This window comes from Oncorhynchus tshawytscha, linkage group LG29, assembly GCF_018296145.1.
Source record: "Oncorhynchus tshawytscha isolate Ot180627B linkage group LG29, Otsh_v2.0, whole genome shotgun sequence".
NCBI classification, from domain to species: domain Eukaryota; kingdom Metazoa; phylum Chordata; class Actinopteri; order Salmoniformes; family Salmonidae; genus Oncorhynchus; species Oncorhynchus tshawytscha.
In genome coordinates this window covers 12,511,778-12,655,956 of record NC_056457.1, presented here as the reverse complement: position 1 = coordinate 12,655,956, position 144,179 = coordinate 12,511,778, and the positions used below count along the sequence as shown (strand labels likewise).

At 41.7% G+C, this 144,179-nt stretch overlaps 1 protein-coding gene and 1 long non-coding RNA gene across 3 annotated transcripts; one reads left to right on the top strand and one right to left on the bottom strand.

Annotated features, from left to right (window-relative positions):
- Positions 1 to 76,950: 76,950 nt before the first annotated feature.
- Positions 76,951 to 143,546, bottom strand: LOC112227914 (protein disulfide-isomerase TMX3-like). 2 transcript variants are annotated; one of them, XM_024392913.2, is made up of 16 exons: positions 143,441 to 143,546; positions 143,094 to 143,145; positions 139,575 to 139,614; positions 136,580 to 136,703; positions 132,190 to 132,235; positions 128,123 to 128,203; positions 126,873 to 126,972; positions 126,104 to 126,181; positions 125,585 to 125,651; positions 95,709 to 95,807; positions 94,965 to 95,022; positions 94,675 to 94,728; positions 92,231 to 92,287; positions 84,732 to 84,861; positions 83,447 to 83,515; positions 76,951 to 79,336 (listed from the first exon to the last, which is right to left on the bottom strand). In XM_024392913.2, the coding sequence occupies exons 1-16, from the start codon at positions 143,490 to 143,492 to the stop codon at positions 79,064 to 79,066; spliced, it is 1,380 nt and encodes a 459-aa protein (XP_024248681.1). In that variant the 5' UTR covers positions 143,493 to 143,546; the 3' UTR covers positions 76,951 to 79,063. The 2 variants fall into 2 exon arrangements, with proteins under 2 accessions (XP_024248681.1, XP_042164452.1); XM_042308518.1 differs by lacking the exon at positions 143,441 to 143,546 and adding an exon at positions 143,251 to 143,284.
- On the top strand, positions 77,171 to 79,907 carry LOC121841305. Its single transcript, XR_006080269.1, has 2 exons — positions 77,171 to 77,308; positions 79,145 to 79,907. It is a non-coding gene; the product is annotated as an uncharacterized LOC121841305 (long non-coding RNA).
- Positions 143,547 to 144,179: the final 633 nt, after the last annotated feature.

The following is a 144,179-nucleotide window of genomic DNA, read 5'->3' as shown; positions in this document are numbered from 1 at the left end:
ATTTGATATCAATCAGTTTCGTGGGAATATGCATTTAGACATCCTTGAATTACTGTTTTGTGAGCAAATTAGAGCAGATGCTGTTAACAAACTACATAGCCTTCCTGTATTGTGTTTCAATCAAAGCACATTTTGCCTAGTGCATGTGCGTTGTTGAATTTTCCCGCATGATAAAATCTCATAATTTTTTGGGGGGTGTAACAGTAATGTTATAATATCATTGTGATCTTCCAAGACATTGATTTAGCTTTGATCTAACTTTATTAAACCATCACCATTGTGAGAAGTGGTGCTCATGTGTGGCTGTTTTATGAAAATCTACTCTGAATATTTGGCCAAGGAAACATTTCTGGTTGCTCTCAGGAAATGTAAAACAGTTAGGATGGGAGTCTTTTAAAACGGGATTGAGTGAAGTAGCAGCAAATATGCTGAATTAACAAATAATGAGCATGGAGAACCTCACAAGTTTGATGAAATTACCTTATATCTTTCAGTCTAATACGGCTATTTACTTATTTTTGTAGGTCGTCATCAGAAGAACGCTTTTTGTAAGTAGTTAAATCTTTAGGAGGCCTAAACCTCCTCTCTAAGTTCAGCTAGAATTTAGTCCAAAAAGATTTGAGAAATATGATTGGTTGAAGATAGGCCAATGACACTGGCCTACATCTCCTCTTGCACTGCACAGGATATCAGATCTCAGCAAGGATTGGATTGGAGTGTTTAACATCACCAGTAGAATAGGCTACAACATCCTTATAAAATATTTTCATACGCGCAATGTGACTGCAAGAGACAGGTTGAAATGTCTGACTGAAATACGGGACAGATCAAACTTTTTTTTGGTGGTGATGTCTGAATTTGTTGATAAAATGTGGGACATGATTGTTTGGTTGCGGAACATGTGACAAAGGACCAAAATGCTGGACTGTCCTGTACAATCCGGGACATGTGGTCCCCCTAGTCTGCGCATATCCTGAGGAGTTGCCCGAGGAGGCGCCGGGTGTTCCGTCTGGTCCCCCTGCCCTGCTAGTAAAAATCTTTCTTATGTCAGCCAAGCAGAGCGAGATCACATACAGTAATCTTCAAGGATAGAAGGAGCTCTCATTCACGGCTCTGTGTTGGTCGCCTGAAAACGAGCATAAAAAGCATTCAAACTCGTCTGGTAGGGGGACATCGGTGGGTAAAACACAGCTGGATCTCACCTTGTAATCCGTAATGGTCTGCAATCCCTGCCCCATGCATTGTGTGTAGGATCCGTTGTAGTAAGATTCCAGCTTGTTCCTGTATTGTCTTTTCCTTTGTCTGATGGATTTATGGAGGTTGTAGCCAGATATCTTGTAAGCGTCCGTGTCCCCAGAGTTGAATGCGGTTGTTAGCCCTTTTAGCATAGCTCAAATTTCACCACTAACTCATGGCTTTTGGTTGGGAAAAATCTTCACTGTGGGGACAATGTCGTCTTTGGCTGATGAGTCATTGTAAATAAGAATTTATTCTTAACTGACTTGCCTAGTTAAATAAAGGTTAAATAAATACAAATAAATAAAAAATGAGAACCTATCTGCACGCCTTTGTACAAAGTTCTCGTTCTCTAGTAAGGGCTCATGCTTATCTGCATTCAATGCTTTTAAGTTGTGACCCATGTCAAGATATTACATTATTTCAGCAGATACTCTGTCTTGCATTTTATCTGTTTTGAAAAGAATATCTTCTTTGGCTGATAAAAATGTATCTTCTTTGGCTGATAAAAAATGTATCTTCTTTGGCTGATAAAAATGTATCTTCTTTGGCTGATGATGAGGACTAATTCCCACACCTTAGTTCTTGTTTTCTAGTAATGGTTCGTATTGGAGTGCTGAATGCAACCAAATATCTGGATTCAAAGCGTTTACATTGTGACCCATGTCAAGATAATACATTTTTTCAGCAGATACTCAGCCTTGAAATAATTTGTTTGGCTGATGATGAGGACCTACCCTGACACCTTTCTTCAGAGTTCTCATTTTCTGATAATGGCTCTTGCGGCAATAGTGAATACAATAGATATCTTGCATTATAAGCTTTTAAGTCCTCGATGGAAAAAGGGAAATGCTGCTGTTCTCAATGGAACATGGAATGCATTCACAGTGCCAACAATTACAGCTGATGGATGAAATGGGAGTAATTCAGATGTGCTCCTTTAACCTCTGTTCCATTTGCTGTTCCAATGAACTTCCTCTATGCTCCAATACAGCTGTGAGGGAACCAGTGTTAGTGTGGAAGAATGAAGTGTCAGTGCTGTTGTCCTGTTGGCTTTTAATTGGCTTCATTGGCACAGCATTTGCATGAAACTCTTAATCTGTACTTTTATAAACTGAAAAAAAACTATGCGCCCATTCAGAAGTTATTTGTAATTTGTCTCATAATCAGCTCTAGATTATTTTAATTGTCACCCTGTTGAAGGAGGATTAAGTTTTACTCTACAAAAAATCTCAACTGTTTCATGAAGCAAGCAGTCTCATAGACGATAGATAGCCTTGAATCTCTCACCAGACTATAAATCCAGATTTGTTGTTTATTATTCACAGTGGCGTCAGAGTTATGATGTAATCCGAGACTAGGTCACTCTCTATGGGGGACGCAATCAATCTACTCCCCCTGCATGACAGATCGATGTGTTACATTGGAGCCCTTCTTAACCAAATGAATGTATTACCTTCTATATGCTACTGCCAAGCAGCACAGTGTTTTGCTGAACAATGACAATCACCTTGCAGTTGTTCACTTCAATGGCCTATATTTCACTATCTCTCACTCCGGGGCTGATGCCCATTTTTTTATAGGGTTGAGATTGATACATCAGGTTCCTATCCTCTGCCCTGTTCGAGCAAAATAATTAATTTCAATCTGCTTGAAGCCAACTATTCTTATTGTGTTTGGAGACAGATTCTGCTTCACAAGTATCTCTAGACTCAGATTGCCCTTATTGGTGTATCAGACCGTCAAATGTGATCGTATTCGAGTGACTAATGTATGTTCAAAGCCATTTCCGGGAACACTCCAAAGTCTACAGAAAATCACAAAAGTTAGAGGCAAATACTCAGTAGAATAAAAAACTGAATCTGGAACATCTGCGTCTTTACTTTGCCGGTTGAAGAATCCATTCCTTTCAAACAAATCCAAGAACTGTGGCTGCCTTTACTTTTTCTGTAGAGCTCTGAACATAGCTCATTTGAATGATGGCTCCCATAATGCTTTGTTCCAGTGTATGGTAAGCCTCCATTATGGTGTGTAGACATATGCAGATAATGTAGGCCAATCATATCCAAGCAACTCAGTGAAGTACTCATTGTTGGCACTGATGCGTTCCTATGTTGCTCACAATAATGAGGTATTATCTTTTGAAGCTGGAACTAATGCTGTACACCATGGCTGCTATACGCCTCTTCCTTTGTTTGTCTGACATAACACGTGCCATAGATCCCTACAGTCGGATGATAAACAAAGTAAGGGATCCAATATTACACGGGTGAAAGTGATGGGTTGGCAATCTTTCTCACCACAATATGAATGTTCTTCTCCTTGCGTTATACACTGACAAAATATGTTTGCTCCCAGAAGATATATCGTTTTGAGAAATGTGTAATATTGTTAATATTGTGGTATCGTACATCATTCATTTTCTCAAAGAGGCCGTGGAATTAGAGCACCAGGCGGAGATGCTGGACTATTTTTAATTATATGGGGTGTGGAGGGATTCCGAAAAGAATTGGAACAAATGAAGAAGTAAATAAACATCTCGGTGGAACTCTCATCGCAGGCTGTTCCAAACTAGGCCATCTGTGCAGTGCAACAAAGGTGTCACAGTGAGCCTGTTGGATTAGAACGTGTTGAGGAATGGAGGCTCACTCTGGGTCCAATTCCATGATAGATATATAGATCAGAACATATGTGGGATTATTTTGATATTTCAAGATCCTGGCATTTTTCTAACATGTTTTCAGCTCATCTTAATGTAATATAAAAGGATGGTGGTGTATGAAAAATGTGTTATTAAGCAGTAGGTCTATGTCCAGTATCTCGGCGTTGCCAATTCTATCGAGGAAAGGGCTTCTTTGTTCATCTTCGATGTCCGAACAGGATTTTCTCAATGTAATTAAAGCTGTGACAAGACCACGAATGAAATTCCGAGAAGCCTCCCTGAAAAACTAGATCAAAGTAGATAAAAGGAATATGGAATCAGTGCGGTTTGGGCTGATAGTAACAGAGCTGCTCACTGAACTACATACAAATGTTTCTCACAGTGCATGTACAGTACATAACATAAAGTAGCCTGCATGAGTTGAAAAAAGAAGATATAGACCGTTTTTGTTATAAGCCAGTAACATGGCAAATGCTAGTAATCATGGATTAAAGACTTGCTTTCCACGCCATGTTTTTTCTACACTTTACAATTGATGTGAATTGTTTGGCTCTATAATCAAACCCGAAGTCATCCTACCGTAATGATAACATTGTCATATCTCGATCACAAGGCGTATGCTAAATTGACGAGTCAAAGATCTCTCTCTCTCTCTGTCATCACGGTAGTGTTTGTTAGTGCCTGGCAGCGTCTGGTAACCAACAAAAGTGGGCATCATTTAATAAATGGTGTGTTCTCTTCCTTTCCTGGCAGTAATCTGTCTGGCTTTGGCGTCTACCCCTCCATCTTATTATGAGGTGCCTCTAACCTCGCCCGGGGGGCTCTGTTGCTGCTAAGCCAAATCTGCACTTCTGAAACATTTTAATTGTACACCCTGGTATGAAAACACACCACTGGTGGTCTGCAGTACACTGCAGCACTGCCTGCCAGCAGGGTTGAGCCTAGTTAAAAATAAGGGCTTTGTGTTTTAGCCCCACATTCCTTCATTTAGCCCTTTAAAGTGTGCGATGGATGAAGGATCCCTGTGTGTGCTTTTCATTTGCAACCTGGCTGACTGGCATCGAGATTAGTCAAGTAGAGCTAGCTAAATGCTTACCAATGACTGTATTCAGTACCACTCAAAAGTTTAGACACTACTACTCATTCAAGGGTTTTTCTTTATTCTTACTATTTTCTACATTGTATAATAATAGTGAATACACCAAAACTATGAAATGACACATGGAATCATGTAGTAACCATAAAAGTGTTAAACAAATAACACAATATACTTTACATTTTACATTCTTCAAAGTAGCCACCCTTTGCCTTGATGACAGCTTTGTACTCTCTTGGCATTCTCTCAACCTGCTTCACCTGGAATGCTTTTCCAACAGTCTTGAAGGACTTCCCAAATATGTTAAGCACTTTTTGGATGCTTTTCCTTCACTCTGCGGTCCAAATCACCCCAAACCATTTAAATTGGGTTGAGGTTGGATGATTGTGGAGGCCAGGTCATCTGATGCAGCACTCCCTCCCTCTCCTTCTTGATCAAATAGTCCTTACACAGCCTGGAGGAGTGTTGGGTCATTGTCCTGTTGAAAAACAAATGATAGTCCCACTAAGCGCAAACCAGATGGGAAGGCGTATCGCTGCAGAATGCTGTGGTAGCCATGCTGATTAAGAGTGCCTTGAATTCTAAGTCAATCACAGACAGTGTCACCAGCAAAGCACACCCACACCATCACACTTCCTCCTCCATGCTTCAAGTTGGGAACCACACTTGTGGAGGTCATCCATTCACCTACTCTGCATCTCACAAAGACCAGGTGGTTGGAACCACAAATCTCAAATTTGGACTCATCACACCAAAGGACAGATTTTCACCGGTCTAATGTCCATTGCTCGTGTTTCTTGGCCCAAGCAAGTCTGGGTGTCTTTAGTAGTGGTTTCTTTGCAGCAATATGATCATGAGACTCCTCTGAACAGTTGATGTTGAAATGTGTCTGTTACTTGAACACTGTGAAGCATTTATTTGGGATACATTCTGAGGTGCAGTTAACTCTAATGAACTTATCCTCTGCAGCAGACGTAACTCTGGGTCTTCCTTTCCTGTAGCGGTCGTCATGAGAACCAATTTCATCATAGCGCTTGATGGTTTTTGCGACTGCATTTAAAGAAACTTTCAAAATCCTTGACATTTTCCGGATCTACTGACCTTCATGCTTTAAAGTAATGATGGACTGTCATTTCTCTTTGCTTCTTTGAGCTTTTCTTGCAATAATATGGACTTGGTATTTTACCAAAAGGGCTATATTCTGTATACCACCCCTACATTGTCACAACACAACTGACTGGCTCAAACACATTAAAAAGGAAAGAAATTCCACAAATGAACTTTTAACAAGGCACACCTGTTAATTGAAATGCATTCTATGTGACTACCTCATGGAGCTGGTTGAGAGAATGCCAAGAGTGTGCAAAGCTGTCATCAAGACAAAGGGTGGCTACTTTGAAGAATCTCAAATATAAAATATGTTTTGATTTGTTTCACACTTTTTTGGTTACTACATGATTCCATATGTGTAATTTCCTAGTGTTGATGTCTTCACTATTATTATGCAATGTAGAAAATAGTAAAAAATAAAGAAAAACCTTTGAATGTGTAGATGTGTCCAAACTTTTGACTGGTACTGTATATGAATGGACATAACAAAGCCATTGATCACGTGACACCATTCATTTCTATGTGAAGACTCAATAGCACATTGAAGACAAATTAAGTTGGTTAAGATGACGTCTCACGGAGACATAACATGCACAGTTTGAGCTACTCCAGGAAGTGACATTGCAGGCTAGCTCAGTGCTGCCCCCTTTCAGTGAGTAACTCAAGTTGAAGGCCGACCGGTGTACTGCAGGCTGCCTTTGGCATCTAAATCATCAATATAACTTATTTTGTGTGTGATTTTTTAAATAATTGGTTCAATGAAATACATCTGGTGTATTAGAAGCAATTATTGGTACCATGATTGTCTTGTAAAAACACTTTTTTTTTTACACAAAGACTGGCGACGTCTTGGTATGGCAACTGCACCCGTAAGGCTCTCCAGAGGGTAGTGAGGTCTGCACAACGCATCACCGGGGCAAACTGAGTAACTCAAGTTGATGGCCGACCAGCTTCTATCTCAAGGCCATCAGACTGTTAAACAGCCACCACTGTACTGCAGGCTGCCTTTAGCATCTAAATCATCCTTATAACTTATTTTGTGTGTGATTTTTTAAATAATTGGTTCAATCTCAAATACATCTGGTGTATTAGAAGCAATTATTGGTACCATGATTGTCTTGTAAAAAGTTAGATTACTTTTTTTATTACACAAAGACTTTCGACACTCGCATTAACATCTGCTAAGATTGCCATTTTCCCATTCACTGTAATGGGGATCCTGTTTTCTGCTGACAATGCCTGCAGTACCGTGGTAGGCCTCGAACTTTCCTGGCTTCAATGAGAGGTGGCATTCAATCTCCCCTGATGCTTACACCTGCGAATCGAGCTAAACTTGGGGTTCATTCCTAGATTGAGAATGGTGCTCTTCGATTTCTTTTCCACCTGCCCCACTGATATTATTTTGGTGTCAAATGAGCCACGTTGTAGGTAGGCTACCTTGAAACAACTGAGGTATTGGTTAGTTTTGAAGTGCAGTTGTGGACTGGACTGGATAATGAATCACCTGCCGATTGACAAAGGATGATTAATGATAGTCGTCAAGGGATTTGTCATTAAGAGGTTTTCTACCATATATTCTAGAACAGTAATTCATCATGCTGGATAAATTCATAATTAAATCATACTGCAAAGTATTATCTGCCGGGAAAATGCGTAAATCAATTGGTGGTTCATGATTTGTTTTATGTCAAGACTGATATTAAAACAGTCATGAATATATCATTCTAATCAAATCATGTAATATGTTTACAGGTCCCTGGTAGAATCAAAGCCTTGAAGCAAACATTCCCTGCTAACTGACCAGCATCGAAAGCAAATTGAAACTGTGAGACGAATTGAGCTGCCTCTGCATTTGAGTCACTTGTTTTTGTAAATGTGACTACACTGTCCATATGGTGTGTTTCACATTCAACCATGAAAATTGCCATCATAAACTGTGCATCATAAACTTTAGGATCCCTCTAAGATGGCGGCTAGAATTTTATTATGAGAAGACACCACACTGTAGTCGAGTGTAGCCACACTCTCCACTATCACCTCAACCTGGCTCCATCTCTCTCTCTTAATTTTTAGACAGATGACCAAAACAATTAAATGTCAAGAGTAATGACTTATGCAAGTAGTGTAATGGGTGCGACCACAATCCACCCCTGCACAATAAATGCTTGTGCTGACTGCTTTCAGCTACAGCTACTGTAGTCGGAGAAGGCGTAGAAAGCGAAAGAGCTACCCACTTGGCACAAACTGGTTAAATCAGCGTTGTTTCTAAGTAATTTGTCAACATATTGTGACGTGGAATCTAGTGAAAATTACATTGGATTTGAAAAAAGTTATCGACCTAAACAGTTTTTTTGAAGTGGAAACTTCAACCACAGGATTATGTCATCATGCTAACCCATTTTCAACATAGTGTCATGAACGTCATCAGGGAAATGACCGGACCAAAGTGCGGTGTGGTGAGCGTACATTTCTTTTTATTTAGGAATGTCGCCAACAAAAACAAGAAAACGAATGTGAAGCTTAATAGGGCTATACGGGCCTCTAACAAAGTCAACTACCCACAAAATACAAAGGAAAAAAAGTCTGCCTTGATAGACAGCTGTCCCTGATTGAGAACCATACCCGGCCAAAACATAGAAACAGAAAACATAGAAATAAAGAAACTAGAATGCCCACCCTAGTCACATCCTGGCCTACCCAAAATAGAGAATATAAGCCTCTCTATGGGCAGGGCGTGACAGTACCCCCAAAGGTCCGGCCGCAAAACCTGAATTTAAAGGGGAGGGTCCGGGTGGACATCCCTTACGGCGGCGGCTCTGGTGCGGGACATAGACCTCCCCTCCACCTCTGCCCCCCCCTTTGGTGGCGCCTCTGGTGTGGTGACCGTCATCTGCAGGCCCCGGACTGGCCTGTGGGGCAGGCACAGGACTCACCAGGCTGGGGAGACCTACTGAAGGCCTGGTCCTTGGAGGAGGCACAGGATGAACCAGGCTGGGGAGACCTACTGGAGGCCTGGTCCTTGGAGGAGGCACAGGATGAACCAAGCTGGGGAGACCTACAGGAGGCCTGGTCTGTGGAGGAGGCACAGGATGAACCGGGCTGTGGGGGAGCACTGGAGATCAGGTGCATATCCTTGGCACCACTCTTCCAGGCTGAATGCCCACTTTAGCCCGGTACCTCCAGAGTGCAGGCACAGGTCGAACCGGGCTGTGGGGGAGCACTGGAGATCTGTTGCTTAGACTTTGCACTGCTCCTCTTGGCTGAATGCCCACTTTAGCCCGGCAAGTGCGGAGTGCAGGCATAGGACGAACCGGGCTGTCACAGCGCACCGGAGACACAGTACACAGTGCGCAGAGCCAGCGCAGGACTCACCGGGCTGTGGAGGCGCACAGTCTTCACCAGACGGCTAGCACGTACCTCAGGACGCGTATAGAGAGCTGACTCAGGTTACATTAAACTGAGGACACGCTTCGTAGGGCGAATGTCGTGCCTCATGCACCAACACAACAGCTCTCTCCTAACTCTCTCCTCCAATCTCCCCATCAACTCCTTAACTGTCTCTGCTTCACTCCCTTCACTCCCCTCCAAGTTCACCTTCTTCTCCCCAACTGGCTCTGGTTCCAACCTCGGCTCCGCCGACCGTCCCGTGTGCAACCCCCCAAAAATGTTTTGGGGCTGCCTCTCCTGGCCACGCTGCTTGGTCCTTTGGTGGTGGGTAGTTCTGTCACGAACGTCGTCAGGGAAATGACTGGACCAAGGTGCAGCGTGGTGAGCGTATATGTATTTTTATTTAGGAATGTCGCCAACAAGAAACAACAAAATGAACGTGAGGCTTACTAGGGCTATACAGGCCACTAAAAAAGTCAACTACCCACAAAATACAAAGGAAAAAATGCTGCCTAAGTATGATTCCCAATCAGAGACAATGATAGACAGCTGTCCCTGATTGAGAACCATACCCAGCCAAAACATAGAAATAGAAAACATAGAAATACAGAAACTAGCATGCCCACCCTAGTCACACCCTGGCTTACCCAAAATAGAGAATAAAAGCCTCTCTATGGCCAGGGCGTGACACATAGACAAACTTTGCATAAAATATATTGAATTTGTACCTTTGAAACAATGTAAGATCTTCAACCTTATATCCACTATCAGAAGAAAAAAACAATAGGGTGGGAAGCACCTCCTGCTGGAGAATTGATCTATCTAAAGCTATTCATGTGGCCTCCGATCCAGGGTTTTAACCAAGCCCTGCTTTGATATTTGTCACTGACTACCAACAATGTGCTATCATGAGAATGATTATTGAGAGATCTCTTCATAACTAAATAGATTCACTGTTGCCATCAAAGTCATACCAAAGGGTGTGTTTAATAGAGCAAATGAAATGTGACCATACTTTATAAGTCATATATCATCAATGATACTATTTAGGCCTATATAGCATTTGCAAAGTCATTGAAACAGCTATTGTTTCAATTCAACCCAGGGTTCAACAAAAAATTGACAATACATACAGGCCTAAGGTTTAAAGCTTTGGTTGATTTCAAATGCAAGTTAATCATCTTCAAGTTAATAATTAAAATGTTGGATTCACGTCTCCATCTCAACCAAAAATCTATGTTTAAAGAATCGCACTAATTCAAATCAAACTTTATTTCAAGTGCATTTAAAGTTTGATTTGATTTGATTTAGTCCTATTCTGTAACTTAGAGTTTTGTTTGTGATGGAGATGTGAATCCAACATTTCAATTATTTATTTGTATACAAACTGGTTTTGGATATGTACAGCAGTAGATATATTAGAGTGAGCTATGTCAAGAATCCAGTATATAAATAAATATGCGGAGTGTATAAACAGTATAATTAAAATGTAATGTACAGTAATATAAATATTAGAATGAGCCATGTCGAGAATACAGTATTTAAATACACAGTACAAAACCCCATGGGAAAATTGATAAAAATGCAGGAATTTAGCTTCCAGACCAGAGTATATATAAATATATATTGTGCCTTCAGAAAGTATTCACACCCCTTAACTTTTTCCACATTATGTTGTGTTACAGACTGAATTTAAAAGGGATTCAATTGAGATTTTTTTGTCACTGGCCTACACACAATACCCCATAAAATCAAAGTCTATTTTTCGTAGATATATATATATATATATACATATATATATATATGTGTATATATAGTTTTTTTTGTTGAACAAATTAATTAAAAATTAAAGTCAATAAGTATTCAACCCCTTTGTTAAGGTAAGCCTAAATATGTTCAGGAGTAAAACATTGCTTAACAAGTCATATAAGTTACATGAACTAACTCTGTGTGCAATAATAGTGTGTCAAATGATTTTTGAATGACTACCTCATATCTGCAAGGTCCCTCACTCGAGCAGTGAATTTCAAACACAGATTCAACCACAAAGACCAGGAAGGTTTTCTGATGCCTCACAAATAAGGGCACCTATTGGTAGATGGGTAAAAAAAAAAGCAGACAATGAATATCCCTTTGAGCACAGTAAAGTTATTAATTAGAAGTTATTAATTACACTTTAGATGGTGTATCAATACACCCAGTCACTACAAAGACACAGGTGTCCTTCCTAACTCAGTTGCCAGAGAGGAAGGAAACTGTTCATGGATTTCATCATGAGGCCAAGGGTGACTTTAAAACAGTTACAGAGTTGAATGGCTGTGATAGAACTGGGGATGGATCAACAACATTGTAGTTACTCCACAATACTAACCTAATTTACAGAGGGAAAATAAGGAAGCCTGTACAGAATAAAACATATTCCAAAACATGCACCTTGTTTGCAACAAGGCACTAAAGTAATACTGCAAAAAATGTGGCAAAGCAATTCACTTTTCTTTCTGAATACAAAGTGTTATGTTTGGGGCAAATCCGAACCAACACATTACTGAGTATCACTCTCCATATTTTCAAGAATAGTGGTGGTTGCTTCATGTTATGGCTATGCTTATAATCATAACGGATTGGGGAGTTTTTCATGACAAAAAAAAACAAAAACAGAATGAGCAAAGCACAGGCAAAATCTTAGATAAAAACCTGGTTTCCACCATACATTGGGAGATGAATTCACCTTTCAGCAGGACAATAACCTACAACACAAGGCCAAATCTACACTGGAGTTGCTTACCAAGAAGACAGTGAATGTTCCTGAGAGGCCGAGTTGCAGTTTTGGTTTAAATCTTCTTGAAAGTCTATGGCAAGACCAGCAAATGGTTGTTTGGCAATGATCATCAACCAATTTAACCAATTTAACATAGCTTGAAGAAAATGTATAAAATAATGTGCAAATATTGTACAATCCAGGTGTGGAAAGCTCTTAGTGACTTACTCAGAAAGACTCACAGCTGTAATCACTGCAAAGGGTGCTTCTACAAAGTATTGACTCAGGTGTGTGAATACTTACACTACCGTTCAAAGTTTGGGGATCACTTAGAAATGTCCTTGTTTGTGAAAGAAAAACACATTTTTGTCCATTAAAATAACATCAAATTGATCAGAAATACAGTGTAGACATTGTTAATGTTGTAAATTACTACTGTAGCTGGAAATGGCATATTTTTTATGGAATATTTACATAGGTGTACAGAGGCCCATTATCAGCAACCATCACTCCTGTATTCCAATGGCACGTTGTGTTAGCTAATCCAAGTTTATTATTTTAAAATGCTAATTGATCATTAGAAAACCCTTTTTAAATTATGTTAGCACAGCTGAAAACTCTGGGCTGATTAAAGAAGCAATAAAACTGGCCTTCTTTAGACTAGTTGAGTATCTGGAGCATCAGCATTTGTGGCTTCGATTACAGGCTCAAAATGGCCAGAAACAAATAACTTTCTTTCTTTCTTCTGAAACTCGTCAGTCTATTCTTGTTCTGAGAAATTAAGGCTATTCCATGTGAGAAATTGCCAAGAAACTGAAGATCTCATACAACGTTGTGTACTACCACCTTCACAGAACAGCGCAAACTGGCCCTAACCAGAATAGAAAGAGGAGTGGGAGGCCCCGGTGCACAACTGAGCAAGAGGACAAGTACATTAGAGTGTCTAGTTTGAGAAACAGATGCCTCACAAGTCCTCAACTGGCAGCTTCATTAACTTCTTCAGGATCGATTGGTCCCCTCCTGGACGGTTGAGCTAACATAGGCTAATGCGATTAGCATGAGCTTGTAAGTAACAAGAAAATTCCCCAGGACATAGACATATCTGATATTGGCAGAAATATTTATTTTTGTTAATCTAACTGCACTGTCCAATTTACAGTAGCTATTATAGTGAAATAATACCATGCTATTGTTTGAGGAGAGTGCACAGTTTTGAACATGAAAAGTTATAAATAAACTAATTAGGCACATTTGGGCAGTCGTGATACAACATTTTGAACAGAAATGCAATGGTTCATTGGATCAATCTAAAACATTGCACATACTCTGCTGCCAGCTAGTGGCCAAAATCTAAACGGCACCTGGGCTGGAATAAGTCATTATGGCCTTTCTCTTGCATTTCAAAGATTTCAAACAGTTGGTTTTTTCATTGTATTATCTTTCACCAGATCAAATGTGTTATATTCTCCTACATTCCTTTCACATTTCCACAAACTTGCTGATGCTCCAGATACTCAACTAGTCTAAAGAAGGCCAAGTTGTATTGCTTCTTTAATCAGAACAACAGTTTTCAGCTGTGCTAACATAATTGCAAAAGGGTTTTCTAATGATCAATTAGCCTTTTTAAAATGATCAACTTGGATTAGCTAACACAATGTGCTATTGGAACACAGGGGTGATGGTTGCTGATAATGGGCCTCTGCACGCCTATGTAGATATTCCATTAAAAATCAGCTACTATAGTCATTTATAACATTAACAATGTCCACACAGTTTTTCTGATCAATTTGATGTTATTTTAATGGACAAAAACAAGGACATTTCTACGTGACCCTATACTTTTGAACTGCAGTGTATGTAAATTTGATATTTCTGTATTTCATTTTCAAGTAATTTGCAACGATAAATAACAACATCTAGTTCATCCATTTTGAATGGAGTATACAGTAGACAGTATGGACAGTATCTGAAAATAAAAGCTGTGTACAGCAGTAGTTATATAGGATAAGCCATGATTAGAATTCAGTATACACATATAAAGGCTATCCTTTTTATGACTGTCCAGGTGACTATGACTGTGACCTACCAAATGAGTAACCAGATGACTATCCAGGTGATTTGGCTGTGCTATTAGATTAAGCGCAGTGAAAACACATTAAGTTGTTGTATAAATACAAAGTATCTGACATTGTATTCCCATTTGAACTGTGTTGGGCTTTTAACAGTGATAACACATTTAGATGATAACTAAACCAAAAATAGTTTTTCTATTGGAATTTGGGTTTACTTTTAGATGGTTGAAAGCATATTGATAACACATTGGAAAATGAACTAACTATTGGCTGTCTTTTTGAGTGGGTGAATATAGGTTGTAATCTCATTGATGTCTCAACCAAATATTACCCAGTTATCCATGTTGAAATGACGTGGTCTGCCCAGTGGGAAGTTATTACCAAAAGGGCAGAGGGCAACAGAGCTGTCAGCTTCGTAACCCAACTTATTCCGGCTTTTTAGTCATTCAATTTAGTGAGAAATACGAAAAATTACCACAGCGTTGTGAGATCAGCAGGCTTCCATTAGGTTGGTTGGCGAGCCTGGTTTATCGGAAGCTAATCGCAGAATAGTGAAATTGTATTAATGGGCAGGGCTGGTTGTCAGAGTACACTTAACGAGAAAAAAAGGCATAGAAATGTCTTTAATTGTCATCATTTATCAGGGGAGAATTTAGTAGAGCTGTGAAAGTGGGCAGTTTTTACGTAATAAAAAATGAATGCGGCAGCTCTGCATCAAGACAGAAAGAATAGAACTCAGGAAGGGAAACATAGAGGGGGGATGGATTGACAGAAAGAATAGAACCGAGGAAGGGAAACATAGAGAGGGGGATGGATTGACAGAAAGAATAGAACTCAGAAAGGGAAACATAGAGAGGGGGATGGATTGACAGAAAGAATAGAACTCAGGAAGGGAAACATAGAGGGGGATGGATTGACAGAAAGAATAGAACCGAGGAAGGGAAACATAGAGAGGGGGATGGATTGACAGAAAGAATAGAACCGAGGAAGGGAAACATAGAGAGGGGGATGGATTGACAGAAAGAATAGAACTCAGGAAGGGAAACATAGAGGGGGATGGATTGACAGAAAGAATAGAACTCAGGAAGGGAAACATAGAGAGGGGATGGATTGACAGAAAGAATAGAACCGAGGAAGGGAAACATAGAGGGGGATGGATTGACAGAAAGAATAGAACCGAGGAAGGGAAACATAGAGAGGGGATGGATTGACAGAAAGAATAGAACCGAGGAAGGGAAACATAGAGAGGGGGATGGATTGACAGAAAGAATAGAACTCAGGAAGGGAAACATAGAGAGGGGGATGGATTGACAGAAAGAATAGAACTCAGGAAGGGAAACATAGAGGGGGATGGATTGACAGAAAGAATAGAACCGAGGAAGGGAAACATAGAGAGGGGGATGGATTGACAGAAAAAATAGAACTCAGGAAGGGAAACATAGAGGGGGATGGATTGACAGAAAGAATAGAACCGAGGAAGGGAAACATAGAGAGGGGGATGGATTGAAAGAAAGAATAGAACCGAGGAAGGGAAACATAGAGAGGGGGATGGATTGACAGAAAGAATAGAATCGAGGAAGGGAAACATAGAGAGGGGGATGGATTGACAGAAAGAATAGAATCGAGGAAGGGAAACATAGAGAGGGGGATGGATTGACAGAAAGAATAGAACCGAGGAAGGGAAACATAGAGGGGGGATGGATTGACAGAAAGTAAAAAAAGTACAAATGTATTGCACAATAATCTTGCTCTTTTCAGCTCGTCATGCAAACACTGCAATGGCAACAAGACAACTAGTCAGTTGAATAACGTATTCAATGTTTATTTTTAATTCATCCATGTTTGACTTCGTAAGAAAAAAAGAAGATCCGAAGAGATAAATCGACAATCTTCATTCATTTTTTTATCTCACTAAATGTGTTGTGGCTGGAGTTTAGTCAATATGCTTGGAGACCATTATGACAGAGCTAAAGAGAAAGAAAGAGCCTCTCTTTCAAAAGATCAAACAAGAGGCTACTGTCTATGCAGCCCTGCCTTTTATTACAGAGGCAAGCCTGCCCTCCATGCAGCCTCTTTATCTTCCTCCTCAGCCCTCCAGTCAATGCAATGCCTCACTTGTTACTGATAACGCGGTCATGTAGGTAGGAATAGTGAGTGGGGCAATTCTGTAGCAGGCGCCGATTCAAAAAAGTAATTCCCTGATTCTTAACTTCACCACCACCACCTATGGATTGGCAAAAAAAAAATGCTCTTGACTGTCTTGACCAATTATATTGAATGACGAAAAACACATGACAGAGGTACTGTTAACAGAGGACAGGCTGCTTTACTCTGGTAGTTTGTGTCTAAAAGAGACAGTGACAGACAAGTCAGATTTTCTGCCATGGTAGAACTGATTCTGTTACAAAAACGTTTTCTGGTGAGTTATTTTTTTTTGCATTGATCTGTGTCAGGTCTTGTGGAAACTCCATTAAGTGTGCGCATGTAATTGCTATTTAAAGTGTGTAAAATAGCAAACCGATGTCAGGGAAGAGGGGAGGGCTAAATGTGCAAGAGTAGCTCAACACAAGATTATAAAAACTACATTCAAATGTGTTTTATTAAATAAAGTATTTCACATGTCATGGCATATCCTTGTAGATAACAATGTCACAAGGATAATCTAATTTAATTTACAACAAAGCTTTTTCATTGTCAGAACAGGCTTAAAACAAAATGTTACTAAATGAATCACTCAAGTAGCCCCGTTTGGAAATTCGGATAACCATGCCCATCCCTAACCACAACCACCACCCAACAAGCAACCCTACATTGGCAACCCATTCAACAGTGCATATTAAACCACATTTCCTATTTCCTCTCAGACCTTTCCTCCTCATCCTATTCCACTATTCATATGTTTCTAATTGAAGAAATATGCTGTCTCAGCGTTCCCTTTCACGTCCAAGTCGCCCCCAGATGGCCTGGTCTCTCTCAGGCAGATATGCTGCATTGTTTCCTGTTTCCTGTCTGTTAGGCTGACATGTAATTACTAAAGGTGTTCACAATATTGCCTTTCATTGTCACCCCCATGGGCTGGCTGTGGTCAGAAGGGAGCAGACAATGAACGGTATGAGAGGAAAATGACCTGAGTAGAGCACTATCTCCTGGATCCAGGTGATAGTGTGTGTGTGTGTGTGTGTGTGTGTGTGTGTGTGTGTGTGTGTGTGTGTGTGTGTGTGTGTGTGTGTGTGTGTGTGTGTGTGTGTGTGTGTGTGTGTGTGTGTGTGTGTGTGTGTGTGTGTGTGTGTGTGTGTGTGTGTGTGTGTGTGCGTGTGTGTGTCTGTGTGCGTTGGTAGAATTTTAGCTGTGCAATGATGGCCACTCCAACCCATTAACCCTCATTAGTGGGCTGGCCCGGGATAGACAGAGTGTGCTGTAATTACTGCTGAGAGATCAGTGATTAATGGCGGGGTAAAGATAGCCAGGGGATGGTCATAATGTGTGGCATCTGTCATCCTTGCAGGCCTATCTGGGAATCAGCAGCAAATACTAATTTGAGCCCTGTTTGGATTCAAACTCCTGTTTGGGCATGGAAGTGACCAGTGAGGCACATGGTGGATGGTTTGACTTGAGCTCCCCTGCTGAGATGGCCAATCTCATAAATTAAGATAAATGAGTATTCTTAACAAAATCACAGTAGTGCAATGCTGACTTCGATATACTTACGTACATAACTTCAACTCATCCTCCACCGAATGGCTTGCAGGATAAATATGAAATAAATATGTCTTTCACTCTACCCACCTGTTAGTTATTCATATTAAATTGAATCTCAGCCTGTTACCAACATAGCCAGGCCATACACAAACAAACTTTGTGACACATTGTGGGCAGTACAGCTATTTTTCTACTATGCAATTAAAATGCAACATGGGTACAGCATGGTGGCCTTGGTTGTTCGGGTGACAGTTATGTATATTCTGATGTATGGCGCCATTAAGAACAAATGCCATGCACACAGCCAGATGAGGCGCGACAAGAGGCCTCGTCTGAGCTGTGGCAGGAGCACACATCTTGTCAGTGTCATCGCTGACCTCTATATCTCTTCGCTCAAGATGGATGCATTTTCATGGCTGGCTTCAAGCTCTAATAGTCCATTGATTCATTCTCAATCTGACCTAGAGTCAGCGGGGTATGAGTTTATTTATTTTCCCCTCGACAATGCTCACTCTCTCTCTCTCATCCGTCTTATTACAATGTAATGGCAAACAACACCCTCTCCTCTCATTCTATCTGATGGTGCAGAGAAAAACAATTTTGGGGGATTTCAGATGGTTTATAACCCATGGCACCAAAAAGGAGGAAAAACACACGTAACGGAGGCCTTGGGAGAGTTGGAGGGGGAAATCAATCACTAACACCAGTGCATCTCTCACATGGATGTTTGGGATGATTACAGACTGAAATGTTCTCCAAACTCCCTTTCAGAGCTGCATCCTTGACCACCTGCTGTCTGTGCTGTTCCAGACAGATTTCACAGTTAAGAATGGGTATCCACTGAGGAACAGCTAGTAGGAGGTTTGAACTGTTGGACCTCTCTCAATGTTTCATATTGTTTTTTTTTTGTGTAAATAGGTACATTGGGTTCATTGGGTTTTGTGTTGAATTTTGTATGTTTAACTTATTGCTTGGAGAGAATGTACGGTACAGGAACTGAAAACAACCTTAAATATAACTTTAGTTAACATATTTCATACCAATCAATCATTTTTTCTTGTTTACAAAACCTTTAGCAACCTAGTTTTATAGATTTTTTAGATTTGCTTATGTTGATAAAAAAAAAGAAAATATAAGCAATTTTTCCAAGCTAACTTCAACATTGGTCAACTATGCCGCCGAGCTCATTTTGGCCCAGTTCTGGCCATGGAACAGGAACATGTGGGTTCCTTATAGACTCGACTGGTGTGCAATCATTCAGAGCGGGCCAGAAATTCTCTTGCACATAGATGCATATTCCAGGCACTGCTTGTTAGAGCTAGTGAGCAGTGGTGAAGTTTGGTGGCCATGCATTCTGAAGGAGGGATCTGCATCCTTGGTGCCAAGGACAGCCTCTACCCCATGGGGTATAGCCTCTACCCCCATGGGGTATACTGTGGATGGGTAGGGTGGGGGAACGTAATTGAGGCCGTCAATGCAAAGGTGGGGAGAGAAGATGGACAGAGCAGACTTTTGGAGTTAGTTTAAATAGGCCCTGGAAGAATGTGTAGGCACAAATGTAAAGCTTACAATTTGGTGGAGAAAAACTAGAAGACGGTTCCTTTGAAAGGAAAATAAAGTAAATGTTTTGAATAATTCAGAATGAAAGTAAGTGGATAGATGGATAAAGTCTGAGGAGTTTCAACAAACAATCATGTCAGTATAATTCCCGACTGAAATAGGAATATTTTTAAATGGCGGCATCCATCAGCTTTTATGTGTGCTCAAATCAAATCCATGAGAAAAATCGAGACAGATAAGATGTTGTATTCTCTCAGAGAAATTATTCAGTTGTCCTCTTATATAGACATGTTCAATATAGTCACACAAGTTCACTGAATATGCCATGTTAGTGGTTGATTTCAATAGGTTCTTAATTTGTCACCACCGACAGATTTGTTGCCTTCTGTGGTTTTTATGGCGGGAGTAGTTCATGGCGGGCATGAAATGAGGGGAACCCTGAGCAAGAGCACAGAGATCAACATGAAAATATCATGTTTATAGAAGCTACAAAGACACCTCTGATGTTTCTGAAATGCAGATGGTTGCTATTGGTAGCGAAATCATGGCAACGGTGGGAAGTTGTTTTACAGATGGCTTGTTGGATCTTTCTAAAACCAGTTTTTGGTCCATTTTTAAGAGGCCAGGTTGTATAAAAATATGTGTTGTATATGAAAAGAGCATGTTTGCAGGATATCTGTTACCGTCTTGGACTCCTTAAAGACAAATATGAGCCAATGGAAAGTAAAGGAAACAGATTTACTTTCGGCAGAACGTGGATGGTTTACCACTTTCTAAACCATCAAAGACAAGTAGTTAGTCTTGCATGTAACTTTAATGTTGAGGTCATTATTTTCTGTAATTAGCAAGTCTTGGAAAGCATTCCAGTTCTGCACTACACCTTTCTGCAGGGAAACTGATGCGAGGCTCCAATCCTGCTGCTGGCAGCATCACTCACTGTGGTGGTCATCTCCTAACTTTTGCAGGCGATCTTGACAGTGTTTTTATTCGGTGATAACCCCTGGCGACCCCACTTAGAGGACAGGGCTCCAGTAATGAGAACATCCAAATAGGCCATACTTCCTCTTGGTTATTTTGTCCCTGTGTTCGCCACCTGCCAGGGGAAAGGTTAATGGCTGTCCCTGAGACCCAGTCAGAGATGGTTAAGGTACCTAAACACGCCCATGACACCACCGTTTCATCATCCCTGGGAGGATATAGACCGACCAAGAAGAGAAGATAAAAAATATATTTCTTCCCAGGTTGCCCTACAGGTTAAATAACTCTGATATGTAGTCATCTAAAGGTTGTTGGTCTGGCTGCTTGCATAGTTCCCTTTTTCAGTTTCTCTGCTCCCCCATTCCTCTCGCTGTTCATATATCTCCCAAGGTCTCTCTTAGTTCGTCAGGATGGCGTTTTTCTCCTCCAATCATTTCCCAGAGCGCTCGGGTGGCCAGCGACCTAGGGGCATAATTCTTCAGCTTTTTGACTGAGTTAGTGTTAGCAAGTGGAGAAAAGGGGGCTGCAACACGGGGGATAATTTATTGTGTACAGTAAAAAGAGGGCAGTAAATTTAAAGGACAATTCCCCTGTCTCTTTATCAAAGGCACACCCGACTGCACCAACACGCACAGCACCATGCTCAGCCGCAGTTTAGCAAAATATCCTGGAGTGCTTCTCCTGTCTAGGATCCTGTAGAATATTACATCCTGAAATAATTTAGGTTTGGAGGTCCTGCCGAGGTTTATAATTACTGAAACATTAACTCCATAGGAGGCAAATAGGTGGAAGCAGAAGGTTACGTGTGTTTGCACATGGTTGTGAATCAACTATGTTTAGAACGAGACCACCAAAAGTCCCTTATTATTCAGTTGTTACAGATTCAGCTGTTTGAACGTGCAAAGCATCCCCAAACCTTCTCCCCCAGCACATTACATTATTATTTAATTAATATTATATTAATTAAATAAAATACAATTTGTTGTTCTGAATCTTTTTGTTGCCTTGCACAAAGGACAATAACGAATCTAATTGCCATGCAATGGTTGTCGTACTGTTACCCTCAGCCGAGATTAATCACCGCTCAATTCTAAGCACAGAAGTGACAGGAAGGAGATATTCTCAGCTTGACAACAAAATGTGACTGCTATGCAACCAATGTGAAAAGAGTTGACTCGAGTGACCATTTGGCCCTCAGAGATCTATATTGAGTTCATTTGACACATGGAATTGAAGTCAAGGGACTTGTCAAGTTGTTGTTTTAAAAAAAATAATAGTCTAAGAATTCAACCAAATGAAAATTCTGCATGTCTATTTACTCCAAAGGAATGTAGCACATATGACCAGGGAGTCATTACAACAGTCATTTTAACAGTCAACCTTAATTAGCCAACAAAAACTACTTTTGCAAAGTCTTATAACATCAGGCTGCTTGTCTATCTAACATTTGAAAGGTTCCCAAAGGGTTATTCGGCTGTCCCCATATGAGAACCCTTTTAGGCTGCAGACCCCACTATGGAAAGGGTTCTACATGGAACAAAAAAAGGGTTCTAACTGGAACCAAAAAGGGTTCTTCAGAGGGTTCTCCTACGGGCCGAAGAGCCCTTTTAGGTTCTAGATAGCACCTTTTTTTTCTAAGAGTGTAGACCAGACCCATGGGTTAAGCAATCCCATTTCTCCAAGGGCATCTTTCCAACTGCTATTGAGAATACTGTATGCATTACATCAAAACACGATGTGTGATGCAACAACCAGCGAGAGTTACCGTGGATACATAGTTTGTGGGGCCTCACCAGTCTCAACTCAAATAGCCTCCCTGGAGTCCCAGTCAGTCTGTAGTCAAGAGCTCCCGTCCTGCTCTTCTCTGGCTTTGAAGTGGCACAATTGAAGGACGTCCTGTATTATAGCGCATACTATTTAGGAGACCTAATTGCAAGGACCTGAAGATAAAACTCAGAAGACAGATCTGAAAGACGGATTTAACTGTGGCTGTATGGGAAAGTTGGAAATAAGAGAAGTCTCTGGACTAATTGTATCATGTTGTAAGCCACAAAATGTACATGTTAGTATCTATAACACTTCTTGCATAAATATGATCAAAAGGAGTGCATGAGGACAATGGTTTCATTGTTCTGATGCAAATGAATCTATGGATCCCATCCTGTAGGCATACATACTGTTACTGATTCTTTTTTGTAATCTATGGTGATTAATCACAGTAATTTGATTTGGTCTAATTTGCATATTTTATATTAATACTGCGTTTGTTTACAGTAATGAGCCACATGCAATTGAAACTCATTTCACCAGAATGGGAAAATGGCTGCTGGGTGGGCAGACACTGGTATAAGCATGAGCTCTTTCACCAAATCTCAACATACTGTATGTCTTGCATCAATTTATATCAACATTCAGATCTGGGAAAATTGGTTAAAGAAAAGGTGCTAATGATAATTCCCACGATGCTTCACTGTTCCCGAAAGACTATAAATCCAATTTATATCAGTATCAATACAATACCATTTCAATTAGCCATTTTAAGATCATATCTGACTCTGGTCCAATCAATTGAGATTGTTCTTCTCTTGATTTAGTAGGTAGGCCTATCCTCTCTCTCTCTCTCTCTCTCTCTCTCTCTCTCTCTCTCTCTCTCTCTCTCTCTCTCTCTAGCTCTCTGTGTGTGGGTACCATGAATATCATTTCTACGTACAATGATGAAACAGATATATCATCCAACCCCACCCCCTGAGCTGTTCAATCGATGCAGCCACACAGCATCCAACTGTTGTTAGATGAATATCTTTTGCCCCACCCTTTTTTGTCAATGATGGTGGTGTCGGCAACACGCTACTATGCAATACAGGTGTTCGTCAAAAGAACAATCTAGATGGCAATATAGAGGGGAGCATCGGGATACTCCGTCAGGAAGGGGAGACCTGTTGGGGCAACCGAATCAATGTGCCAGCAACTGGCTGTAAATTACATAGAAAAGACATGTACCGTCACGTAACTAGAAAACCCGTTCAGTCAGGACCAATGGATCATTCAAGCTACTCTTCACTGATGAGTTCCCTCCTTCAATAGTTATATTTGCTTTGAAACCCTCTTCTTTCCACGTAGAATGCCGTATGAGAAAACTTGGCCGCTCATTTGATATCATATCTCCTGCAGCCCTGCACATGGGGAGAAGCAATCCCTTTACCCCCCCATTTTATTGAGAACACAATGGCCTGAACTCCACTCCAGTCGGCAAGAGAGAGCTCAGGCTCAGAGCTCAATACCAACCTGGCAGCTCATGCTCAGAGCCCATGTTGCCATGGCGATAATGATAGAATTCATAGTCTCCTCGTCCCCGTGTCGGTAATTCAGTTATTTTAGCCTCAGTGATAGAGCCAGGCCTGGGAGACCACAATGAAACAATAAATTAAAATTCTAATGAAAAATGTGCTCGCCCCTCTATATTCAACAGTATTGGAAGATATAGGGGGCGGCAGAAGGGTAAATGGGCAGGCTTACAGGGAGCCAATCTTTAACTCTATAAATTTGATTCAATATCGTTTATTTTGGAACATTGGTTAGAACCACACCTTTCATATTCAAATGCCCTGACAAGCACAGTTATTTCCTGTCTTCTAACACATAGCACAAGTGATCATTTATTTATGTGGTCAGCAAACTCATTCTCCATGTGAGAAAGATATTGTTGTTTAACATGTTATTTACTCTTCTGTTCCACTGAGTCCAATTGATAAGGAAAAAATGAATAAATATTCATAAAGCACATACTGGTATTTTGTTGTGGTCTGCTTGCTTGATAAGATCCTGTGTGTATGACCTTCTTATTTTGATTTTGATTTGAACAAATAAGGCCCAAAGAGTGAAAGATAAAGGCATGGAAGTTAGAAGATCCCAATCCAAGAATTGCCCTTATATCTGACTTTCCCCTGCAAACTGATTATTCAGCTACCAGTATTACCTCTTCCTTCAACATTCCATTCAAGGGTGGGTTAACTTCATATCGAAAACCACCAGAAATCTGTCAGCCAAAACTGGGCAGAAATGTTTACTGATTTAATTATAAGTTTGCACATAAACATAAACACTAACTATCCTCTGGATGTCAAGACTGTGTTAACACGCTACGCTAAAGCATAGGGCCTAGGCCTTACAGCTGTGGGATCTTCATTTGATTACTCTTTTGGTGCTGAGAATGTTCCTGCACTGCAGGAAATGCACACTTGTAGTTTATTCAAGGTTTAAAAAGGCTTCTAAAGTTTGTAATTTCGACTTTAAAATATCAGACTTGATTTTCCCTCATAAAAAAGTTCCATTAATTATAATCCACATAATAATTCTAATTTTCTGTTGCTGCGGGATTATTTTCCTGCTGTAGCAAACTGGCTCAAATTAAGATCCTACATCTGTATGGGAGCAAACATGGGTAATCAGGTCTCGGACAAGGTTACTCATCATGGCAGCAAGGTTTACTGAACTACCTCAGCTACATCTGGTTTTCAAGTTTAATATTTGATCTAGCTTGTCCTAATTTGAGCTTGCAGAGTGAGATAGGCCTCCGTGGTTTTCACCCCCTTTCTGCAGCCCTGTGGAAATAGAATTAGCATAATGCAAAAATCCCTATCAGAATTCCATTAGTTTAAACTACAGATATGTTTCTTTGCATCAGATGAATCTCAATCCACTGCATCCGCCGATGTCGCACTTCCACATCTACTGTAAAAGGTGGCAGAGCCAGAGTGGTGTTTGTCAGACCATAAGACATCCTGAAAATCGGTCTTCTCACGAAATCGTCTGTAGCATCCTAACGGTTTGGCTTACAACACTATTATGACCCTATGGAAAGATGAGACTCTCACAAACACCATGGTGTTCTGTTTTGCTCTATCACACCCACACAAACCTCACACGACTCGTCTGAAGGTCCCCATACCTGTAAAGAAATTATAGATTTTATTTTAGTTAACATTTCTTAACTAGGCAAATCAGTTAAGAACAAATTCTTATTTGCAACGACAGCCTATATAAGGGTGTAAATACATGTATAGTTTCTTGATTTTTCTAAAATCTCTCAGATTTAGGACAAACACTTCAGATTTTTTTTTTTTTACTATCTGTTTATCCATGTATAAAGATTTTATTCTGTGCGTTTCTATGGGCTTCTAAAGCCAAATTAAAAATGTAATCAAATACATTTTGTATATATATTTTTTGATACCTTTAAGGGGTCCTAAAACTCAAATAGCTAAACGATCCTTAAAACAAATGACCATCTTAAAACAATTCCATATGTTAGCTTAGTAGCTTAGTGAAAGCTATCAGAAATAAACAACACAATGCGTAAGCCTCAATTAACACTTAGCAACGGCTATGGAGGAGAAAGTGGCGCCCTCAGAACGCTCAGACAGAAATCTCATTGGCCCAACTCTCTCTGTATATGACTGATTCATATCACTGAAATTAACGACACTATTTCTGCTGATACACGTTATCCGTCTCTAAGGTAGTAGACAGCTGGTGACATCTCGAGAGAGATCGCCGTCCGACAAAATACTATCAGGTATTTTTTATTTATTTGTAATCTAACTATTTAGTGATAGAAACCTGATACCATCAAGGCAAGCTGTAAAATGACTCCCAACGTAGAACACAGGAACCTTAGTAATGTACAGTAGCTCGTTTGCTAGTTAGCTAGCTAGTTACAACAAGTGATATGTTTCTAGCTAGCAGGAGCAGATACTGTAGCTTTATCACTAGCTAGCATGTCATTCCAGGACAATCAGAGTTTTAGCTTTCAGTTTATTGCAAGTATTACATTTAAGACTACACAAATCCAATACAGTCATCAAGGCAGGACCCACTAATTTCATTCATACTGACAAATAAATATCACATTATCCCTGTCAATAGTTGGAGTCGAATGATTGCAGAGCACCATGACTCATACTGTCAGAATGTTAATTTCCTAGCTCACTAACTACATTCCTTTGCTGTGATGATTTCCTTTATTCATTCTTGTCTCTCAATTTTGTCTCACATTATCTATTCAGCTCTTCTGTGTCCTGCTCATCGAGATCAACCAAGTGCAATTTACCAAGCATGGGCTGATTCCCTCACCTGTGAGGAGAATCATCCTACTGCAGATTGAACTAGCCCTGCGGTCACTATTTAGACATTGGGACCTCATATGCATTTGAATGTTCTTTTTTTTTTTCTGGATTTTGTCTTATACAGTCTGGTGCATTTTAGAGTGGAAGAACACCCACTAGACATACACGTGCTTGCGCATCTTTATTCATTATTGTCTCTCACTTTTGTCTCCCATAGTCTATTCACCAAGTCCTGCAGTTTGAACTAGCCCTGCCGTCACTATTTAGACATTGAGACCACATATGCATTTGCCTGTTGTCTTTTCTTTGTGGGTTTTGTCTTAAAACAGTCTTGTCAGGGCGGCAGGTTAAGAGCGTTGGGCCAGTAACCGAAAGGTTAATGGTTCGAATCGCTGACAAATCTGCCGATGAACACATAAGCAAGGCACTTAACCCTAGTTTCTTGTGGCCTGGGTACATAAGATATGTGTTGATGACAGTTGTACAGTCTCCATCACAGGCCAAGGCTTTTGGCATAAATGGTAAAGCTCTCATTTCTGGACTGCAAATTTGTAAGATTGTGCCCTCCAAAACACTTGACTTGCATTGATTGGTAGGTTGGACTATTTATATAGATTTATTTATATAGATAGATACATCAAATACTTCCTGAGACACCTTTACTATTTGTCTCCTTACTCAGTAAATGGTGAAACACCATTTGTGATGGTGTTCTTTGTTTGTATGTATATGCATAAAACATACATTATGGAAAACGTCTCACTCGGTCATACTGTAGTTAGTAGAATAATGAATGGTTTTGGCAAGATTTTGGCACTTAACTTTGAGAAGGTTTTTTTGAAAGTTAATCATTTAAACCACCTAAATATACTCACATTCACTGAATATTTAGTACTTGAAACTCAAACATTAATTTCCCAACTGCTTTTTATATAATCTCTTTATTAATGCTCCATACCTTATATTCCAGTGCATCCAACATTATGCATGCCCATCATGGTATTGGGCAGCTGCTATTTTAGAACTCGTCTGGCTAAGAAATCAAACTCTAGTTATCTTATACAAGACACACACATATTTTTATCTACATGCTTTTAGTTGGGTTTCTGTACACAGTATATGATTGAATGTGTCTTTAAGCCTGCAGCTAGTTACTTGAAATGACAAAACATAAATTAACAACTGAATTAAGGTATAACGAATGTATAATAAACACAAATTGACAAATTTACTGTTGGCTACGCTAGTCTGTAACATTGGCTAGCTTTCAATAAATTGTCTAAATGGTCAACAGAGTTACCTCTTCATGAGATCAAGACAATTCGTATTGCATGCTGCATATTTCAACTGCACTCGAAAAAAGATATGTATCTTATTTCAGTCTGGGAGCTAGCTAGCTGTATCTGTTTCTCTTCATCAGACAGCAGCTCAGGTTTTCGCAAGAGGCTGTGTTTCCATTGTGGATAAGCAGTCCATTGGCTGCCTTCATCACAAGGGGTATATACACGACAGTTTTGTTTGGTTCCAAGTTGAGTCGTTTGTCAAATTTGCCTCAGCGGCCGAGTGTTGAAATACACTTTTTATGAGAAAATGTGCAAGAATTGAAAGTGCCAACAAATGTTACAGTCATCATAAGAATGCTTTACTGTGATATACAAAATAAATCAGCTCCTACCTTGACGGGGATTGTTTTAAGGCAGGCGTCAAACTCATTCCACGGAGGGACGAATGTCTGCGGGTTTTCCCTCCATCTTTGTACTTGATTGTTGAATTAAGGTCAGTAATTAGTATGGAACTCCCCTCCCTTGCTTGTCTAGGTCTTAATTGAAAGACAAAACCAAAAACCTGCAGACACTCGGAACTCCATGGAATGAGTTTGACACCCCATCTAATTATTTTAGAATGTGCCTATGTTCTGTGTTAATAAACGTATCTAATGAAATGACCCTTTCTCGGCCATTTAGCAGACTGTTATCCAGAGTAATTAGGGTTAAATTCCTTGCTCAAGGGCACATCAACAGGTTTTTCACCTAGTCAAGTCAGGGATTCAAACCAGCACCCTGTTGGTTACTGGCACAACGGTAGGCTATCTGCAGCCCACAAATGCTTACTGTGTGGATTGCAAATGAGAATATTATTAAGAAAACATGAAGTCCAGTTATCGAGCATATAATCTTGGTTAATCCAGAACTGAAGTTTTACATAACAGGTCAGGTGTTTGATTCAATTCTGGGTCCATACATGTTAAGAGAATCAAATCAAATCAAATCAAATGTATTTATATAGCCCTTCATACATTAGCTGATATCTCAAAGTGCTGTACAGAAACCCAGCCTAAAACCCCAAACAGCAAGCAATGCAGGTGTAGAAGCACGGTGGCTAGGAAAAACTCCCTAGAAAGGCCAAAACCTAGGAAGAAACCTAGAGAGGAACCAGGCTATGTGGGGTGGCCAGTCCTCTTCTGGCTGTGCCGGGTGGAGATTATAACAGAACATGGCCAAGATGTTCAAATGTTCATAAATGACCAGCATGGTCGTATAATACTAAGGCAGAACAGTTGAAACTGGAGCAGCAGCACGGTCAGGTGGACTGGGGACAGCAAGGAGTCATCATGTCAGGTAGTCCTGGGGCATGGTCCTAGGGCTCAGGTCCTCCGAGAGAGAGAAAGAAAGAAAGAGAGAATTAGAGAGAGCATATGTGGGGTGGCCAGTCCTCTTCTGGCTGTGCCGGGTGGAGATTATAACAGAACATGGCCAAGATGTTCAAATGTTCATAAATGACCAGCATGGTCGAATAATAATAAGGCAGAACAGTTGAAACTGGAGCAGCAGCACGGCCAGGTGGACTGGGGACAGCAAGGAGTCATCATGTCAGGTAGTCCTGGGGCATGGTCCTAGGGCTCAGGTCCTCTGAGAGAGAGAGAGAGAGAGAGAGAGAGAGAGAGAGAGAGAGAGAGAGAAAAGAGAACGCACACTTAGATTCACACAGGACACCGAATAGGACAGGAGAGGTACTCCAGATATAACAAACTGACCCTAGCCCCCCGACACATTAACTACTGCAGCATAAATACTGGAGGCTGAGACAGGAGGGGTCAGGAGACACTGTGGCCCCATCCGAGGACACCCCCAGACAGGGCCAAACAGGAAGGATATAACCCCACCCACTTTGCCAAAGCACAGCCCCCACACCACTAGAGGGATATCTTCAACCACCAACTTACCATCCTGAGACAAGGCTGAGTATAGCCCACAAAGATCTCCGCCATGGCACAACCCAAGGGGGGGCACCAACCCACTCAGGTGACGCACCCCCTCCAGGGACGGCATGAGAGAGCCCCAGTAAGCCAGTGACTCAGCCCCTGTAATAGGGTTAGAGTCAGAGAATCCCAGTGGGAAGAGGGGAACCGGCCAGGCAGAGACAGCGAGGGCGGTTCGTTGCTCCAGAGCCTTTCCGTTCACCTTCCCACTCCTGGGCCAGACTACACTCAACCATATGACCCACTGAAGAGATGAGTCTTCAGTAAAGACTTAAAGGTTGAGACCGAGTTTGCGTCTCTGACATGGGTAGGCAGACCGTTCCATAAAAATGGAGCTCTATAGGAGAAAGCCCTGCCTCCAGCTGTTTGCTTAGAAATTCTAGGGACAATTAGGAGGCCTGCGTCTTGTGACCGTAGCGTACGTGTAGGTATGTACGGCAGGACCAAATCAGAGAGATAGGTAGGAGCAAGCCCATGTAATGCTTTGTAGGTTAGCAGTAAATCCCTTGCTTTGACAGGAAGCCAGTGTAGAGAGGCTAGCACTGGAGTAATATGATCAAATTTTTTGGTTCTAGTCAGGATTCTAGCAGCCGTATTTAGCACCAACTGAAGTTTATTTAGTGCTTTATCCGGGTAGCCGGAAAGTAGAGCATTGCAGTAGTCTAACCTAGAAGTGACAAAAGCATGGATTAATTTTTCTGCATCATTTTTGGACAGAAAGTTTCTGATTTTTGCAATGTTACCTAGATGGAAAAAAGCTGTCCTTGAAATGGTCTTGATATGTTCTTCAAAAGAGAGATCAGGGTCCAGAGTAACGCCGAGGTCCTTCACAGTTTTATTTGAGACGACTGTACAACCATTAAGATTAATTGTCAGATTCAACAGAAGATCTCTTTGTTTCTTGGGACCTAGAACAAGCATCTCTGTTTTGTCCGAGTTTAAAAGTAGAAAGTTTGCAGCCATCCACTTCCTTATGTCTGAAACACATGCTTCTAGCAAGGGCAATTTTGGGGCTTCACCATGTTTCATTGAAATGTACAGCTGTGTGTCATCCGCATAGCAGTGAAAGTTAACATTATGTTTTCGAATAACATCCCCAAGAGGTAAAATATATAGTGAAAACAATAGTGGTCCCAAAATGGAACCTTGAGGAACACCGAAATTTACAGTTGATTTGTCAGAGGACAAACCATTCACAGAGACAAACTGATATCTTTCCGACAGATAAGATCTAAACCAGGCCAGAACTTGTCCGTGTAGACCAATTTGGGTTTCCAATCTCTCCAAAAGAATGTGGTGATCGATGGTATCAAAAGCAGCACTAAGGTCTAGGAGCACGAGGACAGATGCAGAGCCTCGGTCCGATGCCATTAAAATGTCATTTACCACCTTCACAAGTGCCGTCTCAGTGCTATGATGGGGTCTAAAACCAGACTGAAGCATTTCGTATACATTGTTTGTCTTCAGGAAGGCAGTAAGTTGCTGCGCAACAGCCTTTTCTAAAATTTTTGAGAGGAATGGAAGATTCGATATAGGCCTATAGTTTTTTATATTTTCTGGGTCAAAGTTTGGCTTTTTCAAGAGAGGCTTTATTACTGCCAATTTTAGTGAGTTTGGTACACATCCGGTGGATAGAGAGCCGTTTATTATGTTCAACATAGGAGGGCCAAGCACAGGAAGCAGCTCTTTCAGTAGTTTAGTTGGAATAGGGTCCAGTATGCAGCTTGAAGGTTTAGAGGCCATGAGAAGAGATAAACCAACGAGCCGAAGCACTCCATCCTGTCTTTGCATTTTACGTGGAACTATATGGGCCAAATGTCCCCTCCCCTTCCAAAATTCTAAAGATGTTAACACCTGTGAAATCGTGATTTGTCCAAATAACTAGTGATGAAAAAAACAGGCACTCGAACAAATGCTGGTCATACTTCGTAACTCTTTTGCGTTGTGTTTTTAAAGAAGGACTGTCCAGCCAGCGATCCTAGTTGTTTGGTGTTTATTTTGACAATAGACACAAGAAAACACATTAGATGTGCAGGACAATCATGTACTAACCAAATAAGTGTTAAACAAATTAAGATATATATTTTAGATTCTTCAAAGTAGCCACCCTTTGCCTTGATGACAGCTTTGTACACTCTTGGCATTCTCTCAACCAGCTTCATGAGGAATGCTTTTCCAACAGTCTTGAATGAGTTCCCAAATATGCTGAGCACTTGTCGGTTGCTTTTTCTTCACTCTGCAATCCAACTCATCCCAAACCATATCAATTGGGTTGAGGTCGGGTGATTGTGGAAGCCAGGTCATCTGATGCAGCACCATCCCTCTCCTTCTTGGTCAAATAGCCCTTACACTGCCTGGAGGTGTGTTTTGGGTCATTGTCCTGTTGAAAAACAAATGATAGTCCCACTAAGCGCAAACCAGATGGGAAGACGTATCGCTGCAGAATGCTGTGGTAGCCATGCTGGTTATGTACGCCTTGAATTCGAAATAACTCACAGACAGTTTCACCAGCAAAGCACCATCACACCTCCTCCTCCCAGCTTCACAGTGGGAACCACACGTGCAGAGATCATCCATTCACCTACCCTGCGTCTCACAAAAACACGGTGGTTGGAACCAAAAATCTCAAATTGGGACTCATCAGATCAAAGGACAATGTCCATTGCTCGTGTTTCTTGGCCCAAGCAAGTCTCTTCTTATTATTGGTGTCCTTTCGTAGTGGTTTCTTTGCAGCAATTCGACCATGAAGACCTGATTCACGCAGTCTTCTCTGAGCAGTTGATGTTGAGATGTGTCTACTTGAACTACTTGAACATTTATTTGGGCTGCAATCTGAGGTGCAGTTAACTCTAATGAACTTATCCTCTGCAGCAGAGGTAACTCCTGGTCTTCCTTTCCTGTGGCGGTCCTCATGAGAGCCAGTTTCATCATAGCGCTTGATGGTTTTCCTGGCTGCACTTGAAGAAACTTTCAAAGTTCTTGACATTTTCCGGATTGACTGACCTTCATGTCTTAAATTTATGATTGACTGTCATTTCTCTTTGCTTATTTGAGCTGTTCCTGCCATAATATGGACTTGGTATTTTACCAAATAGGGCTATCTTCTGTATACCACCCATACCTTGTCACAACACAACTAATTGGCTCAAATGCATTAAGAGGGGGAAAAAATCCACAAATTAACATTTAACAAGGCACACCTGTTAATTTAAATGCAGTCCAGGTGATTACCTCATGAAACTGGTTGAGAGAATGCCAAAAGTGTGAAAAGCTGTTATCAAGGCAAAGGTTGGCTATTTGAAATATAAAATATAAAATATGTTTTGATTTGTTTAACACTTTTTTGGTTTCTACATGATTTCATGTGTCAATTCATAGTTTTTATGTCTTTGCTATTATTCTACAATGTAGAAAAAAGTAAAAAATAAAGAAAAACCCTTGAATGAGTAGGTGTGTACAAACTTCTGACTGGTACTGTATGTATTCATACCATTCGCTATGAGACTCAAAAATTAGCTCAGGTGCATCCTGTTTCCATTGATCAACCTTGAGATGTTTCTACAACTTGATTGGAGTCCACCTGTGTTAGATTCAATTGATTGGACATGATTTGGAAAGGCACACAACTGTCTATATAAAAGGTCCCACAGTTGACATTGCATATCAAAGCAAAAACCAAGCCATGAGTTCGAGGAATTGTCTGAAGAGCTCTGAGACAAGAATGTGTCGAGGCACAGATCTGCGGAAGGGTACCAACAAAATTACTGCAGCATTGACGGACTCCAAGAACAGAGTGGCGTCCATCATTTTTAATAAATGGAAGAAGTTTGGAACCACCAAGACCCTTCTGGAAAGTTACCACAGGTGGACTCCAATCAAGTTGTAGAAATATCTCAAGGATGATCAATGAAAACAGGATGCACCTGAACTCAATTTCGAGTCTCATAGCAAATGGTCTGAATAGTTATATAAATAAGGTGTTTCTGTTTTGTACTTTTTATAAATTTGAAAAAATGTCTAAAACTGGTTTTTGCTTTGTTATTATGGGGTATTGTGTTTAGATCGATGAGGGAAAAATATGATTTAATTAATTTTAGAATAAGGCTGTGAAGTAACATAATTTGGAAAAAGGTAAGGGGTCTGAATAGTTTCCGAATGCACTGTATACACTGAGTGCACAAAACATGAGGAACACCTGCTCTTTCCATGACATAGTCTGACCAGGCAAATCCACTTCAATCAGTGTAGATGAAGGGGTGGAGACAGGTTAAAGAAATGTTTAAGCCTTGAGGCAATTGAGACATGGAATTGTGTATGTGTGTCATACAGTGGGTGATTGGGCAAGACAAAAGATTTATGTGCCTTTGCTCGGGATATGGTAGTAGGTACCAATTTGAGTGTGTCAAGAACTACAACGCTGCTGGGTTTTTCAAGCTCAAGAGTTTCCTGTGTGTATCAAGAATGGTCCATCACCCAAATGACATCCAGCTAACTTGACACAACTTTGGGAAGCATTGGAGTCAACATGGGTCAGCATCCCTGTGGAACGCTTTCGACACCTTGTAGAGTTCATGCCCCCACGAATTGAGGCTGTTCTGAGGGAAAAAGAGGGTGCAACTAAATATTACGAAGGTGTTAATAATGTTTTGTAAGATCAGTTTATAGAGAGAGAGAGAATTCTGGCTCAATATCAGGATATGTACATAGTGAACTTAAATAGAATGTGACCTACCTTGACCTACCGCTTGCATGTCAATATCAGACTGGGAAGAACTGACGTTCACAATCTCCCCCTGTCTGGAAGTGTAGCCAATGTCATTTGACATTGACATATTGACATCTGACTTGAACCAACCAATAGAAATACATAAACATTGAATACATATTTCTGACGTGGCAAGTTGAAACCAACCCTGTTATACACGCATCCTGTTGTATCATTACAGATCTACAGTACCAATTATGTTTACATTGTCTGTCCATGAGAGATTATCACGCATCCCATAGCCAATATGGTCTGAGCCATGGCCCTCGACTAAACCTAGCCAAAACTAAGTAGCCCATTCTCTATGCAGATTACCTTCAGGTTTTGTTAATTGGATATGCTCTAATTGTAGTGTTTTTTAAGGCATTTTGAAGCATGGAACCAGAAATCTCTCTCTCTCTTGATTAAATTAAATTATCCTAATAGGTAGAGGAACAGAAAGACATGAGAGAAATGTGTTCATTAAAAAAGGGTATAAGGAGTTCAAATGAGCAACAGCCATTTAGCTACTGTAATATGAGTGGCTATAAACAATCCTTTTCAAAGCTCCAGACACGATGTCATACAAGCCATATGGGCAGAAGCAATAGACACACAAAGGATGACTCCATAAATAAATGGATTAAGCGTGACCTTGCTTGGGTGACAGAGATACTGCATTTCCTCAAAGGCTGGAGGAAAGGCTTGAACATCAAGCGCAGTGCATCTTTGAAGGCTAGGAAGCATGAGTTTTTACTCACCAAAGTAACAACACAGTGTGGTCAAAGACTTAAGCCTTGTTCACACTGCAGGCATTAATGCTCAAATCAGTTTTGTTTTTCAAATCCGTTTGAAATCCGTACTGACTGTCCAAACAGCAAGTTACAAGCGACCAAATAGGATTTGAGTGTGTCCAGACAGCAGTCATTTGCTGACATGACGAAACTAGTGATATAGTAACGACGGGTCTGTGCACAGCGTTGTAGGCTGAATGGTGGTGATGCTCCTGCTTCCTATCACTTAGAAGTCACAGATCCTTCAGAAAGTATTCACACCCCTTGACTTATTCCACATGTTGTTGTTACAGCTTGAATTCATAATGGATGAAGAGCTCTCTTCTTCAAGCTCTGTCAAGTTGGTTGTTGATCATTTCTAGAAAACCATTTTCAAGTCTTCCCATAGATTTTCAAGCGGATTTAAGTCAAAACTGTAGCTAGGCCATTCAGGAACATTCAATGTCGTCTTGGTAAGCAAATCCAGTGTATATTTGCATTTGTGTTTTATGGTTATTGTCCTGCTGAAAGGGGAACTTGTCTCCCAGTGTCTGTTGAAAAGCAGACTGAACCAGGTTTTTCCTTAGGATTTTGCCTTGGGATTTTGCCTGTGCTTAGCTCTATTCCGTTTATTTTTATCCTAAAAAACTCCTTAGACCTTGCCGATGACAAGGATATCCATAACATGATGCAGCCACCACCATGCTTAAATATACGAAGTGTTACTCTGTGATGTGTTGTGTTGGATTTGCCCCAAACATAACGTTCATAATGCTCATTTATTAGCCATTGTTTTTAGCTGTTTTACTTCAAATAAAAAAAAACATTTTAATTGTAACATGCTTCATAAACAACAGGTGAAATGCTTACTTATGGGCCCTTCTAATGCAATGACAGCTTACCAGTACCCAGTCGATGTGCAGAGGTATGAGGAAATTGAGGTAGATATGTACATATAGGTAAGGGTAAAGTGCCTAGGCAACAGGATAGATAATAGATAGTAGCACCAGTGTACAGTATGTGATGAGTGTGTACAGGGCATTCGGAAAGTCTTCAGACCCCTTGACTTTGTCCACATTTAGTTACATTACAGCCTTATTCTACAATTGATTAAGTAATTTTTTCCCTCATCAATATACATACAATAACCCATAATGACAAAGTGAAAACAGGTTTTAAGAAAAAAATTTTTTTTGCAAATGTATAAAAAAATACAAAACAGAAATACCTTATTTAAATAAGTATTCAGACCCTTTGCTATGAGACTTGAAATTGAGCTCAGGTGCATCCTGTTTCCATTGATCATCCTTGAGATGTTTCTACAACTTGATTGGACTTGACTTAACACACCTGTGGTAAATTCGATTGATTGGACATGATTTGGAAAGGCACACACCTGTCTACATAAGCCCCCCAGTTGACAGTGCATGTCAGAGCAAAAAACAAGCCATCAGATCGAAGGAATTATCCGTAGAGCTCCATTGAAAGGATTGTGTCGTGGCACAGCTCTGGGGAAGGGTACCAACAAATTCTGCTTAATTGAAGGACCCCGGGAACACGGTGGCCTCCATCATTCTTAAACGGAAAACGTTTGGAAACACCAAGACTCTTCCTAGACACTCTTCCTACAGCTGGCCATCCGGCTAAACTGAGCAATCAGGGGAGAAGGGCCTTCGTCACTGAGGTGACCAAGAACCCAATGGTCACTTTGACCGAGCTGCAGACTTCTTCTGTGGAGATGGGGGAACTTTCCAGAAGGACAACCATCTCTGCAGCATTCCACCAATCTGGCCTTTATGGTAGAGTGGCCAGACGGAAGCCACTCCTCAGCAAAAGGCACATGACAGTCCGCTTGAAGTTTGCCAAAAGGCACGTAAAGACTCGCAGACCATGAGAAACAAGATTCTCTGGGCTGATGAAACCAAGATTGAACTCTTTGGCTTAAATGCCAAGCGTCACATCTGGAGGAAACCTGGCATCATCCAGGTGAAGCATGGTGGTGGCAGCATCATGCTGTGGGGATGTTTTTTAGCAACTGGGAGACTAGTCAGGATTGAGGAAAAGATGAACAGAGCAAAGTACAGAGAGATCCTTGATGAAAACCTGCCTCAGAGCACTCAGGACCTCAGACTGTGGCGAAGGTTCACCTTCCAACAGGATAACAAACATACGCACACAGCCAAGAAAATTCAGGAGTGGTTTCAGGACAAGTCTCTGAATGTCCTTGAGTGGCCCAGCCAAAGCCCATCAGAGGTCATAGCAAGATTTCTTATAAGCGTCCGGATTAGTGTCCCGCTCCTTGAAAGCGGCAGCTTTAGTTTATGGTTGGGATATGTACAGACTGTCACTGTGGGGACGACGTTGTCAATGTCCTTATTAATGAAGCTGGTGACTGATGTGGTAAGCTCCTCAATGCCATTGGATGAATCCGGGAACATATTCCACTGTGCTAGTAAAACAGTCCTGTAGCTTAGCATCCCCTTCATCTGGACACCGTACACTGGTACTTCCTGTACTTCCTGTTTGAGTTTTTGCTTGTAAACAGGAATCAGGAGGATAGAGTCAGATTTGTCAAATAGAGAGTGAGGGAGAGCTTTGTATGCGTTTGTGTGTAGAGTAAAGGGGATCTAGAGGTTTTTTTCCCCTCTAGTTGCACATGAGACTAGTGATGCTGGTCGAAATTAGGTCAAACGGATTTCAGGTTTAATGCATTAAAATCACTGGCCACTAGGAGCGCCGCCTCTGGATAATCATTTTCTTGTTTGCTTATGGCCCTACGCAGCTTGTTGAGTGTGGTCTTAGTGCCAGTCTTTGTTGACAAAAAGACACACCGCACCCCCACAGATCTTACCAGATGCTGATGTTCCGTCCTGCTGATGCATGGAAAATCCAGCTAACTTTGTCTTTGTTCAGCCATGACTCCGAAAAGCAGTGTATATTACAGTTCTTAATGTCCTGTTGAGAGGATATTCTCGAATGGAGCTCATCCACTTTGTTCTCCAGCGATTGCACATTCGCCAATAGAACAGAGTGTAGCGGGGGTCTATTCACTCGGCACCTTAGTCTTATCAATGTGCCCGCATAGCGTCCTCTATAGCAATGGTTTTTCCTCTTCCCAGTGCCAGGGATCAGGGCACTGGGAAGAGGAAAAACCATTGCTATAGAGGACGCTATGCGGGCACATTGATAAGACTAAGGTGCCGAGTGAATAGACCCCGCTACACTCTGTTCTAGAGGTGAGCAGTATGTCCTGTGCCAAAGACTCATTGAAGTTTTGGTTGTAAAAATGTTTTGGTTTGGTTGTAAAAAATAAATAGAGTCGCACAACTCTATATAAATTGACTCCCAGTAATTTATTGGATAAAACACCAACGTTTCGGCATCACTGTGCCTTCTTCAGGGTCTTCAGGGTCACCCTGAAGAAGGCACAGTGATGTCGAAATGTTGGTTTGTGTGTGACTCTCTTTATTACTTGTTTATAGCTTACAGTTTATTTGCTGTTAGTCAGCACCTCTACACTGTATTATTTTCTCTAGGTGTGCGCCAGCTCATGCTTTTAATCAGAAGTTTTTTGGGGTCATAGGAAACGATGGCGGAAACATTATGTTAAAAGAAAGTTAAGATCAGCGAAAACATTTTTTGCAGAATTGGTCAGGAGCCGTAAAACGACAGGTATGCATCTCATCGTCATCTTAAGGATTCCTTATTGCAAACAGGATGCATGTTTTGGAATCGTTAAGCCCTGCACAACTACCGTGCTGTTTCCTATTTAACAACAGAAATAAATAATGATTAACTGGGACCACTGGCTGGGGTGATTTATTTGGACAAAACACAACGCAAGGAGAGTAAGATTTACATCTGTTACACAGGCTTCTTTCTTTTCACTCTGTCATTTTGATATTGGTATTTTTTAGCTGTTGCAAAAGCAGCAGCTACTCTTCCTGGGGTCCACACAAAACATGAAACATAATACAGAATGACATAATACAGTACATCAATAGACAAGAACAGCTCAAGAACAAAACTACATACATTCTTTAAAAAGGCACACGTAGCCTACATATAAATGCATGCACACAAACAATCTAGGTCAAATAGGGGAGAGAAGTTGTGCCGTGAGGTGTTGCTTAATCTGTTTTTTAAAACCAGGTTTGCTGTTTATTTGAGCAATATGAGATGGAAGGAAGTTCCATACAATAAGGGGTCTATATAATACTGTACGCTTTCTTGAATTTGTGGACTGTGAAAATGAAGAGCAGAATGTGCTGCTCTGTTCTGGGCCAGCTGCAGCTTAACTTGGTCTTTCCTTGCAGCACTGGACCACACAACTGAACAATAATCAAGATTAGACTAAACTAGAGCCTGTTTAACTTGCTTTTTCGAGTGCGGTGTCAAAAAAAGCAGAGCATCTCTTTATTACGGCCAGACCTCTCCCAATCTTTACAACCATTGAATCTATGTTTTGACCATGACAGTTTACAATTTAAGGTAACAACAAGTAATTCAGTCTCCTCAACTTGTTCAACAACCACACCATTCATTACCAGATTCAGCTGAGGTCTAGAACTTAAGGAATGATTTGTACCAAATACAATGCTCTTAGTTTTAGAGATGTTCAGGACCAGTTTATTACTGGCTATCCATTCCAAACCAGACTGCAACTCTTTGTTAAGGGTTTCAGTGACTTCATTAGCTGTGATAGCTGATGTGTATATGGTTGAATCATCAGCATACATGGACACAAATGCTGTGTTTAATGCCAGTGGCAGGTCATTGGTCAAAATAGAAAAGAGTAGAGGGCCTAAAGAGCTGCCCTGGGGTACACCACACTTTACATGTTTGACATTAGAGAAGCTTCCATTAAAGAAAACTCTTTGAGTTCTATTAGATATATATCTCTGAAACAATGAAACAATTTTTTCAACAACAGGTTATGGTCAATAATGTCCAAAGCTGCACTGAAATCTAACAGTACAGCTCCTACAATCTTCTTATCATCAATTTCTTTCAACCAATCATCAGTCATTTGTGTCAGTGCAGTACATGTTGAGTGCCCTTCTCTATAAGCATGCTGAAAGTCTGTTGTTAATTTGTTTACAGAGAAATAGTATTGTATTTGATCAAACACAATTTTTTCCAACAGCTAAGAGCTGGCAGCAAGATTATAGGTCTGTTTTTAGAACCAGTAAAGGCTGCTTTACCACTTAAAAAAATATATGTTTTTTACCCCCCTCACAAAGGTTGAATTTGATGTGTCCTCCAAAACACAACCCCACCAAGCCGTACTGCGGCTTAACACAGCCCTCATCCAACACTGTGTGACCTGGTTAGCATGCATTCTGCCACAGGAGTTGCTGGTGCGTGATGAGACAAGGATATCCCTAATGGCCAACCTGGACGACGCTAGGCCAATTGTGTGTCACCCCACAAAGCTCCCGGTCGTGGCTGGCTGCGCAGCCCGCCACAAGAGTCGCTGGTGCGCGATGAGACAAGGACATCCCCAAGCCCTCCCTAACCCGGATGACGCTAAGCCAATTGTGCGTCGCCCCACGGACTTCCCGGGCGCGTTACTTTGGCTTCCTGTCTCCCTGAAGCGCTGTCTTAGGTGTCTCAGTACGGACATTGCAATTTATTGCCCTGGCCACACTTTAGTCTTCATGCCTCCTTGCAGCATGTCTAAGGCATGTGCACGCAGATGAGCAAGGAACCCTGGACATGTTTCTTTTGGTGTTTTTCAGAGTCAGTAGAAAGGCCTCTTCAGTGCCCTAAGTTTTCATAACTGTGACCTTAATTGCCTACCGTCTGTAAGCTGTTAATGTCTTAATGACCGTTCCACAGGTGCATGTTCATTAATTGTTTATGGTTCATTGAAAAAGCATGGCAAACAGTGTTTAAACCCTTTACAATGAAGATCTTTGAAGTTATTTGGATTTTTACTAATTATCTTTGAAAGACACGGTCCTGAAAAAGTGACGTTTATTTTTTTGCTGAGTTTATAATAGTGAATTATCGGATATCTATTGGTCCACCAGTGTCCTAGTTGCTATACTTTCCAGCATTATGTTTCTTCTGTGAGTCAGTGTTTTTAGAGCTGGACTCAAGGGAAAATAGGCTTCCCCATGGGGTTACATTTCAACAATGAGCTTGAATACATTACCACAGCATGTGCTCACTAAGTATCTGCATGTGAACCACGAATGTAATGCCATGCTGATGAGAAATGTATTATATAGAATGGGGGCTGGAACAATTGAAGAGTTTCATTCCAAAACGCTAGATATCCATTTTCATATATTTTGGTAAATTAGCTTTTATTTTTTAAGTGTAGAAAGTGTTGATTTTCATGTTGTATAATGACATAAAATCTTAATAGTTCCCATGCCTGATATACTGTACATTCCTTTTGTTGTAAGTGCCCTTTTTAACGTTGCACACTTCCTTCTCCTTTTGCATTCCCCCTCATAAACATCCACTGCCTCCCTTACCTTAGTGTATTTAGGGCAGAGCACAATTGGCCCAGCGTTGTCCGGGTTAGGGGAGGGTTTGGCTGGTGGGGGCTTTAGAACTAGGCCGTCATTATAAATAAGAATTTGTCCTTAACTGACTTGCCTAGTTAAATAAAGGTTAAATAAAAATAACTCTTTCCTGTCTACCATGTGGAAGAGGTATGTTACTGAGAAATTGTCCCATGAAATCATAATTAATCCTATATGTCAAAACACTAATAATGAGTTTATATGGCCACTGACAGTGTTTTTAAATAATGGTCTGCCACCAATATATTGGGTTATTCGTGTATTTCAGTCAATTATGAACTCTTGATCTGTTGATTTGTGAATGTTGTACATGCTAGCTAGCTACTGTACTTTCTACTGTAGGCTACATGTTGTCATTGGACTAGAATGGCTTATCATGTCCCCTTTCTTTATTATTTTGTACTTTGCAAAGAAGTTTGGCCAATTAGGGCAGCACAGTATTTGTTCATGGACGTTTTCCTCCAGGTACAGTTGAAGTCGGAAGTTTACATACACTTATGTTGGAGTCAACAACGTTTTTAACCACTCCACAAATGTCTTGTTAACAAACTATAGTTTTGGCAAGTCGGTTAGGATATCTACTTTGTGCATGACACAAGTAATTTTTCCAACAATTGTTTACAAACATATTATTTCACTTATAATTCACTGTACCACAGTTCCAGTGGGTTAGAAGTTTACATACACTAAGTTGACTGTGCCTTTAAACAGCTTGGAACATTCCAGAAAATTATATCATGGCTTTTGAAGCTTCTGATGGGCTAATTGGAGGTGTACGTGTGGATGTATTTCAAGGCCTACCTTCAAACTCAGCGCCTCTGTGCTTGACATCATGGGACAATCAAAAGAAATCAGCCAAGACCGAGGAAAAAAATGTGTAAACCTCCAAAAGTCTGGTTCATCCTTGGGAGCAATTTCCAAATGCCTGAAGGTACCACATTCATCTGTACAAACAATAATATGCAAGTATAAACACCATGGGACCAAGCAGCCATCAGATTCATCTTCTGCACATCTATCACACTAGTGTTTAAATGCTAAATTGTAATTATTTCACCACTATGGACTATTTATTGCCTATTTACTGTATATAGATTTTTCTATTGTGTTATTGACCGTATGTTTGCTTATTCCATGTGTAACTCTGTGTTGTTGTTTGTGTCTCACTGCTTTGCTTTATCTTGGCCAGGTCGCAGTTGTAAATGAGAACTTGTTCTCAACTGGCCTACCTGGTTAAATAAAGGTGTAATAAAAATTTAAAATAAAATACCGCTCAGGAAGGAGGCGAGTTCTGTCTCCTAGAGATGAATGTACTTTGGTGCGAAAAGTGCAAATCAATCCCAGAACAACAGCAAAGGACCTTGTGAAGATGCTGGAGGAAACAGGTACAAAAGTATATATATCTACAGTAAAACGAGTCCTATATTGACATAACCTGAAAGGCCGCTCAGCAAGGAAGAAGCCACTGCTCCAAAACCGCCATAAAAAAGCCAGACTACGGTTTGCAACTGCACATGGGGACAAAGATCGTACTTTTTGGAGAAATGTCCTCTGGTCTGAGGATGGCATCATGAAGTTAGAAAATTATTTGGATATATTGAAGCAACATATCAAGACATCTGTCAGTAAGTTAAAGCTTAGTCGCAAATGTGTCTTCCAAATGGACAATGCCATCAAGCATATTTCCAAAGTTGTGGCAAAATGGTTTAAGGACAACAAAGTCAAGGTATTGAAGTGGCCATCACAAAGCCCTGACCTCAATCCCATAGAAAATTTGTGGGCAGAACTGAAAAAGTGTGTGTGAGCAAGGAGGCCTAGAAACCTGACTCAGTTACACCAGCTCTGTCAGCAGGAATGGGCCAAAATTCACCCAACTTATTGTGGGAAGCTTGTGGAAGGCTTCAGAAAATGTTTGACCCAAATTAAACAATTTAAAGGCAATGCTACCAAATACTATTTGAGTGTATGTAAACTTCTGACCCACTGGGAATGTGATGAAAGAAATAAAAGCTGAAATAAATCATTCACTCTACTATTATTCTGACATTTCACATTCTTAAAATAAAGTGGTGATCCTAACTGACCTAAACAGAGAAATTTTACTAGGATTAAATGTCAGGAATTGTGAAAAACTGAGTTGAAATGTATTTGGCTAAGGTGTATAGAAACTTCCGACTTCAACTGTATGTCATGGGTTTCTGTTTGTCAAGATATGTTGACATTATCACAGATTAAAAGATCAACACCTACCCTGATCCTTTGGTCATATGTAAGCCGATCAAACACAATGCAGAGGCAATCTACACCATTCACATGAAGACATTATAAAAGAGATTTATGTGTTTTTTTCATCATCTAATCATATCATGGGGTTGTTCAATAACAGACAAGTATTTGTTTAAAATCTTTCACTTGATGGTTTCATTTCAGAGAGAAAAATAATCATGTTTTTTTGCAAAATGCTATATATCTTTCTCACTCTTAAATAAATAAGTAGTACTGCTAGGTTTTACACAGTCAAATGTAACAAATAACTTATACAAACAAATTTCCATACAGTAATATGAGATCTGTATGTAAAACATTTACATTTAACATTTTAGTTATTTAGCAGATGTTCTTATTCAGAGCGACTTACTGTAAGTGCATTCATCTTAAAATAGCTAGGTGAGACGACCACATTGACGTCACAGTCTAAATATATTTAATATACAGGATAAGAACATCCCATTCCAACTATATATAGCGTTTTTCAAAAAACAAACAATCATACACATCTGAAATCAATGAATAAAAAATCTGAGAACACTAATATTTTACACACACATGAAGGTAGCCATAAGCAATCATTTCTGATGAAAAAACACAAATGTGAAAAATGTGTGGATATAGCATTTTGGAAATAAACTTTTCAATTGTAACATTGGTAACATCAACTAGTAATAATACCTTGACTTTTTTAAATGACTGTGGTATAAATATAGTAAATAAAGTTCTTCAACTTGACCTACTAAATCGAGCTGACTTGGTCATTTGGTGAAATCCTGACATTACATATGTGAATGAAAACCCATTTTATCCATATAAAATGATAATGTATTGTATTGGCAGCACTGACTGCCTTACATTTAAGGCCAGCTGTAACATTGTGATTGTAAGGGAGAAATAAAAAAGACGACACAGACACAAATATTCACACTGACACACATACACACACACACACATGCACACACACCCAAACCCAGCTGCCATCCTCCTTAAAGGCATGGGATTAATGAGGAAATAAATAAATAAAGTCAGTGTTTCACTCACGACCTCACCCCTGGGAATGTTATCAGTGTGACAGGCCTAGCTTACAGCGCTCGCCGCTCTCAAATGTCAGGCAGACACAATCGCCAATATGGTGGTCCATTCCTAATGATCCACATGTCTGCCAGCCCAGCTCTTTACCTAGGCACTCCATGGCCTTTCTCTCCTCACAATGGGCTGGAAAATGAACTATTCTAATAGCAGAGGATGACAGGAAGGGAAACTCTTGTCTATAGGCTCTATATTCTACAATGTCAATGAATGATGGAGAGAGAGAAAGACATCATTTTCAGAGATATTTTTTTATGCAGAAGAAGCATTCACTGAGCTGAGGGATGCGTTTAATAGCATGTTTCTGGCTGTAAAACTCTAGTCTGTATCCTTTTACATGATATACTTCAATTCCCAAGCCATTGTGGGTTGAACATATAGACAGTATGATGTAGCTATGGTATTTACACTAGTGTGTCCTGGTCTGGGATGACATAGCTCTGCTGCTGGAACAGTAATAATATCTGGGATGCTTACCAAATAGTACCCTTTCCCTACTTCTGAGCACTGGTCAGAAGTAGTGCACTAAGAAGGGAATAGGGTGCCATTGGGACTGATTCAACGGGACTATAAATCGGGGACGGAAACATGGGTCTTGCATTCAAACACTTGAATGATTCTTTTTAGCAATGAATGGGATGCATTTCTTCTTCTGGCTCCACAACATGTCTCTAATTCAGACTGATTGGGAGGAAACGCCGTCGGGTTCTATTTCCTATCGTACCGAGACGGAGAGACTGAAGTCGACCACGGTTGAACAAAACGACTCCAAAAACAGATGGATGGAATTATGTCAGACTGTCATTAAAAAGGGGGCAGTAATTACCAAATTAGAGCCTTAAATATTTAAACTGTTTGGTGGCGTGTTGGTCTCTCCCACACAATGACACAATGATTTACCCAGAGTTCCCAGAGGGTTTGGGAGGGGACGGGCGGCGAAGCTGTAGAAGTCTCTAATGAGACATCCAGACACCCTTGTAAACAGATCATAAAATCTGCACTTAGCAACAATGTGACACAAAAAAAAAAACACAACACAATTTTGAAGGTCTTGGTGACCAGACATCCTCAAAACACATTGATGGGGTCAAGGGATGTTTTAAATCATGCCACGTCCCTTAACCAACACTGAATAACACTGAATAAAATGTTACTCCAAGTTAGTTATGGAGAACAATACCTGCTTAAGTTTTCAACAAAAAAAAGTTAACCTGAGCTATAAATAAGCCACTTATTTTGGGAAGCGTCTCGCAGGTGCCCTCAAACAAGAATTTCCTTTTTGTGTCAAATGTAGCGTTTGGAATGATGCAGTGTGTCATGTTCTATGAACACAACTCTGAAGGAGGTGTCAAACTTGCAAATAAGGGACTACACTTGTCTCTGTGGGTCTTATGAGAGGAACGTAAAGGAACATCAGTACTCTCTGTTTTCACTGGAAATACACCTGGGCTGTTGTTCAGGAAGCACCATTGTAGTGTTTCAGATCAAATATAAGCCCCTCTACCATGCTCACTGTGTAAGGAATACCATTGACACCCTCTGATAAACACACACTTGAGAATCCAATAGGAAGCTGATCAAGAGGCATGAGTCTGAAGACTGGGTTCTTATAAACTTTTACTTAAAGTATCTCTGACTATCCCCATGGAATAATTTCAACTTTATTATATGACAAACCAGGTTGCCTGGCCTATGCTAGCTGTCTCCACTTTCTTTGAATGAGAAGCATAATTACTGAGAGAAGGAGATTGTCTCAGGGACAACACGCATCAACAGTTTATGATTGGTTGGTAGCTTGGACAAATGAAGACAATAGGCTGATGTACAGTAGCAGTCAAAAGTTTGGACTCACCGGGTGGCGCACTGGTCTAGGGCACTGCATCACAGTGCTAGCTGTGCCACCAGAGACTCTGGGTTCGAGCCCAGGCTCTGTCGCAGCCGGCCATGACCGGGAGGTCCATGGGGCGAAGCACAATTGGCCTAGTGTCATCTGGGTTAGGGAGGGTTTGGCTGGTAGGAATATCCTTGTCTCATCGCGCACTATCGACTCCTGTGGCGGGTCATTGGTGCAGCTGTCTTCCGGGTTGGATGCGTGCTGTGTTAAGAAGCAGGGTTGTGTTTCGGAGGATGCGTGTCTTTCGACCTTTATTTCTCCCGAGCCCGTATGGGAGGTGTAGCGATGAGACAAGATAGAAACTACTAACAATTGGATACCAGGGAGAAAAGTTTGGACACACCTACATTCAAGGGTTATTCTTTTATTTTTACTATTATCTGTATCAAAATTCTGTGGTAGCCATGCTGGTTAAGTGTGCCTTGAATTCTAAATAAATCACTGACAGTGTCAGAAGCAAAGCTCCCCCACACCATCACACCTCCTCCATGCTTCACAGTGGGCACTACACATGCGGAGATCATCCGTTCACATACTCTGCGTCTCATAAAGACATAGCAGTTGGAACCACAAATCTCAAATTTGGACTCATCATTCCAAAGGATAGATTTCCACCTGTCTAATGTCCATTGCTCGTGTTTCTTGGCCCAAGCAAGTCTCTTCTTCTTATTGGTGTCCTTTAATAGTGGTTTTCTTTGCAGCAATTCGACCATGAAGCCCTGATTCATGTAGTCTCCTCTGAACAGTTGATGTTGAGGTGTCTGTTACTTGAACTCTGTGAAGTATTTATTTGGGCTGCAATTTCTGAGACTGGTAACTCTAATGACTTATCCTCTGCGCTGGATGGTTTTTGCGACTGCACTTGAATAAACTTTCAAAGTTCTTCACATTTTCTGCATTGACTAACCATCATGTCTTAAAGTAATGATGGACTGTTGTTTCTCTTTGCTTCTTTGAGCTGTTCTTGCTATAACATGGACTTGGTCTTTTACTAAATAGGGCGATATTCTGTATACCATCCCTACCTTATCACAACACAACTGATTGGCCAAACACACTAAGAAGGAAATAAATTCCACAAATTAACTTTTAATTTTTTAATTGAAATGCATTCCAGGTGACTGACTACCTCATGAAGCTTGTTGAGAGAAGGCCAAGAGTGTGCAAAGCTGTCATCATGGCAAAGGGTGACTACTTTGAAGAATCTCACAAATAAAATATATTTTGATTTGTTTAACACTTTTTTGGTTTCTACGTGATTCCATATGTGTTATTTTATAGTTTTGACGTCTTCAATATTATTCTACAATGTAGAAAATAGTTTTTTTTTTCAAATAGAAAAACCCTTCAATGAGCATGTGTCCAAACCTTTGACTGGTACGGTATGCTCTTGAGCTCTGCATTTTCACTACCAACAGCTGTGCTAAAGCACACATCATGAATAGCATCGCTAGCTGTGTTCAGGTCGATTTTTCATAACATCCTTATTTCCATTAGAGGCCCATTATTGAGTCGCAATATGAAGTCTATGCAGTAAAACGACATCTCCAGCTGTAAAAAAAAAACACATATCACGACAGAGTGCAGTTTAACACACCTGGTTATTCCTCTAAAATTCCTGTATACCTACAGACCTGCCTGACTCTGAACTAGAGATAGTGCAGAAGAATGCACCTCTGCTTCACTTTCTTCCCATGTCTTCCAGCTGATCACTGATCATCCGAGATCAAAGGACAAGAGAGACACTTGTTCAAATTACCTGTGAAACCCCAGCGTCGGGAGAGAGAGAGATGTGGGGGAGTGTTCAGACGCGAAAACTCCTCGCATAAAGAACCTTCATGCTCTGTGGCAGGCTGTCAATCGAAACCCACTGCAACAGATAGTGTTTACTCCCAGAAAATATGTAAATGCACACATTTACACGGTATTTACAACTAGAGATCATATCTTTTTTTACTCTTGTCACAGTATGTATCCTTGTATATGGTATATTCACCAGATGGGAGTAGATTATGTAAAGTGTCAGTCATGGTTTTACTTTATAGATTTTCAGCACACTAATCCCAAAAAGGTATTCCATTTCAAGTTCTAATCAGTATCAATGTGACGGTTGATTGGTGTGTAAACACCTAGAATTAGTTACAACTCATGTAGAGAAAAACTAGTCTGTCAAAATGTTTTTCTCTACCACTATAATTACAATATCAAACGTATTATCTCTCTCAGCAGCAGTTTGACATGGGTTTCTCAACTGATTTTACAGCTAAGCTAAAGATTCGGTTTGGGTGTTTACACATATTTATACATTTGGATATTAGTAGGTTGCATATGTCTTAGCATCGTTGCAACTACTCAAGTCTACCAAGTCAGAAAACTCTTCAAGGACTAGATCCCAGTTTTAAACATCTTAGACCTCCATATGAGGTCTCTTCTCACTTTCTTCTTCAAACAAGGTTGTGTTTTTCTCCCTCTAATCAAGTCAACCCATCGATTGGGTGTCCCACCTGGGAAAGGGGTTGTTATCATTTCTTCACAGACCTTTGACAGCTAGGGGGCTCCTTTCCAATTGGACGTGACTTCCTGGCTCAGTGTAGCCCCAGGTACTCTAGGTCTGCTAATGACTAAGGAAAGGACAGTTAGGAAGTATCAATGATCCCTGATCTCTGATCCATCTGGGCACTGACTGCTAGACCTGGGTTCAAATAGTATTTGTTTTGTATCTACTACTATTGAGTCATGAAGGCCAGATGGGTGGGGTTTGCACATTTGGGACTGTTCCATTGGTTAAATGACACCAGGCAAGGTAAATCAAGTCTAGCTAAAGTATTTGAAAGACTACAAATTGAACCCACGTCTGCCGGCTGCACAGGCTGATCAGTAGTCAATGCTGACAGTAGCACTTCTAGAGCTCCCGGGCAATGCACTGTCTATAGGTGTGGAAGTCTCTTTAATCCTCCAATAATGTTCACATATCTCTATGTAGGTCCACTAGAGCTGTTAACATTGTACACAGCACATGTGTTTAAGTCTCTTTGGGACACAATTACCAGCCAACAATAATTGAACAAAGCCCTGTTATACTGGGCAAATTAAAAAACACTGCTTTGTATTTGGCCCATTTTCCTTAATGGATTATTTCAAGTGGCTTTATAGGACCACCATAAGTGGCTCTGGATTGTAATTTCACAGAGCAGTAGGTGAGTGATTGAGTAGTTCAAGCGACACATTTGAGTGGGTGGCCGTGTGCCCTTTGAGTGGACTGGAGGGGGTGCGTAAGTGAGTGAAGTGATGGTTAAAACAATGCAGAGAGATTTTCTAGGGTCGCCGGGTCTACTTTGCTAAAAAACAACAACTTTAAAACAACTTTAATTGGGGCACTTAATCTAATCCGTCCCATTTTAGCATATGTTCAGGAAGTAACAAGGTCTGTAAATCTGCTAATTCTGGATTTAGTTTGCAGGGTTGCTTCTCTTTAAAGAGAGATGGAGTACCTACTGGTGCAAGGCATATTTAATTAGTATTAAATATGCCTTGCATATTCCTCAAAATATATATTCTTGCCACACCTTTTAATCATCTGCTCCCAATAGAGAGTAATGGAGATAAAATAATGTTACGGATTTCAGATGTAAAAGATACAGCCATTGTTTACCTTGCCTGCAGGTACTGTATGACAAAATACTGGAAAAAAACATTTTACATCAGAAAGAACCTTGAACAATATTGAACTCAATTGTGCACCTTCTGGTGCAGCCTACACTATTTTGCTAAATAGAGCACATATAAATGTCTCTATTTTCATCAGCAACATGTTCATGGTCATATTTATGAGAGCAGGGCAGCTCCGGCTTGTACTTTCAATAGGATGCATAAACATTTTCATTACTGGGTTTCCAAGTAACAGAATCAACATTATATTTCAATGTGCTCTTGTTGTAATGGTTCAGAGCAATTAATGCTACTCAAGGAAACTTGAGTAGTTGACGATGGAAGCTATGATCAGAGACAGCTGGTTCTGGACTTGTTGTTGTCCTGTATTCGTTGACATCTGCATAAGTCATTTGAAATGTCTAGACATGAATATTTATCATGCTATTAGCCGTGATGGGGGTTAGTGTTATGGCATTTTTACGTTGCTGTTACTGCTAAGCTATTAGCTAGCTAGACGCTATCTGTTTTAGTCAGCTGTGTATAAGGATGCTTCCCTGCTCTCTGTACCATTTATCTCCAACACAGGCGTGGCTGGCAGAGATGAAAATAGTACAGTAAATGGGGTTGAGACATCAATTCACATAAAATAATACTGGGCTCAATAGTGTCCTCTCCAACCTGTATGTTACGGTAAACAGCGAAGCTAGGTGACATTTCCCACCCATTGATTCCCATCATTGGTTTCAACATTTGAGTTCCTCTGCTTCTGACCTACACCAGTTCCATGGGGGAAGCGCAATGCCAGCAAGACACAGACAGCGGCCTCCTATCGATCAACAGGGGCCTAAAAATAAAGCCAGGGACCCGGCAATGACAGAGGCAGCAAAAGCACCACATTGGCTAATCAATGGTGACCTAGAAAATTCTTGGCTCCAAATCAATACGCCACACTTTTCTAATGATTGCTGGGATGTGTCTGTCTCTGACACTCTCAAGGGTGGAGACTGAATGAAGGAAAATGCCAGGTGGAAACTAGTTGGTGCCTCTTTTTTCTGGAGTTTTACTGTCTGGGGATGAAATTGCTTCGATTCCAATGTTAGCCGAGCGTCAAATACTTATTTCAGAGCTCTGGAATGGTGAGTCAATGCTGTATGATGGAGGTGTTGCTGTACAGTATATTAACAACTGCAAGGTCAAATAAATCCTGACCTTTTTCAATATCCACCCTTTAGACTTAAAAAGAATGTATACAGTGCCGTTCTGCAAACCCCAAAATGTGATATATATTTTTTTGCATATGCTGATATTTTACAGTTTGATCGTTCTTCCTCCATGATCTAGCCCCATGTCTCTCTGTCTGTGGCCGCTTGCCCTCTCACTTGGACCCTCTCCCCCTCCATTTACTTCTTGCTCTACAGTATCTCTCTCCCATGGAAAAAACACAATTCACAGCAGGCCCACCACTTGCCTAAGGCGGTGTGCTATCTCCCTATTCTCCTTTCTGGTGAATATTTTATCACGTCTTTCAAGTATAATTTTCATATCGAAAAATGTCTCGTATCCCGGAGCGGTCTAAATCCGTAGACTTCAACTACGTGGAAGATCTCTGTTTTACACCCGATGACATTCTGCCGGCGTGTCTCTACTGCATGACTTTTGATCAGGGGGGATGCAAATTACAGTTATGAACTTTTGAAAAAAGGGGTTCATTAGCGAGGTGTAGGACCAGATGGCTGTCATCTGGCAGAAGTCGTGACTGACTAACTTTGCCATTGTTCTGTCGGGTCTGGCTAGGTCAAAACCCTACAGATGTTTGCTTGCCCTTTGTGTTTCTTTACTGTACCCCTAAGCCACACAACAATAGGGAATGTTTTTCTTATTTATCTCACACTTCCGACTGGGAACAGATGTCAGTTCAACATCTAGTTATGATTTACATTTGTTCAGTGGTGTAAAGTACTTAAGTAAAATACTTTAAAGTACTATTTAAGTAGTTTTTGGGGTATCTGTACTTTACTATTTATATTTTTTACTACTTTTACTTTACTACATTCCTAAAAAGAATGATGTACTTTTTACTCCATACATTTTCCCTGACACCCAAAAGTACTCTTACATTTTGAATGGTTACCAGGATAGGAAAATGGTCCACGCACTTATCCCTGGTCATCCTGACTGCCTCTGATCTGGCGTACTCACTAAATAAACATGCTTTGTTTATAAATTATGTCTGAGTGTTGGAGTCTGCCCCTGGCTATCCGTATATTAAAAAAACAAGAAAATGATGCCATCTGGTTTGCTTTATATAAGGAATTAGAAATGCTGTATACTTTTGATACTTAAGTACATTTTAGCAATTACATTTACTTTGATAGTTAAGTATATTTAAAACCAAATACTTTTAGACTTTTGCTCAAGTAGTATTTTACTGGGTGACTTTCACTTTTACAAATTTTTTGTTAAAGGTATCTTTACTTTTACTCAAGTATTACAACTGGATACTTTTTCCACCGCTGCATTTGTTTGAGTTGTCAACTAACGTGAATTCAACATGAAATCAACAAATGTCACCCTGACTTTGGGTTTCAGGAAAAAAATTGAAAAAATATGAAATCCCCGTACGTATATGACTATTTACAAATCCAATCAGTTTTCCACGTTGATTCAACGACATAGCATAGATTTTGGGGGTTGAAATGACGTGGAAAGAACATTGATTCAACCAACCAGTTTTTTCCCAGTGGGTTTCTTCTTGTTCTCTCCCCCTCCCTCTATATGTCTCTGCGTCATTGACCAGAGTGACATTGATGGTAGCTGTCATACATTTCATGGCCCGAAATCCCTGTCTTTGTGACTCACATTTAGGATCAGCCGATTCATCCCACTTGTTTACATTGGGCCAATTTATGCCTTTAGGCAACCTCTCCCTGATCCATAGTGATAAGAATCAAATTTCAGTGCGATGAAACTGAAAAAGAGAAATAGAAAAATGTGCTGAGGTTCAGCGATTATGGAAAAATGGGCACTATTGAGGGAGAGGACAAGGAATCAGGTGCGAATCTCTCGTACATTCATAGACTTAATGTTTAAATCAATATGTGTGTTTATTCAGAGATGTATTATTCATTGTGCACATGCTCTATGGACGAGGGAATAAGCAATAACTTCAATTTGCAGTGTTCTGCTACCCCATGCATTAATTCAATGCACTGTGCAATTTTGGTAGTTGTGTGTGTGCGTGTGTGTGTGTGTGTGTGTGTGTGTGTGTGTGTGTGTGTGTGTGTGTGTGTGTGTGTGTGTGTGTGTGTGTGTGTGTGTGTGTGTGTGTGTGTGTGTGTGTGTGTGGTGTGGTGGGGTGTGCGTGCGTGCGATTGCGTTCGTTCGTGTGGGCGTGGGCGTGCGTGTGCGTGTGTGTGTGTGTGCGCACATGCACGAATCCACATTAGTCACGTAGAGTTGCACAAAGCTCTTATTTCATTCTTAAATTATGCTGTCCGGAATAATGGAAGGCTTCCTCCTATAGTTCCTATCTGGATACTACAACCATCCATCAAGCATAACAGATCACCCCGATGCCCTAACCTAACCTCTGGGAGTTGGGAGACCTTTACTCCAACTCACACCCTCAAATCATTGACTTATTCATGAGTCCAAGGGAACTGATCTATCACCCAAGACCAGCAGAGCCCCAGCTATACAGTCAGGCTAGGGCTAGTCCACCCAAAGGACAAGCTTTGTCTTAAAGCTGGAAGCATTCTGAAACTGCAAGCAGTTGGCACTCAGATTGATACTGCAGAAACTTTATGAAGAGTAGCGGCAGTAAATTAATTATTCATGTTTTGGGAATTGCTTGTATTTTCATTATTTATTTACAGACAATCTCCTTAGGGATTTTTATCATTATGCTACTGTGATACTATTTTTATGAGACCTCAACCAAGTCTGTTTATTTGATGCATACTGCGGTATACTATAGACTGTCACTATCATAGCACTGCCATTCCACAGTATAAGTGGCATTTAGAATGGTTAGTGCCATAACTCCAATATTATGTGTAGTGCTGTAGAATCACAGTCTTCAGTCTGTCAAGTGTCCGGACAGGAAAATTGCACTTGATAACACTGAAACCACACTTCAAGTATGTATCCTGTTCATTGGTCCTGACACCAACCCAGTCTCTCAGTATAACTGTGTACACTCCACTAGTCAGCCAGCCCATCCTGGCTGGGGGGGCCGAGGCTGACCAGGCCTAACAGATCCACACAGAGATCCCAGGGACCTGTGAGAGCCTGTCTCCCCACAGACCTCCCCCGTCCCCAGCCCAGTGACAGCCATCACAACGCCCATGAGGGGAGAGAGGGATGGACAGAGGGAAGGGGACAAGAGGGAGCAGCAGCAGGAAGAAAGAAAAAAGTGATGTGCTGCAGAGCTGCACCTAGACGCCAGGCAGTGGTTGAGTGACTGGCGCTCTGGGCAGCGGATGAGCAGCCCAATCCCCATCAGACAGGGGGTTTAAAGCCTTAAGGTGAAACAGGCAGAAGGGGTGGACAAAAGCCAGAGTAGAGCGAGGGGAGAGTCACAGTGGTACAGAATGGGATGGCACACTAGCGTTGTAACTTCTGAAGTTCTGAGTTCTGACTGAGATGGATGTCTGGCTCTGAGATGAAAGGTAGTAACTTAGTGGAGGTTTTACTCGGGTCTATCTGCCATACGCTTTGGAAACTATCAGCACTGTTCAGTAGATGCAGCTCAATCCATCACCACTACTCTATTCGAGCGTCTGTGACTAGACCCATGAACAATATTGGTCTTCACAAAAAAGCTATATATTAGTCATTGTTTAGGCATATAATAGATACGTAATGTACCATTGATAAGATGGGAAATACAAGGAAATGACACCGCATTACAAATGTGTTGACACAATGTGACAGAATTCTAGAGTGTTCTTTGGAGAATTTTATTCTTGGTAATGTTGTGCAGAAAACGGCTTATTTGTAAAAAACGACTTGTGATACCCACCCCCATTCCAATAATTGCATCTCTTACAGATTCATATTAGTGCACTGGCTCATTATATTGGATTGCTGTTGGTTCCTGCTTGCTACAATAATAAGGCCTTGCCACACAACACCATTAACACTATAACAGGAAGTAAATAAGCATGCAGGAAGGGAAGCAAGGGGTCCATGGCGATGCCATCTATGTGTGAATGATCACACAGGAGTCAGGACCCACTGCCACTTTCCACTGTCGGTTCCTTCTAGTCGGGGACTGCAATTGCCACTAATTTGCCTGTAGAGGGAGAGAGGGATTACAAATCACACTCACAATGCAAGTCATAGTAGCCTACCTATATTAGCATTTTTCACACATCATGTCAAAATCCCCTATAAATAACTTTTTTGTGCTACATAATCAATTTGAGATTCTTTAGGGCAGTGGTCATGACTGGTCGATCTCCAAGGAATTCCTATGCATTGTTGCGGTAGGTGCACTTGATTCAGCAGCCCTAGTGCCAGGAAGGCAAAGTCTTCCCATTTTGAACCATTTCATGTGTCTGAAGGTAGACCTCCGCCTATCTGGCAGGCCCAGAGAGCAAATCAAGTGCACCTACAGGCCTACCGCTGGCCAATCAGATAGCTCGGATCACCGTGTCTGCATAGATTCCTCGAGCCATAGACTGTAAAATGAAGCCTTGAATTCACAGCAAAGTTGATACTGTGAGAGAGCTGCTGTTTTTATGGGTAAATTCTCATTTAAATTGTTATTCAGCGCTGGCAACACTTTATTCAACACCTTTATAAGCCATAGAATTCACGTTCTCCCTACTTCCACTCACGCTACAACCAGTAATGCAGCTGCAATGAATGAGTATAGAAAATGTTTCAATAAGCTTGTCTTTTTTTTAATATAGAAGAATATTTCACTTTATCTGGTCATAAGGAGTAACAACATGAGTTGGTGGATGAGGCTGAAGTAATGCAGTGCGACTTGAGTTTGGCCATCAGCTGGAAGACTATGTCCCCTCAGTGGAGGGAGAGAGGGAGAGCAGAGGGACGGTGAGTAGGGTGAGAGTCAGCCTCACCACTGCTCCCTCCTTCTCCTCAGATTGACCATCAGATCCAGTAAAAAAAAAAGTATATATACACTACCGGTCAAAAGTTTTAGACAAACTACTCATTCAAGGGGTTTTCTTCATTTTAATATTTTTTACATTGTAGAATAATAGTGAAGACATCAAACCTATGGAATAACCAAAAATGAATTAACACATGAAATCATGTAGTAAATAAAAAGTGTTCAAGAAATAAAAAATATATATATATTTGAGATTCTTCAAATAGCCACCCTTCGCCTTGATGACAGCTTTGCACACACTTGGCATTCTCTCAACCTGCTTCATGAGGTAGTCACCTGGAATGCATTTCAATTAAAAAGGTGTGCCTTCTTAAAAGTTCATTTGAAGAATTTATTTCCTTCTTAATGCATTTGAGTCAATCAGTTGTGCTGTGACAAGGTAGTGGTGGTATACAGAAGATCGCCCTATTTGGTAAAAGACCAAGTCCATATTATGGCAAGAACAGCTCAAATAAGCAAAGAGAAAGACAGTCCATCATCACTTTAAGATATGAAGGTCAGTCAATACAGAAAATGTGAAGAACTTTGAAAGTTTCTCCAAGTGCAATCGCAAAAACCATCAAGCGCTATGATAAAACTGGCTCTCATGAGGACCGCCACAGGAATGGAAGACCCAGAGTTACCTCTGCTGCAGAGGATACGTTCAGTACAGTTACCAGCCTCAGAAATTGCAGCCCAAATAAATGCTTCACAGAGGTCAAGTAACAGACACATCTCAACATCAACTGTTCAGAGGAGACTGAGTGAATCAGGCCTTCATGGTCGAATTGCTGCAAAGAAACCACTACTAAAGGACACCAATAATAAGAAGAGACTTGCTTGGGCCAAGAAACACGAGCAATTTACATTAAACTGGTGGAAATTTGTCCTTGAGTCTGATGAGTCCAAATTTGAGATTTTTGGTTCCAACCGTCTTAATCCGCCGGATGATCTCTGCATGTGTATTTCCCACCGTAAGGCATGGAGGAGGAGGTGTTATGGTGTAGGGGTGCTTTGCTGGTGACACTGTCTGTGATTTATTTAGAATTCAAGGCACACTTAACCAGCATGGCTATCACAACATTCTGCAGCCATATGTCATCCCATCTGGTTTGGGCTTAGTGGGACTATCATTTGTTTTTCAACAGGACAATGACCCATAACACCTCCAGGCTATGTAAGGGCTATTTTACCAAGAAGGAGAGGGATGGAGTGCAGCATCAGATGACCTGGCCTCCAAAATCCCCCGCACTCAACCAAATTGAGAGGGTTCCCACACCACATATGCTGAGCCAACAAGTGCTCAGCATATATGGGAACTCCTTCAAGACAGTTGGAAAAGCATTCCAGGTGAAGCTGGTTGAGAGAACAGCAAGCGCATGCAACGCTGTCATCAAGGCAAATGGTGGCTATTTGAAGAATATAATCTTGTTTAACACTTTTTTGGTTACTACATGATTCCATATGTGTTATTTCATAGTTTTGATGTCTTCACTACTATTCTACAATATCGAAAATAGTAAAAGTAGGTGTTCTAAAACTTTTGATCAGTTGCAACACTCACTACCGAGTTCCAAACTGTCTCTGGAAGTAACGTCAGCACAAGAATTGTTTGTCGGGAGATTCATGATATGGATTTCCATGGCCAAAGCTGCCATACAAGCCTTAAATCACCATATGCAATGCCAAGCGTCGGCTGGAGTGGTGCAAACCTCACCACCATTGGACACTGGAGCAGTGGAAATGCGTTTTCTGGAGTGATGAACCACACTTCCCCTTCTGGCAGTCCGACGAACTAATCAGGGTTTGGCGGATGCCAGGAGAACGCTACTTGCCCCAATGCATAGTGCCAACTGTAAAGTTTGGTGGAGGAGGAATAATGGTCTGGTGATGTTTTTCATGGTTCGGGCTAAGCCCCTTAGTTCCAGTGGAGTGAAATCTTAACGATTTTGGAATTAGATGTTCAACCACATACTTTTGGTCATGTAGTGTATCTGTACGGTCCCTCAGTCGAGCAGTGAATTTCAAACACAGATTCAACCACAAAGACCAGGGAGGTTTTCCATTGCCTTGCACCTATTGGTAGATGGATTAAAAAAATAAAAAAGCAAACACTGAATATCCCTTTGCGCATGGTGAAGTTATTAATTACACTTTGGATGGTGTATCAATACACCCAGTGACTACAAAGTGTCCTTCCTAACTCAGTTGACGCAGAGGAAAGAAACCGCTCAGGGATTTCTCCAATGGTGACTTTAAAACAATTACAGAGTTTAGTGGCTGTAATAGGAGAAAGGTGAGGATGGATCAACAACATTGTAGTTACTCCATAATACTAACCTAATTGACAGAGTGAAAAGAAGGAAGCCTGTAGAAAATACAAATATTCAAAAACATGCATCCTGTTTGCAACAAGGCACTACAGTAATACCCCCCAAAATATGGCAAAGCAATTAACTTTATGTCGTGAATACAAAGTGTTATGTTTGGGGAAAATCCAATACAACACGTTACTGTTTACCACTCTACATTTTTTTCTAGCATAGTGGCGCTGCATCGTGTTATTGGTGCGCTTGTAATCGGTAGTAAGGACTGGGGAGTTTTTCAGGATAAAAAAATAAACAGAATGGAGATAAGCACAGGCAAAATCCTAGAGGAAAACCTGGTTCAGTCAATTTGCTTTTTGGTCTTAATTTAAGGTTAGGGTTAGGGATAAGGTGAGCAGTGTGGTTAAGGTTAGGGTTAAGGCTCAGGTTTAACATTTTGAATGACCTTGTGGCTGTACCTATCATGCAGAGCTGGCTCCAGTACTTGAGTCAACCCAATAAATGCCAACCTGCTACCATGGCTTGCATTGGATTTATGCCACAAATGCTAAAACGTTAGCATTTGGAAACAGTGCCAGGGAAATAAAACCAAAGCAAGGATTGCTGCCAAAACTTGTCCATTGACTCCTTGCAGGGTAAGGAAACTAATATGTAATTTTGCAATTTGGGTGAACTAAGACTGTTTTCAGTGTTCAGGCTTATGGATTGATAGATTGTGTGTCTGTGTGCTTGCGCACATTATGTGTGTTTGTTTGTGTGTGTGTGTGTGTGTGTGTGTGTGTGTGTGTGTGTGTGTGTGTGTGTGTGTGTGTGTGTGTGCGCGTGTGCGTGTGCGTGTGCGTGTGTGTGTGTGTGTGATGTGTAGGTAAAGACCTCCCATTCATGAGATAATACTGGGTTCATTGTGAGAGGCAGCTTAGTCATGGCTTGAGAGAACATTTACCCAAGAAATCAACAGCTCATTAACTCGGGGCTGGCTAGAAAATCTTGGCTCATGTGGCACTGGGGAAGAGGGCTCATTAGCACCTTGTTGCTTTTACAGAGCTTTTACAGGTGAGAATTCTGATTAGAACTGAAATACCGGTTGATAAATCACCTCGTAATGTTTTTATTTAATTTGCCATACAATTCATTCATCATAATTGTACATCAAATTGTTTTACCCTTGAGTAGAGAATACACCTCACTGTTTTTTTCCTTCTCCAGCATTCAATGTTTTCTGATGCATTGGAGAATTTCTCAATTGAGATGATATTAACAGAAAATATGGTCTACTCTGTTTATTTTTCATTTGAATGGGACGGTTTGTCATGGATTCCCCTGGTACTGCCGCTCATTCCATGCACCAGCCCCAGAGGTCTGCATCACCAGCCTCTAGGTGTCACTGAACTGTTTCATTAAGCACACCTGGTTCCCAATTCCCCTGATTGGTAATTGCATATATGTGCCCTCTGTTCACCATTGTCTTCTCGGTTATTGTTCCCATGTCTGTTGGTCTGTGAGTACCTGTGCGTTGTTATTTCGGCTTTCGTGTATTGTGCACTTGTTATTACGGATCTCGTCCCATGTAGCATTTTGCGAGTCTCGTCTCGTGTATTTATTAGAGGTTTAACCTCGCTATTTTGTTTGGGTTACATCCCTGTGTTAGGTATATGTGTTTGCTTTGGGCTTTGTCCCTGTGCCTTTTCATGGCATGTTGTATTTTTGGGTATTAAAACACCCTATTACGTATTCCTAGACCTGTCTCCAATCATTTATACAACATGACACAGTTGTTGGTATGCATTAGCTATTGCTAATAAAGCTTGAGAGTCCCATGGGATTCTCTATGTAATAAACGTCAATGACTGTTTACTCAACTGCAGAGCTCAAACTATGATTTGCTACAGTTTGTAATAGTCAGACAATAACACTGGTGAGAAGTTATTACGCACATCTAATCAAACCCACCAGACAATATGTTAACGCGAGCGGTTTAATTTAAATACATTTTTTGATAAGCAGTTTTTCAAGTTAAAGATGACTCATGGGAGATAAGGTTGTCTGGGCACATTGTGCTGCTGGCATTTGAAAACCTGTCAACTTTTGTGTGTTTGAGACTGTGTGTATGTGGGGGGCATACCTTATTACGTAGGCTTGTGAATCTTCAGGGGGTGAAATTAACAGAAAGACAAAGAAAGTTCACGGATTTCTCACACTGATGTTGAGTGGTTGTGTCATTCAGCATAAACCACATAGTCATTCCAGTTGCCTAGGATGGTTTGTCCCTTGATAAAGGCCCAAAATGGGGCATAATACAATGTTTTCATACCTACAGAGACCATGAAATGGATTTTTTTGTTTGTGTCACATTCATTTTACCAAGTCATAAATCATATTTATTGGTGGAACGTTCACAAAAGATACCCTTCATTCTCTGTGGACTCACAAAGGACAGTGTTGCTATCTTACTTCCCCACACACCCTTTACCAGCTATATATGCACCACAAGCTGACTTGGACAAGACTACTAAGCATACAGTAGAACTGAAGAATGTCAAAATAAAGCCAAAACTTACCATAAGAGTAAAGAATGTGTTTGTGTTTTCAAGACTGGGTGAGATGATGAGTTTTCAGTGGGTCTCTGATAAGGGAAAAGACAGAGGCAGAGATGCAGATATGAGACTTTATATTGCTTTCAATAATGGGAATGGTACATAAGATGGTCCGTTGCATAGCACAGTATAGTTAGTGTATGGGTTGTATGAACAGTATTGACAGCAGTTGACCAACCAGTAGCCTAACAAATGTCTGTTTTCAATTACTTCTCAATTAACTGAAAAGCAGAAACTTATTTCAAAAGTTTTATATTTTTGAATTTTAAATTCAATCACTTCCTGAATTGACTGCCTTCAATTTAAATTGACTCCAACCCTACTTTTAATGCTGTTGAATTAATTGGCTGTTGAATGCTATAATATTAGACCATATTAAAATGGTCAAAAGAAACAAAACACTTTTTAGCGAAGAGCAATTTCTCAAGCAAAAATTTTGCTAGGACTATCTGGGAGTTGTCTGAATGAGGGGACTAATTGGATGAGGCTAATGGGAAGGAGGTTTAACCTGAACTAGCTGTTTTTGGCAAAGAGGTTTGAAACTGTCTTTGTTATTGGTCAGGCAGGCCAAATCTCCATCCCAAAAAAACAGGCTGAAATTTCAGGTAGTCTTTTCAAACTGTTCTTACACTAAAAAGGCACTATCATAATTTTCTCAATTTCACACTATTATTACAACCTCATAGTGTGGAAATACATATAAAATACTGGGAAATCGAGATTGACTGCATTGGACCTTTCAAACCGTTTAAAACCGTGTACAGTAATTGTATTTGTTACACTATTTTGATGTGATGTGAAAGTATAGCTTTATGTTTCTAGAACCATATCGCAATTGAGAATCAATTCATGCTAAGGTTGAGTATTTGGCTGTTTTGGCTGCAAGAGCCAGTTTACCTCTGAACATAGTATATAAGGTCCTTTGACATTAATGGAGTAGGCTCACCTACACTCCTTAACAGTGCATTCTTGGGCTATTGTGGCCTTAGCAGGCCAAAGCAGGCTAGCTACTATTGGTTAGGCTAGGCCTAGCATTTTCTAAGTGGCAAGATGTAAGGCTCATAAGCAAGCAAGCAGCATCAGCAATTAAATATCATATCTTCATTTCTATAACTTAAATAAATGCACAATCCTTCAGGTGCAAATAATTATTGAGTGTCAGTTACGTTAGGTTGTTATCAATAAAGTTATCTCATTCAATTTCAAACGTTCATTACCAGGGGTGTATTCAATAGGAACCAAACGAGACGAAACAGGGAGGACCTACCTGAATTTGTCCAACAGAAACAAATTTTCATTGCAAAACGTTTTCCATTTGAAGTTTACGGTTTCCATTGCAAAACATTTTGGACTAATGATTACACCCCAGCTGGGGGAGCAAGCGCCAGCTCCACTGCAATGTAATGCAGAAACACAGCTGGATTAGCTAGCATTACACCCCTATGTCTCAATATTGGCCAACATTAATTGGATATTTGATTGATATACAATAAAAGCATTCTATACCTTACAAGTATGTGTGGTTTTAGTACATTTTCCATCCAATATGGGCTATGCAAGCAGCAGAAGTATGGATTTACCAATGTAACAATAATGTATCTACTGTACCTAGCTAGAAATAATGTTAAGCTAGCTAGCTAAAAATGTAGCTAAAGATCCCTAAACATTACCGTGAGCTTTCTCTAAATAACGTCAATTATCAAATAATGTTCAACATAAATAAAGTAAAACAATCAAGTGATCAAACAGTTGCTGTAGGCCTACTTGCAATTGGACATTGAACTGATTAGCTAGCTAGCATGTTAGCAGGCAATTAGTGGTCGAAATCTTACAAAAATTATCTTCATGCCTGGTGAGTAGGCTACACATTGTTGTCGTCTTCAATGAAATTAGAATTCAATAAAATCCCTGACCATAACAAAATGCCATGCTGCCGAATATTTGATTTAGTTCATGTTGATTTATAACAGATATTAATTAAATTGGTCAACTGAGTCAGTTCTGTTGATTTACATTGTTCCCCTGTTACAGTGAGTAATTCAATGAACGAACCTGGATCAGTAAAGACAACAGTGGACAAATGACCTGATAGAGCTGTCATGTTCCCCAGTGATGGAGTGGTTACCAGAGAAAATAAGTCCAATTCCTCAAAGAAAGACAAATGGCTGAAGCAGTGGTGCACGGCTGGAGAGATCTATCAATAACTAATTTAGTTGATTTTCTGTCTTAAATAAATGTTTAATTGAACAAATTTTATGACATACACAATATGTAGTTTGTACATGCTGAACAGAAGTACATTGAGTGGTGTCGGCTTAGGGTGTATGATGAATGTCTTAATGTAAATGCCACTAGAATTGATTGACTCCTGTCTTGTTTGTAGTGAACAGGTGTGCAGTCGTGTTCCATCCTTGTTGCAGCCAGAAAATGTAAATATCAAATTATATTGTATCTGGTTACAGCACTCTCATTTCTTCTACTGTGATCCATTTTTGTTCAACTCATCATTATTCTATGGTGCAGTTGCCCACAGTATAATTGTGTATACTATGTGTTAGGGATATGGGTTGCAAGCCTCTTAATGATAGCCCTAATTTGTTTGGGAGTTTATTTTCTGTTTCTACTATACAGTAGGAAGCTACTGGTCATTTAAATTCCCGATGAAATATACCCCACACTTCCAATCTTGCACCATAGTGCAGTATGCCTGTCTCGCCTCTCTCTGGCCCATGTTGGCTGTCTGTTCTGTATGATTGATAGAGCAACTATCAATCAGGAAGGACTCTGGGAGGCGGGCATGGCGCGGACTTTCCATTCTTAACCCGGTGACAAATGTAACCTCTAAGTGTCTGTGACAGGCCCTGATCCTACAGGACCCTTCGTGTTAGATGTGGGAGCCAGATTTTTTTATTGACTCCAGGTGTACGTCTCATCCTCTCTGCCGTCACAGGCTCATCTGAGCCCCCCCACACACACACACACACTCTCACACACACACTCTCACACACGCACACACACACAAGCATGCACACACAGCACCAGTTTTCCCTTTCCGCTCGGTCAAAACAGTGTCCACCCAGAGAGTCGCTCACACAACACGAGGCGCTCACACAACACCAAACCCACACATATAGCACACTCATACACGAAGGCCACAGAAACATCCCGCCCCCAGAGAAGACAGAGAGGAGGCCCCGTTTTGAGTACCTTCTTGTGAATGTCCTTGGGGGAACTCAAGGCTAGGTTCCCCTTGGGTGGTCACAAGGGAAAGAAGGGAGGGGTTGGTGCCCCACTTTATGAGATTCCAGAGTAGTCTACAACTTTACTCAAGTCCCCCTAGCTGAGCCTATGTAACTGCTTTGAAATTCAGTGTTTATTTGCACTGACTGAAGCATTGTACTGTTAGATTAGAGTTATTGGTGCAGCATACTGTAGCTCTCGAGAGACCATATGTTACAGTGTGGCAGTTTTGTGGCAGTTCTGTGAAGTATTGAGTGTGTGGTTGTAAATGTCTGACTGTCTGCCACAGTACAGATATAACCTGTCCCAAAGCCACTCAAAATGAATGGGCATCCAAGTATGTTAATTGGACATGGTGGCAGCACTACAACACCTAAAACTTTTATGTGGGAGAGACCAACTGAACGACTCCCAGGGGGGTTCCATTATGGCTGAGTTCATGGAGTCTGTCACTGAGATTTGGTTTGAGCCATTGTGGGTACAATTATCAAGCTATCATTATTTTTTAAATAGGCCTTGAGACACACTTTAGTTTGATTTTAAAAGCCTAAATATATTTCTAATCATTCTCTGCTCAAGGACTCAGGGAACGAAACTAGAAATAACTTCATAAATAGCTCCCGGTCATTCTAAACAGGATAAATGTCTACAATTCTGATTATTTTATGATACCATTAGAGCTACCTCAACACAGTCTCTAGTCTATCTGGGGAGAAAGGTGGCCGAGTCACAAAAGCAATTAAAATGAGTGTTGAAAAGAAAATATTTCCAATTAGATGGTGGAGTTTGTACCACAGGCTAGTGCAAGGAATGACTGTACGGGTGAGCTGTATGGGGCTTTTATTATTCTCTGCAGAGGGTTGTATTGTTATTCCTCACAGCAGCAGTCACTAGCAGGGGCAGAGGGGGGTCACGATGACGACTCTACAGCACCTGGTGCTTTACTATTGTACTTCCACAGGGCAACATATCATCAACAGTCACACAGGGTTAATTGAGACTCATTCACAGTGTTCAAAGCTCCGGAGCACCGGAAAGATATTTCAAAGCAACTACTAAAGAGTAATTCTCTCCTTGCCTGTGGAAGATTAAAGAGGTGAAATACTCTTATACTTGTTCAGAAAGCCAGCTTTCCTCTCATGGTAGTCTCAGTTCTCAGAGCCCCAGACACCATTTATTCCCAGTTATCTCTCCCAGTTCCCCGGGGTGGTGGGATACAGGGATTCAGAGACTACTTTCTAAAGCCCACGCTATTACACTCCAGTCTGATTCAACGTGTGTATGCGTGTGTGTGTGTGTGTGTGTGTGTGTGTGTGTGTGTGTGTGTGTGTGTGTGTGTGTGTGTGTGTGCACCTACACCATCATTAAACCCCAGTTGGCTGCTGCCCCTGTTGAGGGTGGTCTGGAATTAAGCTGCCAACCCAGCAGGAGATTCAATCCCTGAAAATCTGTGTGGCGTGAGAAGGGGGACTGGGGCTCAGATTAAACCCACACAGGCCATGCTGGCTGTAATACACTGTTGAAGGAAAAAACACACTCACCCACGTGTTGATGAATCAGCCATCCCTGCTGCTCCTGAGCCATGAAAGCTGATTTTCGAGCTCTTTAAATAATCAGGTTGGGATCTGGGAATAGCCAACTGGGACAGCTGTGCCAGTGTGCTGCGTGTCACTACCCCCCTCCCTCCCGGGCGGTGAGGCAGCAGGTAAGTCAACCTGACCACCTAAAGGGGACAGGTGCCCTGAGCGAATGATCACGAACAAGGACAAATCATTAGGGGACTGCTGGGTGGCTGCGTTAGCTGTAGTGCAGGTTATGAGCACAAACAGTCCACTGTTTACAGTGAACCCAGGGTGACATAAATAAAATGAGCCATGCACTTATCTTCAGCAGAACTCTATATGAGACCTGCTTATTCAAAATAGCTTTTAACAAGGTGATGCCAAAGTAATAAATACATAATCATACACTATACTATGTATGAAATAGGGATAAGTCACGCAAAGCTAAAATAATTCCATTCTCAATTTGGCTTAACATCAGAAATAACTGTAAATATGTTAATAACAAAAGGCTGATATGTTCAAGCAAATTGTCATGTTCATAGGAGCATTTAATGTATACTGAAAAAAATATAAAAGCATCATGTAAAGTGTTGATCCATGTTCCATGAGCTGAAATAAAAGATCCCAGAAATGTCCCATATGCACAAAAAGCTTATTTTTCTCAAATGTTGTTCACATCCCTGTTAGTGAGCATTTCTCCTTTGCCAAGATTATCCATCCACCTAACACGTGCGGCATATCAAGAAGCTGATTAAACAGCATGATCATTACACAGGTGCACCTTGTGCTGGGGACAATAAAAGGCCATTCTAACACATGCCGTTTTGTCACACAACACAACACCAATGGGATCATCTGAGACCAGCCACCCGGACAGCTGAAACTGTGGGTTTGGACAACCAAAGTATTTCTGCTCAAACTGTCAGAAACCGTCTCAGGGAAGCTCATCTAAATGCTCGTCGTCCTCACCAGGGTCTTGACCTGACTGCAGTTTGGTGTAGTAACTGATTTTAGTGGGCAAATACTCAGCTTCGATGGCCACTGGCCCACTGGAGAAGTGTGCTCTTCACGGATGAGTCTGGTTTTGACTGTACCGGGCAAATGGCAGACAGCATGTATTGTGTCATGTGTTGCGAGCAGTTTGCTGATATCAACAATGTGAACAGAGTTCCCCATGGTGGCGATGGGGTTATGGTATGGGCAGGCATAAGCTATGGACAACAAACACAATTGCATTTTATCAATGGCAATTTGAATGCACAGAGATACCGTGTCCGAGGTCCTTGAGGCCCATTGTCGTGCCATTCATCCATCGCCATCACCTCATGTTTCAGCTGGATAACACATAGCCCCATGTCGCAAGGATCTGTATACAATTCCTGGGAGCTAAAAATGTCCCAGTTCTTTCAAGGCTTGTATACTCACCAGACCAGTCACCCGCTGAGCATGTTTGTGATGCTCTGGATTGACGTTTTTTGTTCAGTGTATAATCATAGGCTAACACTAATGGAAGGAGTTGACAGTACATCAGATGCATAACAATACCTCTAAAAACATTACTATTCATTAAAATCCATTTCACAAAACCTGCCATGAGGGTTCAATGCATTATCTCAGTGAAAATGTCACTGCATTTAATAAATCAATTACAATGAATGTAAACAAACACAGATGATAGGTGTCATTCACATTTGGAATGGATTCAGTTCCAGCCAAATGTGTACCCTAGTAGAGTGCTAAGTGATTTTTTAAGTGATTTGATTTGATGATTTATGTTTGAGTGCTTTGAAAGGGGTGAAACATTCATCTGCCTTAAAGTCTGTTTTCAAGTCCCATGACAGGTACATCCCAATGGGAGTGTGTGTGTGTGTGTGTGTGTGTGTGTGTGTGTGTGTGTGTGTGTGTGTGTGTGTGTGTGTGTGTGTGTGTGTGTGTGTGTGTGTGTGCGTGTGCGTGTGCGTGCGTGCATGCGATTATTGTTACTGCATGAGCATCTGTGACATCTTTGATAAGACAGCCGACCGCCCCATATTCCCACACATTCACTCTGCCCTAGGAAAATTTCCTAAAATGTCATCTACAAACTGACAAGACACTATTAAAGCCGTTTGAACTTTTGATAATTGGACAGAAAATAGCAGCCAGAAACCTACTCGAAAAGGGCTATGTGAAACTTATCTTAGGTGTTCATCTCTTTTGAATGAGTGATAGAGAACGCAACACAATAACAGAGACAGGCAGCCGTTTGTACTGTATTGAGGGACTAGTATTTGGAAAGGCTGAAGTTGTCAAGTGTTTGTGTAATGAGTGAATATAATAGGAAACAGATAGACAGTCTGTAGTGGTAGTAGTCAACCATCAACCATAATGGAGGGAAAAGAAGGAAGTACAGGTATGGGTAACTGCCAAATTAAAGGAAACACGAACGGCTTCAATGCACCTTGGCATAGATTCTACAAGAGTCTGGAACTCTATTGGAGAGATGCGAAACCACTCTTCCACGAGAAATTCCATCATTTGGTGTATTGTTGATGATGGTGAAAAACGCTGTATCAGGCCCCGCTCCAGAAGCTCCCATAAGCGTTCAAGTTGGTTGAGATCTGGTGACTAAGATGGCCATGGCATACAGTTTACATCATTTTCATGCCATATCAAACCATTCAATGACCACTTGTGTCCTGTGAAATGGGACATTGTGATCTTATGGGGGCATAGCAATGGTTGCCAAAATAATGGCCTGTTCAGCATTTTTTTAAATGACCCTAAGCATGATGGGATATTAATTGCTTAATTAACTCAGGAACCACACCTGTGTGGAAGCACATTTCAATATTCACTGAACAAAAATATAAAACGCAACACACAACAATTTCAAAGATTTTACAGAGTTACAGTTCTGAGTTACAGTTCAGAAAATCATTCAATTGAAATATATTTATTAGGCCCTAATCTGTGGATTTCACATGTGTGGGAATCTGTTGGTCATAGATAACTTTAAAAAAAAGATAGGGGCGTGAATCAGAAAATCAGTCAGTATCTGGTGTGACCACCATTTGCATTATGCAGCGCAACACATCTCCTTCACATATAGTTGATCAGGCTATTGATTGTGGCCTGTAGAATGTTGTCCTACTCCTCTTCAATGGCTGTGCGTAGTTGTTGAATATTGGAGGGAACTGGAACACGCTGTCATACACATCGATTCAGAACTTCCCAAACATGCTCAATGGGTGACATGTCTGGTGATTAGGCCTCTAGAATGATATTGGAGGTGGCTTATGGTAGAGAAATGAACATTCAATTCTCTAGCAACAGTTCTGGTGGACATTTCTGCAGTCAGCATGCCAATTGCACGCTCCCTCAAAACTTGAAACATCTGTGGCATTGTGTTGTGTGACAAAAATGCACATTATAGAGTGGCCTTTTATTGTCCCCAGCACAAGGTGCACCTGTGTAATGATCATGCTGTTTAATCAGCTTCTTGATATGCCACACCTGTCAGGTGGATAGATTATCTTGGCAAAGGAGAAATGCTCACCAACAGGGATGTAAACACATTTGTACACAACATTTGAGCGAAATAGGCTTTTTGTGTTTATGGAACGTTTCTGGGATCTTTTATTTCAGCTCAAGAAACATTGGACAGACACTTTACATGTTACGTTTATATTTTTGTTCAGTAGACATTGTATCCCTCATTTACTCAAGTGTTTCCATTATTTTGGCAGTTACTTGTACATGTAATGACATCTGTCAGTACTCAGTGTACACGTGTGGGTTGGTTTCCATGGTGAACATTGATTAACCAACCCACCTTATCTCTTTCTTGTCCCTTTATTTCTTTGAGTGATGAATGCTACGCTTCAAGTGCCTTGAAAAATAAACCAGTACGTATATGTCTCTATGTACTGAGTCTACCAGACTCAGAACAGCCTCAACTCATCAGGGCGTGAACTCTACAAGGTGTCGAAAGGGTTCCACAGGAATGCTGGCCCATTTTGACGCCAACGCTTCACACATTCGTGTCAAGTTTGCTGGATATCCTTTGGGTGATGGACCATTCTTGATACACACAGGAAACTGTTGGGCATAAACAAATTAAATCAAATCGTTATTTGTTACATGTGCCGAATACAACAGGTGTAGTAGACCTTACAGTGAAATGCTTACTTACAAGCCCTTAAGCAACAACCCAGTTTTAAGAAAAAATAAGTGTTAAGTAAAAAATAGATCAATAAAAAATAACAGCAACAAATAATTAAAGAGCAGAAGTAAAATAACAATAGTGAGGCTATATACAGAGGCTATATACAGAGGGTACCGGTACAGAGTCAATGTGCGGGGGCACTGGTTAGTCGAGGTAATTGAGGTAATATGTACATGTAGGCAGAGTTAAAGTGACTATGCATAGATAATAAACAGAGAGTAGCAGATGCGTAAAGTGGGGGGGGGCAATGCAAATAGTCTGGGTAGCCATTTGATTAGCAGTTCAGGAGTCTTATGGTTTGGGGGTAGATGCTGTTAAGAATTAAGAAGTCTTTTGGACCTAGACTTGGCGCTCTGGTACCGCTTGCCATGCGGTAGTAGAGAGAACAGTCTATGACTAGGGTGGTGGACACTGACAATTTTTAGGGCCTTCCTCTGACACCACCTGGTATAGAGGTCCTGGATGGCAGGAAGCTTGTCCCCAGTGATGTACTGGGCCATACACACTACCCTCTGTAGTGCTTTGCGGTCTAAGGCCAAGCAGTTGCCATACCAGGCGGTGATGCAACCAGTCAGGATTCTCTCGATGGTGCAGCTGTATAATATCTTTTTGAGGATCTGAGGACCCATGCCAAATATTTTCAGTCTCCTGAGGGGGAATAGGCTTTGTCGTGCACTCTTCACAACTGTCTTGGTGTGTTTGGACCATGATAATGTGTTGGTGATGTGTACACCAAGGAATTTGAAGCTCTCAACCTGCTCCACTACAGCCCCGTCAATGAGAATGGGGGCGTGCTCGGTCATCCTTTTCCTGTAATACACAATCATCTCCTTTGTCTTGATCACATTGAGGGAGAGGTTGTTGTCCTGACACCACACTGCCAGGTCTCTGACTTCCTCCCTATAGGCTGTCTCGTCATTGTCAGTGATCAGGACTACCACTGTTGTGTCATCGGCAAACTTAATGATGGTGTTGGAGTTGTGCCTTGCCATGCAGTCATGAGTGAACAGGGAGTACAGGAGGGGACTGAGCATGCACCCCTGAGGGGCCCCCTTGTTGAGGATCAGTGTGGCAGATATGTTGTTACCTACCCTTACCATCTGGGGGCGGCCCGTCAGGAAGTCCAGGATCCAGTTGCAGTGGGAGGTGTTTAGTTCCAGGGTCCTTAGCTTAGTGATGAGCTTTGAAGGCACTATGGGTGTTAACGCTGAGCTGTAGTCAATGAATAGCATTCTCACATAGGTGTTCCTTTTGTCCACGTGGGAAAGGGTGGGTGGAGTGCAATAGAGATTGCATCATCTGTGGATCTGTTGGGGCAGTATGCAAATTGGAGTGGGTCTTGGGTTTCTGGGATAATGGTGATGATGTGAGCCATGGCCAGACTTTCAAAGCGCTTCATGGCTACAGGTGTTACCTTAGTGTTCTTGGGCACAGGGACTATGGTTGTCTGCCTGAAACATGTTGGTATTACAGACTCAGACAGGGACAGGTTGAAAATGTCAGTGAAGACACTTGCCAGTTGGTCAGCGCATGCTTGGAGTACATGTCCTGGTAATCCATCTGGCCCTGCGGTCTTGTGAATGTTGACCTGTTTAAAGGTCTTACTCACATCGGCTACTGAGAGAATGATCACACAGTCGTCCGGAACAGAGGATGCTCTCATGCATGTTTCAGTGTTACTTGTCTCGAAGCGAGCATAAAAGTAATTTTGTTAGTCTGGTAGGCTCGTGACACCGGGCAGCTCGCGGCTGTGCTTCCCTTTGTAGTCTGTAATGGTTTGCGAGTCCTGCCACATCCGACGAGCATTGGAGCCGGTGTCGTATGATTCAATCTTAGTCCTGAATTGACGCTTTGCCTGTTTGATGGTTTGTCGGACGGCATAGCGGGATTTCTTATAAGCTTCCGGGTTAGTGTCTCGCTCCTTGAAAGCAGCAGCTCTACCCTTTACCTCAGTAAGGATGTTGCCTGAAATCCATGGATTCTGGTTGGAGTATGTACATATGTACAGTCACTGTGGGGACGATGTCATTGATGCACTTATTGATGAAACCAGTGACTGATATGGTGTACTCCTCAATACTATCGGAAGAATCCATATTCCAATTTGTGCTAGCAAAACAGTCCTGTAGCTTAGCCGCTGCTTCATCTGACCACCTTTTATTTACAGAGTCACTGGTGCTTCCTGCTTTCGTTTTTGCTTGTAAGTAGGAATCAGGAGGAATTATGGTCAGATTTGCCAAATGGAGGGTGAGGGAACGCTTTGTATGTGTCTCTGTGTGTGGAGTAAAGGTGGTCTAGTTTGTTTCCCTCTGGTTGCACATTTAACATGCTGATAGAAATTAAGTAAAATGGATGAAGTTTTCCTGCATTAAAGTCCCTGGGTACTAGGAGCGCTGCCTCTGGATGAGCGTCTTCCTATTTGCTTATGGAGGTATACAGCTTATTGAGTGCAGTCTTAGTGCCAGCATTGGTTTTTGGTGGTAAATAGATAGCTACGAAGAATATAGATGAAAACTATCTTGGTAAATAGTGTGGTCTATAGCTTATCATGAGATTCTCTAACTCAGGCGAGCAAAACCTCGAGACTTCATGCACCAGCTGTTGTTTACAATTACACATAGACCGCCACCCCTTGTCTTACCAGAGGCTGCTGTTCTATCCTGCCGACAGAGTGTACAGTGGCAAGAAAAAGTATTTGAATACTTTGGAAATACCTGGATAAATTGGTCCTAAAATTTGATCTGTACTTCATCTAGGTTACAACAATTAACAAACACAGTTTGCTTAAACTAATAACACACAAACAGTTATAAGTTTTCATGTCTTTATTGAACACACCGTGTAAACATTCACAGTGCAGGGTGGGAAAGGATCAATGGTAAAGGCAGATTACCCACTCGCCGTCGGATCCTTACAAGGCACGCAGACCTACGTCCCCGATATCTCCTTCTCTTTCTCCTGCGAAGGACGGGGACGAGGGCCTTGTCGAGTGTCTGGAGTAAATCCTTGGCGTCCGACTCGTACCCAGAAAAAGTTATCTTCTTCCAGTACGGGGTGAGTAATCGCTGTCCTTATATCTAGAAGCTCTTTTCGGTCATAACCAACGGTGGCAGAAACATTATGTACAAAATAAGTTACAAATAACACACTCAATAGCACACTTGGTCAGGGGACCGTAAAACGGCAGCCATCTCCTCCGGTGCCATTATGTTCACAGACCCAGCAAAGTTGCAGTTCTTGACACAAACCGGGGCGCCTGGAACCTACTACCATACTCCGTTCAAAGGCACTTAGATCTGTCGTCTTGCCCATTTACCCTCTGAATGGCACACAAACACAATCCATGTCTCAATTGTCTCAAGGCTTAAAAATCCTTCTTTAACCTGCCTCCTCACCTTCATCTACACTGATTGAAGTGGATTTAATGCTGATTGAAGTGGATTTTCTTAATGTTTTGTATACTCAGTGTATATCAACCATTGTTATTGGCAAATATTATGTCAATATATTTGTCACTTTAAACATCATGCTGACCTCAAACTGTTAAATGGGTCTGTGAATGAGACTAAAAGTAATTGCTACAGAATGTATTCTACCATTAGGCCAGACCACATGTATTCACTGTTTAACAGATCCCCCCCCAGAAAAGTAAGGTGAGTGAGCAAAAAAATAAAATAATAAGGTGGATAAGGAATAACAACTTTACCACCTTGTTCTAGGCTATATGGACATGAACAATAGGCAAAATATTCAATTTCAGACTGATTTTCAGATTATTATTATTAATACACAAATTAACATTAATGAACATTTTTCACACAGGATGTATAATAGAATGCAATATTCTATCATGTAAAAAAAAGTCATGTATAAATGTATTATCAGTTCATTAATCTACTAAATTGTATAGTCTAACAAATTCAAGAATGATGAACAATAAATAATTGTAAATCAAATTCAAATTATGCATGAGTTTATTACCTGAATGCATCTCTATAGACTAGGCATTAACAAAATATTCATACAAATACGATTAGGCCTCTCATACACTAGTAGGCCTTGTAGAAAGAGGGTCAATCAAGTTAGGTCTGCCGAATGAATGTAGCAGCGGGAAAAATACATAAATCCAGCCATAGAGTATAACCTTTCATTACAAAAAAAATACGTTTATAACATGCACAATTAGAAGCATCAATCTATATAGAGCAAGCTGACTCAATTCGATCCCAGTCACTTTGCTGGACAAGCTAGCTGTTCTCGGCGGTGCATCATCACTTCAAAAGCATTCCGTCATGGTGCATTCCATCATGGTGTTATCGGTTGGCCTACTACTACTGGTAATACCGGTCAAATGTAAGTTATGAATCGCAAATCACCATACAGCTGACACACTTCGATTTCATCAATCATTTTGACTTCAATTTGGTTGTCCAAAATACTATCAGTTTACACTGCGTCTTTGCTGATGAATGCCCAAATCTCTGGCCAGTCCAGATGTTTGTTTCGTCAATGAATCGCTTCAAATATATCAGAAAATGATGCAATAACCATACATTTTACCGACTGTTTGTTTATAATGAGGGACGTCGCAAAATAAATTTAGAAATCCATGTTATTCAATTATTGCACCCACACTGTTCGCGCGCGCCAACGTGCGTCTGCTTTGCCAAGGGCTAAAATAGAACTCATTCCTATTTCTGACGCAGATCGCGCTGAAAGTCCTGCATCTCCCATCTCGTCATTGGTTTATAGAAGCAGGTACCCACTGCCATCTCCTCAATGTTTATACCTACGTGGATGATTGAAAGAGGAACTTTGTTGCCGGTTGTGTGGTAATACAATTACAGTTTAGATGGATCACCATTCAAATTAATTTATGCGCAAGCGCGCAGCCGGTTTGGGTTCTGTGTGATGCTGTTTGGGCTCTTGGGCGTCAGCTTGGGAAAGCCTCAAGGGAGAGCAGACAGTGCATTATAAACAAAGAGCCGCATGTATTGGCCAAAAAATAACACCTCTGATTTTTTTTTCGGGGTGTGGAGAAAAGTGAGGCGGGGCATCCGTTAAACAGTAATTCAACTTTGTCCGGCCTTATTTGTTTGCTATTTAAACATGCAGCATAGGTAAGAAACTGAAGCCGAAACGTAATCACCCTTGTCCAGTGATTTAGATAGTCGGTTTTGTGAAAGTCTTTGCAGGGGTAGTTAGAGACAGCGAGCTCGCCTCCTTCATTTAACACACAATGAAACTCGTTCTCGCTATAGGGCGAGGTAATTGAGCGATGAATTACTTTTTTTCATGAGCAACACACAATGGCACTGATTCTAGTGTAGTTATTATCTCCCATTCTGGTCGTAATTCATCCATCTAATGACAACCCAAAGGAAAATGTTGTCTTCTCCTTTAAATCAGACCTGGAAAAACAAACCGCACTCATCTAAGGGGAAAATGCAATGTATTTTGAGTTTCATATTTCCAACTCCTTTTGCATGGGGGCTTTACAGTTTGAAGGCCTATGAGGTGCCTTTTCCTTTTCTGGAGTCAAGTCTTGGGAGTTTGACTTTTGTACATTGTTGTTCCCTCGGGAAAGGAAATAAATTAGTTTTGCATTGAAAGTAATGCAATTAGCCTCTGCCAGACGTAGATCTCCCAAAGTTGATTATATCAGCAATAATTGAGTAGATGTGTCTACCTAGAATTACATTATAATAGCAAAGAGCAGGGAAAATAAGTGTGGAAGGAGGATATAAAAAATATATAGGGAGATTGAATGAGAGGGAGATGGAGGGAGAGTATTACATGTGTAGGAGGGCAGGCTCATTGTAATAGCTGGAATGGAATAAATGGAAAGTTATCAAACATTTGGAAACCACGTTTGACTGTTCCATTTATTCCATTCCAGCCATTACAATGAGCCCGTCCTCCTATGGCTCCCCCACCAGCCTCCTCTAAAGTATACGTAACAGTGTTTCAGTGAAGAACAAACAGGCGTCAAGTCAACAAGAAAAAGAGGACAATCTTTATTTCAAACCAGTAATAAAGTGTGACAATCTCAATTCAAACCCAATGAGCAAAGTTTGGCAGAGAATGGTAGGCAACTACAATAACCAGAATGCAAGGCAAGGGCATGTTGGTTTCCATAGTGCAGTTTCACAGTTGTCTTCTGAAAACCAAGATTAGTACTTGGGTTCGGGTGCCTAATTTTGTCAACTAAACGCTAGACACAAGCACAATAGATGTTTTAGCTGACGTCACGAAAACGATGCGCGCGCTTCAATGGGGCAGTATGTTGTGATTCTGGATGGCCAGATAACTAGCAACAATGACAAGAAGCTACCATGTGGGGAATCGTAGGTAGCTAGTTTTATCTTGTTCTTGATACCATGTCTTGTTTTTGAGGTGCTTAGACTGAAGTCATGTCTATGCTAATATGGCTCAAATTTGATAGCCAACTAACAACTGTAACGATCTATTTGAGATAAGTGCTCATTGTGCAAATGTATTGTTTTCGATAAACATTGGAGACTAAATATATAACATTTTGTCATCAATCTAACACAATCTGTTTTGCCCTATAGTCGCGCACGTGTCGGTTTTGTTTCTAAACTATCAACACGTCTATGAAATCTGCTAAAGAAAAAAGTTTAACAGAAACGTAACAATTGTTATGTAATATAATAGTTTCACTGGGCTGGAGATCATGTTTTTCGTAATACTTAAATGACCTTGATCTAACATTTCATTAACATCAGTATGCCATGTATCCATAAGATAAACCGTTGTAGTAGTTGATCTGGCATTGTTCATCAACCGTAGGTCATATCATATACATTGTTTGTCATGCAATGCTTATGTAGGACTAAGAATGTAAACGACAGTGTACCCCTTTAAACGCCACATTACCCTTTTATTGCAATGTACTGTCATTAAGTACTGTAAAAACTCCCAACAGGATTTTGTCAGTGCATTGAGTAAACTCACACTGAATTGTATTGTAATCTCAGTGCATTTCTATGCAATCTGATACCATTTCCTTCCCAGAAACGTAGCCTACCAGAACTAGTGATGGACAACAGGTGGTGAAGATCTTTCAGAGGAGAGCAAAGAGCTACCATTTTGAATCTGATCAGCCATTGTCTTCAAGTGTATAACCATTCCATGTTTGCATCTGAAATGGCACCCTATTCCCTATATAGGGCACTACTTTTGGCCAAGCTGGTCAAAAGTAGTGCACTATATAGGGAATAGGGTGCCATTTCAGATGCACAAACCCATATTGATGTCATTAAGCCTGTCTCCCATTACATGAACCATTGGCCATCTAAAATAGAGAAAAAACAACTTACTGTACAGTGTGTCTATTTAAAACTACAGCAGGGTAAATAAGCCAGACATCCCTCCAACCTTACATTATCCAGATTGTGGGCTCTATGTGATTGTTTGCATCATTTCCACTGTTGTAAACTGTTCTATGAATAAGTGTCTGGAGTTACAAACGTGAGATTCCATTTGAAAAGCATGAGTATTCATTTTATGGCAAATTTTCCTTCATGGGCACTTCCTCTGCAGTCGACTATGGGTGAATTGCAACATTCAGCGGGGGGTTAGTAATCAAAAGCTTTGATTTGGGAATTCTAAATTCCAACAGAACAAAGTGTATAAATCAATATCAAATATTTCAGTGCCATTGGACACAGGAAAAATGGGTCACCTTTTTTTTTTTACACAAATGCTACCTGATTCAAAGTATGGAATGACCCTGTGTAGTGGTTGTTTAAGAAATGATAATAATACATTTAGCTAAAATGTGGCTTATTTCCTTCCTTTCTTCTCTGCAACACTTATCAGTGACTAATCTTTGTAATTCCATTTCCAAAAGGCTAATTTAATAAAGGACATGATTTTTTTAGTGCGTTGCCTAGCGGCTGACCTAACTGACTAATAAGATTCAATAGCAATAAAAAAACAGTCTGCGAAAAGAAAACAGTAGGGTAGGGGGAGGGGAAGGATGATAAAGATGAAAAATATATAAAACAACACATTGTTGATATGTGTCTGAGTTCCATGTATGTCACTAGGCCTGTTTCTCCGCCTCCACTACCCTTGGCATTAATCTGCTTTCTTGTCGTCCGGGTTCTTTTCCTGCTCCTCCTCTTCCTCATTCTCTCCGTCCTCCTCGGGGCCCTCCAGCTCGCCGGGGGCCTGCCGAGGCTCGTCCTCCTCGTCGTCCTCCTCCTCCTCGTCGTCCCTCTTCATGAGCTCCATGTCCTCCTGGCCATCGTCCGACTCGGCTGTGCAGATGCCATAGCACATCAGGCTGATCACGCCCAGTGGCAGACCAAACAGGAAACAGCCCAGCACTGGGGAGCTGCGAAACACAGACTGAGAGGAGGGAGGGGTGATCAGGGGAAAAGAAGAAGAGATTGAGAGATTGGCAGAGATGGAGAGATTGATAGAGAGAGAAAGAGAGAGGAGGTTTGGCAGTGGTGGACAGAAGGTAGGGTGGAACAGTGGAAAGAGTCAAATATATTTATGCTGTTGGATTCTGGGTTAAACTTGGAACATTGCTATCCTAGAGACATGACACATCAGAAGTAAGACTATGGTATCTGAGGGGTGATAGACTGTTTTTTTCATCAGAAGTTAATTGTTATCTGTAGGAGCCAGATGGCTTTGGAATGTGCTGTGTAACCGGGAGGCAGTCACATGATTGCTATGGGTGGAGATCTTTGGGTTAGACATCAAGGGGTTTGAGGTCAGGTCAGATCACCTTAAGGGAGAAGGGACATTTTATTACCCCATCACTTCGTCTTCCTGTTGAACCATAAAAGATGTAAGGATTGGAGAGAAGGAGGAGTGCCTAAATTGGAGTATATATACTTGTGGTGGAAACATGTTTTGTCTAATGCAGCTGTATTGATCCTCTGGGAAGAATTAAACTTGGTTAAGCTTTCATAGCACCCGTTGAGTTTTTTTACTCTGATAATTAGATCCTAACAATGCCCTCTATAAGCCCAAAACATAAACACATATTCAATGCCAAACATATCATTACCTAACATGCACTTTTTACGCTTGCCTGGCTCAGTTTTCCCTTCTAAATCAAGCTAAACGGCCCTCACAGTCACACACACAACCCCAGGAACCTCAAATATGACTCTGTATAATTTGCCCTCTTTGCTCAGCATTCCCTTATAAACCAACCTAAATTAGCCTCACCTATGGGCACAGATGAGCTCAGGGCACTACTCCAGTGACGCACAATGTCTTCCTCTAAAATATGGATGAGTGGCAGTGAATCATTGGGCCTTAATAGAGCGGGTAGCAGGGGAGACAATGTGCCGAGAGGCAAGACATTCGGTCAAAGGCTGCTGTCATCCAGGAAGGAAAGGAAGAGAAATCCTGCCGACAACGCCAGGGGAAGAAGAGGGATGGTAATTGCCAGGCGTGTGTAATGCTAAAGATGGATGTGCTATGCTAACTCACGCAGCATCATGAGTCATTGGGTCTAATGCGGACCGTTGCTTCCTTGCAGTGATGTGTATTTGTGTGCACTCCGAGGGCAAGGTGATGGCTGCTTGCTCATCTTGTTCACTGTGAGTGACCAAGGCTAGCAGGGGCACTACTCAAAAGAAACAACTGAGTGCTTCACAATAAAAAATAATGACATTCAGACTGAAAAAAATAACGACATCCTTCTTTCCCATTACAGATTTTAGTGAGGCATGCTTGAACTTCACATAAAAAACAACAACTGTGAAACTTCTATACAACATTTCAAAATGGTAATTTTAGGCCAAAAAAAAGCAATGATTTTCTTTCCCCCCCTCGGTGACCATTTTCCATCAATTTATATTTCCTGCCATATTAGCATTTTTCTAAATCTAATCTATCATTTTCTTTTCCATTTCAGGGCACCTTTAAGGTTTATTCTTGGATCGGGTATAGTCTACTTTCTGAATAGCATTATGCTACTACATCCCATTTTCATTCATATCACACAGTCAGCCAAATAAACAGTAGTCCTCCCTGTTACAAAACCAACTAGCTAGCCTACTGACTTTACTACACTCGCTAAGTCTAGGGGTGCTAGTCCTAGCTATAACCTGATTTGATGTGTGCGGACCGTGATGTATGCATCTGCCCAGGAGACAGCAACCTTACTTGGGTCCAGGGCTAGCTCAGTCTTGACTCCTTTGTCAGCCAGCTCAAACAAGTTATGGATGTTCAAATTAGTGACAAAAAAAAAAAACACAAAAAAGGAAACTACAAAAAGGCATGCCCAAAAAATAACGATTCAAACCAAAGGCCCAAATGGCCCTCAAACTGCAGCAGCCTCACGGCTATGCAAGCTGCCACACTGACTGATTACCCACACCTGTGCACAATCAACACTTAACAAAACTTCCTGGCAGAGCACGACACCTGACCCAGTTGGTGCTGTCACCTGGGGATGGAGTGTGAAAGTGGTAGTGTAGTGTCTAATTGTACTATAAGAACAGCTCCAACAGTTCAAAGAAAGATTTATTTTCTATCCTTCCTCATTCCCTTCCCTCTCTTTCTGTCATCTTTTCTCTCTGTCACGGTTGCAACTTCCTTTTTCAATACACCACTCCTCTTCTATTGACGAGTCATCTCCTTGTCATACGTAACTATCAGGGGAATTTATAGTGGGCCTTAAGACACATACTAGGGATGCACGATATATCGGTGAACATATCGTAATCGACCGATATTAGCTAAAAATGCCAACATTGGTATCGGCCCAAGTCTAGTTTAACCAATGTCAAAGCTGACGGGCATACCTATCTATATAACATCGGTACATGACGTAATGCAAGCATTTCGCTACACTCGCATTAACATCTGCTAACCATGTGTATGTGACAAATTACATTTGATTTGATAATGACGCCACGTAAAATGTTGCTATACGTGCAACACAGCATTCCTAAACTAGCCCACAATGTATGATGTGTGGATCGAGCAGTCAACAAGTCAGCAGTCATTTGAAAGAGTAACAAAATTTCAGCGAGACAAATCAAAGGCGAAATCCATTAAAGCCAAGATAATGGAATTCATTGCCCTTGACAATCAACCGTCCTTTGTCGTGGGTGATGTTGGCTTTTGCTAACTGGTCGAGCACCGGTACACATTACCAAGTGCGCTATTTTTCAGATGTTGCCCTACCGGAGTTACACAGTAATAGCGTCACTGCTATTAACGTCACTACATACATACTATGGAACTCCGTTTTGGTCTTTGCGTGTCAAAAAAGATACAGTAGCACTGTTAACGCTGTACAAAAAAAGTCACCCTCGGCCACGAACGATGTGTTTACAATACCGTGTCGGTAATAAAGCATAATTTATTCGACCGCATCTTCTGGGGTAGCTAGATTTAGCTTGGTACCTAGCTAGCATCAATACAACCAGCCTGAAAACAATGACCAGAATAACCTGCAGCCATTTTCATTATTCTTAGCAATGATTTAGGAATCCTTGTGAGTAAGTATTAGCTAGCTTGCCACTTGTTGTTTGCCTATTGAAATTGAACTTCAGTTCATGAAAATAACTAGCTAGTCAGCAACTTAACCCTGTTGCCCAAAGCTAACGTTATAATCTGGCTAGTGAGGCTCGACCACACCGGGTTATGTGTTGTGAAGCTAGCCACAATAAGGATTAGTCACAATAGTGGAATTTGCGGTTTGCCTTCAAAATAAAGGAACGTCATTGACAGTAATGCAAATGAATACAAATAGTAGAATATGCCATACTTTCATTTTGTGTGGCTAATCCTTATTGTGGCTAGCTTCACATAGATGCGTTCGCCCACCATTAATCAAATAAGAGCTGTCTTATGAATTAGGGTTATTTTAGATGACACCAAGTATATAGTTAGCTAGCTAACTATAGCTACTGAAACAGATGTTGTGTTATTTGACATGTCAAATAGCAAATACATGCAAATACCCAAACGGCGTTCCATAGAAATCCTGGTTGAGAATGAAACGACTGAACAACGAAACAGCAACGCAAGTAAGTGAAAGAAATAGGTTTTGTGTGTCCATGTGCGTCCATTTGTGTGAGTTAACTATTTAACTGTACTAGAATGCTTAAAAGGCCGCTAAAATTGTAAATATCGGTTATCGGCATCGGGTTTTTTGGCAAGGAAAATATTGGATATCGGTATCGGCCAAAAATGTCATATCGGTGCATCACTAACACATACTGTAGCTAGCTACACAGGATATTGTACAGAGGGCTATTTCCCTCCATATTCTACTTGTTATTCAGAAAATATCATGAGAAATATTATTCAAATGAAAAACGGCAACCAAATGTTGTTTTTTCTTAATTGTTTGATGGAGACATCACGACAGCCTACATTTAACCTATTCTGCATACATGGCTAATTTATCCTCCCTCAATCATCCTGTTTTCCCATTTCTCCCTGCTATTTGCCTAATGCTGATTGTGCCCAGCCACTCACCATAATGGTGGACTTGGCATCGAAGGCCACTCGTTTGACCCTCTGGAACATGCCGTCTCCTCCCTGGGCCTGAGGGGAAACACACAGACAGAGGATGTGGTGTTAGAGTGGAGCACTGGGGAGACTGGAATGTGAGCGAGAGAGAGAGAGTGAGAGTGTGTGAGAGAGAGAGAGAGAGAGAGAGATCAGCCTGCCAGCGCTTCCTCATTAGAGTCTTTGACAGCATAGCAGCCATGAGGTGAGCTGGCTGGGCTGGCACGAGCCTGGGGAACAGAACAGGGTTCTTACTCTCCACTGCTGTTTACTTGGTGGGGTTTTGGTTTGTTTTGCCAGGCGAAAAAAAAACCTGCTGAACGCTCTGGGAAAGAGAAGGACTTCCGGTGTGTTTGGATTACAGTTGAATTAATCTGTGACTTTATAATAAACAAGAGGGGGAAAGGATATCACTTTTTCCAGCTGCCATTTAGTGGATTCAATGATATATAGAAACCCCTGATTGCTGATGCTATATATTGGCCATTGAGAGGCTTTAAAGCCATCAGTTGGCCATATTGGCACAACCCAGTAGGAGCAGTCCTCCATAGGAATTAATGGAATCCTATAGTATTTAAATTACATGTTTCAATGACAAAATTACATGTCTTTAAGTATTTGGTTGTTGTAGTGGGGATAGTTATATAAGTTATCTCTAAATATTATACTTTAAGGAATTAAAACATATATTTTCATTTTTTTATATGTATGTTTAGCTCACATAATATAATTTAAAAGTATGCATTAAGGTGTCTCTAATAGAATGAATAGGGGAAAAAATTATAAATGCATTTCTATTGCTTCCAAACATTTTTTTTTTACAACGGTAGGGGGGTGCCAAGATGGAGGCATGGTGGCTTCAACACAGGGCCCCCCATATGTCATCTAGTGTACATATAAATCATTGAGTGTAGTATATTATAATGCCAAATACTGATACTGGAATATATTATATGCCAAATACTGACACTGTAAATAAATATTTAGGAGCCAGAGTAATGGCAGAAAGGCTACGAAGAAGAAAAACGATGTAACATAAATGTCAATCTCAATAAAGGATATTGCCAAAGTGTCCATCCAGTCTCATTGGAATTCCCTGGATAAATAAAGACTAAACAAACCCTGGGAAGCTGCACAAACAATTTGAGCTTTTTGTTGCAGTTAGAATGGTCAAATAAATAGGGGAAGGGAAAAGAAAACCAGCTGTAGCCAAAATGGCGGAGGGGAGTCAGAGAAGAGTGGAGTTATGGACCTGAGCGGAGCCGTCTAGAACACTGTTGATGAAGTGAACCAGCTGCTCCAGGGTCTCCACGGGCTCGCTGGGCAGGAAGTACTGCTCATTAGACGTGTTGAGGATGATGATGGACGGCACCGACACCTCTCTGTGGGGGAGAGAGAAAGAGGAGATTATCACTCTAAAAAAGGTCACAGAGATATGGCAGATAACCAATTCAGAAGATAAACTATGCAGCCAAATGTCAATCTCAATAAAGGATGATTGCAATCGTTCGACTGCAATCATTTTAGCAGTGGAAGGATTGAGGTACAGGCAGGTGGGAGAAATAGATTGGAGGGTTGGAGCAGGGATTGAACCCCAGTCTATGGTGAGGAGAGCAGTATATGCCTTTAAGCCTGGAGCATTAGCACTAGACCACGGACTCGGCGATGTACACTGCAATCTATGCTCACATGTCCCAATTTGACCCCTAGGTTTTCAGATTTGACCTCCAACACCTATTTCGAGACACTGGAATGTAAAAGTTTTCTATTTTTCTATACTGCAGAATATCCCTCTACCCATATGGCCAGGAGTTTTTCTGACCATGTGAGCTGACCTGAGAAAACTCAGGGCCGCACTTATTACATGCGCCGAATACAACAGGTGACTGTGATTACAGGGCTACCATAGGCAGGAGGCTTTTGGCCAGTGGGAGGTCAGGGGTGAGCGCTCTCTATTTTAAGCACACTCACTACCTCTATCAAATCAAATCCCATTTTGTTTGTCACATGCGCCAAATACAACAGGTGTACAGTCGTGGCCAAAAGTTGAGAATGACACAAATATTAATTTTCACAAAGTTTGCTGCTTCAGTGTCTTTACATATTTTTGACAGATGTTACTATGGAATACTGAAGTTTAATTACAAGCATTTCATAAGTGTCAAATGCTTTTATTGACAATTACATGAAGTTGATGCAAAGAGTCAATATTTGCCGTGTTGACCCTTCTTTTTCAAGACCTCTGCAATCCGCCCTGGCATGCTGTCAATTAACTTCTGTGCCACATTCTGACTGATGGCAGCCCATTCTTGTATAATCAATGCTTGGAGTTTGTCAGAATTTGTGGGTTTTTGTTTGTCCACCCACCTCTTGAGGATTGACCACAAGTTCTCAATGGGATTAAGGTCTGGGGAGTTTCCTGGCCATGGACCCAAAAATATTGATGTTTTGTTCCCCGAGCCACTTAGTTATCACTTTTGCCTTATGGCAAGGTGCGCCATCATGCTGGAAAAGGCATTGCTCATCACCAAACTGTTCCTGGATGGTTGGGAGAAGATGCTCTCGGAGGATGTGTTGGTACCATTCTTTATTCATGGCTGTGTTCTTAGGAAAAATTGTGAGTGATCCCACTCCCTTGGCTGAGAAGCAACCCCACAAATGAATGGTCTCAGGATGCATGACAAAGGACTGATGACTTTTTTCCGGATGCCCCAAACAATCGGAAAGGGGACTTTACCCCAGTCCTCAGCAGTCATGTATGTATCTTTTACCATTTTAAAGGTAATCTTGAGAGAATCACTGACATGATGACAGCTGGTCCTTTTGTGGCAGGGCTGAAATGCAGTGGAAATGATTTTGGGGGATTCAGTTCATTTGCATGACAAAGAGGGACTTCATTCATCTGATCACTCTTCATAACATTCTGGAGTATATCAAAATTGCCATCAGACAAATTGAGGAAGCAGTCTTTGTGAAAATGTATATTTGTGCCATTCTCAAAACTTTTAGCCATGACTGTAGACCTTAACGTGAAATGCTTACTTGCAACAATGCAGTTTTAAGAAAATAGAGTTAAGAAAATAATTACTAACTAAAGTAAAACATTTAATACGAGAAGTAACACAAAATAACTATAATGCGACTATGTACACGGGGTACGGGTACAGAGTCAATGTGCGGGGGTACAGGTTAGTCAAGGTAATTTGTACATGTAGGTATGGGTAAAGTGACTTTGGATAGACAAACAGCGAGTAGCAGCAGTGTAAAAACAAATTGTTCAGCAGTCTTATGTTTTGGGGGTAGAAGCTGTTAAGAAGCCTTTTGGACCTAGACCTGTCGCTCTGGTACCGCTTGCCGTGCAGTAGTAGAGAAAACAGTCTATGACTTCAGTGACTGGAGACTTTGACAATTCTTTGGGCCTTCCTCTGACACCGCCTAGTATATTGTTCCTGGATGGCAGGAAGCTTGGCCCCAGTTATGTACTGGGCCGTATGCAATACCCTCTGTAGTGCCTTGCGGTCTGAGGCAGAGCAGTTGCCATACCAGGCAGTGATGCAACCAGTCAGGATGCTCTCGATGGTGCAGCTGTAGAACTTTTTGAGAATCTGGGGACCCATGCCAAATCTTTTCAATCTCCTGAGGGGGAAAAGGCATTTAATATAGGGAGTACTTGAGGGGACTGAGCACACATCCCTGATGGGCCCCCGTGTTGAGGATCAGTGTGGCAGATGTGTTGTTGCCTATCCTTACCACCTAGGGTCGGCCCGCCAGGAAATGCAGGATCCAGTTGCAGAGGGAGGTGTTCAGTCCCACGGTCCTTAGCTTAGTGATGAGCTTTGTGGGCACGATGGTGTTGAAAGCATATCAACCATGATGCCAATTAAATAGTAGATTATAGTGTAAAAAGCACAAGAAACAAAAATAACAAAGAAGCTTTATAGTCAAGATGGGATACACAGTTCTTTTCTTTTCGATGCGGCTCGACTTTTCCTGAGGGCATTGGTATTTGGTATGGATGAAAGGCAATGCGATGCAGAGTTTTTGGAGTGTCATCTTGATCTTTATGCAAACAGTGTGTGACTCTGGCAGCATCATGGGGCCACAGTTAAAGGAACCTTTACAAATTAGAGCTGACAACTGAATCAGAGGGAGTCCAGCACTGTGTGGCCACACAGCTGAGGTGACATATACAGTGTCACACAGACACAGTATAACCCAGAAGATCAGACACAACTGCACAGCTCAACTGAGAGAAGGCACACATATAGATACAATGTACATGTGCGTGCACACACACACACACACACAAACAAACACACAACTACACAGACCAGCTGAGATAAAGCAGGTTGTGCATCACTGTGCACACCGCAGCTGAGCTTAGGCACACAAGCTGCGCACACACACTAGCTTTGTAGACAGCCCTCCACTACACCACCATTAGGCTGAGATCTGGAGCTGTGCATGCACACACACACACAAACACCCCCATCCACAAACCCTACGTGAGTACTCCATCTGACATTCAGCCGAGAACCAACAGATGGCAGACATTTTGAATCAACATGGATTAGCCCATTCACCTTTCAGAGAGCAGACTGCTGGGTCTTTTCAGCAGCACTTCCACTCGCACTCTGCCTGCTTTGCGCATGCATATTGCAGAATGGCTCTCAGTCATAGCAACGGCCATTACGGAGAGTGTGAGAGTCGCCATGGCTCTGGCTCCTCCAGTTTCCACCCAAACACAATGTAATACTCAAACAGATGGGCAGAAACACTAAATCCAGCCTCAGACGTTAAATTACATGGGACCAGGGAGTGTGCGTGCTTGCATGCGCGCACATGTCTGTGTGTGTGCACGTGTGTGTCTGCCAGATATGACTGGGTGATTCTCGCTGCCAGAGAAGGAGCCCAGTAATCTGTGTGATGAAGGAGGGGAGGATAAAAGGCCATCAGATTTATTTCCCTGGCCTTCCTAAGGGAGCGGGATTAGTGGCCATTGACAGGCCGGGATTTTATTCCTCAAAGGAGGCCAATTAATCCTGGGCAAACTCAGTCCGGGGCCGTCCAAAAGAATCACAGAGGACACACACACACACACACACACACAAGAAAGCACATATATACACAAGAATGCAAACAATTGTGTAATCACTACCCACCCTATACACATTTTAATATGTATGTCTATTATAATCCCCCATCACAGTGTCAGCATTACACACAGACACACAGTGTACTTCGATCACAGACATATTCACAGTAACACATTTGCTGTCATCACAAACACACTCTGTAAGCCCCTGGTGTGATTAAAAGAGCATGTTTACTGTAATCTCCCTAACACAAACAATAACATTCCGAGGTATTTAACCCCCCCTCCACATACACTAGGGTTGTCATGATGCTAATATTGCAATTCATCCGAAATACCGTGTTAAGGAAACAAAACATGAAGCAGACTTGTTTTTGGGGGAAAACAGTCATAATGTTGAAAAAATATATATATTTTATAGAAAGTCATTTTTTCAAGGACCATCGAGTTCAGTCTGCTCCGTGTTTTCTTTTTTTGGAAAATCTGGTATCATGACAACCCTAACCACACACACGCTTTGGGCACGCTCATATTAAAAAAGACAAACCAGGTGAATCCAAAACGAAAGCTATGATCCCTTATTGATGTCACCACTTCAGTCAGTGTAGATAAAGGGGGAGGAAACAGGTTAAAGAAGGATTTTTAAGCCTTGAGACAATTGAGGCATGGATTGTGTATGTCTGTCATTCAGAGGGTGAATGGCCAAGACAAAAATATGTAAGTGCCTTTGAACTGGGTATGGCAGTAGGTGCCAGGCACACCGTTTTATGTCAAGAACTGCAACACTGCTGTGTTTTTGACAGTTTTCTGTGTGTATCAAGAATGGTTCAGCAACTTGGCTGGATTGACTCCAAGCATTGGAGTCAACATGGGCCAGCATCCCTGTGAAAAGCTTTTAATACCTTGTATAGTCTACGCCCTGATGAATTGAGGCTGTTCTGAGGGTAAAGGGGGATGCAGCTCAATATTAGGAAGGTGTTCCTAATGTTTGGTATACTCTGTGTATTATGTATGTATGCATGGTTGCATGCATACATCACACACACACACACACACACACAATGTCCTGTGCCCCCGCTGCCCCGCTGTGATCCTGCTGGCCCTGCCAGGCTTGGCGGTCCGGGCTAATTAACAGTGTGGTGGTGTCAGAACAGCAGCAGCACAGGCCTCTCAGAGCATGACACCACACCACGCAGCAGCGAGCCCTGTCACGCAGCTCCATACTGGGGCTTACTGCATCATTAGCACAGCTCTCCCTCCGACAGCCATTAAAGCACAGGCCCAATAAGACTCTAATCCACCAGCTTCATAGGACGCGTGTATTCTCCCCTTCTCCACGGCGGTATCTATACAAGGTAAACCTGGCAGGGAGCTAGCATTAGTGATGGGGGAAAAAAATAAAAAGATACAGTTACATCGGGATATTTTTTTTTTTTTTTTACAATATACAGTGGGGCAAAAAAGTATTTAGTCAGCCACCAATTGTGCAAGTTCTCCCACTTAAAAAGATGAGAGAGTCCTGTAATTTTCATCATAGGTACACTTCAACTATGACAGACAAAATTAGGAAAGAAAATCCAGAAAATCACATTGTAGGATTTTTTATGAATTTATTTGCAAATTATGGTGGAAAATAAGTATTTGGTCACCTACAAACAAGCAAGATTTCTGGCTCTCACAGACCTGTAGGTATTCTTTAAGAGGCTCTTCTGTCCTCCACTCGTTACCTGTATTAATGGCACCTGTTTGAACTTGTTATCAGTATGAAAGACACCTGTCTACAACCTCAAACAGTCACACTCCAATCTCCACTATGGCCAAGAACAAAGAGCTGTCAAAGGACACCAGAAACAAAATTGTAGACCTGCACCAGGCTGGGAAGACAGAATCTGCAATAGGTAAGCAGCTTGGTTTGAAGAAATCAACTGTGGGAGCAATTATTAGGAAATGGAAGACATACAAAGACCACTGATAATCTCCCTCGATCTGGGGCTCCACGCAAGATCTCACCCCGTGGGGTCAAAATGATCACAAGAAGGGGAGCAAAAATCCCAGAACCACACGGGGGGGACCTAGTGAATGACCTGCAGAGAGCTGGGACCAAAGTAACAATGCCTACCCATCAGTAACACACTACGCCGCCAGGGACTCAAATCCTGCAGTGCCAGACGTGTCCCCCTGCTTAAGCCAGTACATGTCCAGGCCCATCTGAAGTTTGCTAGAGAGCATTTGGATGATCCAGAAGAAGATTGGGAGAATGTCATATGGTCAGATGAAACCAAAATAGAACTTTTTGGTAAAAACTCAACTCGTCGTGTTTGGAGGACAAAGAATCCTGAGTTGCATCCAAAGAACACCATACCTACTGTGAAGCATGGGGGTGGAAACATGCTTTGGGGCTGTTTTTCTGCAAAGGGAACAGGACGACTGATCCGTGTAAAGGAAAGAATGAATGGGGCCATGTATCGTGAGATTTTGAGTGAAAACCTCCTTCCATCAGCAAGGACATTGAAGATGAAATGTGGCTGGGTCTTTCAGCATGACAATGATCCCAAACACACCGCCCGGGCAACGAAAGAGTGGCTTCGTAAGAAGCATTTCAAGGTCCTGGAGTGGCCTAGCCAGTCTCCAGATCTCAACCCCATAGAAAATCTTTGGAGGGAGTTGAAAGTCCGTGTTGCCCAGCAACAGCCCCAAAACATCACTGCTCTAGAGGAGATCTGCATGGAGGAATGGGCCAAAATACCAGCAACAGTGTGTGAAAACCTTGTGAAGACTTACAGAAAACATTTGACCTCTGTCATTGCCAACAAAGGGTATATAACAAAGTATTGAGATAAACTTTTGTTATTGACCAAATACTTATTTTCCACCATAATTTGCAAATAAATTCATTAAAAATCCTACAATGTGATTTTCTGGATTTTTTTCTCATTTTGTCTGTCATAGTTGAAGTGTATCTATGATGAAAATTACAGGCCTCTCATCTTTTTAAGTGGGAGAACTTGCACAATTGGTGGCTGACTAAATACTTTTTTGCCCCACTGTATTGTATCGTTTTGACAAAGTCAAAATATTATTGCGCTAGTTGGCTGTACCTGCACCAAAACGGCAGTATTTTTCCTTCATAGCTTGTTCTCCATCTTCTTTTTAAACAGGGAGCCATTTTGTTTTTAGCACTTGACTGATCAAAACTCAGTCTCATGGCTCTCTCTTGTCCCTCTGCAGCAGACATATGGTAAGCAATATGTTTGGAACATCGAATCGCACTAAAATCACAGTATCGAATCGCAATACATAGAGAATCGCAATACATATCGTATCAACACCTATGTCTCATGGTAATTCTGGCAATTCCCAGCCCACTAAAAGCAAATGACGGTCAGTCCCGGGTAATTGACGGATCCAACAGAGTGCATTTTAATAGCGGAGGCCGACTTTAAATTGCGGTTTTATGGAGTCTGACAGTGTGAGGTTACTGCGGTAGCCTAGGAAACCTGGGAAGGGAGTAGGGGGAAGAGAGGAGGAGGCAGTAGAAGGGAGGAGGAAGAGACAGGAAGGTGGTGGTAGAAGAACGGGGTGGTAGAGGAGAGGAAGTACAGAAGAGGAGGTAAAGAAGCCTGAGAGATGGAGGAGAAAAAGGAGGAGACGCTCACCCCATAATGAGGCTGTTGATGTAGTCGTTTCCATCCATGTGGCCAAACTGGAAGTCTCTGGGGAGATGGAACAAGACGAGCAACAAAGTGAGACACAACACGCATACAAACAAGCTCATTTATGACAAACAACTCATCATAAGACCAACAAAATGAAAGGAGACCAACTCATATAAGCATTGCTATCCTAACAAGAGTTATAACACAAGTTTCCTATGAAGACTGAACCAAGGACTCCCTTCTCTCTCAAACGGCACGTAATAGCAAAATAACACAAAATTCCCAAATTCCCATTTCAAAAAAGTATCGGATGATTTACCTAAAAACGGTAAGGCAGAGGAAGGAAGAATTCCCTTTGTATCTCATTGTGTTGTTCTGTGTTGGCGCATGCCATTTGTATCTCATTGTGTTGTTTTGTGTTGGCGCCTGTGTGATGCATTGTGGGAAGAAAGCAGGCGATAGGGATGGAAGGGGTCTGCAGCAGAAGCCGAGGGAACTGGGAAGAACCCAGTCATTTGCACTGAGAGACGGATTATGGCCGCCTCAACATATATATTACATTCATATTAAATCACGGTTCCATCTGGAACACCTGTCCCCTGGGTGCCAAACAATACAGCCGGTGCCAATATCAATGACATGTTTATGAAGACACTCAACTATTATTAAACCCGATCTAATCTGGTTAGGCTGAAGCTCAGTCAGATAATATTGGGCTAAAGACTGAGTACTTGAAGGAAGTGAGGCTTGTTGAATTCTTATTCTAAGATACCAAGCAATTGTGAGACATTTCTCTTACCTAAGAGGAAGCTAGTTTATGGACTTCAATGAATGAATTCAGTGTGTGTTCGTGTGTGTGTGTACATGTGAGACACTTTTGGAAGAATATATTATACACATTTTATGTGGTGAGCGTGTCTATAAATGTCAGTTCATCATAGCAATCACCATAGCTCTCCCTACTCAACCGCATAAATATCGCTGTCTCCCTCCCGTTCCCCCTGTCTTCACCTCCCTCTACCTCCCTCCCACTCTCTTTTCAACTCTCTGCTGTGCAACAGACCCACAACGCTAACTCACAATCACTCAAATACACATACCCCCAACCCATAGCACACAGACACACACACCTAGCCAGCACCCAAACACACACAGAGAGAGAATAACACACAACACACACACAGACACGTCTCCTTGGGTAGTCTCCTCTCAGAGATTGCATTTATCGCTCTGTCACACTGTTGCGGATGGAGGGCGAGCTGAATGCCACAGTATTCATTACCGCCCTCACACACCGCTTCACTCATCCAAATGACATCTATCTGCATCAGTCGCCTGCCCTCCGTGTCTGCCTCAGTCTCCGTGTCTGCCTCAGTCTCCGTGTCTGCCTCAGTCTCCGTGTCTGCCCACCAGAAGGGGCACTAACAAGGGGGGTGTGACGTAATTACAACGAGCCATCTAGCATTTAGGTTGTGTCAAAACACTGGGCTATAATCTAACTGTGAATCAGGAGAGTGTGATGACTTCAAAAACAAGGCGCGATAGCGTGGCAGATAGTCTAACTGATGATAGGGATCTGTGAAATTCAATCAGCTCTAATGTGGCTGCCTGGAGAGGAGAAGAAACACTTTGATCATAGAGATTTTAGATAATACGTCTTCATTTAGCTAGAGGGCCAGCACCGGTGAATTAACTAGTAAAGAGAAAGAGCAATATGGAGTGTGTGCCAAGTACGGTGAGATTCTGTACATTGACACTAATATGTATGACTATGTATGGGACGAGGGTCTGTACTGCAGTGAATGCATTTGATGTGTGTGTTCTTACGCATCAGCCTTATGAATCCCATTTCGAGTTTGTCGCGAGGTAGATCACTTCTTAATTAAAGCAAAATGAATCCATTGCACGCACCATTCTGTAATGTAGTGTTCCATTCACACTGGTGATAGTTTAATAAGGTATTCTTACAGGAGAACAAAGTCTCGTGAGGTAATACGTTCCTCCAACTGTGCAGCGACTGACAGCTCCAGAGGAGCGCCTATTTTTGGTAAGCCTGACATTTTGCATAATTACCTCCCCACTGATACTGAATGAAACCAGACATGTCCTCAAAGAAGTACAGCTGGTTAGGCTGTCTCCCCACAGCGATCCCTTGTAATAAGTGTGTGTGTGTGTGTGTGTACACTTGTTCTTCTAACCTCGTGGGGACCTGAAATCTCCAAATGTTCCCACAAGGATAGTAAAACAAGGACCATGAAGACAAAGACTATTTTAAATTTAGGGGTTAGATTTAGGATTAGAGTTAGGGGTTAAGGTTAGGGATTAGAAAAAATAGGATTTTGAATGGAAATACATTTAAGGTCGGTCACAAGGACAGAAAAACTAAAGTTTGTGTGTGTGTGGTTATGAATATATGAATGGTCCATCTCCATCCCAACACTTACCTGTTAAAATGCTCCCTGTATTCCTTTGCCACTCTCTGAATCAGAGTCTTTAATCTAACAGACAAATCAAACAAAGAGGCAAAGGTACCACATTAGTTCACATCAATCCACATCGTGACGCTCTTCCCACATGCATCAATTTGTGGGCAATCCAAACAATAAATGCAGCGCTTATCTTTAGTTGAAAAAGCTGGGCGTTTTTAAATGCCGCCACAGCGGTTTCCATGGAAGCGTGCGATTGTAATTTGTCTAGCAGCACTAGGCTTTAATTTCACAATGTTCTTTTGTACCTGCCGCTTTCCTCTGTCGGGTCCTTCTCGTCGATGACTGCAATCGCCACCAATTTGCCTGTAGAGGGAGAGAGGGATTACAAATCACACTCACAAACAGACAGCAGAAGAGAAGGCGGGAGGACAATAGCCTGAAGATAAAAGGCTTTGGGGGAGATATACCACATCACTACAGAAGCAGCTAAAACAAAGAAAGCACCAACCAAGGTTTCTATTAATTTGTCATTCTGCATTTGGTGACCTCTTGGTGGTTCAAGAACCAGTGGGCGGAGGCTATTCAGGTGCAGTAGAAGGGGAAGAGGCCCATCAGAACAAGACAAATGGACTCATAAAACAACTGCCATACAACTTAAGATGGGTGTACATGTATTGTTCAGTGTTCAGGCTTGTGGACTGATGCAGGAAGGAAGCACTTGGAAATGGTAAGAACTACTCCGCCCTCTGCTGGCGTGTCATGTAGCATTACATGACAAAGCCTTGGTTGAGGTTATTATGTTGAATGTACTGATAGGATGCAATACGGGGGGGGTGGCCCAATCCCAAATCGACCCCTTGACTCTATGCACTTGTGGAGATCAGAGACTAATTGGTGTAAGCAATAGGGTAAAACGTTGGAGGTGGAGCCATTACCAAATTGCTTACACCTGTCAAATCCACCCAGATAGCCACAAGTGCACAGGATTATGGAAAAGGCCTATACTGTGCTTGTCAGTAGGTTGGTAGAGTACAGAATGTATACTGTACCTGTCTCTCCCAGTTCATACAGGGTGAAGCCATCGATCTGCAGGTAGCTCTGAAATCGTTCTTTGTTAACCCAGGAAGACAAGCCACCGTCCACGTACTCTGCAATTACAGAGAATAACAAGACAACAGAGAAATGTCAAGCATTGATGATCAATTGAGAAAACAACAGTTTACAAAGAATGGTTCAATTGAGTATCGACGCGTGGTTGGGAAGTAGAAGGTCAGACTAATTACTTACTTACTACCTGTTGATATTCGCTATGTGAGGAAGACAAGCTCGCACGCACGCACACAGTTTCCCACCCATCCAGACACTACAAAGAGGGCCACACACAGTGGAGTTGTGGCTGGACCATCGACACCACCTCTACTCAAGCTAGTCCTATACTGAACTGCATCATCATCCAGCTGTGGAGGACCTCCTCTCATGAACTGGCAGCTCCCTGAATTATTATTCTATATATATATATATATATATTTTTTTTAACAGATTTTGTATGAAAATCGCAATATAAAATAAATATATGTTATTATTATGTAAGGATGTGCCATTGGACCAGTGTTCTGCCAGATATTTGTCTATAGGTGAAGTGGTCTGGTAGGATATATTTCAGAACTGCTGCTTACTATAGACTTTTGTAGTATACTGCAGAATACTATACTGCACACTGTTATAACACTTGATTACATAATGTTTACTTTAGTATTTTTAGATCGATTGGACTGCTAGATAGCTTTTCTGCTAGCGGTGTCGATGCTGTTCTGATTTAAACGTGCTGTCTCTGGGGAGCTCATGCCATGGATTTCCTCTGAGGTTCCCACTCGATCGTGTAGTGCTTACGATATAATTTTGAAATATACTGTAGAATACTATACTCCGCACTGTAGTCTCTTGATTGATTTGATTTGACTATTTAAAAACACAAATACAAGCACAAAAGTAGATACAATGCATTAAGACATTTGTTGAAAAAAATACAAAAAAAAGTTTTAAAATGTAGGGATGCACGATATAAATTGGTAAGCATATCGGAATTGGACGATATTAGCTAAAAATGCCAAACAATGGCATCGGCTCAATGTCTAGTTTAACGCCGATGTGCAAAACCGATGGCAAAGCTGACGTGTATACCTGTATAACGTAGGTACATGATGTAATGACACCACTAAAAATACAGCGCTACACTTACAACACAGCATTCCTAACCTAGCCCACAATGTCTGCTGTGTGGATCTATGTTGAAGTTTCAAAGGAAGACAACAAAAAGGCCCGTATGAGGGCAACAGGTAGCCTAGTGGTTAGAGCGTTGGGCCAGTAACCGAAAGGTTGCTAGATCGAATCCCCGAGCTGACAAGGTAAAAAAAAAAGCTGTATTTCTGCACCTGAACAAGGCAGTGTTCCTAGGCCGTCATTGTAAATAAGAATGTCTTTACTGACTTTCCTAGTTAAATAAAGGTTCAAATAAAAACGGGGAAAAGTGAAATCTTTCAATACCACAAACCTAATTACTCATTTGAAAGTGCAACACCCCCAGACATTCAGCGACTACTTAGAACGAAAGCAGAGAAAAACTAAGCGCACATTTCCAACCACTAAACAAGTTCGAGTCGAGCAGCCACTTGAAAGAGTAAGAACATTTCAGCGAGTCAATTCAAAAGGTTGAAATCCATTAACGCCAAGATAATGGAATTCATTGCCCTTGACAATCAACCCTTCTCTAACGTGGATGATGTTGGCTTTCGCCGACTGATCGAGCACATCGAGCCCCGGTACACACTACCAAATAGGCGCTTTCCCCCCCAGATGTGCCCAACCGGGAGTTACACAGTATTGTTGAAACGCACATACATGAGCTACTTGCTATTGGCGTCACTACTTTTAGATTCACGACTGACAATCGGACCAGCGATGTCAGCCCCATGGGTATGCAGAGTCTGGGTCAACGAGGGTTTTGTACTGAGGAAAGCCGTATTGCAAACTCAAGAAAGTGCTGGTTCTCATATCGCTGCTGCCATTTCAATGGCATTTGAGAACATGTTTGAAACTTGGAAAATCCTCAAGAACAAAGTACACGCTGTGCTACGTGATGATGCACGTAACATGACAAAGGATTTGGAAGAATGTGGAGTCGCCAGTTTGTCATGCATGGCACACACGCTGCAACTGGATGTGAACGAAGGTGTTTTGGCCCAACAAAGCATATCTGACACAGTGGCAACAGGTAGGAAGATAGTGGGTCATGTTAAACACTCACAGCTGGCATACAGCCGCCTGCAAGCAACACTGGAGCAGGTTGGAGTGAAAACAAAAAGCTTAAGCAAGACATTTCCACCAGATGGAACAGTATTTTTTACATGATGGAGAGCCATTTCCCCATCCTAGCTAAAGCTGTGTGTAAGTATCTTGGTGCTCCCAGTACTAGTGTGGACAGTGAGTGCCTTTTCAGTGCAGCTTCAAACATTGTAGACAAAAACATAAACAGAATCTCTTGTGACAAAGCTGAGCAGGTGAAGAAAAACCACCCCTAAATGTGGCTTTTCTTTTGTTTATTCGTGGCTGGTATAGGTCAACATTTTCATTTAATTTAAAACAAAGCATTTTTGTTATTGTTTATTATTTTTATTTCCTAAATGAAAGATGTGTGGTACTTTTATTTCCTAAATGAAAGATGTGTTGTACTGATGTGTTGTAAATTTGCTCACATTTTACTAGTCAAGTCAGTTGAGCACATTTGAAAAGTTTAAGTTGTGCCATTTATAGCAGTTTATGACAAAACCTAGAGACAGTCATTTTTCAAGGAGCTAAAGCTAAAATGATTAACTGCATTTTAGTTTCAACCAATATTTATTTCAAAGCATTTTTAAGTTTCTCCATACAGTCAAGATTGGATAGTAAGCAGAGCCACCAACAACTTAACCATCTTTGTAATATTTGTGTCATGAATATCTGGTGTGTGATAAAACACATTCATGGATTTGTCATTTACAAGTTATTAAACCATCTGTTACTAACTGAACAAATGAACATATGAAACTTTTTTTAAACTATTTAACTGTACTGGAATGCTTAAAAGGCCACTATCGGTATCGGGCAAAAATGTCATTGTCATGTGTACTCCCTCTCCGGCCTCTAAGTCACCAGGCTGCTCATTATGGCGTACACCTGTCACCATTGTTACGCACACCTGCGCATCATCAGACTCACCTAGACTCCATCACTTCCCTGATTACCTTCCCTATATATATGGCACTCCCTTTGGTTCCTTCCCCAGGCGTTATTGTTATTCATGTCTGTGCGTTGTTTCTTGTTTAGTATTATGTTGCGTTCATTTATTGAAACACTCACTCCCTGAACTTGCTTCCTGACTCTTAGCACACATCGTTAGTCATATTGGTGCATCCCTATTAAAATGTATTTCCATTGTTTTCCTAGTTCACATTTACACCTAAATCCACATCGAGAAATGCTAAAGCCAGTGCAAGAATATCCTTTTGTTTACAGTGGGTTTGTTGGGAGAGGCTTTGCTGGTTTGAGGTCCAGGCAGTTTATTGGCAGCGCCCTCCAATCAGTTGACTGTCTAAATAAAGTAAATATGCGTTTCTAAAATATCACTTGTTTATTTAAATGCAGTGATAAACTGTTTATTTTGCACCATCAGAAGTGCAGTACTGTTTGTCACTGTTTGTCATTGTCACTGTTTTTCAAATCAAATCAAATTTTATTTGTCACATACACATGGTTAGCAGATGTTAATGCGAGTGTAGCAAAATGCTTGTGCTTCTAGTTCCGACAATGCAGTAATAACCAACAAGTAATCTAACTAACAATTCCAAAACTACTGTCTTATACACAGTGTAAGGGGATAAAGAATATGTACATAAGGATATATGAATGAGTGATGGTACAGAGCAGCATAGGCAAGATACAGTAGATGGTATCGAGTACAGTATATACATATGAGATGAGTATGTAAACAAAGTGGCATAGTTAAAGTGGCTAGTGATACATGTATTACATAAGGATGCAGTCGATGATATAGAGTACAGTATGTACGTATGCATATGAGATGAATAATGTAGGGTAAGTAACATTATATAAGGTAGCATTGTTTAAAGTGGCTAGTGATATATTTACATCATTTCCCATCAATTCCCATTATTAAAGTGGCTGGAGTTGAGTCAGTGTCAGTGTCAGTGTGTTGGCAGCAGCCACTCAATGTTAGTGGTGGCTGTTTAACAGTCTGATGGCCTTGAGATAGAAGCTGTTTTTCCAGTCTCTCGGTCCCAGCTTTGATGCACCTGTACTGACCTCGCCTTCTGGATGATAGCGGGGTGAACAGGCAGTGGCTCGGGTGGTTGATGTCCTTGATGATCTTTATGGCCTTCCTGTAACATCGGGTGGTGTAGGTGTCCTGGAGGGCAGGTAGTTTGCCCCCGGTGAGGAGTTGTGCAGACCTCACTACCCTCTGGAGAGCCTTACGGTTGTGGGCGGAGCAGTTGCCGTACCAGGCGGTGATACAGCCCGCCAGGATGCTCTCGATTGTGCATCTGTAGAAGTTTGTGAGTGCTTTTGGTGACAAGCCAAATTTCTTCAGCCTCCTGAGGTTGAAGAGGCGCTGCTGCGCCTTCTTCACGATGCTGTCTGTGTGAGTGGACCAATTCAGTTTGTCTGTGATGTGTATGCCGAGGAACTTAAAACTTGCTACCCTCTCCACTACTGTTCCATCGATGTGGATAGGAGGGTGTTCCCTCTGCTGTTTCCTGAAGTCCACAATCATCTCCTTAGTTTTGTTGACGTTGAGTGTGAGGTTATTTTCCTGACACCACACTCCGAGGGCCCTCACCTTCTCCCTGTAGGCCGTCTCGTCATTGTTGGTAATCAAGCCTACCAGTGTTGTGTTGTCCGCAAACTTGATGATTGAGTTGGCGGCGTGCGTGGCCACGCAGTCGTGGGTGAACAGGGAGTACAGGAGAGGGCTCAGAACGCACCCTTGTGGGGCCCCAGTGTTGAGGATCAGCGGGGTGGAGATGTTGTTGCCTACCCTCACCACCTGGGGGCGGCCCGTCAGGAAGTCCAGTACCCAGTTGCACAGGGCGGGGTCGAGACCCAGGGTCTCGAGCTTGATGACGAGCTTGGAGGGTACTATGGTGTTGAATGCCGAGCTGTAGTCGATGAACAGCATTCTCACATAGGTATTCCTCTTGTCCAGATGGGTTAGGGCAGTGTGCAGTGTGGTTGAGATTGCATCGTCTGTGGACCTATTTGGGCGGTAAGCAAATTGGAGTGGGTCTAGGGTGTCAGGTAGGGTGGAGGTGATATGGTCCTTGACTAGTCTCTCAAAGCACTTCATGATGACGGAAGTGAGTGCTACGGGGCGGTAGTCGTTTAGCTCAGTTACCTTAGCTTTCTTGGGAACAGGAACAATGGTGGCCCTCTTGAAGCATGTGGGAACAGCAGACTGGTATAGGGATTGATTGATAGGGATTGGTCATCTGAAAGCACTGTTGTATCTCAGAAAGCCATCTAGTGGAAGTAACAGATCTAAGAAGTCACTTTGGTGTACTCTTAATGCATGTTGTGTGTCAAATAAGCACACCTAATTCTCTAAGCTTTACAGTAAATGTTCTTGCAATTCTATGCATTTCGCTATGTCTAATGTGTATTCATATGATATTTGAGGGGGGCCACTGTGCTAAGTCAGCACTTCAACTTAATCAGCCCTGTAGTCTATAACCTGGTCAAGTTAATAAACTTTGCTTGTTCCTTATATCTGACTCTGAAATGTTTACCTATAAATGGGCATAAAACCTAAAGTTTAGATGTTACAATTGTAATACAAATTGTACATTTTTGCTGAAGTGTTGTCTGGTCTGTTACAATGCTCAGAACTGTTGAACCAACTCAATAGGTGGCCTGTCACGCACGAACCAGTGTGTCTTATGTTCTGGTTGAGGTGTTCCCCTCAACAAACAGTAACTGGCGTAGTCTGGTAGTTGTGCCATTTTAGCTAAGGTGTTACTACAATATACTACGGTCATGTCCGCAAAAACACTACAGTAAATACTAGTCACATAGGCGAAAACACTACAGTAAATACTAGTCACGTAGGCGAAAACACTACAGTAAATACTAGTCACATAGGCGAAAACACTACAATAACTAAACAGTATACTACAGTCATGTCCGCAAAAGCAGTAAAGTGAACACTATAGTTTATATAATACTACAGTATTTAGACTAGTATACTATATCTCTTTTTTTTTTCATGTGGGTGTGTTGTGTCAAACATGGCATGTTGTGAATCAGGGTGGCTAAAAACATCTGGAGGAAATGGTAATGCGAATAGTTTTACAAACATGAAAACAGTTTTGTTGACGCACAAATTCTATGAATGAACAACATCAGACCGAAGATGTTATTTAAGCATTTTAGAAGACTCTGATTCACAAGACAAGGAACACATGTCTCAAATTCTACTGCGCAACTAACTGTGTAGGCCTGGATTCTTTTCACACTGTGACATCTGGATGAATAATACCCCCCTCTCCACCGACCTTATTAGCCTAACAATTTTGTTTCTGTATACAACCACACTGGTGAATGACTCAGAGAAAAAAAATGCCATTCACACTCAGGAAGCAGCTAGTCTGAGCTCTTTTCAATTTTACAGTGCATGCATAACTCCCCCGCTTCATTAAAACCGCAATGATAAATTGTCATATTCAACACTACAATTTCCTGAGTGCAAACCAACCTCATGTTCTTTTTCTTTTTGTGTGACCCCTTTTCATTTATCTTAATTGGGATTTACAGGTACAATATACAAGGAAAAGAAACAAAAATAAGTGATCCTCCACCCCTAACCTCCCATCCCATCCCATTCACCCAACCCAGCCTCCCTGTGAGCACAGAAAACACTCCACATACCACCACTTCCCCTGGGCCTGACAGCAATGACAGTAAAATAAAACAAAAATTAAATGCAAATACACAAACATAAACAGTACCAGTAAAAAGTTTGGACACACCTGCTCATAACAGGGTTTATATTTTTCAATTAACAGGTGTGCCTTGTGGAATTTCTTTCCTTCTTAATGTGTTTGAGACAATCAGTTGTTGTGACAGGGTTGGGGTGGTATACAGAAGATAGCCCTATTTGGTAAAAGACCAAGTCCATATTATGGCAAGAACGGCTCAAATATGCAAAGAAAAACTAAAGTCCATCACTACTTTAAGTCAATGCGGAACGTCACGAGAACGTTTTAAAAGTTTCTTCAAGTGCAGTCACAAAAACCATCAAGCGCTATGATGAAACGAGGACCGCCACAGGAAAGGAAGACCCAAGAGTTACCTCTGCTGCAGAGGATAAATTCATTTGAGTTCACTGCACCTCAGAATGCAGCCCAAATAAATGCTTCAGAGTTCAAGTAACAGACATCTCAACAACAACTGTTCAGAGGAGACTGCGTGAATCAGGCATTCATGGTCGAATTGCTCCAAAGAAACCACTACTAACGAACACCAATAAGAAGAAGAAACTTGCTTGGGACAAGAAACATGAGTATAGGACATTAGACTGGTGGAAATCTGTCCTTTTGTCTGATGAGTCCAAATGTGAGATTTTTGGTTCTAACCGTGTCTTTGTGAGACGCAGAGTAGGTGAACGGATCATCTCCGCATGTGTGGTTCCCACCGTGAAACATGGAGGAGGAGGGGTGATGATGTGGAGGTGCATTGCTGGTGACACTGTCAGTGATTTATTTAGAATTCAAGGCTCACTTAACCAGCATGGCTACCACAGCATTCTACAGCGATATACCATCCCACCTGGTTTGTGCTTAGTGGGACTTTCATTTGTTTTTCATGAGGACAATGACCCAACACACCTCCAGGCTGTGTAAGGGCTATTTGACCAAGAAGGAGAGTGATGGAGTGCTGCGTCAAATGACCTAGTGTCCACAATCAGCCGACCTCAACCCAAATGAGAAGGTCTGGGATGTGTTGGATCGCAGAGTGAAGGGAAAGCAGCCAACAAGTGCTCATCATATGTGGGAACTCCTTCAAGACTATTGGAAAAGCATTCCAAGTGAAGCTGGTTAAGAGAATGTCAAGAGCGTGCAAAGCAGTCAAGGCAAAAGGTAGCTAATTTGAAGAAAGTTTACAAACTTGCACTTACATGCACTTCGGTTGGAGTCATTAAAACTCATTTTTCAACCACTCCACAAATTTCTTGTTAACAAACTATAGTTTTGGCAAGTTGGTAAGGACATCTACTTTGTGCATGACACAATACATTTTTCCAAAAATTGTTTACAGACAGATTATTTCACTTATGATTCACTGTATCACAATTCCAGTGGGTCAGAGGTTTACATACACTAAGTTGACTGTGCCTTTAAACAGCTTTGAAAATTCCAGAAAATGATGTCATGGCTTCAGAAGCTTCTGATAGGTTAATTGACATCATTTGAGTCAATTGGAGGTGTACCTGTGGATGTATTTCAAGTCCTACCTTCAAACTCAGTGCCTCTTTGCTTGACATCATGGGAAAATAAAACAAATCGGCCAAGACCTCAGAAGAAAAACATTGTAGACCTCCACAAGTCTGGTTCAACGCCCGAAGGTACCACATTCATCTGTACAAACATAAGTACGCAAGTATAAACACCATGGGACCACGCATCCGTAATTCCGCTCAGGAAGGAGACGTGCTCTGTCTCCTAGAGATGAACGTTCTTTGGTGCGAAAAGTGCAAATCAATCCAAGAACAACAGCAAAGGACCTTGTGAAGATGCTGGAGGAAACCGGAACAAAAGTATATATATTCACAGTGAAACAAGTCCTATATCAACATAACCTGAAAGCCCGCTCAGAAAGGAAGAAGCAACTGCTCCAAAACCACCATAAAAAAGCCAGACTACAGTTTGCAACTTCACATGGGGACAAAGATCGTACATTTTGGAGAAATGTCCTCTGGTCTGATGAAACAAAAATAGAACTGTTTGGCCATAATGACCATCGTTATGTTTGGAGGAAAAAGGGGAGGCTTGCAAGCCGAAGAACACCATCCCAACCGTGAAGCACGGGGGTGGCAGCATCATGTTGTGGAGGTGCTTTGCTGCAAGAGGGACTGGTGCACTTCACAAAATAGATGGCACATTGAAGCAACATTTCAAGACGTCAGTCAGGAAGTTAAAACTTGGTCGCAAATGGGTCTTCCAAATGGACAATGAGCCCAAGCATTCTTCCAAAGCTGTGGCAAAATGGCTTCAGGACAACAAAGTCAAGGTATTGGAGTGGCCATCACAAAGCCCTGACCTCAATGCCATAGAAAATGTGTGTGCAAAACTGAAAAAGCGTGTGTGAACAAGGTGGTCTACAAACCTGACTTAGTTACACCAGCTCTGTCAGGAGGAATGGGCCAAAATTCACCCAACTCTTGTGGGAAGTTTGCTACCCGAAACGTTTAACCTAAGTTGAACAATTTAAAGGCAATGCTACCAAATACTAATTGAGTGTATGTAAACTTCTGATCCACTCGGAATGTGATGAAAGAAATAAAAGCTGAAAGAAATCATTTGCCCTACTATTATTCTGACATTTCACATTCTTAAAATAAAGTGGTGATCATTACTAACCCACGGCAGGGAATTTTTACTAGGATTAAATGTCAGGAATTTTGAAAAACTGAGTTTAAATGTATTTGGCTAAGGTGTATGTAAACTTCTGACTTCAACTGTATATATGTGTATATATATATATATATATATATATATACACACACACACAGTGGGGCAAAAAAGTATTTAGTCAGCCACCAATTGTGCAAGTTCTCCCACTTAAAAAGATGAGAGAGGCCTGTAATTTTCATCATAGGTACACTTCAACTATGACAGACAAAATGAGAAGAAAAAAAATCCAGAAAATCACATTGTAAGATTTGTAATTCATTTATTTGCAAATTATGGTGGAAAATAAGTATTTGGTCACCTACAAACAAGCAAGATTTCTGGCTCTCACAGACCTGTAACTTCTTCTTTAAGAGGCTCCTCTGTCCTCCACTCGTTACCTGTATTAATGGCACCTGTTTGAACTTGTTATCAGTATAAAATACACCTGTCCACAACCTCAAACAGTCACACTCCAAACTCCACTATGGCCAAGACCAAAGAGCTGCCAAAGGACACCAGAAACAAAATTGTAGACCTGCACCAGGCTGGGAAGACTGACTCTGCAATAGGTAAGCAGCTTGGTTTGAAGAAATCAACTGTGGGAGCAATTATTAGGAAATGGAAGACATACAAGACCACTGATAATCTCCCTCGATCTGGGGCTCCACGCAAGATCTCACCGTGTGGGGTCAAAATGATCACAAGAACGGTGAGCAAAAATCCCAGAACCACACGGGGGGACCTAGTGAATGACCTGCAGAGAGCTGGGACCAAAGTAAGAAAGCCTACCATCAGTAACACACTACGCCGCCAGGGACACAAATCCTACAGTGCCAGACGTGTCCCCCTGCTTAAGCCAGTACATGTCCAGGCCCGTCTGAAGTTTGCTAGAGAGCATTTGGATGATCCAGAAGAAGATTGGGAGAATGTCATATGGTCAGATGAAACCAAAATATAACTTTTTGGTAAAAACTCAACTTGTCGTGTTTGGAGGACAAAGAATGCTGAGTTGCATCCAAAGAACACCATACCTACTGTGAAGCATGGGGGTGGAAACATGCTTTGGGGCTGTTTTTCTGCAAAGGGACCAGGACGACTGATCCGTGTAAAGGAAAGAATGAATGGGGCCATGTATCGTGAAATTTTGAGTGAAAACCTCCTTCCATCAGCAAGGACATTGAAGATGAAACGTGGCTGGGTCTTTCAGCATGACAATGATCCCAAACACACCGCCCGGGCAACGAAGGAGTGGCTTCGTAAGAAGCATTTCAAGGTCCTGGAGTGGCCTAGCCAGTCTCCAGATCTCAACCCCATAGAAAATCTTTGGAGGGAGTTGAAAGTCCGTGTTGCCCAGCAACAGCCCCAAAACATCACTGCTCTAGAGGAGATCTGCATGGAGGAATGGGCCAAAATACCAGCAACAGTGTGTGAAAACCTTGTGAAGACTTACAGAAAACATTTGACCTCTGTCATTGCCTACAAAGGGTATATAACAAAGTATTGAGATAAACTTTTGTTATTGACCAAATACTTATTTTCCACCATAATTTGCAAATAAATTCATTAAAAATCCTACAATGTGATTTTCTGTTTTTTTTCTTCTTCTCATTTTGTCATCATAGTTGAAGTGTACCTATGATGAAAATTACAGGCCTCTCATCTTTTTAAGTGGGAGAACTTGCACAATTGGTGGCTGACTAAATACTTTTTTGCCCCACTGTATATATACACACACACACACATACACACATATTTATATACACACACAAAAGTATTAAGACCCATTTACTTTTTTTACATTGTTACGTTACAGCCTTGTTCTAAAAATTATAAAATAGTTTCCCCCGCATCAATCTACACAGACAATATCCCATAATGACAAAGCAAAAACAGGCTAATACATTTTTACTAATCTATAAAAAAAATTAAAAACTGAAATATTACATAAGTATTAAGACCCTTTACTCAGTACTTTGTTGAAGCACCTTTGGGGAGCGTCACTTCACAGCTCTATGCAGGTGTCTCCAGAGATTTTAGATCGGGTTCAAGTCTGGGCTCTGGCTGAGCCGCTCAAGGACATTCAGAGACATGTCCCGAAGCCACTGTGTTGTATTGGCTGTGTGCTTAGGGTCGTTGTTCTGTTAGAAGATTAACCTTCGCCCCAGTCTGAGTTCCTGAACACTCTGGAGCAGTTTTTTTTAATTTAACCTTAACTTACTTGCCTAGTTAAATAAAGAACAAATTCTTATTTACAATGACGGTTTACACCGGCCAACGCTGGGCCAATTGTGTGCGCCGCCCTATGGGACTCCCAATCACAGCCGGATGTGATGCAGACTGGATTCGAACCAGGTACTGTAGTGACGCCTCTTGCACTGAGATGCAGTGCCTTAGACCGCTGCGACACTTGGGAGCTTTAAATCAAGGATCGCTCTGTATTTTGCTCCTTTCTCCCTCGATCCTGACTAGTCTCCCAGTACCTGCAGCTGAAAAACATCCCCACAGCATGATGCTGACGCCACCATTCACCGTAAGTATGTTATAGGCCCGGTGATGAGCGGTGCCAGGTTTCCTCCAGACGTGACGCTTGGCATTCAGACCAAAGAGTTCAATCTTGGTTTCATCAGACCAGAGAATCTGGTTTCTTATAGTTCGTGAATCCTTTAAGTGCCTTTTGGCAAACTCCAAGCGGGCTGTCATGTGCCTTTTACTGAGGATTGACTTCCATCTGGCCACTAACATAAAGGCCTGATTGGTGGTTCTGCAGAGATGGTTGTCCTTCCAGAAGATTCTCCCTTCTCCACAGAGGAACTCTGGAGCCCTGTCTGAGTGACCATCGGATTCTTGGTCACCTCCCTTTCCAAGGCCCTTTCCCCCGATTGCTCAGTTAGGCCGGGCGGCCAACTCTAGGAAGAGTATTGCTGGGTCCAAACTTCTTCCATTTAAGAATGATGGAGGCACAGCCTTTATGGTAGAGTAGCCAGATGGACGCCACTCCTCAGTAAAAGGCACGTGACAGCCCACTTGGAGTTTGCCAAAAGGCACCTAAAGAACTCTCAAACCATGAGAAACAAGGTTCTCAGGTCTGATGAAACCAAGATTGAACTCGCCTGAATGCCAAGCGTCACATCTGGAGGAAACCTGCCATCATCTCTAAATTGAAGCATGGTGGTGGCAGCATCATGCTATGGGGATGTTTTTCAGCGGCAGGGACTGGGAGACTAGTCAGGATCAATGGAAAGATGAACGGAGTAAAGTACAGAGAGATCCTTGATGAAAACCTGCTCCAGAGCACTCAGGACCTCAGATGGGGGCAAAGGTTCACCTTCCAACAGGACAACCACCCTAAGCACACAGCCAAGACAACGCAGGAATGTCCTTGAGTGGCCCAGCCACAGCTCGGGCACTTGAACCCGATCGAACATCTCTGGAGAAACCTGAAAATAGCTGTGCTCCCCATCCAACCTGACAGAGCTTGAGAAGATCTGCAGAGAAGAACGTGAGAAACACCCCAAATACAAGTGTGCCAAGCTTGTAGCATCATACCCAAGAAGACTTGAGGCTGTAATCACTGCAAAGGTGGTTCAATAATGTACTGAATATAGGGTCTGAATGCTTATGTAAATGTGATATTTAAGTTGTACATTTTTTATAAATGTGCAAACATTTCTAAAAACCTGTTTTCGCTTTGTCATTATGGGGTATTGTGAGTAGATTAATGGGGGGGGGACTATTTAATCAGTTTTAGAATAAGGCTGTGACCATCAAAATATGGAAAAAGTCAAGGGGTCTGAATACTTTCAAAATGGCACTGTATACATATTCATATATATTCTTTTTTGTATGTATGTGCTGGGCTTCAGCTGAGATTATTCTTACAGAGTATATACACTACCGGTCAAAAGTTTTAGAACACCTCCATTTTTATAGTTTTTACAAAAGTTCACACAGTTTGTCTTCATGTACTCTGAAATGAAAGCATATAACAAATAAACAATTGGAGACAGAAAATAAATCAGAGAATCTTTTAGTTTAACAAAATGTTATCGTCAAAGTACCCACCTTTTGCAGACATAACAGCCGAACACACATTCTTTCTACAACGGAAATCAAATATAGTTCAGAAAGTCCTTCCCAACACTGTTGCAGAAGTTCCCACAAATGTGTTGCACTTGTAGGTGGCTTTGCTTTCACCCTTCTGCCCAGTTCATCCTAAACCAGCTCGATGGGGTTTAAGTCTGGAGACTGTGCTGGCTATTCCATGATGTGCTGGCCATTACATGATTTGAAGTCTACCGTCTTGTTCTTTTCTTATAAGGCACACTACAGTTCAAAAGTTTGGGGTCACTTAGAAATGTCCTTGTTTTTGAAAGAAAAGCACATTTTTTGTCCGTTAAAATAACATAAAATTGGTCAGAAATACAGTGTAGACATTGTTAATGTAAATTACTATTGTAGCTGGAAACTGCAGATTTTTTTATGGAATATCTACATAGGCATACAGAGGCCCATTATCAGCAACCATCACTCCTGTGTTCCAATTGCACATTGTGTTAGCTAATCCAAGTTCATCATTTTAAAAGGCTAATTTATCTTTACAAAACCCTTTTGCAATTATGTTAGCACAGCTGAAAACTGTTGTGCTAATTAAAGAAGCAATAAAACTTAGACTAGTTGAGTATCTGGAGCAGCAGCAATTGTGGGTTCGATTACAGGCTCCAAATGACCAGAAACAAATACCTTTCTTCTGAAACTCATCAGTCTATTGTTGTTCTGAGAAATTAAGGCTATTCCATGCGAGAAATTGCCAAGTAACTGAAGATCTTGTACAATGCTGTGTACTACTCCCTTCACAGAATAGCGCAAACTGGCCCTAACCAGAATAGAAAGAGTGGGAGGCCCTGGTGCACAACTGAGCAAGAGGACAAGTACATTAGAGTGTCTAGTTTGAGAAACAGACGCCTCACAATATCTCAAATGGTAGCTTCATTAAATAGTACATGCAAAAAAACAGTCTCAATGTCAACTGTGTCATGACGTTGGTTTATGACAGTCAAATACCTCTTCCCCCCTTTTTCCTCCCTCTACCCTACAGATGTTACATTTGCAAACCCTTGGTTAACATAGAGATTCTGGGAACATCAGAAGGTGGGGGGAAATGAACAATATTCTGGTAATCTGACCAATTGAACATATATGCGGTGGTACTTAATGAATATGATGTCAGTTCGTTTGTCATCTGAGACATTCTCATCAATGATAAGATGACAAACTCTACAGTGGAAAGTCTACACATCAGAGTTATCGGATTCACATGGAATTGTTGTTCAATTTAAATGTTTGAATATGAAATTATTCATGATGGGATGAAATGTGATTTTAGCTTCTAAAATGTGAGATTTGGGTTTTCATAAGATAGGGATCTGCTCAATCAGTGGCCTGCCCTTTTCAAACACGCCCCCCCCTCCCTTCCTATATAAGCCCTTAGGATCAAGCAATATAACCTCCTGTTCCGAGGACATTAGGACAACGGTCCGATGTCAGAATGGTTCAGATAATAACTACAGAACGAAGCCAACATCAGCGTGAGCTTTGGTTGTGAATGGTATGAACTTTGAACTCTTATTCACTACAGAAGTGATACCTCCTAGCCGTTGAGTTAGGACCAGCTGCTGCAAACGAGGGTTAGGAAGGAACAGACAGAGTATCCCGTCTACCACACCACGACGTTACTACAACGAGTCAATTTACCAGCAGAGACATTCTTCAAAGGACTAAGGTTGGGCAACATGGCCTTCCATCTACCACCAACCTACTGAAGCGCAGCACAGAGTAAATATTTATTGCATTTTCCTTTTCCAAATGGGCGGTAATTTAGAATGTATAAGATACTGTATTTACGATAGCACAGCTTCGCCCTTTGTTCCTCAGTCTTCCCGCTCTTTCACTCAAACCCAGCTCCTTTTCTTTTGTGTAACAAGCTGTCATATCTGTTCCGCCCGCTAGGGACGTTTTCCGTTATGACGTCATGTGTAATCAAGTTATGATTTAATGACGTGTATGTGTAATTCTGTGTGATTAATTAGGTATTTAGTAAACTAATAATTAAACCCAATTTTGTATTGCTGATTCAAATTGTTAGCCAGGGTTCGTGCAGATAACCAAGAATTTACAACTTTCAGATGAGACTGAATTAAGATGACGATTAATATTGACTGCTATCGATGTAAAATATTACTAGGTCTTTAAGAGTTTATTCGGAAGATAACTCCCAACTCTCTAGTTAATTATATTTACATGATTAGCTCAATCAGGTAATATTAATTATGAATAAATTATTTTATAGAATAGCATGTCATATCACTTAATCCGGCATAGCCAAAGACTCGACAATTGTGAAGAGGCGACTCCGGGATGCTGGCCTTCTAGGCAAAGAAAAATCCATATCTCAGACTGGCCAATGAAAAGAAAAGATTAAGATAGGCAAAAGAACAGACAGTGGACAGAGGAACTCTGCCTAGAAGGCCAACATCCCGGAGTCGCCTGTTGACGTTGAGACTGGTGTTTTGCGCTTACCTTTGTACCATTTCAGGTTATTCACTGGACTTTAACTGCTTAAATTTCAGTAAAAACTGGAAAAATGGGGATGTTCTAAAACTTTTGACCGGTAGTGCATTTGTGCAGGCTGCAATTGTTCCTTGACTAACACCAATCATTCTCACTGTTGTTAATTCTAATGTTTTAACGTCTAATAGTAACTGTATCCACTGGCGAATTGGGAGGAAGGTGATTGCCATCTAAGAGCCAACATCTTTTTTTTGTGGCAGTGCTACCTGCCAGCAGTAATCTTCTCTGATTGATTGAGAGATTCAAGGAGCCATCATCATTGAGTAACACAGTAATATTTACATTCATGCACTTTGAAATGTATGTTGTAACTTTGTCCCAGAAGCATTTAATTGAAGGGCACTCCAACATCATATGAAGAAATGTGCTTAGCTGATATGAAGGGACACAGTGAACAGGTAAGAGTTGGAGCCAATTTCATCGTAAAATGTTTCCTTGGTGTTAAATACAGTCTGTGAACAAAGGTTAAATGTTTGATGGTTCGGATTACGGGATGCCAAGGTAAAGTTTTTCCATATTCTGTTCCAGTTAAAGTGCTGTTCAGATTCACTTAGATCTGTGGATCATATTTTAATGTCTAGCTCAGAATATGAGCTTTCCAAAAGTAGATTATACATTATAGAGATCAGTCCTTTCGGGAACCCAGATAATTTATTTATAAATCCCATCATTGGATTGTTCGGTAGTTGGGATTCCCAAGAGTCCCTAGGCCAACATAGCTGACCTAAGTTGTAAATATAGAAAAAAGGACTTGCCTGGTAATGTGTCTTTCAAATCTTTACTGTCCATGATAATCGGTAAGGGTACAGACTACACATTTGGACCTTTGGGGGGGATGCAAAAGGCCGTCCTCCAGATCACAAGGCATTATTGTGAAATATGACATGTCTAACAACGCTGCAAGTTGTTTTTTTTACCTTGACATGTGGAACAGGCGTTTGAACGGAAAATACCGTATCGCCATCTGCCACTAGCGACAGTGAGCAATGGGGAAGCAGAGCCAAGCTTGACTACACTGTTCTCCCAGAGAAAGAAGCAGCACACGGGCACCGGATGAAACGATTGATGTCAAGTACAAGATTCCATTATGAAATGTTAAGTTAACAAGACCTCGTTGGGTAACACCGGCTGGCTAAAGAATACAAATAATGCTGTAGGTGTGAACACATTTATAATAAGCTATTAGTAGGACTCCCTCCTATAGGAGATATGAGTTGACCACCCAACCATAATACCTGTAATAAACTTATGGACCATCATGGTCATACAATGCTAATACAAGTTCTCCTCACGTAGTCAAAAGCTAAGCTTTGGCTGCATATACTGTATGCAACGGTAAGTCATCTCTTTGCCATTACATACTGTACAGTAGGTTATATGTAGTCTTAGCAAGAAGTTGTTCTTCACAGCACTGAGTCAGACGTGGGTAGACTGGCATTCCAGAAAGTTCTCTCCACAGCTGCTTGGCCTTTATAGACAGCAGGTGGGCAGGCGGCAGCTTGGAAGTTTATTCTCCCTCCCTACTGAAGCAGTGGGGGAGACAGAGAGGGAGGGAGGGTAGGCATCACGCTGAGTCCAGCAGCCTGACTGGGCCTCGTTCACCTTGAAACAAATTAGCTCGCGCCTAGCGCTCGTCTCTGCCTGGGTCGAGCCCTGCAATCTCCACATACACCAACACGAGCCTGTCAGCCTGAGTTTCACAAATAAGGGGGGGGGGGTCGAGGGAGGGTGATAAGCCAGCGTATTTAGTTTGAAAGTGAGATGCAGGTGTGACATATGCCTGGTAAAGGAAGGTTAATGGTGGATTGGCCCTCTGAGACAAAGCAGACTGAAAAGGAGAGGAGGCTCGTGTTAAGGGCCTGACTACCAGGGCTATGTCACTCACACGGTAAGAGAGAGCACAAGCCAAAAGATGGGTTGGGATAGCTTGGCAACATCCACAGACCAGATGATAATGATATCTGGCATCAGCAAAGGAGAGCATGGTTACCGTGTTGCTAGCAAATGATATGACAGGCAGGGCACACGACAGCAAATGGTGTGCAGTGTTGTACAGTATACCAGTACCACGGTAATACCACGGTACCAAAACACCATGATACTTATGATACCAACATTTCAGAATATAAGTATTTCGCTACACCGGCAATAAAATCTGCTAAATATGTGTATGTGACCAATACAATTTGATTTTCATATGATACTACCAAGTTTTTCAGCCCTACCGATCTAAAGAACCGGTTGGCGCCGTTATAAAATGTTTATAAAGTCAATTTTGTTTTATGAATTCAGTTGAATTTAAGCAAGTCACTAGTCTCTTGCATGCACAGATCCAATAATATCCACTTCACTTATAAGTGCTTATCACGTGGCAGCTGTAATCAGCCAGACGCATCCCCTACATGCCCGACCCCTCAGAGCCAATTTATGCTTGATTCTAAAACGTAGTCAGTGGCTCCGTATGGAGGGTGTGACACAATTGTGGAGCCTCCGGAGGCATGCAGAGGTCAAATTTTACTCTGTACCGCACCGCTGTGCGCCTCCCAATTTTTGGACATGATTGGCATGATTGGTTGATGGTAGGTGGGGGCGGGAGGTCATGTATAACACAAAGTAATTTCCTTGACAACAGCTATGCTCAACAGGCCATATGGCGGCGCACAAATGACTCAGTGTCTTCCGGGTTAAGGGAGGGTTTGGCCGGGGTCGGCCGTCATTGTAAAATAAGAATTTGTTCTTAACCGACTTGCCTAGTTAAATAAAGGTTCAATTAAAAAAGTATTTGAAAAAAAAAACAGCTCTGCGAAGCATAAATATCCTGACTTCTGCAGTGGTCATATCACAATAAATGCTGCACGGCCAAAGCATGGAGTGCCTGAACTCACCTGCTACTCTCCGTCCTCTCTTCACGCGGGTCTATTCCTCCGTCAGTTTTTTTGTTGTAAATCATTTAGCCGCGATGTCGAAGCTGGGATGCAGACCCAGATCAGTCTTCTGTTGTTAGATTTGTACATTTGTTACATTGGAGCAGTGTGTGCAAAGCGAACAATGTTGATACATTGTATAATTGAATTGCCTGTTATAACCAAGTCTGAGTGGACTTTGCAAGTTCACTGTCATGCAGCCTCAGAGTGTCAGTGGGAAAATGGAGCACCACTTGGCGACATGCATACTTGCAGCTTTAGAGCAAAGAAAACGGCTGTCTCCTAGCCTAAATTGTAAAAAACATAATAATACCCATATTACCCCAGATGCCTTTTTATATCATTTCACAAACCGTAACGTGGGCCGTTTTAATTAAAGTAATCCCGAGTCGCTAAATATTGGTGTGATAACAAACAATGTTGTTCAGTAATGTTAACTAGCTAGCTAACAACCTGGTAATTTGACAGTAGGTTTAGGCAAATTTGATTGGCACAGGAAGAAAGGAAAAGGGTCTGCTTCAAAAGGTAGGACTCATTCAGGGCTAATGTAAGCCTAAACTATCTAGAACAATCTATTTCTTTCTGATGCTCCTTAAATTCAGTTTGGTGCCTAACGTTTCAAAAGTTGGGAGCAGTGTGTGTTTGTGGGAGAAAGAGTGGTGTGTGTTTATGAGAGTGAGGGAGACAGAAAGAGAGGGAGAGTGTGTGTGCATGTGTCTGTGTTAACTGAATCAGATTCCAAGAACACAGGATGAGATGTTACCATCCTTTGTGCAAGCACAAGAGTAAAGAAGGTTTCATGAGGTGTTTTCCCCTTACTGACATGCAGGTCCTTATGAATGTATATCACAGGAGGATGGTGGAATCTTAATAGGGGAGGACGGGCTCCATCAAACACATGGTTTCTATTCGTTTGATGCCTTCCCATTTGCGCCGTTCAAGTCATTACTATGAGCCATCCTCCCTTCACTAGCTTCCACTAATATTCCGTGAAGACCTTTTTAAAATATGAGCAAATGAGCCATTCTATGCAGTATTCCATTATACACTGAACAGTATGAAGTCAAATTCAATGTGTTGTAACGTGAACAAGCGTCCTGGGTGGGGGGGAGAACAGGATGCTTGGCCACTGATTTTCCCCCCACCGTGGTATCACGTTACTACTTGGTGTCGTGATACGTGGCCTGGTATCATATTGTTTGTAAAATGTTGGTATCAGTGTGCAGTGCATGTTTCCTTGCCATAGAGGGAAAAAGGAATCAACAAAAAAATGGCGCCGGAGGGAATGGCCTCCGTTTTACGGTCTCCTAACCAAGTGTGCTATTATGTGGGGGTTTTTCACGATATTTGTAAATTATTTTGTACATAATGTTTCTGCAACCATATCTTACGGAAGGAAAGAGCTTCTGGATATCAGGACAGCGATCACTCACCTCGGATTAGACAAAGACTTCTTCAACAACAACAACAAGCAGGACTCAAACGATATTCTCCAAACACCCCACAGGACAGACATCCCAATTATTCGCAAAAGGAAGCGACGCAGAGGACGAAGAGCTGGATGACTCGTCCGGACCCGCAGAAGACAACTAGGAAAGCTGCCGTTACCGTCAATATTACTCACCAACGTGCAATCATTGGAAAATAAACTAGACGAGGTAAGATCACGAATATCCCACCAACGGGACATCAAAAACTGTAATATCCTATGCTTCACGGAATCGTGGCTGAATGACGACATGGATATTCAGCTAGCGGGATACACGCTGCACCGGCAGGATAGAACAGCACACTCCGGTAAGACGAGAAGGGGGGCGGTCTGTGCATATTTATAAACAGCAGCTGGTGCACGAAATCTAAGGAAGTCTCTAGATTTTGCTCGCCTGAAGTAGAGTATATTGTGATAAACTGCAGACCACACTACTTGCCTAGAGAGTTCTCAGCTATACTTTTCGTGGCTGTTTATTTACCACCACAGACAGATGCTGGCACTAAGACCGCACTCAGTCAGCTGTATAAGGAAATAAGCAAACCACTCACCCAGAGGCGGCGCTCCTAGTGGCCGGAGACTTTAATGCAGGGAAACTTAATCTCTTTAATGCAGTTCTACCAAATCTCTATCAACATGTTAAATGTGCAACCAGAGAGAAATAAATTCTAGATCACCTGTACTCCACACACAGAGACGCGTACAAAGCTCTCCCTCACCCTCCATTTGGTAAATCCGACCACAACTCTATCCTCCTGATTCCTGCTTACAAGCAAAAATTAAAGCAGGAAGCACCAGTGACTCGGTCTATAAAAAAATGGTCAGATGAAGCAGATGCTAAACTACAGGACTGCTTTGCTATCACAGACTGGAACATGTTCCGGGATTCTTCTGATGACATTGAGGAATACACCACATCAGTCACTGGCTTTATCAATAAGTGCATTGAGGACGTCGTCCCCACAGTGACTGTACGTACATACCCCAACCAGAAGCCATGGATTACAGTCAACATTCGCACTGAGCTAAAGGGTAGAGCCGCCTCTTTCAAGGAGCGGGGCTCTAGCCCGGAAGCTTACAAGAAATCACTCTATGCCCTGCGACGAACCATCAAACAGGCAAAGCGTCAATACAGGGCTAAGATTGAATCATACTACACCGGCTCAGACGCTCGACGGATGTGGCAGGGCTTGCAAACTATTACAGACTACAAAGGGAAGCACAGCCGCGAGCTGACCAGTGACACGAGCCTACGAGACGAGCTAAATCACTTTGAGGCAAGCAACACTGAGGCATGTATGAGAGCATCAGCTGTTCCGGACGACTATGTGATCACGCTCTCCGTAGCCGACGTGAGTAAGACCTTTAAACAGGTCAACATACACAAGGCTGTGCGGGGCCAGACGGATTACCAGGATGTGTGCTCCGGGCATGTGCTGACCAACTGACAGGTGTCTTCACCGACATTTTCAACATGTCCCTGATTGAGTCTGTAATACCAACATGCTTCAAGCAGACCACCATTGTCCCTGTGCCCAAGAACACAAAGGCAACCTGCCTAAATGACTACAGACCCGTAGCACTCACGTCCGTAGTCATGAAGTGCTTAGAAAGGCTGGTCATGGCTCACATCAACACCATTATCCCAGAAACCCTAGACCCAATCCAATTTGCATACCGCCCAAACAGATCCACAGATGATGATATCTCTATTGCACTCCACACTGCCCTTTCACACCTGGACTACAGCTCAGTGTTCAACACCATAGTCTCCTCAAAGCTCATCACCAAGCTAAGGATCCTGGGACTAAACACCTCCCTCTGCAACTGGATCCTGGACTTCCTGACAGGCCGCCCCCAGGTGGTGAGGGTAGGTAGCAACACATCTGCCACGCTGATCCTCAACACTGGAGCTCCCCAGGGGTGCGTGCTCAGTCCCCTCCTGTACTCCCTGTTCACCCACGACTGAATGGCCAGGCACGACTCCAACACCATCATTAAGTTTGCTGACGATACAACAGGGGTAGGCCTGATCACCGACAAGACAGCCTATAGGGAGGATGTCAGAGATCTGGCCGGGTGGTGCCAGAATAACAACCTATCCCTCAACGTAACCAAGACTAAGGAGATGATTGTGGACTACAGGAAAAGGAGCACCGAGCACGTCCCCATTCTCATCGATGGGGCTGTAGTGGAGCAGGTTGAGAGCTTCAAATTCCTTGGTGTCCACATCAACAACAAACTAGAATGGTCCAAACACACCAAGACAGTCGTGAAGACGGCACGACAAAGCCTATTCCTGAACAGGTAACCAAATGGTTACCCGGTCTATTTGTATTGTGTGCCTCCCCCAACCCCCCTCTTTTACGCTGCTGCTACTCTCTGTTTATCTTATATGCATATTCACTTTAACTATACATTCATGTACATACTACCTAAATTGGCCCGACCAACCAGTGCTCCCGCACATTGGCTAACCGGGCTATCTGCATTGTGTCCCACCACCCGCCAACCCCTTTTTACACTTCTGCTACTCTCTGTTCATCATATATGCATAGTCACTTTAACGATACCTACATACTACCTCAATAAGCCTGACTAACAGGTGTCTGTATATAGCCTTGCTACTCTTTTTTCAAAATGTCTTTTTACTGTTTTATTTCTTTACACACACACACACTTTTTCCCCCCGCACCATTGGTTAGAGCCTGTAAGTAAGCATTTCACTGTAAGGTCTACCTGTTGTATTCGGCGCACGTGACAAATAAACTTTGATTTGATCATTACCGAAGTTCTGTCATCCTTAAGAGCAGGTTATCTAGCCAACACATTCATATAAACCCATTCATTCGTCGCACCTCACTGACGTACTCCCACTGAAACATTTGCAAACTAATCTTGCCTTTATGCAGGGCTTCCAGGCTGTAATACCATAAACCGCACCACATAACTGGCTATATATGCATAAAACTGCTGAAATGTTCCATGTACAGCCAAGCGAGACATTGTTGATATGATCTCATTAACAGTATGCAATATATGAGCTCAACTTTAACAAGGGGAAAGGAAAAAAAGATGTCAAAAGGCTGGAGACAGAGAGAAGAACAAACTAGTAACCCTACTGTCTAGCGTCTATTTCGGTCTTCATTATAACCATGTTCAAGTCTAGCATGCAGCCCATTATCTTTCACTGAACACGGACTTTATGTAAGATTAAAAACTCTCCTGTACAGTATATACAGGCTGTAACATTATCAAAGTTGGGTAGAACTTTGTCAAACTTCCAAATCGGAGTACTTAGGAGGTTAAAAATGGATGAACCCCTGTTTTTGGTTGCCATGGCACCTAATGGCAGCCTGTGTAGTTTACTCCTGCTAATGTATCCGTAATGATTTGTTTTATTTGTTCATATTATGTGTATTGTTTTTAATATATATATATTTTTTTTATATAGCTAATCAAGTATTGAACACATTTATTTTTATCAACTACTTTAATCAACTAGTCAATTGTTCAGATTCGAAAACCGGCCCAAATCTTCAAAGATCCTCATCTCATTTTCTTTCGGGCTGGAACAAAGACTCAGAACCGGCAGCAACCCTAATTCACTACACAGAAGGGGTTAGGAAACTATTACTCAAACTAAAGTGTTGTGTGTGCACTCCCAGTGAGTGCAGTACAACATGCCCACCGGAGATGGATGACAAAAGACACTGGCCACGTCTCTGCGGGCTGCTCCTCAGGCAGTTGGAAACACCGCGAGACCCACAAGGCAAATCTAAAAACGCAGAGTGGATTTCAGTACCTCTTCAGACACTTCATGCAGCTCCTGTTCCATCTACAGCTCCCTTGCCTATCAGAATGGAACTATTTATTGTCTAGTCTCTCACTAATAAATCCCTCCTGCTGCACAACCACGTAGTAGACAAGGAGCTTGACATGTGCCTAACTGAAACCTGGCATCAGCCTGGGGTCTACTCAGCCATAAATAAGGCATGCCCACCTTCCTCAGCACTGGCATGGCCATCATATGCCAAGTTGAACTGAAAAGGTCCCACCTGCCTGAACTGTGCTCTTTTGTATGTCTCGCTGTAAAATCCAAACGCTCTACTCCACCTCAGCCAACATTGTGATTCTAGGAGACTTCAATATCCACGTTGACTCTCCCTCATGTCACTACTGCTGAGTTTCTGAGTTGACCTGAAGCTACTTGTTGATGCCACCACGCACACCTGTGGGGACACTTGACTTGGTCATCACGGACTCTGCCCCAATCAACGACATGCAGGTATATGACCTTAGTGTGTCTGACCACAAGGTTGTCGCACTGGACTTGACATCCCTTCCCCTTTAACCAAGTCCAAGCATGCGTTTCCAGAACTGGAAAAACATCGACCCAGCCAGCTTGTCAGAGGACATCTTAAACCTGTCTCCTCCAGCTTTTTCGTCAGTGAATGAAACTGTGGAGGTTTACAACCAATCCCTGAGCAGTGTGCTTGACCTCCATAAAAACATTAGACATCGCATTCGCTCGCTTAGCTCCCTGGTTTACTCCAGAACTGAGAAAAACTAAATCCACTGGTCGCATCATGGAACCGCATCTCAGAAATTTAGACTTTATTGTCCACAAATGGGCCTTTCAAGAGCACCATACAGCTTATTCCAAGGCCATGAAAGAGGGGCGGTCAATATTCTACTCCAACCTCATCAATAGAAAATCCTGGAAACTCAAAGCACCGGTTTCCCACCATTAACCATCTTTTGAAAACCCAGTCCCAGATGGAGGCAGCAGAAGAGCAGTGTAACAGCTTCATTTACTTTTTTTTTTTAAACAAAGGTTAGCAACATCAAATCTTTCATCTCCTGCTCTACTACTCCATCTCCTCCCTCCCACGACCCTCCACGAACGCCACCTCAGCCCCTCTCCTGTTTCATTTACCCAGGGAGGTATTAATGAAAACCTACTCCTGTACCTTGGATCCTATTCCAAAAGCCCTGCTCAAACCATGCATCCCTGCACTGATAACCCAGATTGTTAACCACTCCCTCCAATCTGGCAGTGTCCCACCTGCATTTAAGACCACTGTCATCAGCGGTCTTCTGAAGAAGCCCACCCTAGACCCAGAAGTGCTAACCAATTACAGGCCAATACCCAACCTCCCCTTTCTCTCCAAGGTGTTGGAAAAAGTGGTGTCTGTACAGCTCCAGGACCATCTCAATCAGAATATCCTGTTTGAGAAGTTCCAGTCAGGTTTCCAGCCAACACCACAGTACTGAAACAGCCCTACTCAGGGTCACCAACAACCTGCTGATGGCAGCTGACGCAGGCACTCCGCGTCTCCTGATCCTCCTGGACTTGAGAGCAGCGTTTGACGCTGTCGACCACCCCACCCTCCTGGAATGCCTCCGGGACACCATCGGAATATCTGGACCACCAGCTCTGAGCTAGTTCCACCCAGACAGGATTGAGTATGTGTCGCTAGGTGGGTCCAGGTCCCGGACCCACCACACCAACTGTGCGGTGTCCCACAAGGATCGGTTCTTGGACCAATCCCCCTCGGTCATTTCATTACCCTGCATGGAATCTCATTCCACTGCTATGCTGATGACACCTAGCTGCAGTGGTGGAAAAAGTAGCCAATTCTCATACTTGCATAAAAGTAAAGATAAGTCACCCAGTAAAATACTACTTGAGTAAAAGTCTTTAATTTTAAATATACTTAAGTATCAAAAGTAAATGTAATTGCTAAAATATACTTAAATATCAAAAGTAAAAGTATAAAATAATTTCAAATTCCTTATATTAAGCAAACCAGATGGAAAGATTTTCGTGCTTTTAGAATTTACGGATAGCCACGGCCACACTCCAACACTCAAGACATAATGAACTGGGATGTTCTCTTGATAAGTGCGTGAATGGGGCCATTTTCTTGTCCTGCTAAGCATTAAAAATGAAACAAGTACTTTTGGGTGTCAAGTAAAAAGTACATTATTTTCTTTAGGAATGATGTGGAGTAAAAGTTGTCAAAAAATAGTAAAGTACAGATTTTTCTTTAAAGAAGAAAAAGATTTCAGTAGCACTTTAAAATATTTTTACACCACTGCCCAGCTGTCAGTAAAAACTGCCCCAAGTCCCTATGATGCATGTGCCGCCTGAACACCTGCTTTGAGATAAAGGGATGGATGAAGCAACTGAACAGCAACCCCTACCAGGTAACTCGCCAATAACACACCTCCAATCTGTGTGTAAAGCTTGATTCCTCACTGACCTTTGACAACCACATCAAACAACTGTGTAAAGCCTAATTCTATCACCTCAAGAACATTGCCAAACTCCATCCCATCCACACTCTGTCTGATGCAGAGAAGCTCAACCATGCCTTTATCTCTTCAAGGCTGGACTATTGCAACGCACTCATCGGGATCCCTGGCGGGAGTCTCCAGAAGCTCCAAAACATCCAGAACAACACTGCCAGGATCCTGATGAGAGTGCGGAAACACCATCACATCACCCCCATACTGGCATCTCTGCACTGGCTCCCAGTCTCATTTCAGATTGAAATTAAAACCCTCCTTCTGACTGTCCTGTGTATTTATGGCAATGTATTTATGGCCTCCTTATCTTAACAAACTGCTCTCCCCCATTAACCCCACCCTCGGGTCAAGTGATAGCCTGCCAAGCCCCCAGGACCAAGCTCTGCTCCTTATGGAACCTTTCTCTTTAGGACGGCTTGGTCGATAGCTATGCTCCTTGGTGTCATTGTAGCGTCAGCTGTGTTCTTTGTGTCAGTTGCAATGTCTAGTGTAAATTTTTTCCCATTTTTATTTTATGCACAGATTATTCTGTAAAATGAAAATAATTATTATTACTTGTATTCTGTGGGAGCGTTCATGCTCCAAAATGGACTGCTAGGTTGTTTGTTCTGTGCAGCAAGCCGATCAGAGCTTTATGGCATTACGTCAAATAGTGTTTACACAAAGTGGGGCTGCCGTATTTGGACAACACTAAAACTGAGGTGTGGGAATACTGAAGGGGTGTTCTGTTGTTGACCATTTCAAATTCTGGCAATGAGTGTACAAACAGGAATTAACACAAAACACTATACATGTACAAATAGACACTGGAATTATCACAAAAGCAAGCCAATATACGTGTCCAAGCTAAACCCCACAGCTATTCATAACACAACTAGAATATACAGTAAATGGTGACGTACTAGTCTCATATTTGAATGAGCTGATTGCATGTAAATGTCCCTATGTTCAATGCAAATTCTGACCGTCTGGCGATGATAGTAACTTGCATATGTGGTGGAGGGGAGATATTGTGTGTATGTCCCAAAATGTACCCTATTCCCTATATAGTGCACTAGTTTTGACCAGAGCCCTATGCACTACATTTATAATAGGGTGCCATTTGGAAAGTAGCCCAACACATGCAGTAAAAATGTGTCATAGAGCACCAGAGAGAATGTGAACATAATTTCAGTGGCTGCTCTGCTACATTAGAGGAACTCGCCTATTAGGCAGAGCACAGCCCAGAGCAGAGCACCAATGGCAGGACTCCCAAACCAGGGACCATGCTGAGGAGGATTCAGGTAAAATATGCATCACACCGACTAAATACAAGGTATTATTGGAAAGGCTTTTAGGTCATTATACCGACTAGAGCATTTCTCTTAGAAGCACTATGAGATGTGTTTACCAATCAAAATGAGATTTTACCATTGCAATTTTACTGTTGGATTATGTGCTACTGTTGATCTTGAAGTAACAGCCTTCAAAATCCTTTTCATTGTGCAGAGCCTGTGGTCTTGCAGTAACACTCTCAGTATCAGAGTAACGGTTCCCCACCGGAGACAGGGATACAATTCTACTGTTCTCCCACTTGCCTGTCTACCCCCTCTGTTTCCAAATGTCTAAAGATGAAGTGTAGAATGTAAAATATATATATTTTTTTAACTTAAGTAATAAAAATATGTTATCTATCCCAGAACCACTTATGTTTTCCAGTGGAGTGAGATGCATGTTCAGAAAAAAGCCAATCATCTGTCATATCTTGTTGCTCCGGCTCTGATTTCCCTAGCTTATCTCCGGCAGTAACCATGGCGATGCAAGCCATACAGAACATCCTCGTTATCAGGGTCCTAGAGGACTCGCTGGAGTGTGGTATTTTCGTGGTGACCGTCCGCTGTGGAGACCGCCTCCTGCTGGACTTCTGGTACCGGAAGCCCCCATTTTGGAACAGCCAGGTGGAACAGACAGACATCCAGTGCCAGGCTGGACCAGAGCCAAACCAGGGGATGGATTTTGTTCTGCGGGCCCTTCACAGAGCGCCTAACCTCCACAACATACACTACTGGGGCCCCTTTGTTGTCGGCCTGTGCCTGGATGCGCTGCCCTTCCGTTTTCGCCTCCCTCCCGAAACGCTCGGTGGCGGTATAGAGGAAGTGATGCAAGAATGTGGCGAGCTGGTGCTCATACGCTGAGGGGGCTCTGAACTGTATTGGTGGCTATAGCATATCATTCTTTCCAACCTGACTTTACTGGGCAGCTCTGACTCAGGCATGGCCGAGTCAGTCAGTCAGTCCCAGATGGAAGCCCAGCCCACCCTGGTTCCTCTGGACTGCACTGTGGTCTCCCACCATCCCACGCCCACTCAGTTATATCCACCATCCACCCATCCATCCATCCCTCCCCTGCTCTGTGTCTGCCCAGAGAAAGCCACCACCACGACATCACTGGCCTGACCACAGAGGCGATAGTGGGAAGAGCCGAACCGCTTTATAATGGAGGAGTCACCACTTCAAAAGGCAGTGTGGTGAAGCCGGATGAAAGATGAAAGAACAGACACACTGGTTTAAGACTGCAGAAACAAAGCCTGAGCAAACAAGGCTAGTAGAGGGGGAGGAGAGGAGGAGGAGAGGGGGGGAACAAAGGAGAAAATGGCACCCTTGCCTTGCCCAAATTAGACTGACCTCCTTTCTAGGGAAAATATGGTCCTCAAAGGCCGATATCACACATAGTTACTCCAAGAGAACATTTTATGACAAGCCATAGGCAGTTAAAACTGAAAATTAGAAACTATTTGGAAAGCGCAAACAAAATATTACTCAAGCGTATCACCCACCACACTAGCCCTGTAGCCCCGACCAGATACTTACCATCATAGGTAAAGTAGGCCCCGTCCTTGAAGACTACGACCGATGGAAGCTCTGGCAAAGTCACTGACTGGATGGTGAAAACACATAAAAACACATAATTCAAAGCGAATTCCATAAATCATCCCTTACTTTCTTAATTTATGGGCACCTGAACCATACGAGACAGCAGTCCTATTGGCGGCAAGCCATCCTAGCAAACTGTGGACCTCATGCCAAATAAACCTGCAAAAGCAGCATACTCGCAGGCTTCACTATCCCTATGGCATTTACCATATCATACTGCATGGAGAATGTCACAGCAGCACTCCTGGACTTTCACTTGTGAGTGCTGCCTTGTGTTCGACTAGCTAGCTATACGACTAAAACAATGATCAAAATCACAAGAAATCCCTCATTAGAAAAGTGATGAGAATGAAACTTTCAAATGCGCCGTTGATAAGTTCTCCTCTCTGAAATTTGATGTGGGGAAACAACCTAGCTGAAGAGCCAGGGGACATGCCACATTCTCAAGGCCATTACCTCTGGTAAGACGTCTTCAGACGCAGAGAAGAAGTATGTATACACAATCAGCTCCGCAGCCATGTCGATATACTTCTCCTGCAAACGAGAAAACACAGGTTGCAAGCTTCTTCTTCCCTGAGAATTGCCCTCTGTGTTAACTTGGTTTGGGACATTTATCAAGGTCGTCTAGCACGTTGTATAAATGGGCTTTTCCTCACTCTGAGAGCGCTTGGCAGCAGCGGTGTGGGCAGAAGCTTTATGATCCAATCAATAAATTCTAGCTAAATGCCATGACAGCTTTCAGTGGCATTGATTGGATGTTAAGATAACATTTCAGACCCACAGAGAAGTGATAAACATATGGGGGGGAATGCATATCGAATTACTCAGAAAGCACAGTTAAATCAGGATGGTAGCTAACCAATACGCCAATGTAGTATGGATCGTCTTACTATATAATGTGTACTATGTGAGAGCTCCAACCAAGAATTCCAATTTCTTTTTACACCTCTGAATGGCAAATAACCTACTTGAACTGACTGGAATAAATGTATCGTTAACAAATTCCCATGATCACACTGGGAGAATATGAATCCTACTATGATTTCATGCACCGAATTACTTAACATAAATGTTTGTTGATTTTTATATTTTTCACTCAAAATGTCTGAAGGTATTGGGTCAAAACAACTTTGCACATATTATATTGCTACATATTGTTAACACTCTCACTCCACACTTGGAGGTTATGCTCTGTCTGGACCAGAGAAACTTCCAGAGCCCCTACCTTGAGAGGAGACTCCCCGCCGAAGTATACAAAGAGCACGTCATGTCTCTTCATCATATGGTCAAACATCTGCTTGCTTGGAAGTGCTCGGACTGCCGGCCTGAAGAGGACAGAAGACATGCACACAAACAGAAACACTATAGTTTGGATTATAAGATAATGTGTTTGCCATTAGTTAAAATTGCCTGAAGTTGAGAAAACGTTTACAAACAAAGTGAAACAGAGAGGAACTAACCTGAACATCTCATATTAGAACACTAATTTATTTATTGCTACGGACTGCCTACTGAACACGGCCATGTTTCTTTTCTAGTTGAACTCTAGTTTAATGTGTATGGTTCTGGTGCCATCTAGTGAACATCGCAGAAGCATGCAGTCAGAGGTGAAAACCCAGCCAGGTCTTTGACCCACCATTCCAACTGATCAGTCATCATGGGTCTCGTTTGGATTTTCCCGAGAGAGAGAAATCCCCTCAGGCTAAACTATTGACTGGCATTTGAAGAGACTTTAAAGGGCTAGGGTGGAAATTCACTGCATTCTTTAAAAAAAAAAAAAATTCTCTTTAAAAAAAAATGTCACCCCCTTTTTCTCCCCATCCAATTGTTAGTAGTTACTATCTTGTCTCATCGCTACAACTCAGTCGGGAGAGACAAAGGTTGAAAGCCATGTGTCCTCCGAAACACAACCCAACCAAGCCGCACTGCTTCTTAACACAGCGCGCATCCAACCCGGAAGCCAGCCGCACCAATGTGTCGGAGGAAACACTGTGCACCAGGCACGGTGGTTAGCATGCACTGCACCCGGCCTGCCACAGGAGTCGCTAGTGCACGATGAGACAAGAATATCCCTACCCGGCCAAACCCTCCCTAACCCGGACGACGCTAGGCCAATTGTGCGTCGCCCCATGGACCTCCAGGTCGTGGCCGGCTGCAACAGAGCCTGGGTGCGAACCCAGAGTCTCTGGTGGCACAGCTAGCACTGTGATGCAGTGCCCTAGACCACTGTTCCCTGGAAATTCACTGCATTCTAAGGGGGAGACATTTGTTGTATAGAGTTCCCATACAGCGTAATGTGTAGCCCATACAGCATAATGTCCTGTTTAGAAGACCACAGTATTCAGGGCATGTATAGTAATTTTTGTCTGATCATATCTATTCATATCGACTTACATAAGGGATTATGTACTCATTTATATCACCCATAAGAGATGTTGAAGCAACAGCGCATATGGTAAGAGTCCTACGACTTACCCTGCTACCCTGTTGGCGAATTCTACGATGTCATCCTTTGTCCTTGGCCCCTTGTAATTATAGGCAAGATCACCCTTTAGCCTGAGAAAGGAGGAGAGTGAGTGTGGCGGTGAGAAAGAGATTGAATAACACCAAGAAAAAGACTGTGAATTTCCTTCTTTATGCCAGTCCTTTTGTGAGGAGAAATGGACAGAATGGTACATTTGCATGAGAGAAAAACAAGATAAAAGCCTTTCATTTGGCCCTTTAATTGTTATGCTCGGTATCTAGTGCTTGTATGTGTGCATTCTGACAACCCACTCTGGGGTTGCTCTTTGTAGTGCTGTGAAAAGGCATGATAACAATGCCAAAGCTAAAAGAGATTACACTTCTCCAGCAAGTGTGAGTCAAATCCAAAATGACTCAAACCAAAATTGGATTCCAATCCAGAGGCAGGTCCATGGGTCAAAGTGATCCCTTTACCCAGAGGTCAGGGCTGTATGTATCAAGCGTCTCAGAGTAGGAGTGCTGATTTCGGATCAGGTTTGCCTTTAGATCACAACTAATTACATTACATGGGCAGGGGTATACCTGATCCAAGATCAGCACTCCCACTCAGAGATACTTGACACGTTCAGCCCCAGAATCTCTCTATTTAATCAGGGTTTTGGATAAGCGTCATCCAATTTCCAATAGCAGTACAGGAGAGAAAACAAGGGCCCTCTTCTCTTTCATTATAGAGTTGCATCAACCACAACACTACCAGGATCAGACCCCAAAAGACCTGACAAATACATCCAGGAGTGTTTGCTAGGGACACGCCAGTACACAAGGCTATTTGGATCTATTCTAATGAACTCCGGGAGAGATGGAGTCTCAGGTCTGTATCTATATTTCTCTCCGGGGGAAGCTACCTAGTGTAGTCCCCTGAGAATAGTTCATCACTCGCTTGGTTTAATGTGATGATTGCCCCCACTGTGATCATCTAACAGAGTTATCATGTTTGCTCAAACAGAACCTAAGTGTCCTACAGAAGCCTCAAATAATTTAATAAAAGATTATACTGTGTTGTTGTCTGAAGAGGCTACAGCTTCTACTTCCTCAGGGATTTACAGCATCTTGCCAAAGTGTTCAGACCCCTTAGATGTCTTCACATTTTGTGTTAAAGTGGGATTAAAATGTATTTAATTGTCAGCAATCTAAAAAATATATATTAAAAAACGCTGTGTGAATAAAATGGTATCACTAAAATATGGTCTTTGCGCAAATATTCAGCTCCCTGAGTCAATATGTTAGAAACATCTTTGGCATTGATTACAGCTGTCTTCTTGGGAAGGTCTTCAAATTGTGCAATATTTGCCCATCCTTTTTTTCTTCAAGCTCTAGCAATTTTCAAGTCTTAGCGTTATATTTTCAAGCAGGTTTAAGTCAAAACTGTAACTTGGCCACTCAGGAACATTCACAGTCTTCCTGGTAAGCAACTTTGGGATTTAGGTTATTGTCCTGCTAAAAGGTGAACTCCTCTACCAGCCTCTGGTGTAAGCAGACTGAAGCAGGTTTTCCTGTAGAATTTTGCCTGTGCTTAGCTCCATCCAGTTTCTTTTTATCCTAAAAAAATTCAATTTAGGTCATTGTGGAGTCACTACAATGTTGTGGTAACACTTTACTTGACACCCAGCATCATAACACATTATGACACGGCAAGACATTTCATAACAGCTGACATAACTTGTCATCATACTGTCATGACACATATTTAGACCTGTCGTGACTTCTATTGTGTTATTTTATGGCTGGTTACGACACCTACATAAGAGTGTTAAAACCCACAAAACCTACCCCACAAAGCATAACATTCCAGATTACACCATAGGCAACGTGTCAACAGTATATTTGTTACACAAAAGTGCCCATATTTGAAATTGAGCATATTAAATGATTGTAATTTCACACAAAATTGTCACACATGCACCTATTCCAATTCTCTGTTGCTGACGACTGGGATGAATGAAGGAGCAGACTTTACAGGAGCAGGGGAAAAAGACACCCTCTTTTTGACTAATGACTGATATGGGCATGCATGTAATAGGCCTATCTGGTTTATATTATTATGATGCTTCTTGACAGTGTCATAAAGTGTATTTTAAAAATATGATGAACAAAACCTGACAATAAATAATACATTACAACAACAACAAAAAGATTTGAATAAATGTGAGTTTTGACACATGTAGGTGTCATAACCAGCCATAAAACAACACAATATATGTCACAACCTGTAAATATATGGGTCATGACGGTTATAATATTATGAAATGATTATGACCGTGTTATGACACTGGGTGTGAAGTAAAGAGTTACCAATGTTATTGAGCCATCCCCAGTTGTTTTCTCCAATCAATCACAGCCATTGAACACTGTAGCTGTTTTAAAATCACCAATGGCCTCATGGTGACATTCCTGAGCAGCTTCATTCCTGTCCTGCAGCTCAGTTCAGAGGGATAACTGTACCTTTCATGTGTCTTGGTTTAATACATAGTCCACAGCCTATTTAACTTGACCATGCTTAAAAAAATACACTCCATGTCTGATTTTTTATTGTTATCCATCTACCAATCACTGCCCTTCTTTATGAGGCTTTCAAAAAGCGCCCTGGTCTTTGTAGTTCAAGCTATGCTTGAAATGCAATACTTGACTGAGGGACAAAAGTTGTGTCAAACTGAGGGATTTCAGTTTGTGACAAAACAAGCAAGTATAGCATAGAGAAACATTGTCATCTAAATAGCTGTGAAATATCTTCACAATCAAAAATATTACAACTTAACCTGTTGTGTTTATATTTTTGTTCTATATACAGTGCATTCGGAATGTATTCAGACCCCTTCCTTTTTTTTCACATTTTGTTACATTACAGCCTTATTCTAAAACGGATTAAATAAAATATTTTCCTCAATCTAAACACAATACCCCATAATAACAAAGCGAAGGTCCCCAAGAACACAGGGAACTCCATCATTCTTAAATGGAATAAGTTTTTAACCACCAAGACTCCTCCTAGAGCTGGCTGCCCGGCCAAACTGAGCAATCGGGGGACAAGGGCCTTGGTCAGGGTGGAAATGGGAGAACCTCCCAGAAGGACAACCATCTCTCCATCAATCAGGCCTTTATGGTAGAGTGGCCAGGCGGAAGCCACTCCTCAGTAAAAGGCATATGACAGCCCACTTGGAGTTTGCAAAAAGGCACCTAAAGGACTCAAGAGACCAAGAGAAACAAGATTCTCTGGTCTGATGAAACCAAGATTGAACTCTTTGGCCTGAATGCCCAGCGTCACGTCTGGAAGAAACCTGGCACCATCCCTACGGTGAAGCATGGTGGTGGCAGCATCATACTATGGGGATATTTTTCAGTGGCAGGGACTGGGAGACTAGTCAGGATTCAGGGAAAGATGAACTGAGCAAAGTACAGAGAGATCCTCGAGATCCCTGCTCCAGAGCACTCAGGACCTCAGACTGGGGCGAAGGTTCACCTTCCAACAGCACAACCACCCCATCCAACCTAACAGAGCTAGAGAGGATCTGCAGGGAAGAATGGGAAAAACTCCCCAAATACAGGTGACTCGAAGCTGTAAAAAAGAAAATCTAAAAACCTGTTTTTGCTGTCATTATGGGGTGTGTAGATTGATGGAAAAAAACAAACAATTGAATTCATTTTAGAATAAGGCTGTAACGTAACAAAATGTGGAAAAAGTCAAAAGTTCTGAATACCTTCCAAATGCACTGTACACACACATTCTGCTCCACTGCACTATTTGACTGGCACCTTGGATTACCTAAATAGATGATCAAATCATCATATCTTAATGATACAATACCTCATTAGGCCATGTATTGCCCTCAGGGTAGGCGGCAACAACACCTTAAATCCCCCATTGGCTAGCCCCAGGGGCGTCAAGTCACAATGGACAACTCAGTTCAGTAAAGACATGATCATTGTGAAAGAAAATATTGGATAAAGCATTGCTCGTTATGTAAACTTCTAACAAACGACAATGATCAGTGTATATCATCTTCATATGTGCTCATACTTACAATTTGATTGTGGGGTATCCTCGTACTCCAAATTCTGAGGACATGCCTGAATGGAAAGTGACAATATTTAAACAAAACTGAAGCATGTGTCAATCCATTTCCTCAACTACTTATTTTATATATATACAGTGCCTTGCGAAAGTATTCGGCCCCCTTGAACATTGCGACCTTTTGCCACATTTCAGGCTTCAAACAAAGATATAAAACTGTATTTTTTTGTGAAGAATCAACAACAAGTGGGACACAATCATGAAGTGGAACGACATTTATTGGATATTTCAAACTTTTTTAACAAATCAAAAACTGAAAAATTGGGCGTGCAAAATTATTCAGCCCCCTTAAGTTAATACTTTGTAGTGCCACCTTTTGCTGCGATTACAGCTGTAAGTCGCTTGGGGTATATCTCTATCAGTTTTGCACATCGAGAGACTGAAATTTTTTCCCATTCCTCCTTGCAAAACAGCTCGAGCTCAGTGAGGTTGGATGGAGAGCATTTGTGAACAGCAGTTTTCAGTTCTTTCCACAGATTCTCGATTGGATTCAGGTCTGGACTTTGACTTGGCCATTCTAACACCTGGATATGTTTATTTTTGAACCATTCCATTGTAGATTTTGCTTTATGTTTTGGATCATTGTCTTGTTGGAAGACAAATCTCCGTCCCAGTCTCAGGTCTTTTGCAGACTCCATTCTTCCAGAATGGTCCTGTATTTGGCTCCATCCATCTTCCCATCAATTTTAACCATCTTCCCTGTCCCTGCTGAAGAAAAGCAGGCCCAAACCATGATGCTGCCACCACCATGTTTGACAGTGGGGATGGTGTGTTCAGGGTGATGAGCTGTGTTGCTTTTACGCCAAACATAACGTTTTGCATTGTTGCCAAAAAGTTCAATTTTGGTTTCATCTGACCAGAGCACCATCTTCCACATGTTTGGTGTGTCTCCCAGGTGGCTTGTGGCAAACTTTAAACAACACTTTTTATGGATATCTTTAAGAAATGGCTTTCTTCTTGCCAATCTTCCATAAAGGCCAGATTTGTGCAATATACGACTGATTGTTGTCCTATGGACAGAGTCTCCCACCTCAGCTGTAGATCTCTGCAGTTCATCCAGAGTGATCATGGGCCTCTTGGCTGCATCTCTGATTAGTCTTCTCCTTGTATGAGCTGAAAGTTTAGAGGGACGGCCAGGTCTTGGTAGATTTGCAGTGGTCTGATACTTCTTCCATTTCAATATTATCGCTTGCACAGTGCTCCTTGGGATGTTTAAAGCTTGGGAAATCTTTTTGTATCCAAATCCGGCTTTAAACTTCTTCACAACAGTATCTCGGACCTGCCTGGTGTGTTCCTTGTTCTTCATGATGCTCTCTGCGCTTTTAACGGACCTCTGAGACTATCACAGTGCAGGTGCATTTATACGGAGACTTGATTACACACAGGTGGATTGTATTTATCATCATTAGTCATTTAGGTCAACATTGGATCATTGAGAGATCCTCACTGAACTTCTGGAGAGAGTTTTCTGCACTGAAAGTAAAGGGGCTGAATAATTTTGCACGCCCAATTTTTCAGTTTTTGATTTGTTAAAAAAGTTTTAAATATCCAATAAATGTCGTTCCACTTCATGATTGTGTCCCACTTGTTGTTGATTCTTCACAAAAAAATACAGTTTTATATCTTTATGTTTGAAGCCTGAAATGTGGCAAAAGGTCGCAAAGTTCAAGGGGGCCAAATACTTTCGCAAGGCACTATATATATATATATATATATATACTACAGAATGGGACAATAAGGAATAGAAATTCCATTAGAACTACAGTAACCATAATCCACAGTTAATTGTCTTGGACTACATTTTTAGGACCAGCTCTGTCCTCAGAATGCACTTTCCCTAATACCTGAAAGCTGTCGTCACCTGTTGATGAGGTTTTAGTAGCCTCTTAGTTAGCCTAATCTTGGACTGCGAGTAAAGTCAGCGACAGACAGTCATGTAATCTGTCCGTGGAATTTTAATCTGGTTTATGCGTGATTAGCCAGAGTGAGAGGCTAGGGGTCAATAACATGAGAAAAAGAGATCCTAAGTAATGAAGTCAGACTTAGGTCTTGGCAATAGGAATAGAGCATCTTTAACAGCCAGGTGAAACCGATAACAGAATGGCAGTTTCGAGGCACAGTAAAACATAGGGGAAGTTGTTAACTTCTCTGTGCATCCCAAATTGCACCCTATAGAGTGGACTACTTTTGCTCAGAGCCCTAACGGCCCTAGCAGTGCATTATACACGGAATAGGGTGCCATTTTGTATGCTCAATTAGATGGAAGATATTTACACCACAAGGCCAAAAGTATGTGGATAACTGCTCGAACATCTCATTCCAAAATCATGGGCATTAATATGGAGCTGGTCCCTCCTTTGCTGCTATAACAGCCTCCACTCTTCTGGGAAGACTTTCTACTTGATGCTGGAACATTGCTGTAGGGAGCATTAATGAGGTCGGGGCACTGATGTTGGGCGATTAGGCCTCGCAGTCAGTGTTCCAATTCATCCCAAAGATGTTCAATGGCGTTGAGGTCAGGGCTCTGTGCAAGCCAGTCAAGTTCTTCCAAACCAATCTCGACCTCGCTTTGTGCACAGAGGCATTGTCAGGCTGAAACAGGAAAGGGCCTTCCCCAAACTGTTGCCACAAAGTTGGAAGCACAGAATCATCTAGAATGTCATTGTATAACATTAAGACTTCCCTTCAATGGAACTAAGGGGCCTAGTCCGAACCATGAAAAACAGCCCCGGACCATTATTCCTCCTCCACCAGGCTGTACAGTTGGCATTATGCATTCGGGCAGGTAGCTTTCTCCTGGCATCCGCCAAACCCAGATTAGTCTGTTTGACAGCCGTGATCACAGACGGTGAAGCGTGATTCATTACTCCAGAGAACGCGTTTCCACTACTCAAATCAAAGATTGTCACGTGCTTACTTACAAGCCCTAACAGTGACATTTTTAAGTAAACAAAATAGGTATTAGGTATACAACAGATAAGTAGTAAAAAAAGGTTTTTAAATGAGTGAAAATAACAGTAGTGGGGCTATACACAGGTGGTACCGGTACAGAGTCAATGTGCGGGGGCACCAGTTAGTCGGGCTAATATGTACATGTAGGTATATTTAAAAAGTGACTATGCATAGATGATACACAGAGAATAGCAGCAGCGTAAAAGAGGGGGTCCAGTCCAATGGCGGCGATCATTACACCACTCCAGCCGACGCTTGGCATTGTGTATGTTGATCTTAGGCTTGTGTACGGCTGCTCAGCCATGGAAGCCCATTTCATGAAGCTCCCGACGAACAGTTCCTGTGCGGACGTTGCTTCCAGAGACAGTTTTGAACTCAGTAGTGAGTGTTGCAACCAAGGACAGATGTTCTTACGCGCTATAGCACACGATGATCCTGTTCTGTGAGCTTGTGTGACCTACAACTTCGCGGCTGAACCGTTGTTGCTCCTAGATGTTTCCACTTCACAATAACAGCACTTACAGTTGACCGGGGCAGCTCTAGCGGACTTGTTGGACAGGTGGCATCCTATGACGGTCCCACATTGAAAGTCACTGAGCTCTTCAGTACGGCCCATTCTACTGCCAATGTTAGCGTATGGAGATAGCATGGCATTGCATGTGTGCTCGATCTTATACACCAGTCAGCAACGGGTTTGGCTGAAATAGCAGAATCCACTATTTTGAAGGGGTGTCCACATACTTTTGGCCATGTGTATTTGATTTTTTTAAATTATCATAATCATAATTGCTCAGACAAGAAACCCAAGTATTGGCATCAGCTGATATTGCACAAATTAGATTCATCACTACCTTAATATGGTGGCCTATTCAGTCAAACAGGTTCTGCACACACATTCTCTGATGGCTGCCACACGCAAGCTATGCGCTGGGGTTCTGGTGACATGCCATTGGTGTAATGTGTTACCCGTCATGCATGTCAGTTTTCTGCTTTCCCACCCCACACCAGCCTCCACCTGTTTGAGCACCGCTTTTGTTTTGCTCACTGCATGTAATAATAATAATATTATCTTAACATAATGCACTCTGGCAGTGAGCTACCCCGAAGGAGCAGAGCCTAATGCCAAGACTAACGTATGCATGTACTGTAATCTTTTTCTAATAAATGTTTAAACGAATACGTGGCGTTTCCTGTCTGAACTATAGATAGCTGTGGTGTCAACCCGATAGACTGCATGTTAAACCATAGATGCATACTGTTATTTTGGTCTAAAACTTAAAGCCGTTCAAATGTACTTACATTGACAAAATAATGTCGGTAGTCAAGACTACAGGCAATCAAGAATATGTAGAGAAGCCATTGACATGGTCACTGCAACAGAGACTCACCAGAATATGCAGTGCCGTCCATCTTGCCCACTCGCACAGGCGATCCAGAGCTTTTCAACTCGGCGCCGACGTCATACCAAACGGGCTCCAGTTTTTTACAGTAGCCACACCATGGTGCATAAAACTGCAAAAGGCCCAACACAACACTGTCAGCCACTGTAAAAATGATGAAATAGGCCTAGCTCTAAAACTATGAACACAAATACACACACTGTTCAGAAATAACACGCATGGCGACAACACACTCAGGGACATCAACTGGGTATGGCAGTCGTCATATCCTAGCTCAACCACAACAATTTAAAATAGGCTGCTAAAATCATTCCAAATCCAATTAAAAGACAAATGCAGTTTAGCGGTATTAGCGGGCTGACTTTAGGACCACGAGGACACCGTCGGAGCGGGCAGATGAACAGCGAGACTTTTCTCTCAAAACAGTGCGGAGGTGGAAGATGGCTGTCGACAGCTAGGACGCTAGGTAGGCTAAACTGCAGTTTGACTTGACATGAAACAAAACTAGTTTTTAATCCCGATGCTGAGCTAGTGATTGACATGTGTTTGAGGTGAATGAAGCTACACCAACCAAGGTGATAAATAGTGTCCCTCCAAGATTTCACAGGGATTTTTTGTGATATCTGCGGGCAAAAAAGCGTAATTTTACTTTGTCAATTCTGACATTTTGCATGGCAATAGGCAATGATTTTGTCCAATTTGTCTCAGAAATACGCTGACAAAGGAAAAAGTTTGCTGATGTGTGGCTTGATTGAACCATATGTGGTAAATGTGCAGAGATTGGTTGAAATTGTGCGCCCTCTTTTGGCACTGCTGTGATCGGTCAGTTCTATGCAATAATTTTGCAATGATTTGACTGTTTTATCCAGACATATTGCAGTGATTGGACAAATTTACATAATATGCAGGTAACTTTTGATTTTGCAAAATAAATTTATTGGAAAATCCTGGAGGGACTGAAAGTCAATTTTGCTGTTGGCAATTCCACGGTAACAATGTGATGCAGACTCACTTAAAAATTGTATGCCAAAAAAAATAACATTGATTGCTAAGTTTAACAAATCATACACCTACAGTGTATGCAGAAGTCTACTTTTAACAATTCCCACTGACATGTTTACGAAAACACATGTACCTGAGGAACAGTGCAGATACAAAGTTTAACAGACGAAAATCTCCCTCAGATTTGTGTGACCACGTAAATATCTACTCCGAATTAAAAATCAAACATGTCTGCAGAAAGAATATGGTATCAGCTAGGATGACACCTTGAGTTTGAAAAATATATATTTTGGTTATTGAACTAGACTAACACTCGGTAACATAACAGAACAATGGTAACATAATGACATCATGGGATCTGTACTATACAGTCATCGTCTTTAAGGTGATGTATCCTGAAAAGGTACACAAAGCTAGAAATAAATTATAGCACTCATTTGCATATTAATCTACACACTGGCTATTATTCTAATGAGCTCAGCTCCCAAACAAGATCAAATTTGTTTGGTCCAGACCAAATCTGTACCAATCATAAACTTCTATGTTCCACAAGTTGACACCACAGTAATGTTCAGTACAATACAGTTCTGTACAGTAGAGCATAGTAGAGTACAGTAAAAAAAGTAGAGTATAGTTCAGTACAGTACAGTATATTGCATTATACTGCACTCTTCCCATGTGTTCTCTACTGTACCTGTGGTTTGTGACTACTATGATTTCCCAATTCAATTGCAGTCATTTCGTTAGAGTTTTTGGTCACTGGTACCAATTTGGTAACAGAGTGACGCATTGTAATAATTTCATGATTCATAAACAAAATAGTTATCAGTAAAAACCCTAACTTATTTGTAGGTCTACCTTTACTTGTTACTTCTTTCATAATCCTCCCTCCTCATGAGGGAGAGAAATTAGAAAATATTTTAAAAAGATATGTGGGTTTGTGGTAACAGAAACATGAGGTAATATTTCTTAAACTCACAGAAGGCAAATTATTTCTGCAAAAGTAAATATACATTTTGATATTAGTTGGCAGGGGCCTTTTCTTCAACATTGTGTTTTGATGCATTTCTAATACCTTTTAAGACTTTTTCTAGATGTTTTTTTAAAGACTTTTTTTCATCTGTGTGATCAGAAATCAAAGCCTGTTTATTCCAAATTTTTGGGATGGAAAAATGGTTGAAAAACATATCTATGCCTTAATTCCCCCAAAATATAGACTTAGCTTTCATTTGACACCACATTATATATGCTCCTGTAAACTTAACATGTTGGCGCTCATGGGACCTGTTCTCCAAATAACATTTAAGTTTTTTTTTTTACTGTGTAGAAATGCAGTAGGCCTTAAAGAGCTTCAACCCCACCCTGTCACTTTGCTATACCCTGGGTTTACTTGAAATGACAACCCTGAACACACCACCAGCAAAAAAGTTGAATTACAACATTTCAATAAAAATCTCCCATCTTTGTGGCAATGCTATACTTGGTATTGGGATTGGCATTTCCACCTAAGCATTTTTTTTGCCTGATAGTCAATGCACAGCCCTGTTCTGTGTACCAGTCTACAAGACTGTGTTTCCGGCTGTGTCTGCGCCTGCCTATAGTGATCCACGTCAGTGTATATAGTACGACTGCCGTCACTCCAATCATTTCTCCTCAAGCGGTCAGACTGGTCTGGACAGGGGGTGCCAGCTTTGGGTGCCAGCTGGATTTGCTCAGGCCCCAGACATGAACCCTGGGCTCTGGCATAAACCCCCTCAGAGCCCCCAGGCCAGGCCCGCCGCCCGCCATGCATGACTTCTCATTGACTAAAACACACACAGTAGACACACCTCCCCCTTCCCTCCCCCACTGCCACTTCCGTAAGGGATGAGCTGGACACTGGTGTCGGGACGAGGGTCTAAAGCAGTGCTGAATGGGCTCATTCAGCCTCGTCACGTCAGTATGATTGCAGTGTGTGCGATGCAAAGCAAACAAGACTCACGTCCACCAGCCAGACATCATCTACTCTGGTGTCTTTAAATCTGAGGAAGAACAAAATTATAGTCAGAATTCATAACATTTTGGCTTTATATTTTAACCAGTACCAAAGCTATTAAAAGTGACTTATTCGAACCATGAAACTTCGCAATACCCAGTATGAAACATTGAAAATCACGCCACGTCGGAAACTCGGGACCTCTGAGTTAAAATAAGCAAAAATGATTTGCGTTTAGTTTCCTATTGGTTGATTCTGATGTTTCCCTAGTGGGAAACGTATCTTTCTCCAACGAGTAAGCAAGTCAGACATTTGAATTTCCAGTATGATGTGAACGAGGCATTATAGACAAGTAAAATGAACAAGACATACTGCAACAAGGATGTAATGAGCAGGCCCTTAACTTGCAGGGGTTGAATTGGAAATGATTTTCCCACCGTAGTTACTGGCTTTCTGTGGCTTTACACTACTACTCAATTCCTAATGTTATGATTGGATCCCCCAGCCGCCAAATATGCTTTGGGCTTGTAAGAACGGAGCAAAAGCTCCGCTCTTTCGCTCTCTCCTCTTAACAAACCCTTAATTTTGTGAGCTGACTTGTAACAAATAAAGACAGTCACATTTAACATGGTAAATTCATAAGCACAAATAAGAATTCTACAGAAAAATAAAACATTTTACATTTAAGTTTCTATTGCAAAGTAACAAGATTTTCTCAAAATGAGTGATAATTGGTAACGGTTGTATTGGGCTCAATTTTGTGAATTCAAACAACTTTGGTAGTATTATAAACTTGAAACAACTTGTTTCTAGTAGGCTACATAATTAGAGAAGGGCTATTTCTCTGAACCTCTGGCAGTAGGCAAGCCTGTTTCTCTCCCCAGTCAGAGGCAGCATGCCTGTCTCACATACTATGGCCAGCAGCAGCAACCTAGAAAACAATTTTGAAGGCCAAAATTCAGGGAGGAAAGCATTCATCATGTTTATGCAACCTAATAGCCACCCTATGAGTACTTCCAGAAACAACTTTATATTTTTAATAAGGATACATATGACATTGCACAGCAGTAAGCTGGTTTATTTGTCATTTTCTCTTCTTGATTTCAATATGGAAGGGAAACCAGTTACTGGTGTTTGTATGTACGGTTTCTTGATGACTAACAAGTATTCTTATCCTATAATTTTGTGGGGAGGTTAAGGGGCATATGATGTTCCCCCATGAGCAAACAGGGCCATGACAGAAAACGTTTAGGAAGCACTGATCTAGTCAATGATTAGCACAAAAACAGATGGGCAACCCCATGCTTCAGTCTATTTATTTATTTATAGCCACTATGATGCATCAGTTTGGCTACAGGTCTTGTTGGACCAGAATGTTGTTAGGCTCAATTTTGGATTGTAAAATTATATTTCAATTATATTTCAATGGTGTCACCATCATATTACTTTAATTAATTTTGGAGTAGAAAAGTCACCAGGGCTGCATTCAGTACAGAAATAAAAGGCAACGTTGTTCTGAACAACTAGTTTAAAAAACAGGCAGGGGTTGTGGGTTCAAAATTCACCGCTGGCCTTCAAATATGTCACTCACTGTTTCAAGCCACACCCTGCCACACCTACCAAACAACACCATCCGTTAAACAATGTAGCAAACGTTCAATCTAACTGAACGCAACCCAGAACTGACTTTCTCACAGTCCTTCTACCAAATAATTTGCCAAGCATGGTTACTTTCTGAACTTATTTTTATTTTTTTCACCTTTATTTAAATAGGCCATAGTGGCAAAATAATTACAATATAGCAATTAAACACTGGCGTGATAGATATGCAGAAGACGAGTGTGAAAGTAAAGATACTGGGGTGCAAAGGAGAAAAATAAATAACAGTATGGGGATGAGGTAGTTGGACGGGCTATTTACATATGGGCTATGTACCGGTGCAGTGATCTGTGAGCTGCTCTGACAGCTGGTGCTTAAAGCTAGTGAGGGAGATATGAGTATCCAGCTTCAGTGATTTTTGCAGTTCGTTCCAGTCATCGGCAGCAGAGAACTGGAAGGAAAGGTGGCCAAAGGAGGAATTGGCTTTGTGGGTGACCAGTGAAATATACCTGTTGTGGCGCATGCTACGGGTGGGTGCTGCTATGGTGACCAGTGAGCTGAGATAAGGTGGGGCTTTACCTAGCAAAGACTTATAGATGACCTGGAGCCAGTGGGTTTGGTGACGAATATGAAGCGAGGGTCATCCAACGAGAGAATACTGGTCGCAGTGGTGGGTAGTATATGGGGCTTTGGTGACAAAACAGATGGCACTGTGATAGACTGCATCCAATTTGCTGTGTAGTGTTGGAGACTATTTTGTAAATGACATCACCGAAGTCAAGGATCGGTAGGATAGTCAGTTTTACAAGGGTATGTTTGGCAGCATGAGTGAAGGATGCTTTGTTGTGAAATAGATTTCATTTTGGATTGGAGATGCTTAATGTGAGTCTGGAAGGTCAGTTTACAGTCTAACCATACACCTAGGTATTTGTAGTTGTCCACATATTCTAAGTCAGAACGGTCCAGAGTAGTGATGCTGGACGGGAGGGCAGGTGTGGGCAGCGATCGGTTGAAGAGCATGCATTTCGTTTTACTTGCATTTAAGAGCAGTTGGAGGCAATGGAAGGAGAGTTGTATGGCATTGAAGCTCATCTGGAGGTTAGTTAACACAGTGCCCAAAGAAGGGCCAGAAGTATACAGAATGGTGTCGTCTGCATAGAGGTGGATCAGAGAATCACCAGCAGCAAGAGTGATATCATTGATGTATACAGAGAAAAGAGTCGGCCCGAGGATTGAACCCTGTGGCACCCCCATAGAGACTGCCAGAGGTCCAGACTACAGGCTCTCCGATTTGACACACTGAACTCTGTTTGAGAAGTAGTTGGTGAACAGGCGAGGCAGTCATTTGAGGAACCTAGGCTTTTGAGTCTGCCGATAAGAATGTGGTGATTGAGAGTCGAAAGCCTGGGCCAGGTCGATGAATACAGCTACAAAGTATTTTCTCTTATCGATGGCGGTTATGATATCGTTTAGGACCTTGAGCGTGGCTGAGGTGCACCCATGACCAGCTCGGAAACCAGATTGCATAACAAAAGGTAGACCAACAGTTTAAAGTAATACCAAAATGATTGGTATATCAGTTGTGGTTGGGATATATTGACCAAATTATCAGAAGTTTGGGATGTATCCCCCCCCAACATAACAACACAAAAGTTATGCCCTTGGTGATGGGTACACTGAGTCCATCTTAGAAGTCTACAATTTTGTTTACAAACAATATTAACATACGTTTCTGTGTACAGGGGGAGTGACTGGTTTGAGATTGGAATAGCTTAAGTTATTTTACCATAGAATAGTTATTCATTGAGTCTATTACATTAACCAACATGGTCGTCAGGTGACAACATTCGCATACATACTAGGGATTGACGTTAAAAAAAAAGACAGGAAGATTCCACAAGCGAAATACATTAGAGCATCACTTACGTGTCATCGAGTTCTTCGACAATTGCAAGCACCGTTGAACATAGAAAAAGCCCTACAAAAGCAAAATGAACAGATAATGTGAAAATCATCACGTTAACAATTAAGCAACACAGTTACACGAATGCTTCTGCAATTTGAGATATGCTGCTAACGTTACCTACGGCTTGCAACCTCATGATGCATCAGCTAGAATAGCTCGCGCCCTTAGCTAGCTACGTTACTGTTACTGTCCGTGCATTTTGCACCACAATTCCACCCAAGCAAAAAAAAATCGGACAAGTTGTCAAGGTAATGCAACGAATAACGCATTTATTAACAAAACAGAAACGGTTAGAAAGTGTAAGTACCTGCACAAACCAAGGTGGCTTTCACTTTTGCCATTGCTCCGAAAGGAAACATCAAGCAGGAAATAAATACAAGCAGTATTTTCCGTCTGTCTGAGCATGCGCTGTGATTACGCTGCATTAAATCGGAAGCATCACAAGGTTGCAGGCATCAGAAATGCATAAATAATATTACTTTTATAATAATAACTTAAGGCCCATGTAGTCTTTCAGGGTTAATCATAATTACATTTACAGACAATCTCTTTCTTTGGCATATTTATTTTCCTGCTGTTAAATTAACTGTAGCCTACAATTGATTCCGTTTAACCAATAATAAATAATAATTTATTGCATTTGTAAAGTGCTTTTCCTCATAAAGAATAATAAGTGTATGAAATAAAAATAAAAACCAAATAGAAAAAAATGGACATAACTAGACACTGCAACTGACACAAAGAATACAGCTGACGCTATGGGGCAAGGACACCAAGGAGCACAGCTATCAACACAAAGCCTTCTTAAAGAGAAAGGTCTTTCGACCCATTTTAAAGGAGCCCAGAGTTTCCTTCAGGTGGTCTGGGAGGGCATTCCAGAGGCTGTAGCAGGCCAATGCCTTATGGGGCCGATTCCGACCTGAGTTAAGCCCTGTAAATTGAATGTAATTCCCTTCTTATGCACTTTTCTCTCTGTGCCTATTCTGACCTTCAGTTTAAGCATGAGAATGGAATTCTGTTCTCCCGCTATTCGTTGGGGGTGGAGA

What these genes read in the sequence shown, in the direction of transcription:
- LOC112227914 (XM_024392913.2), bottom strand. Translation starts at nt 143,492, where the DNA reads ATGTTTCCTTTCGGAGCAATGGCAAAAGTGAAAGCCACCTTGGTTTGT. An exon ending in GGACGGCACTGCATATTCTG is followed by an intron (nt 132,236 to 136,579) that starts GTGAGTCTCTGT and finishes CTTTCCATTCAG; the next exon opens with GCATGTCCTCAGAATTTGGA. An exon ending in CTGAAGACGTCTTACCAGAG is followed by an intron (nt 125,652 to 126,103) that starts GTAATGGCCTTG and finishes TTCACCATCCAG; the next exon opens with TCAGTGACTTTGCCAGAGCT.